A 144,179-nucleotide genomic window follows, 5' to 3' on the forward strand; every position below is an offset into this window, starting at 1 on the left:
GGAACCACGCCGCTACAGCTGCGTTTAAAAAAGCCCGCTCAAGGGAGAACTTCTCAAATGTTTTATTTGGCTGTTTCCTTCGCTAGCTATTTATTTGGCTATTTATTTTATTTCCTGAATTTTCTCATGGAAATGCAGGAAATTAGCTGAGCCAGAAAGGCCAGCGTTTGGTTTGATTTGTCCTAACTTTAGTTTTTCTTTAATGCCAAGTTCAGACATTTGATGTTTTTTTATACACGTGATTGATAGTTTCTGTTTTCCTTCTCCCTTGCTACAAAACTCCACAGTACTTCACCTTTTTCATTTATTCCATCTGCTAGTTTATAAATGCTTGGATCAAATATTATGCAGTAGGCAAGGGAAAGTTGTAGTAAAGTCCGTGATTTATCTATATAATGATGTACTGAACTAGGCAACAGTCCTGCTAATAAGCAGCATAATCTTCCAGAAGAACTACTGTGTAATTTGATTCTTACTCCCTTACTTTAAGAAAGATCATTCAAGTCATTTTACAGTAAAATATCAACTAAATCAATGAATGAAGCTTAAATGATACCTTAATGTTTTTAGTTCTTCATTAAATTCATACTTATGAAAAAAAAAAATTGGGTGGAAACAGCAACACTCAGAAGTGAATAGAATGAAAAATGTTGCTCGTACATAATAACTAATCATTCCAGCAGTGAAAGGACAGCACATTAGCTTCACAGCTAACAGGGAAACTCAGGCAATGGCAGAAAAGCACAGAGTGTATTAATATTTCCCTTCAGAAACTGACAAGTTTAAAATAATTTGTCACTTTAATTCCACTGCCTATAAATTAGGAGCTGTAAGTACTGGTAACATCTCTGTTTAGCTTGCAGTCAAGAGAGTCCCAGCTTGGTTCAAATTTTCACAAATGTACGCAGATTTAAAATGCTGGAATACATAAACACAACCATAGACTTCTACGCTTGCAAGAAGCTGCCTTCCTCGGTATAAGAAATGCCATCACGCACCACTGTACTTTAACAGCTTCACTGCGCTTCCATTTATCACCTCTGCATTTCCAGCCCCACTATCGCTGCCTGGCTCCGTGCATGAACACTAGACTGTGGATTCCTAACCCAACCGTACCCTTCAGAGATACATCCCGTTGCTACATTCAGAGGAATGGTCTCCCACAGGATTTGTGATTCACCCCTGTCTACCTGTATGATATCCCAGAAAACTAATCTCCAGGATGACAGCTCATTCAGCACTCTGGAAAATTTACCCATGCTGAGCTCCTCTTTAAATAATGACCTGACATTTGTTCTGTAGAGGGAGACAAAGCCCAGACTGATGAAAACAGTTGGCAGCTGCTTTCATTTGTGCCATTCAGAAGCCAGATGATTATTTGTCCTTGGGGACCCATCACTTCTTGGCAGACAGACCTGTCCAGTGCACTTTGCTATTACTTTTGCTGTTACCTCCCACCCCTGGTGCATGCAGCACACACACAGAGTCAATGTTCAAGGCAGATGAAACTAAAACTGACTGCCAAGAGCCAAAGGATTTCACGATACTGAGAACTGGGAGATAAGATCACGGATGAATTCAGTGATGATAAATACAAAGTAGCAGATATTGAGAAAGACAAATTTGTTAGCCCTACATAAGAGGTTAAATTAGCTATTGCTCAGAAAAGAGATTCCAGCATTTTTCAGCACAGCTTAATGAAGACATTAGGTAAGCAATAAGCAGCAGTCAAAAAGGCAGAGTATTACAAATTACTAGGCGAGCAGATGAAACCAGAAAACATTATTCCAGATGAATTGCGAGTTCAACTTTTGCATACGGCATGCAGCTCTCATCCCTTTAAATTAGCTGGAGCAGAATTACAAAATGTACAGACAAGGGTGACCAGGATAATCAGAGCATCTTCCATACAGGGAGAGATTAAATAAATTAGGACTTTCCAGTCTGGAAAAAGAGGTTACTAGGGGCTGATAATAATGATGGTACATAAAATCATAAATGGGATCAAGGAGGAGAACAGATGCAATTATTCGTTATTTCTCACAGTACAAAACTAGGAGACACAAAATGAAGTGTTCACATAGCAGGTTACATGTAATAATCACATAACAAACAAAGTATTTTTTCACACGGTCCGTAATTAAACTGTAGCATTCACTGTCAAAGGATGTTGTGGAGGGTAACAATTTAGGATGGTTCAGAGATGTTTATCTTGGACAACAAAGTTACAAAATGCTTCCCAATACTTGGAAACACTACATAAGCAGATAGGGCTGTCCGCACCTTACCTGCAGAAGACCAATAGCAACAACGATGAAAGAGAGACAGCTACATGCATTGGTTGTTCACCCACAGTGGTCCCACCACAGCTTACATCCCTATAGATGCAGAGCCTGCGCTCAGACGTAGTCACCACGAGAGGATAAGTATATTTTTCATACTACGCCTCTTGTTTTAGCTATTCCTGGCAGTTTTCATTTTTAAGGATCCCCCACATTGTTGCTAGTATGTTGGATGTTCTACCCAGCAACAGAGGCAGTCATTAACTGCGCTCCAGAGAGACATGCACGCAGAGAGGTGGGGGAAGACAAGCTGAAGCAGGTTTCCCTCTTTAAGGATAAAAAAGCAAAAGCCCCTACGTGCTGCAAATGTTCCAGCAATTATCTTCCAAGTGCATCACCTGCTCTTCCACCTAAGTTACAGCTGAACGTGTCTAATTATCATTGACATCAGCAAGGTCAGGCAGCAGTACACGCAGCTGTGCTGTTCTCTCACTTCTCCCTTTAAAACACGTGCTCTATTACATGATCTCTCCTGTTGTCTTGGGGTCCTCTCCGGCCCTTTCAGTCGGGATGGTTAGTGAGGGAAAGGGGGTGGCGGCTCAGCCTTGGAAGTTACCATGCCACACAAATGCAAGCGGTGCCACCAGGCAGAGGTTGAAGGGATACTGTACACGAAGCAGTGCCAAGTTCTCAAAAGTTTCCCTGGCTATAGCACAGGCTGCAGAAATACAACGTTGGTTTATGGCTGAATCAAATCTCATTTTAGTCATGCTACGGTCACTGTTCTTTGAAGCTGTTTTAGTTCAGGATGCCTTCCTTCTTTCACATGAATATCCAATGCTGAGTTTTGCTGAAGAAAATGCAGGAAAGATGAAATTCACTCTTCAGGCTGGAGTCGGGAGTCCTTCCTTGCCATCTGTGCCCACGCAGACGAAACCCCAGGGGCAGAAGACCACGCGATCAATGTAGAAGCTGCTGCTGCGGTCTCCAACTTCCTCCCCTACCGCGCTGCGGTGACCCAGGCAGGGCCACGGGGAAGCCGTGGCAGCAGCAGAAGGGGCAGCCGGGGCTGCCCTGCGGCTCAAATCTGCACCCAGCTGGTGCAAAGCCCCTTGGCCCGAGGCCTGCAGCTCTCCCGTCGTGGTGCAGCCAAGTGGGGACACTGCTGCGAGGCCACAGATCTGGTTCCCACACATGAAGGTGAAAAAGGGGGAAGCTTGGTCTCACTTTCTGCAATACACATGGCCACAAATAGCCTGGTACAGAGCAGGAATTGGCGTGCAGCAAAGCATGGCAGTTTCCTTTCCCCCCCAAGAGGCAGGGAGGGAGCAGAGTACGAACCAGACCTGGTTCAGTTCCTGCTTTCCTTACAAGGCTGTGCAAGCCTGGCCCGTGGCTCAGGCTACCCTGCAGTCTTGCTTTCTAGCCCCATATGACTCCCTTCCCTTCCCGGCTATAGACTTTGAACTATCGCTAGTCAACATACATCAGTAATTGAGACGGTCTCCACATGAGGCGCCCTGCACATCGCTAAGACATCACAGAACATGAAGGAGCTTACCAAGGACATGTTAGTACAAAAATAATAAGGCCGATATATATTTTTCTTTTCGTTGTATTTAATATATTTATATTTAATACATTTATATTCACTCATCCCTTCTCATTTGATATGATGAAATATTTGCTCTGAATGTAGCCACCACCTCAGCTGAAAAGCAGAGATGTGACTGTGCTTGCCCTCTGCTCCTCAGCAGTGTCACAGCTCAAAGGCTGGGACAGCCGGTTCCCACCCGCGCGCCCCCTGTGCCGTGAGATCACGGAGCCCGGTTCGGGCACCTTCCCAGCCAGCTGCGTGCGTTCCCCACTCAAATCCCAAAGACAACAGCACAAGAAAAGCCCATCCAAAATGGAGAGGAAGAGGGGATGTGCGATATCTTTAACTGGTCTTTTCACAAAAACGTCATTTCAACTCACTTTTTCCCAAATACAGAATCCAGCGATTTGTGATAAGAAGATGGAACTCAAAATTAAAACTGTAAAATAGGATCAGTGCTGTGCTTTGGTAGTGTCCGGTATTCACCCCAGCACAGCCAGGAAGGAAATAGTTTGAAAACACCAGATGCTTGTTGCAAGGGGTATTTTGGATGTATTTCCAGCAGGCATTTCTTCCCCCCCCCATGAAAACAGACACACATTCTCATTTAACAACTAATTGATTTATTTAACAATACAAATTTCTTTCTACTGCATGGTTTAGCAGAGAGAACTTGAGAAACAAAATTAGCTTCTTTTCTTTTTTTAAAGTTTAATTGTTTACACAAAAACAACCTTTACTTCAGTAAATATAAAATTTACACACAAAAAAACTACATTAAAAAAGAACAGAATCATGACAAACGAACAAAAAAAAAAAAAAAGGATGGGAATTCAGTGTAAAGGATCCAATTGCAAGGAAGGCAAGATGGGGCAACACTATCAAGGCATCCCACTTGTACACCTAGGTATCTGAAGTTGTAGGTACAATACAAAACCAAAATACATTAAAACTAGGATTAAAACCTGTATTTTTATACCATAATATTTTATGATATAAATATCTGTAAATTCTGTAGGCAACACAGTTAACGTGTGAAATACATAGTTTGCTCTTCACTGGGAAGTCACTGGAGTGGTGTACGAGCACCGTGTCACCCACGAGTGTGCTAATGGTCAGCAGCGAGCAGACTTTAGACGTCCAGCCCGGATGTGATAGCCCCTTGTTTCTTTGCCAATCTGTGCTATTTCTCACACGTCCAATGACATAATGAGAAACTCTGGTCACCTTCAGCAGTGATTTCCAGCACTTCATCTCCTGGCATTCGTCTGTTACCTGACTTAGGCATATTCACCTGCCAGATCCCCTGTTTCTCATTCCCTTTTGCACTTTATAACCTGAACTCTAAAGCTATCTTGTAGCTACCAAGAGAGACTGGCTTCTAGGTTGAGATATTTGGGATACACAGTTCTTCAAGCCACCTTCAGGAATCTGTAGAAATATTTAAAGTAGGGTGGACAATTCATGGTCAAAGGTTATGTGATTGATACAAAAAACAGGGACCTATATAATGATGGCTAACTTTAGACCTAAATTTTTAACATTTTTTCTATTGCTTTAATATTTAAACTTAACATTCAGTTTTCATATATTAAATGAGCAGAGCATCTTATTGATGGAAGTGCTACATTATCTCCAAAAACACCAGGGAGTAAGGGAGACTGTAAAGTTTAAAATTAACTGTAATCTTAAAAATCATTTAAAGGGATCGAGTCTCTTTTTTTTATAATCAATATTGTGACTGGCAACCTATAAAAGCTTAAATTATAAAACTATTAGTGACTCTACTTTTTAAACTCTATGTACTATAAAGCTGTATATCTTTTGTTACTTATAGATGTTACAAAATTTCCAAGCCAGAAAGTGAAGGGGGGGGAAACATAGTCTAAAAGTTTTACAGATTTCATTTTCACTAACAAAGGTTCATTTCCCCCACAACTGTTTTTATGTCATAAAAATCTGATTAAATTTATTCTACTACTTTCTTTTTCTGGACAGATGATACAGTGTTCAATCATGCTTTGGAAGACCATTTTCAATGGGTAACTCTAGTTCTCTAGATCAGCAAGTCCAACTTGCTTTACTCGGAAACAAAAGCACCAGACTATCTCTAACTTGGCCCTCGTCCTGCAAAAAAAATTTGTAGCAAGACTCAGGCAGTCTGTTATGAGAGCAGGACTGGCCCTGAAGCAACCAGCTACATTAACTTCTGCAGTAAGCATGTGCAACGCTCTCATTCCAACTTGAGAAAGAGCCGAACAGTATTAAATTTAAGGAAATTGTAGAAATGACATTTGTTCTGTAAAAAACAAAACAGGAAAAACTTAAGCAATCCACAGGTGTGCATTAAACATTTAACAGCAAGCCTTTGCTTATGTATATTAATTTAAAGATTATCCACAGGGATCTGTGATACATTGGCCCTGCCTTGTTACTATAATTAAATTTATTCAAATATTAATTTAAAATAGGAAAACAAAGAAACTGCTCCTTGGGGAACATGTTTATTGTGTTTGAGATGATACACTGGGTGCTCTCTGAGCTACAAAGGGAAAAAGGAAATCCTTTCATTACAAACTGACAAAGGTAAAAGTTAAAACAGTTTTCACAACAGCATGTACCACATATTGGAAATAGATCTGGGTTTAATACAAATGACATAATTCCTAGTAATCTACAGCTACCTTTAATAACTTCATACAGATAATGAATTAGGCTAAAATGCACTATAATATTTGGTTGACTTCAGGAACAGTATCCTTAGTACATCACAAAATACATTTTGATATCCCAAAGAAGCAAGACTTGCAAGTAGGCATTTTAAACATAACTAATCTACAGCTACAAATTTCTACTCTTGATAGCATTTACCTTTTTGGGGGGCAGTATCCCAGTCTTCAAAAGGATAAAAGCAGAGTAGAATCAGTATAACATATACACAGAAGTCCGTATTGTAAAGGCTATAAAGATTTGTTGCACACTGCAAAGTTGCCTTCTGCACCTTCACACTGCACAAGTAGTTTGTCATTTATGTTGCATATCTCTTGGTCCACTGTCTGGCTATCCTGTCATGTTCTGCTCTGTTGGTCAGGTACTGAGTGGCTATGCTTCCAACCAGAGGGTCAGCTGCAAAAGGCAGGAGAAGATACATTAGAAACCGTTCCACGATAATAAAAAACCAAAAACCCACATGATTTAAAATACATCATCTATTCCAAAAGATAGTCTTTGTTAGGCCAGAAAATCTGAGAGATATAGTGGGACTCTTATCATACAAGACGTTTCCAAGAGAAAACACACAAGGCACAATGAACAGAAAAAGAAAACAGAAAAATCTGTTGTGGTTATCTGCGTATTAATGAATCTTGCCACAGCCAGGTGCCCTGCTTTCACCCCTTTGCAAGGGCCGACGGGCGTAGGGGACATTCAGTGAGTGCAGCCTGGCGCAATCCTGTCACAATGCTGGGACAAGACAAGTGTACGTTAGGGTATCAGGTCTATGGACACACACTGAGGGGATCCAGTTTGCTTCAGGAGTCATAGAAGAGGCTAATTCATTTCTTCCTGATCGTTACCAGTCTTCTGCAAATGAACTGTCATCTTAGCACTACTGCTCAGTTCCTGCCCTGACTGCAGGCAATTAGCATTCATTGCCTAATGACACTGGTCACACACTTGTTGTTGAGAAACTGTACTGCTTTCAGTAGAGTTCCTCCCAACAGGAACAAGGAACTCTCTTTGAAAAAGGGAAAAATTGCTCCGCCCATTGTCCCCCTCACATTTGCAAGATTAAACGTTTCAACTGCTGTCTTAAGAGAAGGGACTTCCTGTGGCCCCTTCCAACCTGCAGGATTTATGAGTTTACAACTCAAGAGAACTTTGTTGCTTTCCTGGATCGACCACTCACTTGCTGCAGCTCCTGTAATACAGACCTTCAATGACATCAGCTTATTTTCTTCACCATACCTTGGGGAAAAAAAGGGCTTAATGCTATTTACTTTCTGTTGCGCCACAGAAGTGAAAAGTGCCATTAAATGTGGGACAGCATCCAAGCAGGAATGTTTCCTCCCCAATTTTAAAAATACTAATTTTTATTTAATCTGCATACAAGCAAATATGCAAATTACATTCCATGGCAAATAAGTCAAATGACTAAGAGTGGACGCTCAGTAAACTATCGGCTCCTTACCTGGGTTGCAGTCTGTCAGAAGAGAACAAATAGACAGCAGAACCTTTGAAATAGTCAAAGCAGGGCTCCAGTTGTCTTTCAGGATATCCAGACAGATGACTCCCTGACTGTTGATGTTGCAGTGATAAATTCTGGTACGGAAAGTAACCTAGGATCACAGCATAAGAGACAGAAAGAGAGTCATTCGGTGTTGCCCAGGGACGCTGCCCCTTGTCTCTGAGCAGCAGCAGCGCCGGGGGTGCTCCCAGTTCTGCAGAGCTTCTGTGGAGGCAGCTCCTCACCGCTCATTTTCTAAAACACAATTATTTAACAGAAGAGAGCGTATTTACTGTAGTCATGGCTACCTTGGAGAAACCTACCACAGAGATCTTTGGTGCGCAAACTGCTTTCACGCAGGCCCTCTGTCTGGTATCCGCAAAAATTAGGACCTACTTTGTAGTACTGTATGCTATTTAACGAACATCCTGCATGTCAAGAACGATCTAATCACAAACTTAACTTTACTGTGGTTTCTGAAGGTGAAGAAGTAGACAGAATTTGGCTGCATGTGCAGTATTAGTTGATCTTCTCCTTTCTTTCAAAAGCCTAAATATAGTCCATGAAAATTAATATTTAAAATTGCAGTATTGTATTATTCTTGTCCAAATTAGCAATGAAATCTTTGCCTTACCCTTCATTAGGCAGGACATAATATACATCCAAAACAATGCTATCAATCACACTAACTAACACCATTCTTGTTTTTAAATTATTTCAGACTAATATCGGTAGAGCATGTAAGCATTATTCTGCACAAATAAGAAGTTAGAAATATTTAAGTGTTTTGATTACATAATGCACAAGAAGCTGAAAGAGATTTTCTTTTTCACACAGATGCAGGGGGGGAAAATCCGTGATGTTTCTGAAACTACTGAAAATTCAAAAATTATCATGCTCTTAAAAAAACCCCACAAGATTTTCATGAGGCATTTGTCTAAAACTCTGCATCGCTTCATTATAACAATCTTAACTCAGAGAAAATTAAATTTTGCGGGTTTTAGAGAAGTGTGAAATACATAGAGAGTATATTCTTCTTTACGCTGTAATCCTTCTGGGAATGAAAAAAGATATCTGATTTATAACATAACACTGTAGCCACAAGAGCCGTAAGTTGTAGAAGGGTTGTGTGGTAGAATGTATCTAGTGTTTGTGAATGTCAGTGTCCTTTCTGGTGACTTGGTCAAGAGCTGTAATTTGGCATTAAAGGAGGGGAGAAGGGAACAACCTTTAACTTCTTTGATAGCCGTTAGTAAATTATGATATCTTACATATTCATACTATTTCTGAGCAAGGAAATGAAATTTTAGTTTAAGTTAAGATTAGTTGCATTTAATAAAAAGAGCTTTTACTTAAAAATATTATCAGACAAGGTTGCTGATCTTGCCAGTAGTAAATAGACTGACATTTTACAATAATGGAAATCATCACAGTAATTTACCCGATTTGAAGTCACGATATCACACTCTAGTTGTCTATCTAAACTTATTTTAGCTTTCTGTTATTTTGCTGGAAATTATGTGAAAATATATAGTACAGAATCTGGTTCATAACAAAACAAAGTTTATTATATATATATTTTAGTAGCTGGAATGAGAAGATGAAAGCATAAGAAGGTCTTGTGCCATCTTCTATTAAAATTAAAATTTCTTGAATCTTAACTCTTGATCAGAATTATCATCTCATTTACCGCTTGGTAAAGCTTGGAAATCAGTATTGACTGTGGTAATCAGGAAACAAATTAGACACAGGATTTTTCTGAAATTGCAAGCCAAGATTTTGGACCTTGTACTTTTCAAGAGACCATAAAAAAATTTGATATTCAGAAAGCAATGAGCATTCACTCACTGCAAGTTACATTCTTCTCACATGTGAAACAATGATAAACACAATAAAAACCTTACCCTTACCTTTGGTGGCTTGAATGGATAGTCAGATGAAAATGTGATATCCAGGAAAAACACGCCTCCTTCGTATACAGAACCTGGAGGTCCAAGTATAGTAGATCTCCATTCATAAATGTTATCCCCTTTAGGACCGGCACTGTTTAAAAAAAAGAGGAGAGAGAAAGGAGGAGTCAGGTGTACCTTTGGGAGAGGCATTTTATGGATTTCCTTCTACATTCATTTTGTTTAATACAAACCACTTCCCTGTCTTGAACATCTGCCTAATTTCCAACTGATCTCACTGCGCTCAGTGTTTGAAACAGGCACAAAAGCTGGGCACTCCGCTGTCCTTTGGAGATACAGCAATGAAACAGATTGACCATGAACTACTGGACTGTCACTGTCTGAAACATACCCCCCCGATCTGCTTTCTCAAGTATGTGGTTGCTCTGAGCTTCTGCATCATGCCCTTCCAATGACATCACATCCATACACAAAAGGAGTTGTGTATCTTGACCACATTCATCTTCTCCAGACACTAAACGGATCATACCTCCATAAAAAATGTGACTTACACGTATATTGGTACACATTTACTGCCACTTGTTTCACAGACTAGAGTGAAATGTTACTCCCTTGGGCAGGAAAAAGGGATGGGAGAGACAGAATCAGGTAACCTGGAACGGAGCTTCTTACAGCACTGTTAATCCAAATAACTGTTTTCTTCAGGCATTTTCAATCAGCATTGAAACTACTAGCCAAAAATAGTTTATTTTAAGAAGTACAATACTGAACGCATTTCTCACTAGGGGAAGGGTTATTGCATAATTAATAATTGAAGTAAAGCTTTGAAAGAAGGGATAATGAACAAGCATTTTCTCGACTTCTGAGACATCATACTTAATGCTATTATCTCACAGTAACCATCTAACCTCCTCACAAAAAAAGGATCAAAGCAGAATCTTATTTCTGTAAGCAAGTCTCAGGGTAAAAATTAACCTAACCTTTTGCAAAAGGACCTGAATCTGAACCGCTGAGATCCAAACTGACTGCTATGGAAAACAACACCGCTGAGCTCAGGCGGGCACGGTGGATTCATCACATCTCTGCAGACAAGTCAATAACACAGCACTGTAAAAGATCCTTTCAATTCTCCCCACCGCGGCCGCCTCCAAGGCACCACCTACATCTCGCAGACACATGGTGAAGTGTCCCCATCCTGCTCCCTCTGCGGTGCCAAGGAACGGGCACGGAGGACCGTCATACGGGATTGCACAGGAAGCAAGCGACAGGGCATGGCACCAAGCTGTAGCCTGGGGGTTTGTGGTTTCTGGCATTGCTCGATACTCAGAGGAGCCTCCCTACAAGCCCTCCAAGTGTTAAGGCTCTTCCCATGTCATGTCACCTCACGTATTTGTCATACATATGTCCGCAGTCTATAACATGGCATGTTGGACATTCATCCCTACTATGTAGCCAAACATGTGGAGACACTTGTCAGGGACAAGGAATATGAGCAGTCTGCACTAGGCATCTGCAATTCCTGCACCAAAAATTTAGCTATTTTTACATTAAGATCATACTTGAGAAACAACCAAAAGCTGATTTTGATTATGAACTCCCTTTCAATTCATAATTTCCCAACATGTTTTTTATCTCGCGGACGTTTCACATACCAAATGTTTAAACTGTTATAGGCCTTTCATTAACAGGACAAAATAATCATGGATTTTGGCTGACATCCTATTTAATTAAAAACAAAAAGTATTTGATGGAACTGTAGCTATTTTCCTGTTGCCAAAATGAAAGTAGGTAACAACGGCGTGCTGGCCTCCAGAGTACAGCTAAGAAAGAAAAACTAGAAGTGCTGTCAAAATAAAGTTTGGGTCTGAAATTACTGGTCTTGCCTTTCTATTTGCAATGCATGCACAAAAGTGGAAGAAAAACAGTAGATAAATTTTAGGAAAAAAAAAAAAAAAGAAAATCCAGAGGCAAGGAGGTCCATTTTCGATGATGTAATGAACTGTTCGTACCCTCAGTCACTCCAGAAGATAATTCCATTCATGCTCTCTAAAAAGCAATTAGTGTAAGAACTGAAAATATTGGGGCAATAATGACAATATTTAAAACCCAGACAGGCCACTGAAATGTTTTAATTAATTATTGACATTCATCAAGCTTACAGCTAATTAGTATTGTGCTTGGAAACCAAATTTCTATGGAGCAATTTAATTTCAGCATTAGATGTCCTAATGACTGTTTTATAGTTTAATGCGGAGGTTAGTGCTCTTGCCTCGTGGGTCAGGTACCTTTCCTTCACACACCTCTAACAGCTGGATGCAATTCAATCAGATTAATGAAATAGCTGAATTAAATTAGTGACATATTTCAGCCCAATGAATCAGTCACAATTAAGTGCGGCACCAGTCCGGTGCCAAACTATCTGGTAATCACCAACCAAGTCAGAGCAAGGGCATCTATCAGCTAGTAGCCAGAAGCTAAGTGCAATAACTCTCTGCCTATTACTGTCTGCTATCCTCTTCTATGCTACTGCTAGCAATATATAAAAGGATCGGGCGACAACATGAGAAGGGGAACTCCTGACCTTGTAAGTGGAAGAAAACTCTGTGTTCAAAACCCCTCCTACTGCTGAGAAAAGATTGCTGCAATGTCAAAAGTAACACAAAGCTGTAACAATAACTGCACTCAGATAAAGGAGAAAATTGTTAAATCAAACAATTTCATTACATCTGATTGAGGTTTGTGAAATTTCTATTTAACAGCTGAAGCGCTGCCTCACTTCCAGTGGTGCAAAAGATACCCTTGCTTCATTAGCAACCTGAAAATCCCTGCAATTACTACATTATTGGTGTGAAGAGACACGAGATTAAAGAGCAGAGACAAGACACCACACTTGGCTTCTACCACCTCTATGTTTCCACTGGGGATCATCAGCCAGCCATACCCTACTTTGTCTTTTGTATACGTACCAAGGTAATCTTTTTTGGAAGTAAACAAACCCACACTCTCTAAGGCTCAGCGAAACACACCAGACCTATTCATGGCAGCCTCGGCCTCTGCAGTGATTTCCACAAGGACAGGACAGTGGGGTTACACCCACTTGGCTGACTGCAGAAGAAGAGCAGAAAGCGCAGTCCTGCCTCAGGCAGCACCTGGGTTGTGTACCGAGCTGCAAGCGAGTGCCGGAGCCCCACTGGAGTCACTGCCGTCGACTCTCCGTCACCGCAGAGCATCGTCCTGGTGCCGCAGGAAGCCACAAGGAGGGAACTGCTACTCCCTGGTGCAAATCTAACTTCTCCATTCCCACAGAGGACACCAAAAAGCCCGGGCTGAAAACTGGGAATAAGGAGGCTTTACTCTGTCCGCAATTTTCTATTTCATTGATACACTCAGAAGAAATACTCTCCTCCTGTTGGGCGCTAAAGAGGCTGGCATGGGAAGTGCTTCTAGGGGCTGTACTTGAGCTCTTTATTCCCAGAAGTTCTCCTGCTATTCAAGAGACTCACTCTCCTATTGCAAGCACAGGCTTCAAGCATCCCACCTTAAACCTTGAGAGCTGTGGTGAGTGACAGCCCAGGAATCTCTCTCGCGGTCTGCTGCACTGGACAGAACACCCCAGGCAGAGCGCTACAATGGGGAATTTCCATGGGCTTTTTCCCTTTCCTTTTTTCATCACTGAAAGACTGAGCTCCTTCTGACTTCCCCCATGGAATCCATATGGACATAAAATACTCCTCTATTCTGTCCTTCAAAACACAAAATCCCGATGGAGCAACAGATGTGATGACAACTTCAGTGTTTTGGCTACACAGCATACATGTGCAGTTCACTGCTACCAGCCTGCTGCCCTCCTAAATTAGCTTACAGTTAATCACAAATTCAGTAAAGGCACCAGCCATATATTCTCAATAAAAGAACCACTTGATTAATTTTTTAAAATATGGGCAAAAAAAATCTCAGACAAAGTAACAAAGCAAATTAATTGAAATGACAAAATATTCTTTGCAAAATTAAGGGGGTTTTACTTCATACATAAAAGCTGGATTGATTTTTTTAATAAATTAGATAAATTGACAGAATAAAGTTAACTGGCTACATCTGCTTCCTAAGTAAATATTCATTATGCCACTTCACTGAGGGATATATACCTGATCCAGATAAGATAAAGGATTTATAACCACGCTCTATCCAAGCTAGTCCGCTGAACAGATTTAATTTACAAGTGTGACTTCAGATGGTGAATTTGAGAAGACATGAGGTTAAACTCTAGGGGCCCATGAGGTCACACCGGGTCCTTTAAACCTAACTCTGCTGAACCCTGGCTCTCAGGTTTCATGAAGAAGAGCTTTTCCAGCACAGCGTTATGAGCATTCACACGGATGCAGCGGCATTCACACCAGCAAGAAGTCTGTTAGAGTCCTGATGCAGCGGTTACAGAAATCAGAATTCAGCATTTGTTACAATTCACTATATCAAAATGCATTAAAGCTGCCCATATGGAACTAGCTGCACGATGAGAAACTAGGACAAGAAATTTCCAATCTACATGATGTTAGTAGCATACTGCTTTCTGCGCTTGCTAAATGCGCTTCTCCTGTCAACAGCACTCCTCTGAAACATGGGGCTCTAAATTTGGTGACAGAATGCAACTTCATAGTACTGAGACTGTGATAATTAAGAAGTAAAAGGGTGAAGGAAAATGTAATTTAGCTAGATTTGATGTTAACTCTGTTATGCTTTATTATGAGAAACAATTTGGGTCTGCAGTACGATACAACCGAGGGGAAAAAAAAAAATCTGTTTTTTAGGAAGTGGCCTCTGTCAGACTCTAAATCAGTCTTATGAGAAATGTCATTGGTACCTTAAAACTAAAGGTACTGGTCTATATCCCAAGATGCCCATCTGGGGTTCCTACATAGCACAGATTTAAGTGGTGGAATATTTTCCAAATTCTTCTTTCAAAGGCTCCACCCTTAGGTCTGATACCCAGGCAGGTACCACAAAGGCAGCAGCTAACAAACCAAATGGGGTACCTGGAGTGAAAGTTAGGTAAGGAAAGAGCCCTCTCCATCCTCCCCCAACTTCTTTCTCAAGATGCAATTCAGCGAAGGTAAAACTCCCATAGCTCTTCACAGACTGCTCAGCCACAGCGACTCTGTCACAATGGTATAATTTTTACAGCAATGTAAGAGAAGACAGTGCTTTAAGAAAGGAGTAAGATATCTTTTTTGATTTTTTTTTTAATTCAACTGAAGGTACTAAGGAAAGGAAGAACAAATGCCCTTAAGTACGTTCTACAACCTCATGCTCGAAAAATCCGCTTCCTAAAGCTACATGGTGAGTTTTGCAAGATCCACAACACAGCTTCAGAAACTGAGTTTTACAGATCCTGCAGTAAGAAAGGCACTAAGCACATCACCAGCATGAAAGGCTTTGTTTTGGGGAGCAATGTCTCATCTAAAGCTGTCGGCTGATGTTCCAGTTCAGCACCGCGCCACTGGAGGCTAACGGGGCTGTAACAGATCCTACCAGCACATACAATTCAGGCAAATACACAGATCCCATCTGTAGCGAGTCTGCCTGCCTCACCATCTCCAGTGGAAGGAGAAAGCCCTCACACCCAGGTAACTTCAAGTTATTGCAGAGGTGGGGACTCAAAGCCACCATGTAGGGTACCTAGTGTGGATGCTGATGTTTGCACCTCAGACTTCCCAAACAATCAGGGTAGAGAGATCGGTGACTCTCTGTAGCATAAGGAGCATCTAAATACTCCCTAATAGCAAGGTTCTCCATCTCTCTGGTGACACCTACTTTTCGCTGACTGCATGGGGAGCTTGGCTCCTAACTCAAGCCTCTAAGCTCAGTACTCCATGTATTCCTCACCCTCCATGCAGTGAGAAAGGGTTGTCTAGCTCTGTATTCACACACTACCTTGTAGCACGCTAGCTTTTTGACTACATATAGATACACACTGCCATGCTGCTGGTAATTAAAAAAAAAAAAAGTCTCACAAAGAACCAAAGGATCTCTGTCTGGTGCAAGCTGTCTGAGAGTTAGTTCAGTGTTACTCTGTGAAGACTGGAGAAAGTACAAATCACTTACCAGTAGTTGTATTTTAATGTTAAACATGGGAATGGAAAGATGTTCAGATTATTCTCCTGCTTTGATATTTCCAACATTTTGAAGAAAATTTATCCATTACCTTTTTTCCTTAATCCTCTTTTCCCAATTGCGGAGGCGCTGTTGTGTTTTTGGTTACAGAGCACAAGAAAGGAAATGATCATTAATTAAAAGACTTAAAAAAGGGTTTAAAAAAGGGCTTTCGGTCCTGTGCCCTTTAAAAATTAACAAGCATGGACAGCAATTTCAATTTTCTTTATTTTTCAATGCCTCATTTACAGGGCTTTCTGGAGTACTTATTCTCAGCATTCATATTATCAGCACTGGTGCCTGAGCACCTCTACTTACAGAATCTGGGTAGTGCATGCTCTGTACATAGAAAGCATACTGGTTTCACTTGGCAAGAGCTTCAAGTACAGCCCTAATTTTTGGATTACAGCATTTTTCTAGGGTTGTACACATGTGGGTTGTCTACAGCAATATATCAAATCCATGCTGAAAACACTTTTTGATAAGGTACTAGCTATTATTAAGGTTTCCAGGTTATGTGCAATTTCTTACAAAGAAAAAGTTCCAGTCTATTGTGTTCTTTATATAGCTACAACTGTTCCTATTTTACCTGCCACTGAACTACCTGCTACATCTGTTTGCTGAAAAAGGTTATTTACTGCTTCTAGCAGACCCACAGAGGCTCTGTCTAACTGAGGATACACAGAGTCTAGTTCACTGTACAAACCTTTGCTTCTGCCACTTCCTTAAAGTCTATCATGCCCTTAAGACTGAAATCTAGAAATTACTGCTGAAAAAAAGCGCCTATTTTTAACTCGTGGATCCCCTGCTAATTCAGCTGGTTGTAAAGCAGTGCAGGACTTGTGCCTGAGGCCATGGTTTGATGCAACAGTAAATCCAACTTGAGAGCTCCTCCTACCAGATCAAAAGCAGCATGGCTACACAAAGCAAAGTGCTGATCCAACGTAAACTAACTTGGCTGAACCATATACTTTCCAAAAACATCAATGGATTATCTTTGTAACACCAGGCTTTATGCTTAATCAGGTATCGTTTGTCCTCCTGCAGCCAGCATAAAGAGGGCATAAACTTTAGATTGCATGGTCCAGCTTAGAAATGTAATCATGTGGCTGTATTTGGTTCACGTCAAATTGTACCATTCGGGGAATCTAACCGAGTGCAGATCTGCTATTAATCACCCTAAACAGAAAGATGCCAGATTGTAGTGTTTTAGACGATTCAAACCTCCAGCACCGAACTTGCCATTAGTAGAAGAACACGCACTGTTGTTACCAAGGGAAGCTGAGTGACAAATCATTTGATAATTCCATCAAAGCTGTAATATGTAGATAACCAAAGTAATGTATTTTGGAAAGCTGATAGTTTTTCCACTGCCAAAAGCCCCATTAAATCAGTTCATTGCTATAATAGCTCAACTTTACTTTCCTCTTTGTATTCCTGCTAGTTCCTAGGACCTTTCTAGCTGCTGTTAGAAGTCTGCTCAGGTTTGCCCCATCTTCCAGAACAACCGCAGCCAATTAGGGAGGCAGAATTCCTGTAATTTTTCTTTTGAAAAATAACTAACCCCAGCACGTAGTTCGCTAAATTACAACAGAAATACTGAATTTAAACCAGGTAACAAAACATATCAGATTGTTTCTATGTCTCGACAGAGGAGTTGTAAATATATACTACCCAGGCAATACATAAAAAGTTTACCAAACATGAGTTGTTTTTGAAAACAGAGAAATCACAGGATTCACAACCATGAAGAAAGTTCGTGCTGAACATTTGGTTTACTTTAAGTATCTTGAAATCTGCATAGAAGTCTCTCTCACATGCCTACACTAGAGAAATTATCCATGATCCCTATGAAAACACAGAACAGGACAGTCAGTAAAGGGAAACATTTCCTGCTACTTCACCATGTGTTCATAATAACAAAGCTGTAATTTAGCATAAAATAAAAGACCAGCTCTCTGTCATCAGTGTTGAAACACTAGTAGTACTAGTGGCAAAACGTGTGCTATTTTCTTGCTGTTGGTATAAAGCCCAATTTTTATTAAGGCCAAATCACTTTGTCAAAGAAATTTGTCTACCAGGTATGCAGTTCACATTTTCCTTCCACTCAAAATTACTGATGAACCTGTATTTAGCAAACATGGCAAATTTTGCTTTTCTTCCATGAGAGAGGCTCCTTCTCAACTCCCTAACACAAACAAAACCCATGTGGGATACACATATATTTTATTCTTCAATATGTTATAGCCTCCATACTGATGCTGCAATCCAGACTGAAAGAATCACATGGTACCTGAGAAACTGTGCAGACTTAGTTTAAGGAGTCTGCCCACAAACACACAAAATGGAAGCACTCAGACACAGGATCATTTGCCTAATGTCATCCAGAAAATGTGTGCTGTGGAGTATGACTGCAATGTAAATCTCCCGAATCCCAGGCCATCACCTTACCCGCTGGACTGAGATTACACTATTAGTAGCTCATTCAATAGTTCTGTGGCATCCACGTGTTTTAGACATCTGTCACCTCCATCATTCACTGCAAAATCTTCATGTCAAAAAGGTAAGTGACACTGAGAAATCCAGTTTAGGATTTTCTACCAATATTTTCAATGACACTTGCAGCGTCAACAAAGAAAATCTATTATTCCCAAAATCCTTTACACACACACTTCGGATGGAGGAAGAAAGAACAGTTAAAACAATTAATTTCACTAAAGGATCTAATTAATCTAAAAATACAACTGGCTTTAAAACTGTAGTAAACTTATAAAGATTCATGCCCAAGAACAATAACCAGGCAATTTTCAACAGACTAAGCCTGCAAGTCAACTAGAGCTGTCCAAATGAAGTCCCCAGCTATCAATCTACCCAAAATACCTAAACATTAGGCAATTTCAAATACTGACTGATGTATTAAAAAAAATATCTCCACTGCTCTGTGGATTATGTTGTGTTTTTTAAGGAACGTTATCTTCAGCCAAAAATTGAAAGGAACTCCACCTATGAACAGTGCTTTTCAAGACAGAAAGCACATTAGTGAATTAAAGAATCACCACAGTCTGACAATTCAAGCCTAAAGGCAGACTCCATGATTAAACTTGTGAATGGTGTTAATGTTGTGGAAAAACTTTCTTCTAATATCATAAAAGGAGGAAGTGCAATTTAGTGAACACAATTTATTGAGGGACTTCATCAAGGACCAGGAAAGAGAGAATTGCTGGGGTCACCTTCACTGAAATGTGGGTGTATCCACCTGTCAAGAAGATGAACACCCAACGTGCCTGGTGCTACCACAGTGGAACCTCCTCCTCCTCCTCCTCCTCCTCCTCCGGGATATCCAGGATTGGGCTTCTCCATCACTTCACAGCGATATAGCTAGAAGTTGCTTTTTCCGCCCCCCCTCTAAAAAATCGGCTTTCAACTTCAGCAGCTAAGTTACAGCTTGCCCACACAGAGATGGAGAAAGACAAAACCAGTCAGTCGGATAGCCTGCTTCCATTAAAACACATCAACACTCTGAATAAGAAGGACCTACTTAGGGATTTAATGATCTTTAATACATACATACTAGTTTCATACTTTTAGTTGTTCCATACCAACTTCCTGAATGTTGCCCTGTGGCAAGCACTGAATATTTTCCCTCAAAAGAAGTCTGTATTGTCATCATCTAAGTCAGCTCTTGGTTCAGTCTTCCTAACCTTCTAGCACAGGCTTTCTTCCAAATGTAATTCTGTTATTACTGTTAAATACTTCCCCCCCTCTTGCCTCCGTCCATTTCCACATCACACTGTACAGCCTAACAAAACAGAAAATGCCGTGCCACAGCTCCCTGTGTTGGATGCCTAACTTGAAGCCATAAAAAGTCTGATGGAAATCTCTGTAACTAGTAAAAAGCTGTATTTCTCAAAAATAAAACTGACCTTTCCCAGTTCATACACAAAGACCTTCCCCACCTCCAGCACAATAAGGATGACTTCTCAAGCCTGGCTCCTTTCCGAACATGGTTGGGGTCACTACATGGCTTTGTCACTAGCTACTTCATCTGAATTGAAAGAAGTTAGCTGTTTTAAAGGGGCATGAATCTGGCTAGCCAAAAAACAAGAACCCTGTTCAACGCAATGGTCCAATGTTCAGAAGGCCTGTCTTTAGTCCTCTTCCCACACTGGTTAACAAAATTTCCTACACCGAGGATTGCTTAAATGAGATTTTCACTTTTTCACAAGATTCATCATCTGAAATGATCATCAGAGCTCTGGCTACAGGCTTTAAACTCTGCTTAAAGCAAAATGATGACAAGCTTCACATTCAGTGCAGGGCACGAGTTTATCATTATTGACAATTTTTATACGTTTGATATAATTTATATCTTTGATTTTAGTTTTTTTACCTTTGTACTTTTAACAAAACAATTCTGCAAATAAGCTTTTGCCAATCTGAATATATAAATCAAACCTCTGGGGTATAACACATTCCAGTAGACCTGAGCGCAAGGTGACTGGTGCTGTCCCACAACCAATTAACCCCAGCAAAACCAGCCCCGTGCCTCCTCTCAGTCCTTCCCCTCCCTTGAACACCTGTAGTGGTGCTTGTGAAATTATATACTGAATCGCTCTGTGGTGCTGAGCAGGTTGAGAAGTAACCAAGGATTGCTCTCAGGCTGCCTGGGCTCAGTACGTAAGCTGCAGAGTGACACAACATCATGAGCAGTAACAGTCCTGTACCAAGCACAAGGCAGACTTGATTCAGGTGCTAAAACATTAGCCCAACAATGTACGTTTCACTAGCTGAATATGTATATTTGGAGAGTTTCAAAACAAAAGCAGTTGAGGATAGGAATCTGTTTTGTGTAATGCAAAATTGGAGACAGCTGAAGCAACACTTGGTACAGAGTAGATATAAATGTAGCTTGTGTATTAAAAACATTAAAAAAACCCTGTGAATATCAGCTTTAGTTCCAAAAGCACACCAATTCAAAGGAATGGAGAAAGCATCATGCATACAAATACACAGAAATCAATGTTCTGATATGAGTTCATTTTACTCCACAAAAGTGTACTACACTAAAGAAAAATGTGAAAATAATAATCATTCCAGGGGGGAAAAAGTCAATAAACATCTAAGCGAAACAAGTCTCACACAGTAAAATCTGTTTATTGAAAAGCCAGCTCCAGCCCAACTATTGCTCCCTCTAACAATGTTAATTTAATAACTCTTCCAAATGAATGTTCTCTGTGGAGACAGCTGTAGCGTATGGAGCACAAGTAGCTTGGGTACCAAGCCTTGGGAGCAGGGCTTTGTACCCCCCTCTAAGACAGCTGCTACCGCTAAAGGATGAGCTAAGAAATTTGTGACCCGCACAGAGCTTTGCTGCAGAGCTTGGACCACTGGTACCAGTGGACTAAGATACGCTGCAACTTCATTCCACCTTTTTACACATCTGTCTGTTCAGAACTAGGATCAAAAAGAAATGTAATTTTCCCCCACAGCCCAGATTCAAGGCAGCTGTTAGGAAAGTGGCAGTTTACTGCCTGCAGTGGGATACAGCAGCTCAGACCTCAGGCAAAGCAAAAGCACATGGACAGCACCGACCTCCTCCTGGGCGTCAAATCCTTCTTTCCAATAGATCAGGTTGCAGCACCAGTTGCGCTGCATTCAGGAATTAGATACCGCTACAACATGGACACGGAATGGCTGTAATCTCAAGAAGAAAAGGCTCAGACTGTGTATGGTTTTTATTTGAGACTATAAGCATGATTTATCAGTGGAAAGAATACGCTTAATGACTACCGTTGCAAAATGCATCCGGTTATATACAAATTAAGTATAATCTCTTCCAACATGTCCCAATACTATATATTGATACATAACTCTACTTCCTTCATATTCTCTGTCAGTTATAATTTGGTGAATACCATTAACCACACATTTGCTTACATTTGCAATCTAGGAAAAATAATGTTCTTTCTGAGAACTGATCTCAATAAAGCTCTTTCTTTGCTGCGAATGCCTATTTTTAAAGCACAACACTGCTAGAAAAATTAACTTAAAACAGGCTGCCTGCTCATTGTGCTTAACAGACTCAGAGCTGAAAGGATAAACATTTTTACTAGTAGTTAGCCTACTGGGATTGATTACCTATGTTTAGATGATTAAATATTTGTAACAAAAAAAAAAAGTAGTAGTAAATATATCATTTTGATCTTAATCATTTTTACTGCAGGTGTCTAAGACAAGATCAATATTCTGTTTTACAGACAGAATAATAAACGTGACGGGGCAATGACTTGCTAAAAGTGACTGACTGTATAAGTAAGGGACAGATCAGGGTACAGAAGCAAAGTCTCCCACGTCTCTGACAAGTAACCAAAGCGCCAGGCCTCAGTGATTCCCATTCAGTGCTTGAAGGTTCATATGCCTGAATTTCAGAAGCCACACAAACACTCTTTATCCTACAACCAGGGTGTGGATAGGTGCTCCCAAGGGACAACTTACTAAACGAATCCAAATGGAAAGTTTTCTTGTTTAAATCTTCCTTAATGATTTTTTTTAAAAAATAGTGCTGGAAAATAACAGCAGCAGTAGTAGTAGTAATAGTAATAATAACAATAACAACAATAATGAAAGGATCAAACTCTGTGGCCTGGCCCTGGGTCCCTTGCACCCGAGCGTGCTGCCGTACCTCCCTGGAGAAGGTTACTCAGCAGGTGCCCAGCTCTAACAGCAGTCCCAAGCATCACTGGCATTTTGGGCCGGGCAGAGGGAGGTAACTTCAGCTGGTCGCACTCCAGCAATTCCCAGCTGCCGCGCAGTCCCCGGGGAGCGCAGCAAGCTGGTGTGGGGCAGACTGGCAGATTGGCTTGGGCAGGGAAAGTCATAAACAGCTCTTTGATAGCTTGTCCCACTGCAACAAGCAAGTGCCAGCAGAGGCGACAATCCTGCAAAGGGAGAGACGTCAGGCATTTTTTTTGCAGGCGGTAGTTTTCCAAAAAGGTACCCGGAGGCTCTTCAATAGCCCACTGATAATTTGTGAACACAAAGATCTAGCTTTTCAGGGTTACGCTTCATCTTCCTCCTGCTCCCCCTCCACTGCAAGCGGCAGCAGCTTTCACAGGGCAGGACTCCATAGGAGCTGGAAGCTAATTACCAGATGTCTTGTAAATCTTTCCAATCTGCACAACTTCATCCAGTTTGCAATGCTTAACGTCAGCTCTTTTGGAACCTTTTCATCCTTATTTTTGTGTAACAAATTTTCAACAAGCCAGGAGTTCTTTGTTCTCTCCTAATAAAACAACCTAAAATGTTAACAGTTCAGCATGAAACTAATGAACTAAATGCACTTTTCTGGAGATCGGAGCAGAAGTACAGCCATTTCCAGATTTGTGTGAAAATTTATTAATTCTGGAAAAAGTGCTTTGGGCTGTTTCTTTAAAATAACTTTAGAACTACAAAAATGAACACAAACCATGGTTGTAAATTATTTATGTGTTTCGCCAAACATGGCCACTCAAATACTGTGCTTATTCAGGACAACTTAAATGAAAATCTTAAAGGGGGCTGAAAAGAGAAGTGGACCAAGTCAGACGTTTGCTCGGATGCAACTGTTTTGTCCACAAAATTTTACTCCGAATAACTGCTAGTTGCAATGCAGAGATATTCTGCAGAGCGTTGAGCATTCAAGTCTACAATTTACATGAATGGAAATCATTTTCAATTGCCTCCTCTTGGGGGATTTAGTAAAAAAGATTAAGAGTGAAGAGTTAGTTGAGTATTTCTGCTCCTGCAGTACTGCTGACACAGGAGACTGTCAGTTGTCTGTAACCTGTTTCAGTGGGATCCATACCAAATAACTGTATAGATTTAGTATAAGGCAGAAATATAGACCCCCACTCACATGAATCCTCCAGCTGGCAGAGCTGGGCCGGGTATGAACCACCACCGAAGGCAGCTGGTAACATCTCCATAGGTGCAGCTGATCGCAAAGGGAATGCCTGACCGTGCTCTGACTGTGCTATGGGAGCAAAGATGGCTCTGAACTACCTAGGAAATGTGTCTTATGCCCAGGGCCAAGAGGAATGGGTGACATACAGCTTTTTGCTAGCTGTATAGTGGGAATGTCCTGTTTAACATCAAAGTTGCTTTATTTAAACCTCTTTGGTGAAAAGAAATAAAGCAACAACTTTCACCTCAGGCAAAACACCCAGGCTGCTGGATGCCACCTGCTCTGGAAAGACTCTGTCATGACTAAAACTGCAAGCAGTACCTTCCCTTTTATTTTGTACAAATTCTACCCTGTGGATGCTGCAGATTACGTGGTGTAAAAATAAGTATTCAGCACTCAGTATTAAATGTATTTAGATGCATGCATTTTGGATAATAAGCCCAAATTACATTGCACTTCTTGGTAGCTGAAGATCATCTGCTACAAGTAGCATCTTTCCCCTCTCCAAAATACTAACTTAAGTACCTAAAACATTGTTCTCAGCAGATTATTTTCACAAAAGCATTCAGGAAACATCAAGTTTATAGGAACTGCCACTATAGAAGGAGCAGCTATGCCCCAAACCAAGTGACACTTCAATCACAATCTTCATTTGAGCTGCTGTTGCAAGAAAACGGTAGTATTAACTACAAAACCTCTGTTGTTAAAAAGAAAAGTGGCAAACATAGAATTAGTGGCTGTGTTCACACGTGGACAACTATCCAGGAGGATTATGGTTACACGAAGCTCCCATTTTGGCAGGCGCAGAATGACATGATCCCTCCACCACCGGTATGGCCGCAGCTCCCAAGGAGCAAAACTCAGTGAGAGAGGACTGGGCCCTTCTACCACACGTTACATCCCTTGTGCCTTCAGAAGAAAGGAAGCAAGAGGCCTCATTCATTCAAAAGAATTCAGGACAACAGGGTAGAAGAGTTGCCCCCATTTACAGAGGTGCAACTGCAGTACCTGAAAGACAGTGCTGCTCCTGAACTACATGACCGTGATGAACTTGAGGCCCACGTGGGTATGCCATATGGAAGCCAAAAGCATAATGCTAAGGCAGCAACAGTGTTTTTTTCCAATCAGACTAAAAGCAATAAACTGTTTAAAATATATTCTAGGAAGGGAAGTACTGCTAAATCTGGTACTGTTCTCCTGCTGAGAGCCAATGCTGAAGTGATGACACCAGTAATTTCTATCTGACTTTTTCCATATGCTTTTCTTGCATTCAATGGGAACAGTCACTCTTGTCAGCTCTAAGGAGCCCACCCTAAGTTTTTGTGTATGAAAGATAAAAAAAAGATTTACACTGTTTTCCTCCAGGGCACTTGGCTGCCCATGCTATCCTGAATGCCTTAAACACTTATAAATGCTTCTTTTCTTTAAATGTTAACAAATTTCAGTCATTATTACAGCAACTTTATGAGGTTGGCTTTGTGAAAAGATATATCTCCTAACATGCTCTGAAACAGTCAATCTACAACACTTCCACGTGCCTCTCAAACACTTCAGAGCAGGCACCTCCCTTTAAAGATCTGCCCTGGAGAGACCTCCAGCACCCGGCACGACCTCATTAACCACTGACTCATCTGAGCCATGGAAGAAGCAGCAGTCCACCTTTAATACAAGGTGCTAAACCACTGAAGGTATAAAGACAGTGATTAGCAATACGAAGTGGAGCATATCATGATGATATATTCTTGACGATGCTTCTTAGCTTTCTTCTTTCCATTTTTAAAGCTTTATATATACTCTGCAGATTGGCATTTCTGTGCTTCTCAGATCAACTAAGTGGCTATGCCAAGCCTTCCTACAAACAAGAATTACATTAGTCACTTAAACATCAACTGCCTACACAGTCATAAACTAATCCACTCAGCTCAATTATATTGCAGTTACAAATCCTGACTAGACCTGCAGTCCGATGGGAGGAGAACTTTGTGGAGCACAGAAAAGGGCGAACTCGCTGGGGTCTGGCAAGCGGGTGCCATTGGGACGCACCTCGGAAACCCAAGGATCCTCCCCAGGCAGCAGGTATGGAGCGGAGAGGAGCCATCTCTCAAATACCTGGGCCTTGAAAATCTCTAATGCTCTGAAGGTCAAGCTCCACCTTGACCATACCACCATCTGAAAGCCAGGAGGCAATTTTGTTGGCACTCCCAACAAAGTGCTGCCTAACGAACAGGCACAGGCCGGATCTTAGCTTCTGAACAGTCTCGAGGCACAGCTCCAAGCAGTGTATCATGGAGTCAAGACACAAGGTGAAGCAGGTACAAATAAGGGTCACATTCAAAACAACATGGTACACTCAATATGCCAAGCACAAATAAACTAAACACAGCTGTCTATTTGGCATCAGAAAGCATCCAACAGAAAAATAAATCCCAACTTTCAAACACTGACTTCCCCCCACATTTATCTACTTGCTGTTTGATTAATTTTGACAAGTGAGGTCCACAAATCTAAGGTACTACTTCTGCAGACTGTATGTTTCCAGCCTCCTCATGGTTCAAATTTTCAAGTTCTTCTACACCTTCCCACTCCATTCACATCCTTCTCAACCTCCCTTCAGAAATGCAAGGAAAGTATATGTCTTCCGCTAAAATCTCAGCCAGCAGAGACTGACTACGGTTCTCCCAGAATGTGCCTACATTTGCTCTACCTCTCTCCTTCCATCTGGCTCAGCTGAACGCCTCCCATCCAGTCTCCAAGAGATCTTCTTCCTCTTCCCTTGAATATAGAATCATAGAATCATTAAGGTTGGAAGAGACCCTTAAGACCATCGAGTCCAACTGTTAACCTAGCACTACCAAGTCCACCACTAAACCATGTCCTTAAGCACCACGTCTACCCTTCTTTTAAATACCTCCAGGGATGGAGACTCAACCACTTCCCTGGGCAGCCTGTTCCAATGCCTGACCACCCTTTCAGTGAAGAAGTTTTTCCTAATATCCAATCTAAACCTCCCCTGGTGCAGCTTGACGCCGTTTCCTCTCGTCCTATCACTTGTTACTTGGGAAAAGAGATCGACCCCCACCTCGCCACAACCTCCTTTCAGGTAGTTGTAGAGAGCGATAAGGTCTCCCCTCAGCCTCCTCTTCTCCAGGGTAAACAACCCCAGTTCCCTCAGCCGCTCCTCAGAAAACATGTGCTCTAGACCTTCACCAGCTTCGTTGCCCTTCTTTGCCACGCTCTAGCACCTTGATGTCATTCTTGTAGTGAGGGGCCCAAAACTCAACACAGTACTTGAGGTGCGGCCTCACCAATGCTGAATATAGGGGCACTATCACCTCCCTGGTCCTGCTGGCCACACTATTCCTGATACAAGCCAGGATGCTATTGGCCCTCTTGGCCACCTGAGCACACTGCTGGCTCATGTTCAGGCGGCTGTCAACCAACACCCCCAGGTCCTTTTCTACCAGGCAGCTCTCCAGCCACTCCTCCCCCAGCCTGTAGCATTGCATGGGGTTGTTGTAACCGAAGTGCAGCACCCGGCACTCAGCCTTGTTGAATCTCATTCAGTTGGCCCTGGCCCATCGATCCAGCCTGTCCAGATCCCTCTGTAGGGCCTTCCTACCCTCCAGCAGATCGACACTTCCACCCAACTTGGTGTCATCTGCAAACTTACTGAGGGTGCACTCGATCCCCTCATCCAGATCATCAATGAAGATATTGAACAGGACCGGCCCCAACACTGAGCCCTGGGGAACAGCACTTGTGACCGGCCGCCAACTGGATTTGACTCCATTCACCACCACTCTCTGGGCTTGGCCATCCAGCCAGTTTTTAACCCAGTGCAGAGTGCACCCATCCAAGCCGTAAGCAGCCAGCTTCTCCAGGAGAATGCTGTGGGAGACAGTGTCAAAGGCCTCACTAAAGTCCAAGTAGACAACATCCACAGCCTTCCCCTCATCCACTAAGAGGGTCACCTTGTCATAGAAGGAGAGCAGGTTAGTGAAGCAGGACCTCCCTTTCATAAACCCATGCTGGCTAAGCCTGATCCCCGGGTTGTCCCACAAGTGCCGCGTAATGGCACTCAAGATGATCTGCTCTATGACCTTTCCTGGCACCGAGGTCAGGCTGACAGGCCTGTAGTTCCCCGGATCCTCCTTCCGACCCTTCTTGTAGATGGGTGTCACATTTGCTAACTTCCAGTCAGCTGGGACCTCCCTGGTTGACCAGGACTGATGATAAATGATGGAAAATATGCCCCTAGTACTCCTTCAAACTGTTACTCTTCTTACAATGAAGACAATCTTCATCTCATGAAGACAAAATTCCCTTTCCTTGACAAGGTAACAGACTCAAGGAAGAAATATTAATTATAAATGGCATCTGCTTCATATCTATTGAAAATATTCATCAGATAGACAGCAATACCTAGGTATCTTTCACCACCGCTGATTCGAACACAGATTGAATTATTCACCTTAGACTCATATTCAAACTGCAGAAGTTTTGTTTATAAAACTTTTCTTCTGAGCATGCCTGAAATAACCACATAAAAACCATGAACTACTGAAAACTAGAGTATTTTTTCTTCCTGGATTTCTAGTCAAATGAATGCAATGATCCTCTTTGTGCATGGCAAAATACTTCTTTATTGGTTTATGCCTGTTGCATAATAATATAGAAATAAGCTATCACGTTTTTACTATGAACAAAGTCTAAAGAGGATGATACACTGCCATAGCTGTTTGCACGCTAATCTCAAACAACTGTATCGATGCATATCTGCTGTAGTTACCTGAAATACCTTGATCTGTTAACAGTGCTTATATTTCTACTGTCAACATTTATTTCTCCTTAAAAATCCTTCCTTTTAATCTAGAAATATTTCAATAGTGAAGAATAGAAATAGAAAAGGAAAATGACAAGGAGATTGATTAAATATTCATAAACTAGGAAATGCTAAATTTGAAGTTACACATGGTGACCTTAATTCTAAACTCTCCTACAAGTTCCTGAAGTTCCCTTTAACTACCTGACTATACACTCTATCTGAAATAACTTTTCACAACTTTAGATAGACACCGCCTTTCAGTAAGACAAATATTTTGTATCTATAACCTATAGAGCAAATTGTCTATACCCAGCTTCCTGCCAGTCAAAAATACCAAAATACCAGAGAACACCTACGGCTCGTATGCTGAGCCAAGTTCACCAGTAACACATCCCCTGAAACAACTATGAGGAAGACAGTTCCGCTGCTAATGTGAATTACATGATATGTGATTATTAACCTTGATAGGAAAGAAAAAGTCTTGGAGAATAGTGGGTTTTTTTCCAGAAAAGACATCAAACTAATGCCGGTGTTATAAGAATGATGCAAATACACAAGAAAGAAAATATTACAGGATGTATTAAGTGTGTATGAAAATGTAAGCAAAAATAGCACCGTCAATTTGAGAAACAAACAGTAATTTAGAGGGACTGTACAGTATAGGACAATTGTACGTACAATTGTCAAGGTACTGCAAGAAGTCTACTTAACATAAAAAATGCATATGTATAAACATTCAGATTTGGAATTGTTTTACACTTGGGCATTTGTAAAGTTATCCAAGCAGCAGCAGCAGCTGCATTCCTTCTGAGCTTAGCACTCTGAATCCTCGTCTTCTGTAAGAAAGCCGAAAAAATGGTAAGGCATAAAAAACCCCCTCTGACTTCTCCACCGTAAATTCTCAGCCAAACACTGGGAGAGTTTGCTTGCTTGCTCTCAGTCCCCTGACCGTTACACTTTATACACTTGTCAAGCACGAGACTGCTTCCCTGCCTCCTCCTTTCTTTCAGCTCTGTGACACTGCTGTTACTTTTCTGCAACTTGTAGCTAAATCAGAGCTCGAGACAATACATGTCAATACTTAGATAGCCACAAAAAAGACATAAGGTTCAATAATTTATTCTTCAGACCCCCAAGAGTGAGAATGACTTTCATCTGTAAAGAAATCATCTCATCTTCCCTCTATATCAATAAGTAAAACTCTCCTCTTTTTTTTTCTTTTTTTTTTTTTTAACTTGGAACACACAAACAACAGAAACTTTCTTTGGATTTTGTTTTCTCAAACACTTCATTCTTACTTTAGCTGAGGAGCCAGATTCAAAATATATCTGTATTACTGAAGAAGACAAAAAATGATCCCAGCAGTGGCACGTCTACCCCTAAACAGCTCTCCCTGACGGACAAAGAAAGTTCATCAGCCTGAGGCTGGATATCCCAGTCTCGCAGCACAGAAACGCCCACAGAAGACGCATTGGCAAAAGCACCCAAAACCCAGTTAAAACCTACAAAAACATTCTCAGGGATTTCTGCACAGCTACTGAATCATGACAGAATCCTTCAAGAACGATCAGGCTCCAGCAGCAGAAAAAAACAACTAGTAAGAAGCAAGAGCAGCAGAAAAACTCCACCAGTGTGTGGTGCGCATAAATAATATGGACGAATATTAAAGTTGCTTTTCCCAAAACTCACCTCAGTGCCACCACGCTGCTCTGCTCTGGGAATATATGCCATGCCAGAGACTGAGGGAGGCACAAGTTGGTCTTGTCTGTGGTGACTCAATGAATGCAGTCTGGAAATAAGCCAGCTCGCGCCTGAGTGCAGCATCCATCCATTTCCCTGCCTGGCGTAAGACAGGTAATGCTGAGGAGAAGTTAAAGCTATCTGTATGGTGTTTATTGATTCAGGCCTCTACCAGCTGGACAGTGCCTGGGCCGTGCCCTACTCCGTAACTGAGAGGAGTTTTCAAAGTCACACCAGACTTCAACGGATCCCACAGATGTTGTAACTACAAAACCCCAACAACAACAAACCAGAAAGACCTAATCCCCAAAAACTAAACCCCCAAACTCTATGTGGCTCGGTTTTTTTAATCTCACCTTCCCCAGAACACCAAAAATAAACTCTGCTGATGTAGGAAGTAATTTGTTTATTTGATGAAGTAAACCAAACTATGTCAGCAGACTCACTGCATCCCAAGGAACTGTAGCCAAATGAGGGTGCTCGCATGGGATTTTAAAGAAATATAAATCTGGCTGGAAAGGGGTCGGTACTGTTCCCTCAGCCCTGGGTCCTGCCCCGATACGTCCTGCACCAAAAGGATGGAGAAGGTGCCCTATACTAGGCCCGTTACTGGTCTTAGATGGGAATACCTGTTGGAGGAGAGGTTACAGATGTCTTTGTTCTGGCAGAAGTACTGCGCACACAGCAACAAGCGATACCAAGTCTGAAATTTGACTCCAAGACAACATTCAACTTCTTTTCTGCATGCTGACGCAATGTTAACTTTTGAAGCCTAATTATGATCATTGAAATTTCAATAAACTCACTCCACTGTTGAACAACAAACCCAAACATGTTATCAGGCAGGGATTTGTTCAGAGCCACCAAGGATACACTTGGCACATCCCACTCCTCTGTTCATTTCAGTGGGGCTGTTGCAGAACAAACACACATTCAGAAAAATTTAAATAGTCTGGAGCAGCTGGATGCAATCTTGATTCTTACTTAGGAGAGCAGTGTTCAAAAGCATGTCCAAAAATGTACCAAAAGCCGTGTGCTCAGGTCCAGACTCGGAGAGGGAACTGATATGACTGCGGAGGAGCTGTCAGCGGTGGGTCTGTGGGAACTGGTGGAGAGGAGCAGAGAGGTGAGGACCACTTTCCCGGTGGTTACAGAAAGTCAGACAGTGGCTCAGTTTTATTATCTGGGAAATGTTACAAATGTCAGCAGCAAGGGGTCAACTAAAAGGAGCCTTAAAACGATACATGAGATCAGCATAATAGACAGCATTACCTTCTGTTCCTAAAGAGACAGAGTTTATGTTGGCTGGAATAATTTTAGAAACATCCCATGCAGAGCACACTACAGGAGGATTTTCTATTCTCCCCTTTCCTGAAGATTTACCAGAGATCTCAACTAGCTCTCAGGGAACCAGGGGGGATCTAGTGGGAGGAGCTGTTTCTCACAACTAGCCGCTGCCTTTGTCAGTCTGATGAGCAGGTTTAGCTCTTGAGCTCTTAGTGGCTTTTAGTGGCAAATCCAAGAAACGTGCAACAGGGCAGGAGAGAGGGAGGCAATGACGACCAATGAAGACCCAAAACATTTTTCTATTTAAATGCTTTCTGGATAGATGCACCCTCCAAATTTAATGGAGGAGGTAGAAAAGATTTCAGCAAAGCTATTTCAATCTGTAGCTTTTCACAGGGAATATGCAGGGTATATACTGGCTAGTATATTTAGCGGGTACAGGAAATATTTTGCTGGCATTAGCTATGCAGAGCATTATTAAAATGAACGAGTGTACACAGTCCCTTTGACTGAACTCTGTTCTCAGTTAGTCTCGTCGGAAGCTTGACTAATGTCACTCAGGTTAACAGAGTTGCTTTATACCAACACAGTATGATATTTTAGACACTGAGAAATGCTAGTAAGAATTAATTTACTTAATTCAAAATTCATAAAAAGACAGCAACTCGTGCTTTTATCTATAAACGTATAGTAAAAGTATAAAGAATATTTTAATGTATAGCTAATGAATTAACATTAATAATTAACATTTAACAATTAACAATAATTAACATTAATAATGTATAGCTAATGAATTAGTATAGCTAATGAATTAATAAACAGCATAAAAAGAGGCAATAAAACTGAAAATGAAACAGACCTCCAGTGCTTTAGATAAAAATTGATTTATAATTTCTTCAGATTTAATATTTGTTTTACAGAAAAATCTCTCTCAGAACCTCTACAATGTCTCGAAATAAGATACAAAATCTCTTTGAATAAGATACAATCTCTTAGCATAAGATATTAAATCTCTTCAGGTTAATTCACCGTTCTTTTCAGCAAAGGCAAAAACCACAATCATCTTATTTGGGTTTCTTAGTAAACAGATTAGATCCACAGATGCAGCTACTGTGTTACATATGCATGTGACAACCGCTGGCATATTGCTCTAGCAGTGCTCAAGCACACATTTCTCTACCAGTTAAACAATCATTCCTGAAATAAACACATCTTTTCCGCTATCACAAGCTATAAAGCAGTTCAAGAGCCCTGAAATGATCTTTTCATTAGTTTGAGATGCTTAAGCATCCCAGTACTGAAACGTCCCATATAAGCCTTATGAGACAGGAAGAGTATAAATCCTGCTCTCCCATTCCCTTAATGAGAATGCCTAATAAAAATGTAAACTAATTCTCTTGGCTGCCACTATCCTGTCTACTGAATGAAATCTTCCTTTTCACCCTCATATATTTATATAACTTTAGAGCTACAAGATCAGTACGGCTGTTTCAGATTACTCATCCAATGCCACAAGCTGGCACTAGTTTCTTAACTTCCCCCATTTCTTTTTTTTTTTTTCTTTGTCTGAGACCAGACAGGATCATCCGCCCTGTTAGCAAATCCATCCTCTTCAAGTCAGTACTGTAATAGCCTCACCGAAGTCCATCCTCCGTCAACAAAGCAATCACAAACCCCTTAGCATGCAACGTTTCCTTGTTGAAGCTATACTTTAGTAAATTTGAATTATCTATTTGATTATCAACATTTATGTGCTTTTAAACTCAAACACATATTAAATATGCTTAAACTGATCTTTACCTTTCTCTCTCTGTAAATGCCTCCTCGTCCTCCTAATTCAAACAAACACAAACAGTGCTTCTCCCACAACAGAACACTTGTGTCTCCTGTTCTACTCACACGGAGGGCCTTGCTCACCCCTTTCCCTGCATCCCCTGGGTCTCCCTGGGGAAGCGAGAGTTTCAGGCAGGCAACAATCTGACTGTCCAGCAGCAAAAGGAAGAGAGTGGAGATTTCAGCTCATTTTCATGCCCGACGTGGAAGCCAGCCAAGAATGCCAGCAGTACCTCTAGACAATTTGAAAAGCTGTAAAAAAAAAAAAAAAAATCTTGAAGCCTCCTAAAAGCCAGGGGTTATAAAAGAGATTCCAGAAGCCCTGTGATGATGCAGAAAAGCAAGTTGTCTGGAGAATGGGTCAGGAAACGAGTTGAAGCACGGGCCACACTCAGACGCGGCCAGCAATCGCAGCTAACGGCAGAGCAGAGCCATCCTGTCCGCACCAGCCTGCTTTTACCACCACTCAGGCAAAAGCAGAATCACAAGACACGTTTCAAGGCAAAGAGGTACCACAGTGGAAGCTGCCAGAAAGAACATGTAGAAGATGAGACTGTTGGAGAGCTGGACTGTCTTTCACCACACAAAGCTGGAAGTGAAAGCATGCTCATTTGGTCCTGATCGGCCATTGAAATAGCTGTTAAGCCTACTACTACTTCAGGCTCACTCCTGAAAGCACGCATCTTGCCACGGACCAAACAGGGAGAAGGCTGCAAATCTGCTCTTCCCTTCTGCAGTAGACTGCTGCTCTTGTAGCATCGTTAGCAGGTAAAAAGAAGCACTTGGGCCCCAGCTAGCCCGAAGTACTCCCAGGGGACACAGCTGGACAAACTGGTCTTTTAGGTGTGCTTCTCCAGACTCTTGCTGGGTGCCCTCCCTCCTCCTGCCCTGCATTTGCCGAATCACAGCTTTGGAATGGACTGGCAGGCACCCAAGCTTGTTCCTGGCTCTCCCAGGTAAACGCTTACTGCCAAGGAGATGTACTTTCCCTGGAAACAGCAATCCTCCCCCTCCTTGTCTCACATCCAACAGGGTGAAAGAGAGTGTCTCCTTGGCCAGAGAGCAGGCTTCCAGGTAGAGAAGGCGCTCAGGACTGGAGCACCCATGAACATCAACAGAAAGTAGGAACTGAACACCACCACTCCTTTGTGGGTTTGTACAACAGGAATTAGACCACTTAGGAGACAGTCTCCAGCTCATTTGTTTACTATACGGTGCCTAATGCATAATTAGGCATTGGGCTCTGCCCCTTAGAGTTCCTCTTCTTTCAGCCTGTGCTCTAACCTTTTGATGAAAAACAGACAGGAGAAAGGAACCAAGTGTGTTTAGTACATGTAATATAAGCAGGTCTGGTGGCATGCTGATACTTCCCAGTCTCCAAGGAGAGGATAACAGCTGTCTTGCTGCTTCAACCTCCTGCTCCTGAGTTGATTCACGCAGTGTCTGAAAAAAATAAAGCTACGCCACAGTGCCTCCGAGCTGGGGGACAGGCAGAGGAGAGCCTCTCGCACAAGCCTCATTACGCAGCCCTACACACAAAACGTCCCACGCCAACCACTCTGTCCCCGCACGAACCATGAGTGTTTCCTCCCAGCAAGCTCCAGTTGAACCTTCTGTTTTTTCTAACGCTTTGCTTTTATGCAAAAAAAAAAGGCATTTTTCTTTTTACTTCAGTATCGCTGTCTTCCTGGAGCACTAGAAGACACAAGGCAAGGGAAGAACTTCTCCTGAGAAACGCTCTGCCAGTCTTCCCGCCCCAGGCTGCTCCTGTTGTCTTCTCCACACAAGTGCAGGACATGGAGGAGGTCTCTCTCGGGGGCACCAGCTGTCTTGCCTCAGTTGCATTGGTCTCTGGCGCGTGAATACAGCTCCTTGCAGGACCCAGTGACGTTTCTGTACTGAGCAGGCAGCCTTCAAGATGAAGTTAGGCCAGCTGGTTTTCCCTTACAGTATTCACCCCTCTGTGAAGCTCTGCCTTTTGGCAGTCTCTGCAGCGTGTATTGTTGGGCCTGGCAGCTCACCTGCGCTTCACGCTCCTTGCCATCCTCCCAGCAGCACGGGAAGGGGAGCTTGCTGCCACCTCAGCCCCGCTCTGCGGTTCCTAATGCTGGCAGCCACACACCCCAGTTCACGTGGAGAGCAGCTCCCAGAAGAGACAGCAAATCAAGACAGACCCTCTGGCAGCGGCCCGCAAGCCTGGTCTACACTTTTTAAATACGCACACAACTCCACGTAAGAGCCGCTGACGCCATGGTGCCCCTCACCGCAGCCCTGTCCGCACAAGGGCTGAGGCCTTTCTGAGCTCCCAGCTTCTGGCACTTAATGCGACTTTCTTCCACATTCACAGAACAGACCCAACAAATGTCATCCAAGCTGTTTTGCTCTGAAACAACAGAAGTGGGATGAAATCACCTGTAATCTCATAAAAGTGTGTTTCAGGTGCTGAGGGCAAGCTAAGCATTTTTTTTAATTGCAACTGATTCAAAGCAAACGAGAAATTCACGTGCCTGGCACTGAAGTAAGACATCAGATCCACTTTAGATGATCTCCTACAGTGCTGACGTTACACTGGGGAGCTCAGCTCTGCGCAGAGGAAGACAACTTCTGCAGTGGTGACAGTCTCTTGTAACACAGATCCTCAAACCTGCTTCTCACAACCACTAAAAACTACATTTGCTGCCATTTAGCTTTTTTCCCACCCTCCTGGAAATGCCATGGTTAAACAGTTGGGTTTTTTTCCAAGAAGTTGTGACTTAAAATAAACACAGAAAGTTGCTTTTGAAAATGAGAACGTAATCCTGATTTCAGTGATCACGCAACTGCTAGAGGAATAGTGCTGCTCAGGACCCAGGCCAGGCGTCTCAGCCACGGACAGGCGGCAGACAGACACACAGAGCACTGGCAGCTGGGCAGCCACCTCCGGACACTGCCCATTCCTGCCTGGTGCCTGAAAGGGACCTATCTTCTGGGGTGAAGCACCCTAAGGCTCATCTCCTCCTGTCACCAAGGATATGCAGACATCGCCTATTCAAACAGGAGCTGCCAAGGAAGGGAGTGAATGAGGACAATCTGCAGCAGCAGTTGCTAGGGGTTATAAACTGCTCTTGCGACAGAAGAGGACAGCTCAGAGAGACACTCTGACTCCAGATCTGACTTTTTATTCCACCACCCACCCACATTACATCCCAAAGCCTTCGCAGGGTACTACTCCCCCCTGTTTGGGTCATTGCCCATTTATGTGTACTGCTAACGAATTCAACAGCTGCAAATCAGGCAGGGGAAAAGGGCTTTTGAGATCTATGACTGCTTCATCTGGCTTACACCTGCATTTCTGGCATATGTGCAAAGGGCATCCAGATCACGCTTTCTTCACCGTAGATAGGGACCACAGGAATTGCCCACATCGTGTGGAAAATGTACTTAACCGACTTCTACCAAGGACCAAGATCCTCTGTAAGACACTCTGAAAGGGATAAGTGCTACCTCCCTATGCAGGTAACAGCCTGAGCTCTAGTTCCTAATTATGTCTGACCTGGAGGTCATCAAGACAAGCCATCAGCCCTCTTTTTCAACCAAGCAGGAGAACCATTAGCTATAGCGGGTAAACTCTTCAGAGCAAAAACTGTCCTTCTGAACGTATTTGTGTTAGGATTAGCATAACAGGGTCCCCTGACAAGCATTCCAAGAAAAAAAAAAAAAAGGAGGTATTTTTGCAGTGTTGAGGAGGCCTGTACAAACAGACAGTGCAAATGAACAAGAGCCCATGTTACCTTTCAACCCTCTTACTTACTGAGTAGTGCTAGGGGTTGCCCACCCTTCTCCCACATGTGAGCCCAGAGACTCCTGCCCTGAGCATTACGCCCTTCAGCACTTACTGATGACAAAAGAAGGTGCAGTTTACACTTACTTTTACAGCTCCATTAAAAGGTGACCTGCAAATAAAAAAAAAATCAAGCACATTTAGTATTATGTGCTGAATGCCCCCAAATAAACAGGATTAGATGAGCATTCAGCCCTCATGTAAAGATTAGGTGAAAAAACTGGCACTGAGTGTGTACTTTGATTTTACGCTTGTGAAACAGAGTCCTTCCTAAAAGCAATGTAGTGAGCAGTTCCTAACAACTACCAGCTTCACATTCCGCCTCTAGCTGCTTGTAGACAGCATACTGGGATGGAGGTGTGGCAGAAATATTATTCCTTTGAATGGCATATTCCTGAAACCACCACAAGAAAGCTGGCAAAAGTGAGGGGACAGCAGGCAGGTCCCACTTCCCCCGCTTTCTCTCTCCTCACCCTGCTCGGGCACCAGAGGCTACGCTTTCCAAATGCACTGACCTGACACTGGGCTAAACCCTGTGTGGAGCCACTGGTGGATCAGACATCTTTGAATATGAGGCTTTGAGATCCGTTAAAAATGTTAGCAGTGCATTGCACAGCTACAGGTAGAGCCTTCTTCTGTAAAATAGTGAATGCAATAGCTATTTCCGACTCGCGATCACCACACTGATTTCCCCTCTTCCTTCTGCGTTTGGCCCCGCTGAACCAACTCCCCTCCCTCGGACCCAGCTCAGGAAAGCGTTTCTGCATGTGCTTAAAACCCACCGACTTCAACAATAGATAAGCACATGCTTTATTACTTTACTGACTGGAGTGTTTAAATGAATGTAGACGTCTCCCAGCAGTGCTCTTTTGTACCAAATTTTGTACCTTTGTTATCCATTACCCTGTATAAAGTGATGAAAAATTAGCCCATAAGTGATTTGATTACTTCATAGCTACTCCCATTCATTCTGACTTAAAAACATATGGACATGCAACAGAAGATGAAGGGTTTTTCTCTCATAGTATTCTTATACACAAGAGGAGGCTGTTAAGCATCGTGCTGCAATTCTCAAACAACCTTGCTATCCCCCCAATTATTATTTGCCATTTCTCTAAAGTGAGGCTTCACAAGAAACTACGTTAACCTACAGAAATACACAGTGGTGTTCAGAAAGTTGTTCAAATAAGGCCTAGCACCTAGTTGCAAATCTCTTAAGTAAACAGCAGCTTTGGTGGCCTGCTGTCATCAAAACACATTTTGGTACATGCTTACTGTTTGTTGGCTTCTTTAATTTGGCTTTTTTATTTCTCATTCTTTTGCAAAATCTGATACTGCTTTATAGGTGTCCAAGCTGTTAATGTAAATCAGCAACATTATCCTACAACTAAAACTCTACTATAAAAACTTTAAAAATACTGTTTTGTAAATACAAGTGTTAGAGCAACCAGAGGTGTGCACACTCTCTACGTATAAATGCAGAATTTCAGGCAGATTGATTGACATTAACAAGAACCATTATTTAAACTAAGAAACCAAACAAGCGAGTTATATCAATTCCTGCCAACAACAATTCTTGAGTTTTTAGTAGACTGATAAAGACATCTGCAATGGGTTAAGAAAGAATTTAAAAATAACTATAATCTTAAGCAGGAGATCTTTTAAATTAAAAATGCTGGTGAACTAAGAAAAGGGAGTAGGTTATGCCAAATTTGCACTTACATTTTAGAAGAGGCAGATGATGGAGTTGAACTGAAAGCACTGGACAAAAGCTGCTTGGCTTCATCATTTCTCCTTACCATCCTCCCTGAATAAACCCACCTACCTGATGTCTTTCTGCTTTCAGCTAAATACGCTGCTGACATGAAAGGCAGGTTTCCTCTTGCCTTGCCTGGGAAAAAGCACGCCAGAACAGAACATGGTCATGCCCCATGCGCAGGCACCGTGGTGTCATGCCAGGGCTGCAGCCAGGAGCATGACTGACCACTAACAAAACAGAGGAAACCAGCCAGGAAAAAACAAAGGCATGGTGTCTAAAACACAAAACAAACAGAATAAAACCCCCAAACAACACTTCTGTTGATTTCACATTGTCTGTAATAACAGTGGACATCAGAAAAAAAAGCCATCCCAGGAGCTTTCCATAAAGTAATACTGGCATGGCTTTTTGTTGTTGTGTGTCTGATCTAGCATCCTGCAAGCAGTCCTTCTGCTAATATTTCAGCATACAATTAAGAGAGGCTAATTGTGTATAGAGAGAACCATGCATGAAACAGCAGCATGGGGTCTGGCTGAGCCTCAGTCCCTCAGCAAGTGACTTCAAGAAGTTTTCAAGTAAGCCAAGGAAGAGAGCAGAACCACAGTAGAAACTACAGCAGACCGCTTGCCTAAGAGCTGTACATGCAGAAGTAACACTTAAATGAGACATCCCCTCTTGAACAGTTAGAAGCATGATTCAAAAGGAAAAAACCCTAAGACATATACACTGAAAGATTTAAATATTTTTTAATTAGTCTACCAGTTTACATTAATTTCGGCTATTTTCAAACTAACGCTCAACTGTTAGACCACTAGGCAACGCCATCTAGTGATGCTAGTTGAAAAAAATCGTGCTACATCCTTGATCAAAAAGGTTCGCTCTTGCAAAATCCTTGTTACTGGAACTACAGTTTCAAGAGGTGCAGAATGTTCAGTACCGATTTTCAAACCTACAGCATTAATTTAGCAAAAAGGTCTGAACCATTTTATGTACCCTGAAGTAATTTACAGAACTGACAACACAGAAAATGAGCTGGGTTAATCACATCAAAGTTTAAACATGCACACCATGTAGTCTTGATACAGTGCAAAGCCCAGTAAATTACCTTCCAGTTTTGGGAACAGCTACAGATAGTATTTGTGTGATAAAATAATCGACCTCATTTTTGAAGATTTGTGTTGGTGTGTAAAATACCTGCTTGAAAAATTTTACCCCAGCCTTACAATCTCAAGGGAAAAGATGCTCTGTGCAGGTTTAATCTCTCTTCTTTAAGAGATGGACCCCCTCAGTCATCTGCTGGTGATAGCTGCTAGCTGTAATTAGCTTCTGGTGGAAATTGCCAGCAGACGCAACTAGAAGTTTAAATCAATTGGCTCTGCTTCTTCCTTACAAGAAAATTGGCGTTTCAGGGCTGCATTCCAGCGTGATGGATCTAAGAAACCAAAGCCAATTTGACAAGAAAGGGAAGTGTCCCTTTTCATGGCCTGCTTTAACCCTGAACACGCTGCATGTTCCTGGAGGATGTCTCATTTTTTCATTTTTTTGAATCCCCAAAGAAAGTAACTACAAATATACAACAAACATTCCTCTGAAAAAGCCAGTGTTCAGCCCCAATTATTTTCCCTTCACAGCTGTGAAGATGGGAGAGGGGGGGACAAGATGCAAAAAGTCAGAAACTGAGAATAAAGGCAGCACGTGCACCAGGACTTGCAAGAGGAAGGAGAGCCCGGCGTGTGGAAAGCCAAGCAAAACCCTCAAGCACCAGCACTGCAGCTGGTTCACACTCACCCCAAACGCCGCGGGCTCACGACAGTTCTGCGTTTTGGCTGCACCATATTGCACCTTTCGATAGTACCACAGCAACTGCTGCACAGGTACCTGCTCTCACCCTGCTCTGCTGCACACCCTGCTTTCTCCCAGTTTTTTTACATTTGATCAATATTTCATTATTTCAACATTCAGGGCTTCATCAGCTTGTAGCAGCGTACAGGCTGTGCATTCTTGTGACCTGTCCTGATCTTGTCCTCCTTCATATAAACTTTGTCAAGCAGATGCTGAATGTTCAGCCACGATGAGTAAGTGGCATCCTTGCTTTGCCAGCGCTGGGCTTTGTGTAACTCTTGCTGGGATTTAACTTCCTTGTATCTAACTCCCGGGGCTACCTGAAGACCTCGAATGGTAAAGAAACACTTCCCCAAGGCCACCGTTAATTTGCAATGAACACGTCTAACACGTAAGCAATCGTTTTCAACAAGATGGTATCTATAACTGGGTGTTGTAACTACTCTTCAGAAATAACAACTTCTTAACAAATCATGTAAACATCTACATCAGGTGGCTGCCTAAAGTCTCCATGTCAACGGCACACATGCACACCTGCCTTATCAAACCAGGCAGCACGACTACAGTAAGGACTTCTGTCAGGCTACCTTTCAGCACCGACTTTATCTGTATACTACGAAACTTAATCGATGATGTCTTCAGACTCACCAGAAAGGAACGTGATTCGAGATATATAAGAAACTCGCATGCAAAATAATACACTAAATACAGCACTTACATGAAAGCTTAATGGAACAGGGAAGAGTTTAGTCAAGCAGAAACTCAAGCATGGCCTTTTTTTGACACTAGATAGACTGGTCACATTGTAAACTACTGGAATTATGTAGATCCTGCTACAACAAAGTGATGCTAGCGACTGTTTTGATGCATTTCCTGAAAAGACATGCAGTGACAGCACAGCAGAACTGCCACAACCACTCACACTCCAGCTGCCCCATATATGCACAACTCCCTCCTAAATATCTTGTAATACTCACTTTGTAACCCTACTTAAACAGGTCAGCTTCTGAACAAGGTGTGTGTGGGGGGGTATTTACCAGAACGTTTCTAGCAGATTAACCAGAAAAAACATGCATGCACATGCTCGAGTATATTACTCACACACAATACTAGACTTTTCAGAAAGCAGGGTTAAGAGCACTCTAACAATTTTACTTCCTTTTAAAAAAGCCCATTTTAATAGCAAACCTCTTCCAGCATGCTAGATGGCTTTAGCTAGATGGGATCTTTTCCCCTCCAATTAAGAAGAAAAAATGCTGTAGATCTAATCCTGCCTACAGGCTATCTTTTTCTTTCCTTTTTAAAAAGCCAACACTTACTACTTAATTATAAATCTGGTGTTTTGCACAAAAATGGGATCTTTCTTAAGCTCTCTTCTGCTCTGTGTTACTCTGACCTAAAATTGCAAAGCTGTTTCCCAAGCCTTTTATCGTGTCTTTCTTGTTAAACAGTTATTCTTCTTATTAAACAAGCAATAGAACAAATCCTGATTTCTTCTTTACGCAGTGGAAAACTAAAGTTTCTGCCAAAAAAATCTACATAGCCAAGAATGCTAGCTAATTCATTGCTTTCAAGGCTAAAGCAGTTTACACCAGGTAGGAATCCCACCCAGGAGCTGAAGCTCTCCAAGACATATGCTCTTCAGAGAGAGAGTGAGCAAGAGATTAATAGCTGTACAAAGAGGAGCAGGGAAAACTGGATTCATACTTAGTCCAAGGATTCCCCGCACACTTAAGCGCTGTGGAGCGTGTAACCCTCTGATATCCCGGTTTCACACCATGCGGCTCCATCCCCCAGGCAGTGTGGGGCTGTGGGACAGAAATCAGTAGTTCAGCTCTGCCACGGGTAACACGAGCCTTAAGTCTTTCCTGATGGAAAGCAGGCGGCTGCCAAACCGAACGTGCTGCGTACAGCGCCAGCATCATTCTCTGCCTCTCTAAGACACCATTCACTCAAAACGCAACGTCGTCTTCACCCGAAGTATCTGTTTGAGCAGAAATACGGCCCATAGGCTTTGATACTCCCGTTGAGATCTCAGCTCGGTTTCTGTATGCTTGCTCTTTTCTAAAGGGCAGAACAAAGAGAATATTTGTCTTTAAAAATGCCTCAGAAACCACAAATGAAAAATTACATGAGAAGTGTACAGCTTTAATTACATCTCTCAAGGGGACGAGATAGCATTTTTGCGTCCCCATCTTGTCTTCTCGCTGCCCTGGAAATTCATGAGATGACCAGAGGTACAAATGTTCGCATTTGTAGAGGAAAATATTACCTACATTACATCCTCAGCAGATCATGTAAATAACAGGACGTAAAGTCTCACAGAATTAGTTTACATTTGAAACATTTTCAAAATATTGTTTTAGCTGTGTATAATAGACCACCATAAGATGTGACACACAGCAAACACAGGGCTGCAATTAAACAGCTGGCAAACAGCCAGGAAGAGATAAAGGCCCAGGCTGTCACCTGCTAGACAATATATATGGCTATTTTGGCAGCCAAAACCGAATGTGATAATTGAGCCATGACACATTAAAAAGGCACACAATTTCCAAGGAAAGAGTTCCTGAGCACTAAACAGGGAGCATCTAGTGTGCTTACAGCAAACCAAGATTTAGGAGTAATAATGAGATCGGACTGACTACAATTCAGTGGTGCAAAGCCAACCTTGTTTAATGCACTGCACCACTGTAAGCAGTTATGTACAACCAGACACAAAAATACATGTGTGAAGCCCACAAAGGCTGTCAATATTAGAAACAACGGGAATCTGAGGAGTGTGTGGCACTGTCTTGAATTGTTTCTCTGTGTATTTTCTGTATTAATAAGGATTTTATACAGTAGCATTCTTATCTCCAGAAATTACAGGGCACTCGATTTGACTTCCAACACCGGGAAAAGTCCCAATCTATATAATTCAGTTTTAAAATAAAAATATGTAGGAATAAATGAAGAGTAAATAACTCTTCAGAATCACACTTCTGCTGTAAAGAAAAATTACTGTCTTGTTTAAGACATGAAGAACCTTAACACTGGCAGCAATAGCTGTTTGGAAGACAAAGTCCAGGAGCTTTTCTAGTGTTTCACTGCATGTTTTATTAAATAACCAAAGGACACAACAAACTAACAAATGTACCAAATGAAGACACGGTTTTAAGTTAACACCCAACACCTATATAAAGCCTCCTATAAATGCACTCCATCAAATTAACATGCTGACATCAAGTGCATTTCCTTCTTGAGTAAAGGACTTGAAAGCCTATACATTGTCAGCCCCCAGTCCATTCATTCACTAACCTCCCACAAAACGTAGGTACTTCATGGTCTAAAATTACACTTATATAAAAGAGAAGCTAAATTTGGGCTCTGTAATAGGGAAATCCCTATGAAGGGTTTACTTCCTAATCTTGTTCTAAACTTAACCACATTAAAGATGTATTCAGATAAAGAAATTGCATGTGTACCTTCCCTAACCAAAAGCTGCAGTGTATCAAGACAGCTTAAAAAAAATTTAAGAATCCACTTTTAGGTCCACTAGCACCAGTGATATCAAGAAGACAGTTACATAGCTCTTCATAACGTCAATGCCAATGAACCAGAACTGAGACCAGTGATACTGGCAAAACTTTTGGAAATGACCCCCTGCACTGAGCATCAAAGAAAAAGGGGAAAATACAGAGACATTAAGAAGGGGTCCCTTCAATTTAACCTGATTTCTTATCACAAATAAAAATATCAAGGCACTCCAAAACATGCAGATTTCTCCAAAACAAACTCCTGACCCACCTCAAACTCAAACGCCCAACACACACTTCATATCTAACAACCAGAGCAAACTGGCATTGCCATACTGGGCCAAAATGAAGAATCAGCATCAATACTTGACTTCATACTAACAACAGTACAAGAAACTAATAATTACATAATCTACTTGTACAAAATTATCTTTAATGGCTGTGATAGTAACTTCATTAACTGTCAGTAAAGGAGATGAAAAAGCTTAAAGATGAGGTCAGAACACGCACTTTTGGCTGCTTCCTCTGAAGATGCATCAAATGTGTTATTTCTGTCCGAGGAACAGCGGGGTCCTGAGGGTAGCTGTTATGCAGCCCCAAAAAGAAAAATGAAATCATGATACAAATTTTTCTGACCCCCCAAATTAAAAGAAGCAAAAGGGGACAACTGCAAGAATAAATTAGTTGACCTTCTTCTGAAAATTTCATACTATTACATGTATAAATGGCATATTATAATAGCAAAATATATTAGAGAAGCATAGTCTTTATTTTTTTTGTCCCCAGTACTGCAGCGGACACACAGGCATATTATTCCATAGGCTCTGCCAAGTGATGTTTAGTGGCAGCTGAAACAGGGCCAATTCACACTCCCTTCAGAAAAGCATTTAAACACACACACACAAGTCTTCCTGAAAAAGGTGAGAAAGGCATGGTGTGTTTTTTCTGACTCAGGGCCACAAAGCAGAAAGGCAGTAATTAAAAAGGTAAAAACAAAAGAGGAATGAAGAGAAGTCCCAGTTAATTAACATAGCTCATGTACTTGCCCCTTACCCAAATATCCTATGAAATGCCAGTAAAAAAAGATTTTTTTTTTCATGAATTTTGTATTCCGGCCTGACTGTGAACAGCTAGTTATGAAAAGAGCTCTCATGGAATTAAATGTCATCCAAAAAGTAAATTTTCATACAGATTAAGGGAAAGTATGATGGAAAACTGTTTTAGGACAAGAAACAAACATAAATAAGTAGCTTTGCAGTATGAGAACACTTGAGGACTGTGACTAAAACTGTGCCAGGCAGAAAAGGAAAGACTGACTAACACAGATGAAGAGGAATACTACAAGTAGTAGGTAGTTTATTTACACCTACCAGGGAATCAGGAAGTATTTCTTGTTATGACTATGTTAACTCCATTCAACCTTTGGCCACTAGTAATCAGCTGTAATTGCAAAAGAAACTGTCTGAAAATACATGGAATTGTAGGTAAAAGTTTTTAATCGTCTGCTGTGTAGAGTAGTAGCTGTAAAAAGGTGTGTCCCAGTATAAGGCAGAGCACTAATCCTCCCCACAAAGTAGAATACCCTGGAGTAGATAATAACATTCTCTGCAAAGTAAATCCTCTCTTTATTTATACTCTGGCACTGTCTCCCAATGTTTACATTTATTCAACAAGCCAAAAAATTACTCAGACTTTTTTCTTTATATTTCACATTTAGAAGAACAGCAAAGCTCTGAGCACCTGGACCATAATTAAATCTATAATTCATCCAGCAGCATGAAGACTAATACACAAATAAATTAACTCCACCTGCCAGAAGAACTAATAATACCGGGAACAACTTATTGCAGATACCAAAAATGAGAACAGAAAGGTTTTATAGTAAAGCCTCTGTGTTTCAAACTTCACTTAGGAAGATCTTTTTCCCCAAATTCCTATTCCAGTGGTGATCCAGACTCCAACGCTAAAACTTTAGGGGCTAGGAAAAAAATCAGAGAAACTACTAACTGTCAGATCGAGAGGCACAATACCCGTTAGCGCAGTCATTTTGAGTCACGCCACAAGCAGAGCAAGGCTACACCATTAGCACGCTGGGCCACCACTGTTCCTCGCCAGGAGAAAGAGGTGCCCCGGGCCGGTGCCGCGCTGCTGGCTCTGGAGCAGAGCTGGGGTGCCCCAGAAACACCTTCGCTCCTAATGGAGGTTTCAGCCTCTTGGGACCGCATGCAGCCGGTGCAGTTTCAAACAGCAGCCAAGATATTGCAGTTTATACATCCGCCCTAGGACAGAAGAGCATAAGAGTGTGTTTCTGTCCTGTTCTGCACTGTTTCTCTGTCCTGTTCTGCATACAGACCGGATAAAAGCCAGGGTCTGGCTTGCACCTAGCTTAGAGACTGTAGTTACACACTCCAGCAGTGCCAGGATGACTCACAGTGCTTTGCACTCTGCCAGCTGACTTTGTACCCAACAGAGATGTTGCATACGGAAAGCACAAGCAGTTGCAGCACAGCATCTCACAGACACTGCTCGTCAAGCATTCATTGCTAATGACATCTACTGCAAAACTAACCAGAACTGACCCCTCAGTTTTGTGATCAGTGACTGACTTCAGAAAAAGATCAGCTTTCAGAAATAACATTCAGTGCACTGCATGGACTGCTCACTGCACAATTCAGTGTTGTCTTTTTTTTTTTTCCTTCAGGCTGCAAAAGTCAATGGCTATTTCGAAGTTAACAAACCTGGAACGCTTCTGGGCATAAATGGATTTGGACTAAGACCTGGGGCAATACGGTCTCTCATAACTACCTGTTCTTCTTCACGCACTTTCAAGAAGCAGAAAACCAATGTGATATTTTAGCTCTCTTATCTCCCCACCTCCTGAAATTAGCTGCGATCACATTGGTGGGCGCACATCATCTTTCCCGGAAAGTTGCGCAGCCTGGATGGAGGATTTTAGAGGCGAGGTATCCAGCTTATCTCAGGTGTAGGAAGAGGTATGCTCACTGTCACTCCTGTCTCCTTATTCCCATGTTCAAAAACAAAAAGAGAGTGCAAGTACAGCCAAGTCTTACAGTCCTGCATGAGTGAAAAGTAGGCAGTAGCCATTTACAGAGCAAGTATCAAGCATGGCCTGCTCCTCAGCTAACCATGCAGAGCAGCACACAGAGCAATTCAGAGGCCATGCAAACGGCCTAAATAGCATCCAGCAGGATGAGGAGTCCCACTCACTCACTGAATGGCACAATCCTGTATGTAAGCAGGCTGCAGAAGGTACAGGTACCTGTTAGAGGGGAATGACCTGCCAACACACAACTCTACCACTCTGCCGGCCTCAGGCTATTTCAGTTGGCAGCACCGTACCGGGAGCTCAACGATGCGATGTGCCCACAGCCACATGAACCAGGCAGGCAAGAAATCCAGAAAGCTGGGTCTCAAGTTCAAAGATTTATTTTTCCAATGTTACATACTGCCTAGGTATTTGCGAGGACAGGTTAATTTTGGCTTATGATTTCTAGGCTAGCAAAGCTTTCTCTGCCTCAGACTACAGAACTCCCTCCCTATGCTTAAATGGGATAAGGACGTGGGTGATTTGAAATTTTCTAATAAAATCTCAGTGCGAGTTAAAATGTCAGCATGTAACTGTTTCACTAGTGATCAGCTAACAGAAGCAGCCAGCAAACACGCTTGACCCATTCCACAACCCCCCTGCCTAATTCAATCCTTCACATGCTTCAACTTTTCTTAACAAGTGGCAATCCAGATATGAGGTACAAAATTAACCTCGCTCCATGCACGGCAGAAGGTGCCACCGTGCAGATTTAACAAAAAATTTAAAATTTTGCATTAGCTTCTCCAGCGTTGGAATTAGGCTGGAGCGCAGTGACACTCCTGGCTGTAGAGACTGGGACATGGCTGGTGCAGGGCACAGCACCGATGTGCCCCGCAGGGCCTCTCCGCACCCGCCGCCTGAAACAAAGCACTGAGCCTGAAAACCTCCGCAATCCAAAAAAGAGAGAGTTTGTTGTGACCACCAATTCCCTTTAGGAAAGGGATAGAGAGAAACTTTCAGGAGAAGCTGAAAACACCTGACAACGGTATTAACAAGCGAACAGTAATGCGCTTTCTCACTGCTTGTGTCTGAAGGGGTAGAAGGCTAAAGGTGAAGAAGGTTAGCTAAAGCAGGAGAAACCTTTTCCATCTCTCCAGCCAACAACTGCCTGATGGAAAGTGCCTAAAGTAGCACACCTTTTAACTGTTAAAAAGGAAAAAAACAAACTTTGGGGTTCTTTCCCCTCAACATTCCAATACCTTTTTAAAGAATCTATTACTGAAAACAGCTTTGCATATTTGGTAACAACAGCTTCAGGGCTATAAACTCATGGTTCCACAGAAACAGCTCAGAACGTCTCACAGATGCTTCTATACCCTGGCATCAACTTGCAGAACCAGCTCCTCCTTTTCACCTCCGTTAAAACACTACAGAGAACAGTGAGGATCACCATCGCACAATGCCAGGCCGAATTACGTTTACTAGATCTTCAGCAAATAATTATTTCTAGCTTTATTTAGACATTGTATGTAAAGCATAGAAAAATCACACAAAAGACAAACAGGTGCCACTCGCAGGAAGCAACAGTTCCCAGTTCCTTCTCCCCAGACCAGAATTAGCAAAGTCTAACTAAAGGCATATTCTTACAGAGCTTGCTTTCTGTACAGAAAGAAAATGAAGTGATAACAAAACATTTAACTGATTAGTACAGCTCACATCTCTCTCTATTTCCTCCATCCCTGACCCCACCTTCACTAATTTCTAGCAAAGCACACTTGTCATTGTATGGGAACTTTGCTCAGAACGTCCTTTATATCTAGGAGAACCACACAGGGCTCACCTTACAATAGTTGGTTTAGTATAGACAACCGCTACTCTTAGCTTGCCTTCTAACTGATAAGGAATTATTTTCTTTCTTCTATTCCTAAGACAAAAAACCCAAGCAGGCTTAACAAAAACCAAGGACTTAAAATAATGCTAGTCTGCAGTATTACCATGAAAAATAAATAGCCAACCAAAATACTTGAAAGAAAAATGCCTTCACCATATTTGTTCTCAAAGAATCTAGAAAGTAATTGATTTCTCCATGTACTGATCTATTTAAGGTTTGGTACTGTATATTATCAAAAAAATCACTGCTCTCTTACTGCTCTGTTTTGGTGATGTCCCTTTTACTTTAGTAACTTGGTTTTTTTTAAAGGAAAACTGAGTTATGGTGTGTTTGCTCTGGTAAAAATAAGTACATCAGCTGTAATTCTGGCTTTCAGTAAAAAAAAAAAAAAAAAAAAAAAAAAAAAAAGGCAAACCAACCTCAAAACCCGAGGTAGCCAGGTTACTATTTCAACTCTTCACAGTACTCAGCAATCCCAGCACTCTGTGGAGGAAGAGGAATGTGGAGCTAGGCCCTACCTGGCTGTATAAAATTTGTATGGGTATCATACGAAATATCTACTCCAGACAAGCAAACACTTTTGCGGCTATAGACTGTGCTTCAAATAGTTTATCATATGAAGATCACCCTCTCAGATTTGATTACTGTTTAATCACACTTGTAGAATTTTAGGTTGTACAGTATTTCTACCTTTTGCGTAAGAAGTTTGTTTAATCATTCAGACTATGCTTAATATGCAGTAGGTTGTGCTGTGTAACTTAGATCACTTAAATTTGCTTCCATGGGAATATAGTGTTTGTTACAGCGTTCATTACAAGTTGATTTTAGTCTCTTAAGACCTCTCTTTGCTTTTGCTTTATAGGCTAGAAATTAAACCAAATCTCATTTTTTTTTCTTCAAAATGTTGAAGTCCAAAACTCTAAATGCAAAACTGGGCTTTGGCATAATGGGTTTGGTTCACTGGGCCCTTAAGGTGTCTGTCGAGGGAGGTGTCACTAAATCTGTAATGTCCCATTACAGCTGTAATGTCCCACGACAGTCTCTGCCATTGATATTAATGAAGTAGATACAGATATGCCCTAGGTATCTATGAACAAGTCAGGATGAGCACATGTACAACGATAACGTAGAGCTTAATGTCAGCTAACCATCCCTGCACCACTTCACTTGTCCCATGGACCCTCCAGCCTGGATGAGGTCTCTGATGTTGAGGTACCAGGGGGAAGGACAAAAGCTAGTTAAAGTATGAGCATCCCCCAGCCGGAGGCTGCACAGTAGACAAGTCCTTTGTCTGTTAGAAAAGGTGCCTGCGTGCGGGGAGGAATCTGGCTGTCCATTGTGTGCTACAATAGCTGCGGCTTCACAGCAAGAATCACCATCAGCTGAACATATCTCCTATTGCATAGCTTCTAATCTGTTGTAACACTTTTTTTTCCCCCAAACTCACTTTGCTCAAAGCATTTACAGTCTAAATGCTTTACTTAAATTGCAAACAAAAATAGCTTTCTGCTGCTAACCTTCCCTTACAGAAAGGAAAACGCCAACGTTTCTCTTTGCTGTTTGTTTTCCATTTGTCCCATGGAATCTGACCTGCTGATGCTCTACTGATTTACTCCGTCTTTAATATTTTGGTGACTTCCATGTCTAAGCTTCCGAGTGAAGTGACAACCCGAGTTCAAATCTAAACCGCCTCACTGCAGCTTCAAGCTCAATGAACTGACCTGGCATGATTGAGAGCCCCCGGCTTTCTGCAGCACCCCGGACCGCTAATCCACTCACGTGGTGGCTTGAGTGCTGGGCATAGCTACCTTTGCTCAAGCTATGCTCATCAAGCATCCACAAGTCAGGCTGGCTTCACGCTGAATGCCTACCTTAATTTGCTTCCTGATTTCCAGCCCTGCCACTGAAGCTACATGAAGGGTTTCTGGCAAGGGAGGAACCCACCTCAAAGACAATCGCGTTGTGAATCCTTGAGGCTGGCCTTTAGCTTTGCCGTCTGCTCTTTGCCTTTGTTGGCTACCTTCCCAGCGCCTGCACCCTTCTGCATGCCTCAGAGAGGAACTACTGAAGTTTATAGCAGCATTAACTCATCAGCTGGAAACCTGCCAGGCTGCTTACATTTTCACTCCAATCTTCTGAGCCCTGACTTCAGAGGGTGCTTGGAGATAGGATCCATGGGCAGAGGCAGTATGCCATACAACCGTTTTCCGATGTGCTTGGATCCATTTGGGGTGTTGTGCACAGATGCATTAGGGCTTGCGTATCTACTGCAAACTGCCTTTATGAAGCAGGGAAAAAATGTGCCTTGCTTTTGTTTATCTCAATGTTAGAGGTACTTATGTGCCTGTGGAACAAAAGCAGAGAATCCAAGCAGAGAGCACATGAAGTATCAAAAATCAAGATCTACTGCACACCCGGTGCTATTAGTTTCGCACAAAGGTGAAATACCTCTGGAGAATTGATGACGTGTGCCTAGCTTATTTCTAGTTAGCAGAATGTGACAACTTTGTGCAAGGAAAGTAGGATTGGACCCACAATGAAAACAAAGCCAAAATGGGGTGGGGAATAATAAATCAACAGAAAAATCACTAGACATTTGCTTTTTTTATTGACAACAGGACAAAACTTGTGCACTTCCAGTGACTTTTTTAGTAATTGCTGTTACTGTTGTTGCTTGAAATCATAGAACCTATATATTTTCCAGGATGATTATACTACAAAACCCTGATTAAAATACAGTTTTTAAATGAGGGGAAAATCACTTCCTGATGAGCTTTCCTTTAACATTGTCATTTAAATCCGGTATCACAGATAGCTTGGTCAAACTGGTCCTCAAGAGGTCACTTAGTCCATTTTCTGCTTAAAGATAAAATCAAACTGTATCTAACCTGCTCCTGCCAGTCATTTGTCCGAACTTTGTTCTGAAAATCCTCTAGTGATGCAGATCCACCACCTCCTTACACATACTGTCTTTATAGGTACTCCTCACATCTAAATTAAGTCTTCATTATGGCAGTTTAAGTTGCTCTCCATAACCACCAGACAGGACTAGCAACAATTGCCTCATTTCCTTTGCAGCAGCTTTCTTCTATATCCAAAGATTATTCTTTCTTTCTTTCCTCTAATCTGTATTCTGTCCAGCTAGCCCATGTCACTTTGCAGTGCTGTGCTTAAAACTGGATAAGGTACTCCAGCTGGCCTTTACTAATGCTGAACTGAATGGGATGGCTTTATATACCATGTCTCCAACACTTCTTTTTTTCCCCTTTTTTTAAATACATCTCCCTATTGTGACTGCCGTTCTATTTATTTCTCTTGCTGTGGCCTCGTATCGTTCATTCCTGGAAAGCACATGATCCTCAGAGTGGCTACAACTTTTCTGAAGAACTGCTCCTCATCCAGTCTTTTTTCCCCCATGGATTCGTGCAGCTGATTATGCCTACTAAAGTGCTGTGCTTTGCAGTTCCCACTATTAAATTCCATGCTATTTTTAAGGTCACTTCCTATATTTGCCCACGTCACTTTGCATTCTAGTCCTGTCCTCCAATGCGCCTACAACCCCTTCCTCCCCGCTGCTACCTGCAAATGCAATATTTATGTGCTCTAGTCCAGTATCCAGGTCAATAACGAAAACATCAATTACTAATGACTGCAGGATGGTCCTCTACAGATCCTCTCTACAAATTCTTCCAACCTGAAGGTGACACACTGGTAGCCATAGGTCACCGTGGTGTTTCATCAAGGCAATCTCTCCCCTCATTTGTTTCTGAAAGTGATGCTTACAACAGTAGTTTCAGCACTGTCAACCAAATCTGTATCTGAGTTTCTAAAAGATCTGGCCAGTCTGTTTTACAGTAATTGCTGTAAAATTAACAACTGCTTCAGCCACAGTTCCGAACTAGATAACAGTATAGTGCACTCTCTGCCCAGGGAAAATTAATCCAAATTAATGCAAGCAGGCTAGGACTCGTTTATCACTAGCAGTTACTGGCTCAAAGTAAGGCATCAATTTAAAGTTACAGCATAGTTCCTGGCTAGCTTAATGGTATGCATGCTCCTGTCCTAGATGGCAGCTGGATATCCTTGCTCCTTCCTACTTAGCCCTGAACTCACAAAATATGCTCAAGTTATTTTTCATGATGTCTGTATTACCTGTTTTGAAATGTTCCACATCTAGGCAAATCCTAGTTACACCAGCTCCAGGAAATCTCCACGTATCAGTTTTATATGAAGTAGTCAACTTAATTTAAATAAAGAGTTTAATGTAGTTTAGCCGATTCTTTTATATTTGCATTTTGTTAATTTGAATTAAAATTAGGTGTCCCAAGTCTGTGAAAGTAAAGATCAAATCAAAGAGGAGTAACTGATACACACAGACAAATGAGTCTGATGGGGAAGCATTCAGTGTGCCAGGACCTTGCCATACATACTGTTTATCACAAACTAAATACGACAGGCTGGCAGCAGTGAGCAATGCACAGTTTGAGTGTAAAAAGAAATATATATATATATATATATATACATGGCATATTTTAATCAGTTTTATCACAGAGCCTGAAGGGCCTTTGTACAGTTATACAAATCGATATTTGAAAAGCAGATTTGTCCATAAGTCTAAGAACACATTACTTTGCGGTTTTTACAAATTTTTACACAACAATGCTTAAAGAATTGTTTAGAAAACTGGTCCGGCTCAGGCTCTTCTATTGTTTCCAGATAAAACTTAGACATAATGAGGGTCAGTTCTAACACCAGTAGGTGAGTGAAAAGTGTCTGAACTATTTCTACAACTCTAGAGTAGATAGATAGCCATGATTTTTTTTTTTTTAATTTTGACAGTAATGCTAATGAAAACTGGTGAAAGATTTATAGTACCTCTTGACTAACACACAGACATTTAACAGCATGTACGACAGCACTGTGGACACTGCTTACACAAGTGCCTAACCTGCAAATCTGTAGGCATGAAAACTTACTCCCTTGAGTAGATATGCTGATTTGTGTTGCATAACCCTTTCTTAATTATGCCACTGAGATTACTTGCATGAGAAATTCACTGTGTGGGGGTTGGTAAAAAATCCTGGTTTACAGCTTGCGAGAGGTCGATACTAGCACAAGGAAAAAAACAACTTGAGGCATTTTGAGTTAGTGGATCTGTCATCTACTCTCAACTGAAAAGAAAGTAATTTAAATATTCAAAACATTCAGGAATTACAAAATCTTCCACTGTTGCATTTTTTTAATAAAAACATGTTAAATAACTCCGCTCTAGCTCTACTTAACACTTAAATGTTTTACTGAAACGCCTTCCTAAATTTGTTTCATCCTTACTCCTTAAGCAGTTTCACTGACTACTGGCAAATAAGGTAAAAGCCACTCTGCACACATAAAGATGGCAGAATCAGGCTGTTACTACAAATGGACAGAAATACAAAAATACCAGACTTCTGATTGCTGTGCTAAATTATACCACTCCTTCCTGCTCTGATCTAGACTATACTCTTCTGGTAAGAAAGAGGGAGGGAAGAAAGAGAATGGAAGAAAACACTTAGTAGAAATAATTCTAGATAAATCAAGGCTATCACTAGATAAACATATCTTTAAATCACTGCAAGCCACTGATTTATGTTCAGCAACTAACAAGGAAGGAATTGCTTTAGAAGGAATGGCAGGACTCCGTTCAGAGCTGCACAATACTAAAAAGTAGTATTTCAATATTCATTTGAGAGCGACTTCAAACATGTTCTTACAGGAGTTGTGAACCCTCTTCATTGTATTTTTGTAACTGCAACTGCAAACTTCTGTATAGGGAAGGAAGTGTTAGAAATAATCGTGTGGGTTTGTGTTCTCAGAACCATTCTGCAAACTTCAGCTTTCTTTTCTTGTAGCATGCATTTATTGCACTCGGTGGTGAGAAAGTGCTGGGCAGGGAAAGACAATAAAAAGCATAATGTAACTATCAGAAGATACAATATCAAGTAGAGTTTGGGTGATATTTTTTAAGTTTTGCTCATTCAGCTTCAGCACAGGCATTTTTGCACGTACTCCTAATATACTGTCTCTTCCATACCTTAATCAACTTCTCCTTCTATAGGGTACTGTTTAGTGTTCACAGTTGGAGTTTTCACTGCAGAGGTGAAAACAAGCAAAACTGACATCATCTTTTTCTCAGTGAGACTCAGTATTTAGCAATACAAAGACATCTGCCCAATAAGACATTAACAGAATAAACACAAAACTGGGGGACTGCCATTGATCTGAAAAGTCAAAACCTTGACTGGAAAAAAAAAATAGTACATGTGAAGATTTGGGCACACATTTGTGCTCCTGTATAGGGGCCTGGTATTTGACTGCATTCAGAATATTCTTCCTCCTACTGATTTCAAGAAAGCAACAGAACTAACGCCTGGCTTTGACAAAGGAGAGATGGAAACTTAATACATTTGAGAGACAAAGGAATGGATTGACTTATTCATATCCTGGTGTGTCTGACAAAATGCTTTGTGTGAACAATGCCTACTCTGAAGGGAGGGAGGAAAAATCCAGCAGAGTTAGTTTGAATCACCTATTTAAACCGTTTAAGCAAACTTGGATGAGGGTTTTTTTTTTTTTTTTTCCCCTCCCCTCCCTGGGGAGCACTACGGAGTAATCACATGAATCTGCTTCACTTACTGACTGGAGTAGTCACCTCCATGGCAGAACTGGAGCAAACCACAGCTGTGCAGTAACATCTTCAACAGGCACAACTGTTTGCAGAGTAAACATTTGCCTATAACCTTACTGTAGATAGAGTATGTTAACAAAAGGAAGGCTCCTACCAGCTTAGCTGCAGCACCTTCCTCGCTAACACAAGGCTGCAGTAGCTCAAATCCAGCGCTACCTCTGCGCGTGGAAGAGCCTGCACCACCAGCACAATTGTTCATTGCTCCTCGTTGTTTCAGACAGCTCAATTGAAAGAGCTTAAATTGCCGGTCTGAAGAATACCTTCACAATATTGCTTTAAATACATACTGCAATGCTTCCCCACTGATGGGGTAATAACCACAGTGAGACAGTTACAAACATCTGGATTCATGGGTCCATAACTAAACCAGTAATAGCATTCATCTGCCAAGGTTTTGCAGGCATTTTTCTTTGTGTCAAACTCCAGACCGTGGGGTTGGGTTGGCAGCACTCTGCAGCGTAGAATTAGCCCAAGATGTGGCAGTAATGAAAGGGACAAATGCAGTCCTTAGGAAGCAGAAGAATCCTGTATTAAACCCAAACCCCTACATGTCTTGCTCCCATTGTGCTCAGTACACATACTTTGGAGTGTTATTTTAAAAGAAGTAATTTTAAAATGAACTAGTCATAAATTATCAACCTACTTGCAAGCCTAGGAGAGGCTACAAACAGCAAAATCATCAACTGCTACCTTTTGTAGTACTGCTCAAGAAATCACATTAGTATATATTAGCATACAAGGCCTGAAAATAAATAGTAATCGAGACAGTAATCCCTATTAAGGAAAATCTTCTCAATCGACCTATCAGGTCAGGCACTCACTAGCTAGAGGATGAGACAGAGCAGGGAGCCTTTGGGACAATCCAAGCAGCTCTCCCTTGGTAAGAATTCCCATTTCCCAGCAGCGATGAAGGAGGAAAGTTGTCTCTCTGACCAGTGCTCCTCTAAGGCACCTGTTTTGTCTGGCCTTTCTTCTTTTTTTTATTTTTTTTTTTTTAACCACTTGCTTTCAGATCTCTGATCTTTAATTTAACAAAGAGAAGAGAGTAAAGCCAACTGACAGAACAGACTATAAAATGCTTGAATTCTTCCACTTGCATGGGAAAGACGCACTATCTTAACTCACCTCTTTTTAAACCACATGAATTAAGCTCTGAGTGGATACACTGATTTTGGTGTTTGCTTTCATTTCCTACAAAGTTTATACCAAACTGGATTTGTTGTAAAATGGGTTGTAAACTATAAACTAAGCTGGCATGGGTGTTACTAAATTTACTTAATACCGGGTTGAACTTCAAAAACTTTCCCATGAAGATGAACAAGCATTAGTTTTGGAATGGAAATGAGGAGGAGTGAGGAAAGAAGACAGGGAGTACATATTTTTGCTATTGTGGATCAGTGGGGCAGCCGGGAACAGCTAAAGGAAGCTGCTATAAATCACGGTACCCCTGGGAACGGCTTCACTTGCGCCCGCCCTAAAGCCCGGGAAGTACAATGAGCGTGGGAGCCGGCCATGCCCTGCTCCACCTGAGCTGCAGCCTCCAAGTTGGGCAGGTCAGAACAGCAGCCTCAGATACAACCTTAACGACAGAGCGGTGACCTCTGATCTAAACAGTTTTATGCCATGAACTGAAAATAGTTATTCCAGATATGTCAAACCTATTCAAGAGCATCTCTGCAGCCCAGATTTACCACGCATTATGTGCAAGATCTTTGCAGCATTTTCCTGAGAATGTATAATGGTGGGGTTTGGCACACTTCCATACCTTGAAGTATGTATAAGCGCTTGGCCATGGTTTGAAATTGAGCTGCCTAGGAGCAATAGGGCCAAGACCTTTTTAGCTTTGCTTTATGCTATTAAAAGCACAAAAGAAATTAAATACAGCACACTGCACCAAGTAGTACAGCTTTGAGTTAAGCCAGCAAAAGCAAGAAAAAAGAGGATCAGATACCTGTGTCCTCAGTTTACCTATCTGTCCTCGTGCTATGGTGCGTGTTGGACAGTAACTGGCTCGTTTCAGGCTCTTCTGTTGGACAGGAGAAAACATGGGGATAAAGCAGTACTTAATTTCCCTCCAACATCTTTAGTGGCTTAAGACCAAATCTAATTTTATTGTTTTCGATGTTCTCTCTCTCGGAAATCACACCAAAATCACAGGAATTTAGAGTATTACTGTATGTTAAAGAGTAAAGCTATCAGCATAAAGATATTAAGTTTTATACTGGGTACCCCCAAGATGCAGTTTGTATTCACTGCTCACAAACATGACAACGTGATGCATGACAACACAATTTTTCTAACAGTTCACTGTGCAATTAACAGAATCAGAAATCAATCTCTACTGTTGAGAAAAGCAAGCAAAAACCTGCTATTTAGACATTTTTACTGTGCCTGTCATTCTGCTATCCCAGTGCCTAAAATAGAAGTTAATGTGCAGCCCAGGCCTGCTCAGCACACCCAGGAACAGGGCTCTCTTGGGGCTCTGGCATTTTTATAAAACAGATGTTATAGCAATAGATGTGACTGTGGGAAATTTAACTGCTGAGGAAACCTACACCTCTTTTGCATGAGAATCATAGTGCGACTAGTCGATGCCATTTTAAAGTGGCTAAATCAGCCTCAGATCACTCCGACAGAGCAAATCCATGTGCAGTTACGCTGGCATGTGAGAAGTGGCAGCAGCCATCGGTGTTTAACGCGATACAGGAGAGTTCAACGTACCCTTCAGTACTTGTACTGTATTCTGTTAAAGTAACGTTTAATGTTTTATATGTGCCATTATCATATTTTTAAAATTGCTAATTTTTTATCACTTATGTAATTGAGTAACCAGAAGGGCTATCAACATCCAAGAGCATCGGCTGGCAGTTGTATTCTTGTGAAGCCTGCAACATGTGGACTGCAAATGATAAGGGTGTGCTCGAGAACTGGAGGAGAAACAACTTTGCATGAAGAAATCTCTTTGGGAGAACTTATGATACAAAGTTTTTTATTTTTAAAGCACACGTGAATATGCCCAAGTTATACAGGCTTTTAATTTTTTTTTTTTTTTACATATTCTTTTTCTTTTACAAGAAATGTGATAAGCAGCTTGTTGCATGACGAGCAATGAAGAGGTGTCATATGCCTGCTGTTTCAGTCTCTCGCCTAATCTGTGCTACTACACCCTATAAGAAAGCGTGTTACAAGCTTCAACTGCTCTGCACACAACACACAGCTGCATTTACCTCCTGATACCAGCAAGGCTCCTTCTAACAAGTCAATTCCAATGTAACAGTAATCCTCTGGGCACTGAAACTCTGTTCAAACTGTTCATCCTGAAAACCCACAATTTCTATTACAGAAGCCAGTATCTCTTGTAAATATTTTTTTTTTAATTTTGCAAAAGGTAAAAATGCACTCATCATCTAGTTGCTATTGAGTAAAAGGGTTAAATTCCTCTTAAAAAATACTTATGGGAACAGAAGCACTGACTTCCTCACTGGCAAAAAAATTATCTTTTCCCCTACACTCTGCAGGAGAAACTTGAATAATTTTAGACACATTGGGGGGTCTTCATCATTCTCAACAGCATTCCTGGGCATCCGGTAGTACCAGCTCACAAGAAAAACCCTCTGCAATACTCTTGTGCTAATATGAAAGGAACATGCTTTCCCAAGGAGCTAACTATCAGATGGTATTGGAGAGTGTGAGGGGGGGAGGCTTCTCTTTCTAAAAGCCAAGCTGTAACTTGCTGTACCCAAAACTGCTACAATTATCTTTTTAGCAACTACAGGGAAAAGTGATGGTGTTCTATTTCATTTAAATACTTTCTCTCCTACCATGCCCCCTTTGAGGGTCCAAGTATAAAGTGCATGACCAACACAGAATTAGACCCCAGTAATTTATTAAAAGTTATTTAAAACAGTAATCTAAAAACAAAACAAAACAAGAACACACCCCCCCCCCCCAAAAAAAAAAAAAAAAACCAACCACCAAAACACAAACCCAACAGATACTTGCTCTCTCCACAGGGCTTGCCTCTATTGAAGAGGGAGAGCCACTGACCCTGCATGCAAATACATCAGACTGCCATAGGCAATCTACAGCACAGTCCTCAGGGTAAGACACCTTTTACCACAAATTCAATAAAACACAGCAGTCCCTGCTCTCACGGACTAGTCAGATACGAGAACAACTCACATCTTACTGAATTCACAAGACCTGCACCAAACGTTTCCAACTACTTAAAAAGCCAAACAATTCCAACATAAAATCAGAAAGCACTTCCAGCAATTTTTTTAAACGCGTACAAGGCTTGCTGTTACACATGAGCTATTAATCTGAAGATACCTTGCAGTCGGAAATCTTACTGAGATGCATCAAATGAAAGCAACATTATTTAAATGTAGCTTTACTGCAAATCTGAACACTGGATGCTCACAGCTAATGAGGATTTTTATGCATCCTTTAAACAAAAATAAAACATGCAGATTTAAAGAAATTAGCTAGCTATGCTACTGTTTAACTTTCCTACAGATCAAGTACTCCAGTTACTGTCACTTCATCTAAGACTAAATCACTCAATCTTCCAAGCTTACAATTTCATTTTCTAAAACCTAACAGAAGTGTCTCCCAAGTTGGGAACTTCCTTACAAATATTCTCTATCAAGGGACTATAACTTTGACCAACAGACACATAAATTTAAAGGCAATACTTCCATTTATCTAACTGTTAAGCAACATACTAAGAGAATGCATATAAAAATCACATATGGTTCTTTACCTTTACTTCAGAATGAAGTGATAACTCTATAAACCCGGCACTCAAAAAGCCAGTTCAAACCACATGCAGACATTAAGTTGAAAGCTTCAGCGTATTTTGAAGTTCATATAATTAATCTTTCACAGAGGCAGTGACCAGCTACGAAAAACAAACTGAATACACTTTACTATGTACATCAATCACTAATGACTACGCCTCCAACATGCAGACAAAATAGCAAACTTCAATATCAAAACATTCCCTGTGCTTGTTCAATCTGCTGTACGCAATTTCTGTCTAGCAGTCACCGGCCGTAAACACTAAGTTTCCCATTTGTTAGCCTCAGCACATTAATCTCCTACCACCGTCCACAATTTAAGAAGCCGTTACATACCTGCAGTTAGGAGGAGGATCAAGGGTTATTTCAGCTAGCTCCTTCTGGATTCTGTTGGTGAAATGAGAACAGACACAAAGCATTTGAGATAGTCTATAGAATAAATCAGGGAATTACACTGCCCTCTACCACCATGCAGTTAAATGCAAGATTGGCTTTGCCTTCAGTAATGCTAACATGGCTGCTTCCTCTTTGTTCTCAGAGGCATAACCCAAATCCCACAGCTGAGAAACTTTGCAGCTTTTTTCCTGCTCCACACTGTATGTAAACAGAACACTTACAACTGAGTTGGGTAGAAATTTCCCACGAGTATTCAGAAAAGTAACTCTTTTTCACATCCGAGCACTTTTTACCAGAGAGATTTTCTTTGCAAGCTAATATGCAAATGAGGCAAGGGGGGGGGCCTGCACAGGCAGATTTGACAATGACTTTAAACCAGCGCTACAGACCTGTGACTGAGGCTGAAGAAGTGAACCGCGCTGGCAGCAGACACGCTCTTTTCACAGTATTTTACCTACTACTTTGCAGTGTGTTTAAAAAGTGGATTTGCAGATCTGCCAGGCTGTCTCTGTTACTGGAATAATCTCTCTGGATCAACTTTGCTTCTCTCCACACCTTCTGCTGCCTTTCCTCCCTCAACCTTATCCAGTAGCTGTATTTACATGATAAAAAGTGATATAATAATTTGAAATAACCTGTGCTTAGCTTTACTCTATTACAACCATTCCCAAGGTGTTAAGATCCGGAAGAGGAATACTGAAAACTTTTTGTCAATTTAATAGCTTATTCAGGTGTATAAGAGGTGTAATTTCATAAGACGTGTGGTAAATTCCTCTTAAAAATATCAAATAAGACTTCTCTTCAGAAGAGGACCCATACGAGCAAGATCGTGAATTTCACATGAACAGCAAGTGTGAAAATATCTAGTATCAATAAATTCAGTCAGACTACTGAACTATTTGAGATGTATGGAATTAGACTTGCAACAATTAAGTGAAATAAAGGCAAGAAGGGAAAACTCGGTCTCGAAAGCCTGCATCTCAGACTTTTCAAAAAAGGTAAGTAATAACAAACTACAAAGCCTACATCGTAGTTCCAGAACTTTTCTTTCTTTAGCCAGTCCTGTTTCAAAGGTTTTCTTTAACAAGCTCAAAAGTCATCAAAGCCACCCAGTCATACTCAGCAGCAATTTTAACACATTTCAAAAAGTACTTACTGAATTTAAGTCCAATACAAAATTACTAAAGCGTTCCTAAAAGTTAGAACTACAGTATTCACGCTGAATAAGCAAAACTTGAGACTACTACGGCTACTCTACAGTTTTCTTGCTACAGGGTATTTGTAAGTGTTTGTAAAGAAAAGCAACTCCAGGGAAAGGACTGAAAAGTTATGCTGCACCTCCGAAGATCACCAGAATCAAGGGATTTAAAGTTTGCTTATTTCACACAGCTGAACTTACAGAAAATTATTATAGTGCATGTCTTGAGAGCTGGACTGACAGTAACCTTATATGCAAATAAAAATGCAACAGATGTAACTGAAGAAGGTTTCTGAAGATTTTGATATTTAAAGGTAGAAGCTACCTGTAGAACCCCATGGTTTGAATCTTCAGATCCTCAGGGAGAAAACTCACCTAAGTTTCTCCTGAAAGAACTGAAGAACGAACCCATTACTTCAGGGTGTGTAAGGCTCTCCCATGCATTGACATGAAAAGCTAGTCATAAGGCCCACAGAAGCCACTGGGGTTTTGTGACTTCTTTAATTAAAGACCATTGCTTGTCATCAGTCTACAGACCATAATAAAATACACCAGGAGGACTCCACCCCGTACCAATCAGGCATGGAAACCTAACTCTTAAAAAGACAGCCAAAGCTGACACTCTCTCGCGCATTTTTGCAAACATGAAACGTATTTAGGTGCCCCCCCAGCCAGCCTGTAAGCTACCAGGTTCTCAAACAACCCTTCAAAAGACGTATGACAAGTCTGTGTAATTATTACCCCAATATAAAGACTTGAAAAGTGCAATGCAAGTACTGCGACTGAAAATACTGTGCAAAAATACTACAGAGTGTTTTGCCGTCCCCTTTACCTTTTAGCACTAGTAGATAGCTTAGCAGTAGTTTTGCTGGATAGTTTGGTGTTCTTCTTCTGCTGGGTGGCCGAGGGCTTTCGTTCTTCTTGCTCTTCGGGTTCAGGCGCAGGTGGATCCCTCTGATCGGCATCTGAACTACCGCTGCTGGTACTTGGACTTTCATCGTCTGACCTCTGCCTATCACTGGACATCGTGGGGAACTTTTTTGGGGAAGGAGAAGAAAAGAGGCAGAGTTAACACAACAGGCAGGACTCTCTCTTGCCATTCCCCAAGTTCCAGAGAACGCTCGAATCGGTGACAACTCCGTTTCACTGAGAAATTAACCAAAATATACTTCTTTGTCTCGTCCCCAAGGGCTACAGTTTGACAGCTGCAAAGCAATATTTACACTTCTGAAAATACAGATATTTCCAATTTTTAAACCCACTCGCATTTTTTTCATACTTTAAACAATATGCCAATTGTCGACTTTGTTCTAAGGCATGAGACAGATTTAGCAGGGTACTTAGGCAATGAACATTAATAACTTATGACACATTGTAAATAACAGACCTCACTGAAAATGTTTTTTAAAAAGTCACTAATGCCCTGTAAATATTTACACTGGAGCAGAGCATTTTATTGGGTCCAAACGCCAGATCCCCCCTCTCCCCCTCCGAGAAAATACATTGCCAATAACACTTGGGTTGATTTCAGATGGAAATGTACACTTGCTCTGTGCATTTAAAGGGCTGGGCTGGGGAGGGGCGGGGGGGGGGGGGGGGAACGAGGGGTTTTTTTTGTTGTTGTTGTTGTTTTTTTAAAAAGGGAAAAACCCCGAGATGCATTTAAAGCAACTCGGGCAGCAGCAGCCCCGGTTATTTACATGGCCAGCAGCGAGAACTGCATTTGGCCACCACAGAGCTGCCGGAGGGGGAAGAAGCATAATTCAAACTGCACCTTCTGCACAGCTCTCCCCGCCGCCGCTCCCCGCGCAGCTCCACCAGGCAGACCGACATTTTTCCGCCGACCGGGGGGGTGGGGGGGCGGGGGGAGGAGGGGGCTGCCCCGGCGGCCGGGGGGGGCCGAGGAGGAGCGCGGCGGGGAGCTGCGGCAGGGCTGGAGGCGGCCGCCCGGCCGCGCTTTGTGGGGAGAGCCCGGCGCGGCGCGGCGCGGCTCGGCTCGGCTCGGCTGGGCTCGGCGCGGCGGGCGGCGGCGGCGGCTCGCCCGGCCCCGCACCGCACCGTGCGTGTGCACCAAGTGAGGCGTGAACTCGGGCCGGCTCCGCGCCCCCGGCCGCCGCCAGGCAGCGAGCGCCGAAAACAAGAACAAAGCTCCTCTACCAGCCCCCCCGCCTCCTCCCCGCCTCCCCCCACCGCGCTCGCCCAGCCGCCGCGGCAGCCGCCTCGCCCGCCTCTCCCTTACCTTCGCCGGCGTCCTGTCCCGCTGCTGGGTCGGAGGGGCGGGATGGCGGGGGGCCGGGCCGGGCCCGCGGCGCCCGAGGAGGGGACGGAGGCGGCCGGGGGGCTATACGGCGGCGGCGGCGGCTCTGTGGCCGGGCAGTGTGGAACATTGAGAGCCGGAGCAGGGGGGGACGGGGGGAGGCGCGGTGCGGCCCCGCGGCCGGCGGGTGGCGCTGGCGGGCCCCGCTCTGCGGCGCGGGCTCCCGCGGCGGGCCGGGGGGCCGGGGCGGGGGGCGGCGGGCGCGCGCCGGCGGGGGCGGGGGAGGGGGCGCCGGCCGCCTCCGGCCGCCTCCGGCCTCCCGCCTCCGCCCGCCCCCGCCCGCGGCCGCCGCGGCGCCGCCGGCGGAGCTCCCGGCCGGCGGGGGAGGGGAGAGGGGGCGCTCGCTCCCCTCCGGGCCGGGCCGCGCGCAGGCGCTCTCCCGCCGCGGCCGAGGGCGCGCGTGCTCCGGGCCGGGCAAGGACAAAGCGGCGGCGCGCGGGGGGGGCGGCCCTCGACGGCCGCTGGGCTCCGCTCGGCCCGGCCCGGCCCGCGGCCTCCCTCCGCCGCGGCCGCCGGCTGCGCCCGGGGCCCGACGGGCTCCTGCCTCCGGCCCGCCGGCGCCTGCCGGGCCGGGGCCCGCCGGCGGCTGCGGGCCGTGGGGCCTCCGCGGCCCCCGGCCTCCTCAGCCGCCCCGGCCTCGCACCTCACACCTCGCCTCATGCCTCGCGCCCGGCGTCAGCGCAGGGAGAGATGCTGGCCGCCGACACGGGAACGGGGCCCGTGGTGGTTTCTTACCCCGCCGTTCCCTCCCTCACGTGTTCCCCTCCAAAATATCGCCACTCTTGGCACGTCTTCATACGTGGCAACTGGAGAAACTCCAGTCTCTGGCGTGGCGTCTCTCCAGGAGCCCAAGCAGCGGAGCGGCGGCCCTGGCCGTCGCCCAGCCCTGGCTGCCCTGCCAGCCAGGCCCTGCGCGGGGCTGAGGAGACCCAACGTGCCGGGAGAGCCTGCGTCCCCAACGCGGGGCTGCGCCCCTGCCGCAGCAGGACTGCCGCCCTGCAGCCTCTCCGCTCCTCGCAGGGGTACTCGGGATTAAAAACAGAACTAGGAGTTGTTCCCTCAGCAGCCAGTGTGCCAAATTGTGAATGTTTTAAAGATGAAAGGGGATAATTGATAGCAGTTGTGGTAGGTGTCACAGGAACATAGTACAGAATGGAGATTCAGTTTATTTTCTGGCCTGTCATGAATGCGCTGTTCCGGTCTGTACTTGAACAGCTTTTCACACTGTGTGGTAAAAGCAATCCACCAGCTGAAATAATGTAAATATTCGAAACTTAAAGCCTGATCATACTGGCAATAAAATCCACTTGTAAAAGAAGATTTATTGTATCTGTGAAAAGTAGATGAGGTTGTGGATAACTGGCTTCAGCAGAGAAGGAATTAACAATTACTGTAAATGTTTGTGCAATTTACATGAAATCTCAGGCTAAGGTTGCTGTCCAGCACAAGGGCTTTCGCCTCAATGGCTTTTACCTCAAGGGCTTTCGTTATCAACAGCCTAATGACTTAAAACTACTGTGTTTTCTTAGCTTGTGCAGGATCAAGGGGTCAGACAGCGTATCTTGTGCTCTAGAGGGCATAAACAATTGGTGTGTCAGGGAATACCCTTCTCTGGGTAGCTGAAGTTAGCTCAGTTGAAAAGTATGCTGAAGATGCGGTGAGAGAGTTGAATGATGTGATGTGGAGGAATACTGGAGGTTTGTTTGTTAAAGTAGGCTATAGAGAATTCCCAGATCACCACTACAGGCAATTTGCCCCTGAGGTATGCTGTAGAAAATTCCTAGCATAAACAGTATCTGGCATGATGAGCAATCTGGGCATAATTAGTAAAAGGGAAGCATGGCAATATCAAAAATCTATCAGTCAGCACTGAGAGCCTTTTTTTCCCCCCTTCCCCCCCCCCCCCCCCTTCTGTTGATGATGCTCAAGATGAGGCTTGCTGGAGCTTTGAAAGTCAGGATTAAGTATTTAAATTTTTATTTTATTTCAGGTGAAAATTAACAACAGGCATCCAAAAAAAAAAAAGCACTAGAAGAGTGTGCATCTACACAGTAAAAGTAAGTAGGTTGGTCAAGGGTTGCACACCACGTCAGCTACTACACGTTGTGTGGCTTCTGTGGCTTTCAGGATACAAAGTGAAAATAAAGAAAGCCCATTTAACAGAGATTAATTGAAAAGCCAGCCTAGATTTTATTTTTTCCCAGCCTTTTGTACCTTATTAAAACAGATTTACTACAGCAACGTGTGGATATAGCAGATGTTTATTTGAATGAATATTCATTCGTTTGACATCAGGTCTCAAAGGATGACACTTTCTTCTTACGAGGTTGTATTTTCCTTGGGTATGTTTGTTATGTTGTCAGCCATAGAAAAAGTACCACACTGAGAACTACGGTACACTTTGAAGGAGGGGGAGAAATGCCGATTTTAATAGCCATTGTTACAAAGCTACATATCACAATCTCTCTGGCTTTTCATATCCCTTGTGATTTGACATCAGTGTAATTTTAACTGATGTACCCATCATGAATGCTTTTTCTCTGCCAGTTTATTGGGTACTTGAACTGCGAAAAGTGCAGCTGGTATTGTGAAGCGCAGAGCCTTCCTAAGGACCGTTCAGAATTGTCTGAACAGTCCTCGGCACTCGGGAGCGGGTGAGGCCTGCATTTTTTTCCTCAATCAGTTGCCTTCGTTGTTTGTGTTTTGTTGGGTTGGTTTGGTTTTTTGTTTTTTTTTTTTCACAAGCCCTACTCCCAAAGGCGGTTGATGTTTTTTCGGAAGCCCAGTGTCTTTCTGGGTATGTCTCCATCCCTGATCTGTCAGAGCACAGGTACGAAGTTACTGTCAGCATGCGGAGGTTTAACAGCTGTTTTGGGCTGCACAGACATCTGAAAATATTTTTCTAGGTTTAGGAATTCACAGTTCAGTCTCCTCCATCTGACATGAAATTCTGTGATAGCAAACAGCTCCATGCCTGGCACTAGAGCTAGGGTGAAAGGCATTTTCTGCTTCTCACAAAAAACTATGAGGGATGGAAAAATCATCGCTTGATCTCCTTGCCCCTACCATTTTAAGGGTGTACAGATGGTAAAATAAGGCCAGCATACATTTTTCATGATTAAGAGCAGCTCAATTGAAAATACTACTTAATGTTTACAGTCGTATACTCCATCTTCTTTATCACAAAATCATTGTTTCCTGACAGTAAATATATCTCCACCTAGCAATGCATCTTTCTGTTGTATGTGTGTTCCCATACCAGGCTGTGTTGTTAAAGCACCTGTTGGAGCGCTGCTACAATGCCACAGCTAGATGGGCACAAACTGCAGAACCAGGAAATGAACAAAATATTTTTTTTAAAAGTAGACGGGGTAAAATTAAGGTTGTGTTTTTATTAGTAATTAGTGTCATAGTAGCAACTAGTGCTCCTTGTAAGGTAGATCCTGTACAACTATCCAGCATGTCTTTTCCCAAGATAATTAACAATTTTAACACAGAGCGCTAGGAAAGTAGATTAGGCAAAAACCTTGGGCCAGGAAGAGATGGAGTGACTTACAGAAGCACGTGCAGGAAGCCTGCTACAGAGTCAGTAATTGCAGCTCATCCTGTTGTGCCTTAAACTTAAAATCACTACCATAAATAGGATTATTTTTACATTGTGATACTATAGGTTCATTTGGGTTTACAAATGAAAAAGAAGCCCCTAAAGAACAATGTTCCTACTATGTTTCAATTAATTTGTATCCTCAAGAATTCACAAGAAAAGCAGAGGTAACTTTTTTGTCCTCAAGCCGACAAGTAAAGTAAGCGTGGCAGCGGGCAGGAACCAACTGTTAGGAAACCACCTCCCAGTCCCTTTGTCAGCTGGTGTTTAGCCCATCTGTTGGTTTTATATTGCCACCTTACAAAGCCTGGCACGGGAATATGATGGAGGAAGGATGGGGGGTGGAGTGGGGGGAAGAGACGAGGGCAAGAGCCAGAACACTGCTGCGCTTCAGTTGTTCTTGTTTGAAGAATGACTTTTTGGAGGCTGTTGTAGCTCAGCAATAGTCCTGAGACTGCTCTAATGCAGACTGTCACGAGGCCTGGAACTCAGGATGCTTAGAGGAGTTTTTCAGGATATCTTTACTTTCTCTGGATCCTTATGTGCTTAAATAAAGCCAGGAGGAGAATTTCACCAACTGTATTTTAACACAGGAGTTAGCTAGTTAGCCAGGGTTCTTTATAGTGTTGAGTGCTGCTGTATCTAAATCCGTAGAAAAATACTTAACATATATTAAAGCACCACAGCTATTAATTAATCTTCATCGCAATCCTATGAAGTAGGCAGTAAGTTCTACTGTATGGTATACATTGTATTCGACAGTTGTTTTTTACACACTAAAAGACTAAATGGTCAGTTGGGTACTAGTTTCTAATGGGCAGATTAGCGTTAAGCACTTAAAAAACATAACAGGTAAATCCATGTTTTTGAAGCACAAAGTCATGTGGAAATGTTTTTATTTCAGTGTTCCCATGGAGTCCTTGTATTCTATTGTGTAAATTCTTTCCTTGTGTGTGGATTATTGATGCAAGAAAAAAACATAATGGCCCCTTTGGAGTTCCTGTAGTCATTCATGTGAATCCGGTGTCTGCATGTCAAATGAGTATCAGTGCTTTAAAAAAAAACATGGTTTTTTTTTGTTGCAAGCAGCTTGTATTATTAGCCAGCTTTTAACCTCCATAATTTTCATTTTACTTGGAAGGCTGTGAGAAAAGTGAGAAAAATTAAATAGAGAAAATTCAGGTGGGATTGTCTGTCTACTGGACAATAGTAATTTGTACTTCATGAGGGTATTTCCCTCTATAAATAAGCATTATTTCAGTGAGTATTCATCTGCAAGCAATGTCATGAAGAGAATTTTTTCTTTATTGGAAATTTTAATTTAAAAAATATCCTTGATGTGTCTATATATTTCAGCTTGCATTAACACAGACTTAATTTTTGGTAGAGTGTCATGAATGTTTGACTATAGCACAGTAAAATGCAAATACTGGCAGACTTTTACCTGTAGCAAAGTGTGAGAATGAGAGGTCTATAAGCAACTTCATAAACTCCATAAAATGGTTTTGTGGTGTATATTCGACAGTATAGTGTGTAAATCATAAGAGAACTTGGCTCTACAGATGCAACCCTCTCAGACCAGCATTCTCAGAAAACTTTCAGTGTGAGAATCTGCTCCTTTTGTGCACACAGGGCGTGGTAAAATAATACTGTCATTCTCAGTGTGTGATGCTCTGCTATGAAAGTAGTGGCTGTTGTAGTGAATAATGTTGAAGGCCTAGTAAACTTCTCATTTCCCTGTTACAAATAGAGATATTCCACCCCTAAACCATCTCAGATTAAATTGTCTATAAGTATGTACACAAGCATATATCTTAGTGCCATCTACAGACTGCTTAGATTGGAAACCTTTGGCTCCAAAAGACCAAAGTTTGAGTGAAAGCAGAAAGTTAATAGGCTGGTAGTAATAGAGCTAATATCCTCATTCATGCCAGCCAGAATAAGGCAAGATAATTATAAAGTCAAACTCACTTGACCGAGTTGAGGTCAGACAGAAACATACACATGGGGCAGGCATTATTCGTAAGCTGATTGATGTTTTTTTTTAAAAAAAAAAAATTAAAATTTACTTGAGTAATTGGTCCATCCTGAGGGTGTTACTAAATAAAAAGAATCCTGCTTCAGTCTGGCTAATCTGTTTCCCTGGGGTTAGGTGGGCAAAAGATTTCCTTCATCACCTTTAGGGCTGGCTACAATTGGCACAAACAGCTTTATCTGGCTTATCAGCAGTTTGGCCCCCAACAGGCTCTTCAAATTCTGGTTTCTGACATCCCATCGAGGAGGGAGGAACTGACCAGCATTTAAAGAAAATCTTACAAATCCCTGAGAGCAGTCACACCCTTTAGTGACGAGTCACAGTGCTTTACATTTGCCTGCCTGGAAAGCTTGTGACACTTTTGAATGCACCCTAATGATAGGGTAAGGCCCATACATATTTCCCATTATCATGTCTGCACTGGATAAAAGGCCAGCTTGGCTGATTGCCTGTTCTACAATAAAGAAGTAATACCTTTTTTAGCGTATAAAGATCAGGATTACCAAAGACTCCTGTGGAGTAGCTTTGTGGCATCTTGCTTTTTAACTAGGAACATTACTGTCTGCATTTATCCACTCCCTTCCTGCTGTAGGAGCCCTAACCTCCCACAAAGGGACAGGAAAGACAGGTCAGGGCCCGATCATGATAAATCACTGCTGCGAATAACTGGGCAGGGCTGATCTTCCACAGCCTGGACTGGGGAGCTTGCTGGGCAGTCTCTACAATAGGCGTAGGTGTTGCAACTCCCAGCAGTTTCTCTTGTGCCCTGGTCAGTGGGAGTTGTTCCCACAGCAGTCACAGCAGGAGCGAACGTGTGTCAGGAATGGGTCTCCATGGTGGTGGTGAGGGCTGAGAGGGGAGGACAGCCCTGGCTGAAGAGCTTCCACATATTTGATCTGTTATCTCCCCTGCTGGAGCGGTCACATCCAAGCGGAGAGCCTGGGTGATGCCGTCTTAAATCACTGTAGCTAAAGCCATCTGAGATGGAAAGGCAGGCCCTGGAGATACGCTGGCAAAACTCAGGGGCAAGAATGGATTGAATCCTGCAGGGTAGGTGGAGGGTTTATGTTTGTCATTGAGCATGTTGAAAGGTTTCTCTGAAGTATTTGAGTGGTGAAGTGGTGCAGACTTAGAAATGAGCTGCTTTTAGTGTTACAGTCATTTTTATCACCCCCATCTGTGTGATGTCAAGATGTGACTATCTTCAAGTAGCTCTTTTAGTATCACCAGCCAGAAATCTTTGCACAGGGAAGTTGTTATGATTAGCAGGTGTGAGACCAGTCTGATTTTAGTCTTGTCCCATGGTTTCAACAATAAACTCTTCTTTCAGCTTTTGCTTCTTTTTATAATGAGCATTTCCATTTTACACTTTTGAGCAACATCCTCCTTCCAAGTGAGAACTGAACCAGGCTCCCTCTGGAGTCCCTCATTACTGCTAGGCTGGCTGGGTAGCAGCTGATGATGAGTGTCCTTCCTGGCCAGCCACGTGTGCTGTCTCTGCTGCACTCCCAGTAGAGAATGAGAGATCAAGGATGTTCTCCGTGCCCCTGCAGAGCACAGCTGCACTGCCGAGTGCAGTTATCCCTCAAGTTGCTTTTGTCTTAAGTACCCATTGTGTCGTTTCCCTACCTTTATTCACATGTATGTCAACAGACTGACTGTTGTGTGTTTTCCAGCGCAGTAATCCCAGCTGCTTCTGGAGCCCTCCTTCGCAATGCAATGTGGCACTGCAGTGCATGCTTCTACTTACAGTGTTTAATAAATATGTAAATTAGCCTACTCTCTCTCTTCAGGTAGGAGAGTTGTATGACTGCACTTGTATATCACTGAATATGCTATTTATGAGGACGGCAGAGCATGGAGGGGCAAGGAGCTTGAGGTGGAAGTTTGAAATATAATTAACACAATGAAAGTGTCAGTTAAAGCCTAAGTTTAAAGCGTTTCAGTGTTTCCAACCAGAGTTATGCTGAAATGATGCTCCTGTGTTCTGCGCAACACTGGTGAGGAAGACTAGGAAACACAAGCTTAATTCACGCCAGCTCTGCTTGGATCGGTCTAACTGCAGCATTGCCTATTCATACTTGAATTTCTAACAAACAGTTATCTTTTACTACTGCTTTACTATGTTCTCACTAATATTTAATGTGCGTATTAACATACTATGTTTTTAAGAGTGCTTTTTGGTTAAATAAAAGTAGAGGAGACTGTACTATGCCAGAACAAATAAGAACATGGTGCTAACTTCAAAACAGCAGAAAAAAAATATGCCAATGAAGCTGCTTCCACTCATCTAACATCAAAAGATTACTTTACTTTGTACTGTATCCATGATCTTGAAAGCCATGAAAAAATCTCTCAGGGGTATTCTTACTCCTAAGTTACCTTACGTTGTTTTAATTAATTTGCTAAATGGAGATCATCATTCCTGAGGTCTGCTTATTTTTGTCCCTGTTTCAGCTGTGTGTGAGAATGAACTTTTGGCCTTTGCTGTCAGGCTGATCATGGTTTTAAATAGTAATGTTCTTGCTAGTAGAGTGTGTTAATCCTATTAATGGAAATTTTGAGATAGGGAACGTCTTGGTCAGTGGAATCAAATTCGTCTACTTTAGTGTTGAACTGGGACACAGGTATTTAAAGTTAAGTGTTTAAATGCCAGCACACAAACAGGTGGCCAGATTATTTAAAAAAAAAGCTAGCAACTCCCATCAATATTTTACATATGGTACCTTCTAGTATCTGGTATAGATATCTGACATATTGGTGTGGTACTTTCCTGTCTCAGCATCAAACCAAGGATAAAGGAGATATAGAACTGAAATGGTTCCGTTAATCGGAATTGGTTAAAACATATTCATTCAATAATGGGCATTTTGCAATGTGCATTTTTAGCCTCCAGAGTACATTTTTCCTATTTAATTATCTTTCTCAAACTAAACTTTGAAATAGTATGGTGCTAATATAATTCTGGCTGAAACATTTGTTTGATACCTCTTTCAGTGAAGAAATGCAGTGACGTTAAGATTCATTTTATCAAATTATTAAACTTTAGTGAGTGGATAAGTGACTCAGAATGTGTGAAATCCTGAAGCAAACAAAAATCTTTTTAATGATACATTGTTTTTCATTATTTTTTTGTACCAAGGAAGCAGTGAAGTCAGTCTTTATGTTCCCAAATTTATTTTTCACAGAATCCTACCCAACAAGTAGATGCGTACATGAAGAAAGAGTTTTAAAAGTGCAAATCAACTTGTTTTCTTTGCATTGTTTCTTAGCAGTTAATATGCTATTAATGGGGTCATTCTGAACTGTCAAAAAGCCCTGTTCATACAAGTAATGTCCAGCAGAATAGAAAGAGGTTTTGTGCTGAGGCTCAGGGCTAACAGGTGATAAGCTGTGGTTCTCCTCCCAGAAAAAAAAGGAAAATGAGAAATGGGCGGGAGAAAGCACCTATCTACACTCCACAATATTCAGATATATAGATCTCCATGAGCATTGTCCTTTACCACACATTGATGCAAAAAAAAACCTACAGAGGAGAATAAATGCGCCATTTTCTTGAATAATTATAGGTGAATTGATTATGTCTGGTTTTGTACTTTATTAACAGAAAACTCATGCTGTTGAGTGCAAGATCCAGAACTGTTGAATTTTGACCTCAGAGCTGATCTACAGCTGCGCCTTGACCTTCATTAACAAGACCAGATCAGATGGTGCCAGCTAACCAAAGTCAGTCCACTGGGCTGTTCAAAACAGCAAGGAGAGAAGGTATGCCATACTATTCAGCCGCAAATGCTAAAATGGTAGTAGTATCATTTGAATATATCTACCTTCAAGCCAGCTCTTGCGTCTCCCCACAAAAGAGGTTTCCCAAGATTGGTGCTTGTAGGTTTTACATGCTGGTGAAGCTCATTTCCTAAGGCACTTCGGTGTTCACACAGACTCTGCTGAGACATTCCCAAATACTCTCTCCAGTCAGTCACGTGATTGTCATTCAGGTAGCCACCTTGGCACATGTTGGTCACGTCGCAAAGTCCGTTACAAACATAGGTGTGGCCTGAAAAAGAAAGTTGCTCACCTACCCTGGTGTGTCTGCCCTCAAACTGAAAATCAGCTCAGGTACTGTAAAGCATCCACTAAAGCAAAAATCATCCATTTTTTTTTTCTGAGAATGTGGGGCCTTCTGCAGGTGAACAGCACTTGTAAAAATGCTTCACTTTTCTTCCCATCTCTTCCTCCATTTTCTTAACGGTGTTGTCAGATATAACAGGAATAAAGCAAATCCAATTTGTGACATAGTTTGCAAGTCATGTAATACTTGCAGATAAACGTGCAGATAAACTCTGTCACTGAGGTTTCCACAGTCTGAAATTCGGCTCTCTGTAGTATCTTGAGGCTGTGGATTAATTTCGCACACTGGGCTGAATGCAGTGAACTGTGGAAGGACCGTACTGCAAGGAGAGTTGAGCATACTTACCAGAACAGGCCAACCTTCTTTGGCAGGCAGTAATCATGCAGCAGGCACAGGGCTTAATATCCTGCAAAGACGTTGGCAGGTTTCTGGGAAAAGGCACTCCCTAGAAACGTACAATGTGCCTGCTTGTGATTTTGGATGATGCCTGTCCACCTTTGCTGCAGGATGCTTCAGCACCTGGCAAAGGAGCTGCGAGATTGTCAAGATTGTATCATCTGAAGAAGCAAACTTGTATTTTGTTCAGCACTGTGCTCAAGTTAGACCACTTTTCCTGACATTTCCACATACAACAGAACTTCCAACTAACAAATAAATAGTCTTTTTCCGCCAGCCACTAGAACGGGGAGATTTGTATTCTGTCTTCAGGTGTACCTGTTCACTAATAGTTACCCTGCTGCCTGGAATCTAAGAGGTTTGCTTCCCTCAGTAGGCTGGCCCTCCACAGAATTTGGGTCAGTTTCAGAATATCATTATTAAATTTAAAAGCTTTGTTTTCCAAGTCACTACCTAGAGCAGCTTATTTTCAGACAATGATGTTCTCTCCTGCTATCTACTTTAGTTCAGGAACAGCGTTTATCCTAACCTCAGGGGTAAGTCTCATGACAGTAGAAGACACAGAAGACATTCAAACCCCTTGCTGAAATAGATAAGAATGATCACAACTTTCACAGCCTCCAGGGTTAAGTATAACATGTTATTTTAGCCTTGCTATCCCCACCATGTACACAGCTTAAAGCAGCAATGAAGAAAAGAGGAAAGCAGAAAAGGTCAAAATGGAGAGTGAGAAGAGGAAATAAGTTAGATAAACCCTGTCTGGGGAAAGGAAAGAGCGAATTTAGACTTGTGGCCTGTTGTAATATTGGTTATTAATTCTTGAGAGAAGATCATATACTGTGGGAAAGGGCAGCTGAGATTGACAGATGAGATAGATAGCATTGCTACACTCTGACCCCAGCAGTCACAGAACTGTTCTGTGTCTGAGTTTCCTCATCTGTAAAATGAGAATTGTTCTCACTTACATTTCAGGGTCCTCAGAAGCATTAATTGGTGCTTATTGATAAGGCCCGTTGAGACCACCAGTTGGAAATACAGAATAACCTGGGTCTTCTGGGCTGTCTTTTCCATCTCTCTATATTCTAGCCAAATTCATTTAAAAGACAGGTGCTGTCAGTTCAGGGTTTCTTGGAAAATAATCAACTGTAAAAATGGGAAGAAGGAAGGGTTGTTGTGAAACACATGCCTAATTTTAAAGCAGAGGAGCACTGCTAATGTGCTCTCCTGTCTGCTGTGGTGCTTATCCCCCCGTCCCCATTCCCGTCAAGCACAGCCAAGTCTCAGAGACTGCTCGGGCTCCTTGTGGAACCATTCTCTGGAAGCAAAATTGACATTTTCTTTTGAAGGCAAGAGATCATTTCTTTACAAGAGCTGAAAATAAGATGCCAACCTTGCTTCTTCCCTCCGTACCATGTACTTTTCTTACCGCCAAAAAAGCGGACTGTTCAGCAGCTGCCATCATAGGGAAGGTCAGACTATGGCATTTCTTTTTCTGGAGAAGGTGCAATAGAGAAGTGGAGAGGTCTCACCTCTGTAGGGGTAGGTGATGCAAACAAAACTGTAGCACTTCTGCTCCTCTCTTGATGTCTGCCTTTCCACAGTTATGCAGGATATGATTTGCGCCAGTGTCATGTTTCTAAGGAGCATGGTGGGCATGGGCAGTTATGGAGGGGATTGCCTTTTACATCGTCTTCAGCACTACCCACCACAGCACTCCTGTTAGCGGGGAGAGTACCAGAGCTGATGAGATGGTCTGGCCCTCATTAAGCTAATGTCAGGAAAGGATTAAAATCATCCAGTTGCATTTCTAGGTTTCAAATTAACATTAAACCCACAATAAATTACTAAATAAAACCAAAGACCTTTTCATCCTCAGATCAGGTTAATTTTAATCTTTAAAATTATTCCCATTTTTATAACATTTCCAAACCAGTTATAGTGTCAGTGGCTACCTACAGTTACTCACTATTAGTTACTCATTAGCTGTCACAAAGCTCTGTAACTTCTCTCACCATGACCTCTTTTCCAAGGCAATCCTGGAGCATGAGCCTTCTTTTACTGAAGTTTATTTTCAAACATCATTCAAATATCTGTTCTGAACAGCTTCTCATTCTTGCAGTTGCAGTACGCAACATTCTTTTTTTACTCCCTCTGCTCCATCTCTTGCGTCACCTGAAGTATATAGATTTTTTTCCCTTTGCAGGTTCCATTGCTTGCATCGTTCCTCTGTGCTCCCACAACTGATATTCTCCATAGGAGAGTTCTTCAAACTGTTTGTTACAGCCCCCAACAAGCTTCCAGTGGGTCACAGGAGCTGTGAATTTTTAGACTCTTGAAGGAGCAATGAACTACTTTGCTTGGCAGTCTACATCTGCAGCTGTCATATAAAGCTAGTTTTTACTTCCTTGCCTTGGAAGGGCTGAGCAGATGCTGTTTCCTCAGAGAAGTGGAAGTACGGAGTGGATAACACCTCCTCTGAGATGCCCTCCTCTTTTTCCCTGCATAATTTGCATGAAGATGAATGAATTTGTGCTTGCAAATAATTTGAGACTATATGTCCTCCAGAGGGACTAGTTGTTAAGCAGTGTCAATCTTTTCTCCCCAACAAGCCAGTTTTTACTCTCCATATTCTCATCCATTCTCCGGTTCTCCTCCATTTGTTCCTCCCCCTCTTATCCATTTTTCTCTCTCATCTTTCTCTCTCCTTGTGTTTGTCTGTTTTCATCCCCTTAAGTTCTCATTTGGCCCGTTGGCCACGCACCTCACTGCCTCACTTGACCGTTCGTGCTAGATCAGCCCTTCCCATTTGAATGCCTGCTTGTCCAGCCTTGTCACCTCTCACTGTAATAAAACAACTGCTCCTTGTTAGTGCTTTCTTCATCCGGTTTTAGGCCTGGTTTCTTGAGGAAACAAAATTTATGTGATTATAGTGTATAAATGCATATATTTACCCTTTACTGTGAATAAAGTATTAAGCCTTTGGCAAAACTTGGAAGAGGAGTAGAGGGATTTAAAGTGTCTTTAAGTTTTATCGAAGAAGATGGCCACAGAGAAGAAAAGGAGTTTATTTTGTGTTCCTCTGAAAAGAAAGAATGCAGAGCTCCTACTTACTAGACAATAGAAAATCCATGCAGAGGACTGTGGGACTCTCATTCTATTAGGTATTACATTATTAGAGATTGTATTGTTAGAGCTTCAGTCTGTGTTTCTCTCCTCTGTGGACTCTCCAGATGCAAACTCTGATTTTGGCTTTTCCCACAGTTGCAGCCTTCAAATTATTTCTCTCCTGTGTGTATTCTTTGCTGTCCAATAACAAGTGAACTCATGGTATATTGTTAATATTATTCAGTAACAAACCCAATCAATCACAATGTACAACTCCAAAGGAAAGAAGACCTCATGGATTCTGATATTCAGAGAACTACTATTTTCTGACACTTGTTTCTTAATCTATTGTCTGTGTATTGTTTAGATCATAAATATTTGGCATAGGGATCATCTCTCTTTTTTTAACCACTGTCTTGTATTGGAATAGTAAGCAGTGGTTATAGTTAGAAAAATGGTTCCCATAGTTTTTAAACATTTCTATATGTTAAGTATGTTTTAGGAAGATTAAAGAAAACACATGCTTTCAGTTGCACTGCCTTTTGACAGAGTAGTAAGTTGAAGCTTCCTTAACGCATGCTTGGAATATTTCGGTCTTAACTTGGTACTATGGAATTCTTAATACAGGCATTTCTCAGAAATACCAAACTTAAAAGTGTGAAACATGTTGTAAGTAATAATGAGCAAAGGTAAGTAATAGCATCCCAGTTGAAATAAAAGCAGAAAATAGCTAAATCATTTGAAAAGAGATGAATTACAGCAAAGTAGCTGTGCAGTGTATAATGATGAGAAGTGACTGTGGTCTACAGTAGAATGAACTCATCTTGCAGTGTGTGAGCCCAGGTCCTACAAAAATGGCAGGGCTCCTGGCCAGAAATATGTAATCAGACAGCATCAGAAAACATGTAAAAAAATCTGGTTTTTGTAAAGATAATTTAATGCAATTGTGGAATCTTTACCCTCACCCTATTTTATCCTGAATTGTATAAGACTAATGAGTACAGAGAGATATTTTCACACAAACACACAAAAAAGAAACCGAAACCAAAGGTATGAAAAAAATTCAAAATTGTACTTAGGTGAATTTAGTGACAGTTAAAAATTAATCTGAGGAAAAATGGGAAAAATTTTGCATCCTGTGCAGTCTGCTGTACACTGTGTCCTGTGTGTAATTAATCATTTACACCTGTGTGGAATGTCACAATTCTTAGTTGGTAACATTTTGCACTGGGATAACTAATACAGTAGCTGCAGGGGTTTGGTAAATAAATGGCTTTCCTTATTTACTTATTATCTTTCCCCCCCACCTAGAATATGTTAAGCATGTTTCAGACCTGACTTGGTTTCAGGTATGAATAGGTTTTCAATAGCAATGTCATATATCTTACTTGAAGGTGTGAAGAAAAGGAAGAAACAAAAATGTTTTAACTCCAGCACACAGTTTCCATGCTTCAGCATACTTAGGTCCCCTAGGTGTCATAAAAGTGATAAACGAGCACTTTTGACAGCAAACCTATTTTTATATAACCTTTTTCACAATAAGTAAGTGACTAGTTATCAAATTTAATTGCTAACTGTTCTCTGACTTTGCAAAACTTCCTGGGCACCATAGAGTTTCATGGATAGGTTTGCAGGGAAAAAGGCCTGACTAGATCCTAAGAGGGGGAAAACACAATATATTCTGATTCAGTGTTAACTAAGTGGCTAATGTAGATGTTTACAAATATAACCAGTTTGTTTATACACACCCATCATATTGTCAGCCCCCATCTTCAGTCAATAGATTGCTTTTCCTTTGAGGATGCCTTTTGTATAGAAAGAGCTATGTGGAAAATCAACCCACAAGATATTACTGTTTTATGGAGCTCCCAGTAGACTACAGTGAGAGCTGAATCCCTAGCACTTTTCATTTTAGCCAGGAAACAAAAGTAATGATGGTGCTGTCACCAATTCAGCACCTCCCTGAGCAACACAGAAGAACTGTTAAGTATCCCAAAGTGGCTATTACTACCTGTCATCTTTCCACGCTGTTTATAGCACTTAGACCAACTGTTGTTATGGTGGGAAAAAATGAGAAGGCTCATTTGAAACTGGTATAAAACCCAAAAGATTCAATTCAGACACAGTTTACACAGTTTAAACGGTTGATTTGCATGAAGTTGCAATTACACTGCAGCAGGTCTGGATCTGGATGCAAGTTCCCTGCCAGCAGCTGTTGTACTGCTGAGGGTTCTCTGCAGTGCGTGTCAGCTGTCCCCCCTCCTTTGTCAGCTTTTGGTGTCACTAAATTGCCAAATTGCCTCAATGCAGAAATGTAGCTCTGTTTCTGGGATGTTCCAGCTTCTTTGTTTTTCTTAACTATATTAACAATGTTGCACACTGTTATCATCCCTTTGGACTGCTGAGACAATGAATGAATTTAGACCTTCGACAACAGCAACTTCAATACCCATATTAAAACCGGGATTGTGATCACTACGTCCTACATTCGCCCTACATTGATGTCTTTGATCACATCCTCTGTATCTCAGCCAAACCGACGTTACTCTTTTCTTTGAGGACTGATGTGCAAATTGAACTCACTGTTTCTGATGTAAAAACTTACTTTAGTCTGAGTGCCCTTCTGTCCCCTAAGTTTGAAATCTTTTCTGGTCCATGACTGAGCAGTGCTTGCCTGTATATTTTTCTCTACATTTCGCATCCATTGTTTGTCATGTTTAATCGGTATCCAGAGGTATAATATACAGCACGTAAGAGCTGTACAAAAAACATTTGACCAATTAAATGTGGTCATCTCTTCCTGAAGAAAAAAAAGTCAGATATTTTAATCAACTACTCACTTATCAGGAAAGAAACGTAATCTTTCAGTTGATGTCTTTTCCATATGTATTTCTTTGATTATGCCAGAAACAGCTGTGTTTAGGAACCATTAACCTTAGGAAATGTAAAATCTCTAACTTACCTGAAATAGGAAATCATCATTTTCTGTCAGCAAATGCTATGAAAGCAGTGTCTTTGGCTAAGTGTGTTCTGCAGGAATCAAGGAACTTGTGCCATGTGAATTTTTCAGAGAGACATTTGAAAATATTCTGGTCTTTAATGTCTATTAGTATGTATCTGCTACTTATAAGGGACTTTTTCTGTAGGCTGTACAGCACATATGGAAAAAAGTTTTTAAATGTGAAAATGAAAACCATTGCAATTTTTCCTTCAAGACCTAATTTACATTATATGCAAACAGAAAACATTTAATGAAAAAACCCTTCATGAGATTGTATATTTTTATTGTATTGTATACAATATTGTATATTATATCCTGGGTAAAACTGAAAAAAATAGTAGTAGTAAGTTAGATTTCATTAAAATTTGGACTTTTTTATTTCCCCCAGGTGAATGTGTCTTTTTCAACTAAATGATCTCTAGTGAAAAAATAAACCGCCTGTCCTGTAAGAATAGCACATTGAGGAGTGATGATGTAGCTTCACAAGTCACCACATCATCATTCACACATCATCTCCTGCTGAACATAGTGCTTTATCTTCAAGAGATAAATTCAGCGTAATTGCAGGAAGAGAGATTTATGTTAGACATTAAGAAAAACTTCCTAGCCCTAAGTGTGGTACAACAATAGGGCAGGTTGTCTTGTGAGATTGTGGGATCACTGAGGATTTCTGAGAAGGTGTTAGAGGAAAATATCCATCAGAAATAGCTTAATCCTATTCTGGAGTAGGGAGATATGTTCCTGTGATTCCGGTCATGATTGTCTCATCATGACCAGAACAGCATGATTCAGCATTGGCTCAAAAAATGAAAAAAAATTGAAGCTTTTGCCTTCTGTGAGAAAATTTGATTTTTCTCTTTTAACCAGAAATGAAAACGTCAGGTGTGAGAATGTCTGATTTGTTTCACAGTCTTCAGGCAACTCTTACAAAAAAGAAAAATAGTGGGCTTCCTAGAGTACTCCACCTTGCCTAGAGGGTCCTGTCATAGCTGGCGGAATAGAGGAAATCTCTGCACAGGTCTAGCTTCCTCCAAGAGCAGTCTAGGTCTTGAATGGCAGAGAGCCAAGGTAGACCTGTTTTACTTGTTGTCCAAGAAGAGCTACAGAGCTGATCCATAGCCCTGCATATAGGTCTGTAGGTGAAAACTGTTGTTACTTTTGAGTGGAAACAAGCTGTTGAAGGGAAAACTTCCCAATGACAGGCTGCTTCTCATCTCTGCTGCATTTCTGCCAAAGAGTAAATCTGGTCCTACATTAGCATAAGGTCTTGTATGCACAAGTGGAGAAATTGTTTCCCAAAATAACCTTAACTTGTGCTTACATAGTGCTTTGTATTGCTGTGTATGCTGCTTACTTTAATCATTTAATGTGTGCATTGCTTAGTATGTTATTCTCTCTGCTCAGGGCAGCATTACAGGTGTTGAGGATATCATAATTTTTAATTTACTGACTTAGGTTTGTATAAACTTACAGCCATACTCATCATATCAGCACCTTTTGCCTTTCATTTCCTTTTCGTTGAATACTGCCTCATCTTCTGAACATATTTCTTAATGCAAGAAGTATATTTATACATGCTGATTCCTCAAGCATGACATTTCCCCTCAAAAAAACTTTTCTAAAGTGTTTGCTATTAAGTTAACAACAGACTTGAAATATTTAAGCTGAACTGGTGAGCATTTTAAAGCATTTTCAAAACCTTTAAAAGTTAGAAGCACCTGGGTAGAAAGGCTTAGAAAATGTCTTTTCAACCATAACTCTAGAGTTGCTATAGCAATGTTATAATAGTGCCTTATTAATAGACAACTACCTAAATATGCCTTAAAAAATCTGTGCAAATTTGTGCAATAATTTTTTTAATGTCAGTGCTGGTAACAAGCTTAAGAATCTGAAGACACTAGCCCCTTCATTTTGGGCTGCTTTAAGCCAGGATGGAGCATCCTGGATTTATCTAACTGTTTTGCTTTATCTAAGCAAAATGGCTATCTAAGTTTTGTAGGTAACAGAAAAGGCTGGTTCTATCTTCGGTTCCTATTTACATGCAGTAGCTACATTCCCAGCGCTGTACATCCTCTTCTGTGAACAGTGTTCCCTAAATAGTTTTGTTGCTTTAAATGGTGCCTGGCTATGCCATCCCCCTGTTAGAATGTCAGTTGCAAAATGATCTGTTACCTCTACACCATGTGCCATTTTTTTCTTCTTTTGATTCTTATCCCTCCCAGTGTGTTAGCGGCTATATAAACCCCTGGAATTGAACCAAGCCATCGAACACAACAGTATTCCACTAACTTTGGCTGAAGGATCTATTTGGGGTGTTTTTTCCATAGCATTTCCTATTCCTGTTACTGAATATAATAATGAATAACAGCAGGTAAGATGTCACACTGCATGAGAAGATAATACATTTTTCATGCTCTTCACAAAAACCTTTTGAATGTCTACCATTGCTCTGAGGTCATGTCCTTTCAGAAGGAAAAAGGCCACTGTGACCAGAAAAACAGTTTGTCCTGAGCCCTTAGAAAGAGTTAACTCCATCATCCACAAGGCTTTTATTCATAGGAGCTATTGCAATCTTGATTTTTGCTGTTGTGGACATTAGAGTATAGTATTTTGTCAGCCAGGCTACTTTTTCAAGATTTTCATTACTTCAACTATTTCATACTCAGTGTTTCACCTGTAAGAGAGTAAAGCAAACAAGAAAAAGTAGAAAAAAATGACAAGAACTGTTAATGTCACGACTTACTGATTTACCCAAATTCATAAAGCTCTTTGGTAAAGGGAAATACATTTTTCTCTTTCTGTACTGAAAACAGGCAGTCAGAATATAGCGTTGATGATAAGCTCCTTGAGTCTACTTATTATTAAAAAATTAACGAGCACTGAATAAGATCAATGTCTTTAATTTTGTCTTGCAAGATTTTACACATTAACCAGAAGATATTTAAATCTCTTCTGTAGAATAGGACCCCTTTTCAGGAATGTCCTTCTGCCTGATCAGACTTCTTAAACATTGCCATTCTTTTAATTTTATAGTAAAATCACTCCACTACTTTTCTCAATGTTTTTGTTTAACAATTTGTCATTTAGCTGAATTTTTTCCCCTTCTGGCCAGAACATTTTCACATGGTTTCTGAAGGTGATGATCACACGTTACAAAAAAAGCAGTGCTGGTATGTAGAATAATTGTTTTCATATTCATGGCTTTCAAGTTAAGATTACAAATAATCATCATAGGTGATGATTAAGGTTGATTGATGATTAAGATCATTAAGGTCATGTATCTTTGTGACTGAGTACTGACGGGGGAAAAAGAAAGGATTTCTGTCTGGCAAAAACTAAACTTCTTTTGTGGTAATTTTTGACATTTATTCTTTAGACTTGCCATAAAAGCTTTCTCCAAATTAAACATTTTTGGATTATCAGTAGATTCTGGTTCAGATAAAGTTCCTTGTGCTCAGGGAATTGCTTTCATGTTTTCTTAGATCAGTGTTCAATTTTTTTTCTGCAACCTCTTTCTCTAATCTCTGTAGTTTTTCTGTAGTAGGGGGGTCTTTTTCATAAAATATGCTGGTTATACCTTCATTTCTATCAAGTTTGTCATTTAGGCTATGCAGCCTAAATTATTTTAGCTTGTAGTAAGTTAATTTTCTCTTGATTTGCCCAAGTTCTTCAGAGCTGAATTCTGCTGCCTTGTGTATTTTCATTTTTTTCATGAAGCTTTTTTATTATGTTGTTTTCTCCATGGAATTAAGTAATATTTAATTTATTTTTTAATTCAAAGGCTACTCATTACATTCAATGCTATTTTTTCCTTCCTTCGGGGAACTTTTAATACTTCTACATGATTTTTCTGTGAAATTCTTACAATTAGAGCTAAAAAACAGTCCTTAATTATTGACTTAATCAGTAAAGACTAGTATATTCACTTTCACTTTTTTGTCCAATCTTCATATTTGCATAGTCTCTGAATATTTACTAAAATTTCACAAATTTCAAAGGATACAGGTATTCATTCAGCCATACATATCAAAAGTGTATTTTTCTTTGTTATTTCATCTCTATTTTATTTGGACATTCTAAGTCATCCTTCAAGAATGGAAATTTTGGCTTGTGAGCTAAATGATCAATTAGATGCTATGAATAGTCAATATGAGCGATTTGCAAACAATGCAGAAGATTGTGGCATGCTTACATAGAAGCAATTTGGCGTATGCCTACAAATAAAGAAAATCTGTTCACAAATGATTAAGGAACACTAAACTTATAGTAAATCATATTTACAATGTGTAATTTGACCCAATATACATGAAATCAAATTTCAGTTGATGTTGCTTAGCCTTTTTTCAGATTTAACGTTCCAGCTTCCTGTAATGACAGCAAAATGGATTTTATTTTAGAACTCAGCCTTCATAAACTGTTTCCATTTTAACTGAATGACTGCTCTATCCAGCTGCATCCTACCTGTTCTTCACTCACAGTAAATGTAATTCTTATCCTTTAATGTAATTAACTCATTCACTGTTATTTCAGAATCCTCTGCATTTTCATTTCTAGTCATCACACTTCTATGTCCTCCAGCTGATTATGTGCAAGAACCTAATGCAGCCAAAACTGTGTGCTTGGGCTGCGCTAAGGACAGCGGAATAGTGTAAAGTCTGTGTAGGAGGGCTCTGGATCTGTTTGCTGTTGGTGTGACAAGTGTAGTTGCTCTCCACTGCAGCTCAAAAGCGTTCTGATGCCGCGTGGCCACCTGGACCCACACAGATCTCTCTCAAGGGAGGGTAATGTTCTGCATCTGCTTCTCCCTCCCTATTAAAAGTTGATTATATGGACAGCCTGGGACAAGTAGGATGTGAAGATATTTTTCCACCAACCTGTGGGACATCAATTTGTGATTGCATTTCCAGGCCAAATTTGCTAAGGAAAACTGGATCAGGTAGCTGTCTGCTACTTTCTTTTTATGCAGTTTGGCCCGTGACTCTAAAAACACATTCAAGGATATTTCTGTAATTGGGAGACAAAACTGCAGGGAGCTATCTGGAAGGAAATCGAATTTTGTAATGGCCAATAAAACACTCTTATATGCTGTAAAATGACTGAATTTATTATGCCACAAATTAATAAGAAATGATATATTTATTAGAATTACTGTACTAATATGAATATTACTTTTTAGGTACCGTAGAAGCTATTATCTATCCTAGTAATTTTTTTGCATTAAAGAAAGCTTACTGTCGGTAGCAGTTTTGCATAGATAAACAAAATGCTTTTGAAACCAAAAGTGCTTGGCACTTAGAAAATTGCTGATTAGACTAATATTTCTTTGTGTAGGATAATGTTACCACCATGACTTGTATGCCAGTGGTATTTTCAGGACTTTTTTGCAATCACGCTTTACAAAAAGTGTTGGCAATGGCATTTCTGACTTCCAGATCTTTAAATGTTGACAAACACAGTCCTTGCAATTGTTTTGTGGTGCTTATATAACTGTGTACCCAGGCATGCTCTATTTTAACATGTATGTTGATCAAACACTATGTTTATTCTATATGTGGGTGATTTTTTTTTTTTTTAAATGAAACAGGCAAGCCTAGAAACTACATACCCTTTGAAGCAAGTGCTTCTCCCCTAAGGGAAAGAACATACTTGCTGCCTCTTACACTCACTTGTTCTGTGGGTGTCAGAAGGTGAAGAGAAGGGAAGAGAAGGTGAAAAATGGTCTCTTTGTAAAATTTTAATTTAAGCATTAATTATCTTCAAAAATTAAAAGGGTTCATCTGGCAATAGATGCGTAGGGTCTGGTGCTCAAAAGGGGCATGGTGTGGCAATGAGACATGAAAAGCTGTGAGTTTGTACTCCTCCTCCTCCTCTCTACCTCCCACTGAACATCCCTAACAGAAGAACAAAAACATTTCAGTTAGCAGTCTTTCTGCATCTGAAGGGAACTTACTATTACATACATAAGCATACATATATGCCTAAAAAGAATAGCCATAGAGCATCCTTATCTAGCAATAGAGCATCATTACCTAGCAATAGAGCAGAGAGAAAAAATGCAACCCTGATACACAATTATTATGCAGATGTTAAGTATTTGTTTGAAACCACTGTCTGTGTTTACCATGTCTTAGCATCAGTTGGCAATATCCATATCAAAATCTAGAGGATGATAACAAGTTAAAAATAATCAATAGTCATTTATCATTTAATTTATTACTACTTTCTCAAATTCTGGAAGAGTGCTTGATTTAATCAGCTGAAGACATATCAGGATAATTTAATACGTTAATAGTTAGAGGCTCCAATTGAAGCTCCAGTTTCTTTCTGGGCTTGATTATAAATCTGTAAAATATTTCTTTCCAGCTACATTAATTGATAATTTGGCAGAAAAGATTACAGCAAATTAACCTCTAATAATTGTCTTTTACTAAATGTGTTTGTATCTTCTGATCTGAGTACAGAAAGACAGAATATTTAAGTGCATTAACCCTGGTCCACAGAGGATACTACTGAGACTGTGTCTGGCTGGCCCCCAGCCTTGGGACCAAATGCTGTGTCCCGTGGTGCTAGCTCAGTTAAGTGACTTCTAAACTTCATCTAACTAGACTGTCCCTGAATCTGGCCTCACACTTGTTGTTTGGTTTCTTCTGGACTCATCCCTACCCAGCTGGAAAAATTGGCTGGTGAGTCAAATGATGAGGCCACAGAACGAAACACACCTTTAGGAGTCAGGCACTAGCTGCAAGCATCTTTTGGTCCGTAGATGGAGTTTGATAGGTCTGAGTTTGAGACGACATCTGTGGATCCAAGCATTGGATTAAGTCCTGCTGGGTACTTCTGTAGGAACACAGCTCTGACTGACTAACCTGAAGAAAGTGGTCAGCAATTAAAAGTTAATTACTATGATCCTTGTGTTGTAGGTAACCAGAGTAACACTCAATTCGCTATGGGGTTTGGGCTTCAAAAAGAAGTTTAGGACTATAGTTCTCCATTTAAGATGTGACAAACAAATACCATTTCTTCTTTCCCCTCTCTCCATCTTTTAACACACACACACACACACATAAAAGACAAAGATCCCCTAAATGGTCTGACAACAGGTGAAGGAAGACCTGGAGGCTAGGCTCCCTCCAATAGTTGGAAGCGATTAAGGAAGAAAAGACGACCTTCGTCATTCCATATCTGTCATAGTTACTGGATAAGTTAAAGTAGCAAAGTACAGCTTAATAGGTCACATTCTTATTTTTATGTATTTACATGTCTGGGCAATGCAGCAGGTGACAATCCAGACAAACAGTGTGAGGCAGGTGGAAGAACTAGGTCACAGGTACACAGCAAGTATTAGGCAATGCTATTCTTGGCAAGTTTTTAAAAAATAATAACCAATTTCTAACTAACATATAAAAATGATAAGCATATAGCTATATATGCATGAGATATTTATACTGCACTGGGACATTACTGTCTAAGTATCAAAAGTCTGAAGGAAGAAAATGATTTTTATCTTGCCAGTTTATTTTATTTTAATTTTCCTGCTCCCTGTGTAATCTAAGTTAATTCAATGTGCAACACATAATTCGTAACAGCCTTAAAATATTTGTCTGTATCTCTTTTCATAAGTGAATGTGGACTTTTTCATCTGTGCAGCAAATTCACAGGTTTTCTATTATGGATTCTTACAGTATCACATAGCATGTTATTTTCCCAGATCTGATGGTATTTACACTGGAGTTTGGAGTATCTAAAGCGAGTTTAACATTTAGAGTAATCATGAATAGTTATGTGAAGATGTGCAAACCTGAGAACAGCAGGCAAATACACTTCTTTGTAGCATAAGACATATAACTACACAACAAACACTGGACTGACAAACCCAGATCTCCAGGCTGTCCTTCTCAGGGGTGTCATACTGAATTTGAGTGAACAATTTCACTGGATGACAACATTTGCTAGGTCTTTAACATGTTGGGTTTTGCTAATTGTCTTTAATATCTTCATTATTGGAAGTATTTTTTTTCATTGAATTCTGCAAATGGTGCAGCCAACTGACCTGTGATTGCTAGTGCCTGATATGAACTTTGTTGGTTAGTTTTGATGAGGCTCAAACTTCCTTGCACGATCACTTTCCCTGACTGAATAAGCATACTTCACAAAACAAACATTCTAGTGTTACCCAAAAAAGTGAAAAAAAAATCTGATTTTTAAATCTTTTTTTTTTTTTTAGATTAAAAAACCCCAACAACTTGCTACCAGTATTTGCCAATATTCCCTGCCTTCTGAAATAGTATGCTAGTACTGCTGGTCGGACCATCCATCAGGCCCACGAACAGACCTAGTAAACATTAAAAATGTGAATGGCTATTCCTGGAAAAACATTTGCATTATTTATATTAGATCTAATAATGAAAACTTATGGCAGCAAAAACACTCCAATTCATACAGAAGCGTTTCACACTGAAGAAATGTTTCTGTGGAAAAGATGAACAGAATAGCTAGAAAGAAATTTCTCACAGCTACAAAGACTGTAACAAAAGCAGACATTGTGGCAATAGAAAACAAATTGCTAGCTATTGTAAATCCTATTATTTTCTCAATGTGCCTAAATAGCGTACTACCGGGACTCCCACTGACATTACTAGCGTGGAAATAGAATATTATTGTGAATGCATTTTCAAAATATTATAGAATATGCAATATAAGCTATCAAGCTCTCCCTTTCCTTTGGTGTCAAACCCCATGTTCCTTACACAGAGTGAGCCTGATTTTTGGTAAGGCCTCTGTTTTACCACAATAAATATAAGTAAATATGACTAGTGCATTCCCAAGTTTAGAAGACATTTTTACAACCTGATTTCCATTTGATTCATGCAGTCTGCTACAGTTTTGACATGTTTCACTTTCGTCACAAGACTTTTCCCTACATGAGGCATATTGTGAGGAAATGTGACATGTCATGGCTGAACATCATATCCGTCTCTTCATGCTCACCCACGAACAGTTGGAGATGATTCCAGGTCAGTTGTTTTGGATACAAAACAGGTGACACTGAGTGCTACAATGATGCTGAGCAAAGTTTTTCCAAAAGCTCTGTACAAAAAAAGTGTTTTGCCCAAATCTGTTGTATCTATCAAAATTCTTTCCTCCCCCCATGCTAAATTATTGGTTTATGCATAGCTTTCAAAAGAAGTGAGAGGGTTTTTTAAAGTCCCATTTTTCTTTTCTACTCTATAGTTACATTGGAAAAAGCTCAGTCATACCTCATAAGACAAACAGTTCATTTTGTTGGTGACACATTGAGGAAGATACGTTCACACACACGCATGCGTGCTCACACACACACACATCTATGCTCCAGAAAATTAAGCTTGCACCGTAACATTTTGAAAAGTTCCTAACTGATTTACAAGCTTTAATGATCAAAACAGTTTGAAGATTTAAATTCTAAAGCAAACAGGAAAATCATGATTTTTTGCAATAAAAGCTGAAGACTTAAAACACTGGCAAGTAAGACTTGGGTTGACCAATACAATTGTAAATTCAGTTCTTTCAGCTCAATTGTTTTTGCTGTCCTATGACAGTAGTTTAGATGTTACCATTCTCCATGGGAGTTTCACAGTGGATAAACTGATATGATAAGAACGCTTCAGATGTGTAGCTTTTAAAAAATAAAACCAGCAAACTGCTACTTAAAGTAAAATGTACATTATTTCTAATTCTGATGATTCATACATGGATACTGGTTTCTTACATGATCCTAGAAGTTTAGATTTTTCAGCTTTTTAACTTAATTTACCCTATAAATTTGATGGGAAAAACAGCCTTTTAAAATCATTATTTTGAATAGCCAGATAACTTGCTTGAGATATATGACTTTTAACTCAATGGCTTTAGTATTTCAGATTTCTCCATCATTTCCAGTGTAGAAGCTTTACTGTCATTGTCAAGCAATTTAAAGAAATTAGTTTTCTGTAGTGGTGGCTGATTTTTATTTGGTCTATGTGCATAAAGTCTTGTGTTTTCAGTTCTTGCTTTGTAATTTTAACATGAGTAATTTGTTTAAATTAAAGTTTAAAGTCTTCCATGAGTGTTTGCTGTACGGAGCTGGCGCTGTATGAAAATGCCATGTATATCAAGACTTGTGAATGTTGAGGATTGACATCACTGAGTTTGAGATTATAATTTTTACCATGCATGCACATAGTACGAAAAATCTTTCATTATGATTGTCAAGCCCATAAAAAGTTTCTCACAGAAATGTATCTAAAATCTTTTACGTGAAACTACATTGCCATATGGAATTTCATGCAGAATTGTATGATTTGAGAAAAAATCTTCCTACTATTGTTGGTCGTTAGAGTTTTGGTCAAGTCTGTAATATCTTCAAGATCATACTGTCTGTGTGTACATCTGTGTCTATGTTTTTGGGTACTGAGCACATGATTTTGCTACAGCACTACCTTCCTTTGCTTTGGTAAAATCTGATCTCCTGTTTACAATGAAAGTTTTATAGAATACACATGTTGTGAATATCTTGTGGGAGAGATAAGTGGTACGCTTATGGTAAACTCAGGGCAAATTTCTCATTGTGTAGCTCAGATTTCTCAGCACGCATATATAATTTGGAGCATTTAATACAGTCCCTACAGAACACCTGAGGGAAGTCCAAATATTCACATGAATAGCAGCATGCGTGTGGTACCAACTTCACAATAGACAGAGAACAGATTTGCATTATGCGAAGTGTAATACATTTTGACTTACCTGATAAAAATTTCTCAGCCCATTCAAGAAAGAACACAAATTTAGTAGCATAAGTTTCAAGTTTCATGCAAAATTAATCGTGAACCATGCATGATTAAGCTTTTACAGCAGATCTCCCGCTTCTGTACGTTACTGGAACATTAAGAGCCAGGTTATGTACATTCCACATCACGTTACATGTTTTCACAAGATACTCATTATATTTCATCTTAAAAGCTTTCATGCGGAAAGCATTTAAATCTCATAATACAAACTTCAGAGGATTACTATGAATTTCACTGAGCAAGAAAAGCTGCATATTGTAATATAGATTGGACACTCTACAGCTGAGTGAAACCTTAAATGTATGGATGGATTCAAAATAAATGACATGAGAGCACATCACACTAGTATTTCTAAGAACATCAAACAAGTACCAGCAATTTTCTCATATACCAGCTGCAAAAGTTAATAGATTTTACATTCTTGCACATCCTATGCCTGCCCGTGCACACACACGTCTGCCCACCAGCAATTATTTTTTTTTATTTAAAACAAGAGAGAGACAAAAAAACCCTCACAAATACAGAGTCATTATTAGAAATTTAAACAGTTCAGATGACAGACAAGTAGTGTTTGAATTAGGAAGTGGAAACACACTAGGGTACACTTAAATGCAGTGGTTAGACAGCTAACGTATCAAGCAAATTTCAGCAGCTTGGAAATGCTGGTAACAAACAATGCAAATTCAACAACAACTGTGATGAATAATTCAAAGCATACCCTCGGTGCAAGCTTTCCTGCAAAATTTTCCAGCTGACACAAATTCAAATTTTATAGTGTTTGCACAACACAAGTTTCACAGCACACAAAACTCATATTCAATAAATGAAAATTATCTCACATGGAGAATTTCTACACAATGTGGCTGAATGTGAAAACTGCATTTTGCAGGGCTTGCTTCTGTAATAGCCCCAGCAGTGGGCTTTAAACTTTGACTTTAGTTCTCTATTGATATAATCTGGTAAACAGCATTAAGAAGTACCTGCTGGAGATGGGTGCCACCTGTTCACTACCAGTTGTTTCACACGCATGCTGTGAACTTCTCTGCTCCTCCTGCAGCTTCTGCAGTCTTAGTAGAAGACAGATTTTGCAGAGGACATCATGAAACGTGTGTTGTACAACATATTTGCAATTTATGTTGCACAAATTGCTTCATGACTTGATGCCAATTTGCTATCAAAGCAGACACACTAAACAAAGAATAGAAAAAAAGAGAATTGCATGTATTTATTAATGGCATCTGCTTTAAGTTTGGAGGGACAAAGCTGTCTTATCAGTATATAATCTTGCCACCTGACTTGCTAGCTGTTGGTTCTCTCTGAATCCTAATAATTCTGAGGGAGCAATGAGACATACTAGAGTGCATTTCCTCCTGTCAGTCAGCCAAAGGATTAGAGCTGGAGCTGCTATTCACTACCCAACCTTAGCATCAAAACAAGTATTTTTTTTTTAAACTACAGTTTGAATTTGCTAATGACAAAGGGAACTCCCAGTGGGTGTGACAATCATGAGATAATCAGCTTTAGAGGATTAGAGGACCCCAGGGGTGTGATTAGCTCAGGTTGGCCAAGCCCTCTGTCATGAATTAATTCAGAAATGAATATTTGCATTCCAACACTGCATCTTAGTGAAACCAATTTCCAGCCTAAGAAACGTTTTTTTTTCCTTCTTTTTTCTTTTTTTTTCTTTTTGGTTATGAAAAGCAATTCACATTGCACAAGACAATTGGCAGCTGTGGCTAATGAAATGTGAGATGATTAAGCAATAAGGATCTGAATTTTGTGCAATTTACTTCTGCCAATGATCTTTCAATGCGCAGAACATGTTCATTGTTATTTTTAGTCGGTCTTTTTCCTACACTTTCGTTAAATGCTTGATGAAATATTTTCAATTCATTTGATTCCATGGTTGACAATCAGATAACTTTTCCTTCCATAATTAGCAATTATCAACTGTACAAAAATACTGAATGCTGTTGGGTTTGCATAATAAACAAAGAGCAGAAGTGATGGTAGCAAGTTTGCTGAACTGAAAATATATCTTTTGTGCACTTGACAGCTATTTGGGAATTTGAAATGGTGTTACATACTTACGAATGCACTGGTGAAATGGCCTATATGTCTGACAGTTACATTAAATCCAAGCAGGCAAAATTGTCGCCTGACACAGATTTAGCCAATGCATTTGATAAAATAGGCCAGAGAAACATAATCTGACAATGCAGCAGTAATTTAAATCTGTTTTATCAAATAAAGGAAAATAATTATGTGCAATAAGAGAAACAGATACAGATTTGTATGGCTAACTTTTTGCTATACGAGAGTTCATTATATGTACGGAGGATAATAGATGAATAGCAGCCACGTGGGCTGCTTAGTATGGCTTGCATGTGCACTCTCTCTCTTCTTTATATCCATTTGCCTGCTGGTTCCACAATCTGTTCTTCAGTGTTGGCAATTTCTTGGATACATTTTTTTTGTAATCTACTTGTTCTGATCATGTATCTCAATCTACATGTCTATAAAATGAAGATGATAGTGATGAACTCTCTCTAAACAGTGCTTTGAAATTTAGTTACAAAAAGCATTAAATGCCATCAGTAAAGATAATTTTGCTATTTTCTTGCCTGAACTTACTTTTCATTAAAAATGTTTCTTCTTCTCTTTGGGGAAAATTAAGAATAATTCTATTCCAGTACTGCCTATGTTCCCATCAGAAATTGTTTTTTAACTGAACAAAGATATCCTATAGTTCTCATTTCTGACTTTCTGCTTTATCAGTCCATTCTTCTGTCATATCCACCAAATCTTATTTAATCTGTTTATAAAACGTTGCCCTTTTTGCTGAATTTTATTAGATTTTTCTGTTACATTCCCTGGGAGAAACTGATGATTACTTTTTGGTTTAATTGTCTGCATTGTCTGCCTAAGTACTTCAAAGCACTCAGCAAAATCTGAACTTGTATTTCTTCACCAGGAGTAACAATAGTCATAGCTGTAGCCCTGATGACAGAAAAGCAGTAACATTGTGTAAAAGCCAATACTTAAGCCTCTTAGCCTGAGTATTAAATTGTCCTGCGCTATGTGGACCTGGAGAAAGGCAAGGAATAGAGATTGGAGTTGATGGGCTTTCACAGGCTTTGTTGAATTGTAACACGTGTTAATCCAAAACCTGAAGGTTAGCTGCTGCTTTGTTCTTAATATTTGCATCTGCCTTGTTTCCTTATAGCAGTTCTGTACTTAATATCCTTTATTAACATTTTGAAAGGAAATTTTAAAAGAGTGTCTATGGTTCTGTATCCCTGTTGAGATTCTCCTCCCTTAAATCCCTTTGCAACCTGTTTTTCTCTCTTCCTTTATTAATCCCTCCTTGAGTATGCTCCCAGCCACTGACAAATTTATCTATGGGTTGTATGGCTTGAGGACTGTGCCTTAAAAACCAGAAAGTCTGAGTGGTGCAAATCTTATCTTATTGTTATATACTGCCATAAAGCACTAAATATAAAATAAAGTAGACTTCTTGTGAGCACCGGAGTCATTAATAGCCCGATTGTGAAAAAATTTTACGCATAATTCTCATTTGATTTTAGTGGGTGCATAAGTGCCTCCATAATTCTGGCCCCCAAAGAGAGCTGAAGAAACAGCTTTTAACTGTGAATGGTCTTATCTTATGCAATGGAAAGCAGTCAGCAGTGAAGGCACCTTCATTGATAACATTGCAGTTCATCCATATTCAATATAGCACGCTGCCAACAAAACCGTATTCTGTATTCAGCCTAATAAATACTAATAAGCCTACATCCATTGTATAGGGACAGTACCTTCCTAAGGTGCATGTTACCAGTCTCACTGGGAGAGAGCAGAGGGCTAAATGAGCTCCTTCCAATGACTGCAGCCAAAACAGTCACTGTTTGGGGTGATTTTTTTCCCTGCAGCCACAGTCAACAAAACTTGCAGAGCTGCAGGCTGTCAGAGGACGAGCTGCTGCTGTACACAACTGAGCAAATAACGCTGCCAAACGGAGAGTGCTGTGCACAGCTGGCCCTCTGCTCCTTCAGAGCAGCCCGTGGCCGAGCCTGCTCAGGTCCAGGCAGACCACTGACTTCACGAAGAAACTCTGCAGAAACTGCAGACTAAGAGGGTGTAAGAAGTTGCCCTGTTTTCTATATTGACTATTTCTGAGCAGATATGTCAAAAAAAAAGGAATAGGGGGACCGAAACATAAAGATGCAGACACATGTGTCCAGCACGACATTCATACTGACAGAAACATGGGTTGAATGCATGCGTGGAAACTTTTGAAATTCCACAAGGTGCTTTTCTGTATTTTCAGATGCTGCTGTCTCTCAAAACTGTGGCCCTTTCTGTTTCAGGTGTTAAAGTACTTTGCAAGTTGCATTATTTCACAATTCTAATTCTTAAGTGCTGATTCCCTTCATGTCTAGTGAACAGATTTTTTTGTTTGCAATTCATCTTGAATGATTCATAATATGCCATTTTAGGATGATAAACAACTGTGATACAATATATCTTTCATATTTTCCTTAAAAGGGTAAAGAAATCTTAAAAATGTTTTAAGCTGAGTTTAATCCAAATAAAAAAGCATCATCTGCATCTAATCAAATAGCATGGATAACAGGTCACTGAACTGAATGGATTCTTCTCAGGCCCCTAATGCTATGATGAGCATGAATGTGAAATTTCTGCTGCACACGTTACAGATAATGGATTTTCAGCAGTCACTCAGAGAAATATCCTTTCAGATGCTGTATTTTATTTACAACAACAAATAAGTTTTAATCTTTTATACAACTTCTGGCATTTTTTTATTAGGTTTATTCTGTAAATGACTTCCTGAGCTTAACTGGTAGGGTAGGTAGGTGGTAGTAATGCAACAAATATGATGGGGATGGATAACTGGGTTTTGTAATGGTGTTTTAATCATACTTCTGTTTGACAGCAAGGACCATAGAAAGGGTCAAATTCAGCATTCACTAAAAATAAAAGAAATCTGGCTTCTGTACTAAGTTAGGTTATAAAAATATCTATTCTGGAATTTGTATATGGTGCTCTAAGTTTCTAGTATTGAGCAGCACTCCTTTTTTACAGTCACAGCCAGAGGAGTCTGTGCCAGCTAGTTGCTTCAAGACATTGGGGTGTTGTAGCAATGGTAGGGACCGGTAGCTAAAAGGCTGTGAGTCCTTGAAGTCTTCAGCCTGTGTTCACTCCATGAGTATGGTCCGTATCTAGTTTACCGTGGTCAGCCATCATTTCTGCACAGGTTCTGTGTCCACTCTGACCCACATATTGGAAAAAATTGACTCTTGGGGTTTCATAGAGGAAGATGGTACAGAGAAGGATTCAAGAGACAGGTACCCTGATCAATATTATAAAACATGAATTAAAGCTTCTGGTCCCCTGTAGCATGATCCAAGGTGCACAGCGTCTCAGGGGACATTTGCAGATGACCTGCAGACAACCAGCTCACAGGAGATGGAACTTAACTCTTTAATACAGTTTCTGTGTTCAGGACCAAAATTTTCTTTGATAAGGCGGGAGTTGATGAGGTTTGCTTTCTGTCAATAGTAACTGTTAATATGAAGCCCCTTTGTAAAGCTTCTGTCCTCAACAAGGGGCTATAGAAGCATAAATAAAATGTCCCCACTTAGCAATAATACACAGGCTTAACTAATCCACGCATTGCTTTAGTTTTCTGTATTTTCCTTATAAAATTGGTAGAAAGGTCTTCCAAAGACTCCTTTTTAGCTGTAAAAAAGTTGCTAACTTTGGATTCTGTGCAATATTTTTGCACTGTTTTTCTATTCTTCCCTTACACAAAATAGTAATTGGGTAAGCATCATGGACACTTAACAGTCAATCCAACATAGAATCATAGAAACAGAGAATCATTAAGGTTGGAAAAGACCCTTAAGATCATCGAGTCCAACCGTTAACCTAGCACTGCCAAGTCCACCACTAAACCATGTGGTCAAGCACCACGTCTCAAATGCAGATTAACCTGCACGTGTTTTGTTGCATTTCTGTGTCCTGGTAAAGGAACTACCAAAGTCAGTGTTTCACATTCCCAGAAGGTTTTTCTTAACTAAAATTTAAGTACCAGATAGCCTGCTATTCTGTATGTAAACACAAAGCTGTAATTAATACATAATAAATTTCAAACCTAGGATACAGGGTCAGTTTCCAGAAGGCACCCAGAGTATATGAATATATGTGTCAGATTTGTAACACGAATGTTCCCACAACCCAGTCCTCTAGAGAAAAATGCATACTCATTTTCACTCCTGTAAAATTTGAGCATGTTCAAACTGATGTTTAGCATGGAAACAACTCTGCAGTGTGCAGTCTTGCTGTGTAATTATGAAGCATTTTAGAAAGTAGTTGCAATAGCTGTTTTCTAGACATAAGTATCCAGTCCCTCTCACAGCAGCAAAAGTAATTATCCTTCTTTTAAGTAATAAGTGCTTGCTAACCAATATTCCCCCCCCCCAAAAAAAAAATAGAAGTTTTGGTTTAAGAGCACAAAAAGAATGACTTTGCTTGGTATTCATTAAATAATTTGTTCTAGAAAAAGCTTTATAGCAGTTCTTTATATTTCTGAAAAGGACATTCAAATGTTTTCTTCGGTGATAAATCAAAACACCTTTCATGAGAGGCACATTGCTGGGCACACACACGTCAAAATCTTACAAATAAACTTGAATATATGCACTGTACAGTAATTTCAAAAGACCTCCTGTCCCTTCCCAATGTAAGCCTTCTTTTAAAATACAGAAGTTTTTGGAGATGTGTGACCTAAGATAAGATATTGCCATCAGCCAACACCCACTTCAGAAAAACAGGCAGATTCACCACCTGACAGCAAGGTTAAAAACAAGATTTGATCAACAATTTTCCCCAGAATTAATTAACTGAAGGGTAAAAGCTTATTTTTCAAGGCTAGACTTTCTCAGATTGTTCTACATTTATTTTCTGTGTTTTAATTTTGTGATGACAGCTCTATGCCTGTCCGCTAGCAATGTCCAAATCCCTTTTGATTGCTTTTAGAAGGAGCAGGATGGCTGCTTAGCTGCAGGGCAGGAGCAGAGGCACAGAACTTCCCACTTTCTGCATTGCCTTGTTTGGACAGGGAGACGGTCAGCTGTGGATCTCATAGCTGCATTTTGGATCTTCCAGAGTGGAAACTTTCAGGAAATCTCTTCCCAGAATAAAAAAATGTGATTTCAATTGTCTTCTTACTCGGCATTAAATTTTCTCCAAAATCACACAGATTATTGATTATTTTCCTAATATCTGTAAAGAAAATGAAGGTACAGATGCAAACTTTGCAGCCTAGGCCTGTCTCTAATATGTGCCTATTGAAGGAAGAATCCTCTGCAAATGCATTGAATACTTGGGATTAAAAGCTTAAAGGTAGAAGTAAAACACAAAAGACATGCAATTCATAGAAATATATCTGAAAGGGAAGAAGAGGGAGATTTCTTGACAGAAAGCAAAAGGTGAGGTGAGATAAATGATGCTAAGAATCTGCATTATAATTAAAAATTCTAATTACCATGTCTATATCCAAAACCATACTTTTAAGGCAAAGTATTGTTTAAAGGCATTTGGTCATCTGGTTAGGGCTCAAAATAGAAACTCTCTGGTGAGTTTCTGATTTTGAACTATGTCTCTACTAGTTGGGTGAGGTAATAAATTAATACAATAGCATCACAACTTAATGATTATTATCTTACTGATTTATACTGTTTCCTTGAAAATGACCAGTGGTCTAAGTTCTCTGAATGAAATTTGAACCTATTAATATTAATGAATTATACAAAAGATATAGTTTTCTATCTTGCAGTTATTCGTAAGTTGAGGTAAAAAAGTACCTTCAGAACAAAATCTGTATCACTCTAAATCAGCAAACAGAATCCAGGGAACTGAATGAAATATCTGCCATCCTATTGAGGGAGTCTGGGCACAACTTTGTGCATGTCAGGTTTCTGACATACGAAAAAAACATACGAATTTGAATGACACTGTGTGATTTTAGATAACTCTGGCATCTCAATTTAACCACCATTTTTTAAAGTTTATTGCACACACAGCTTTGATTTTAAATGGTAAAATGCACTTGCTTTTCTTTTCCCCTTCATTCATGAAAAATTTGGATTTAAAGCCTCTATTTCTAAAGGAAATGTGGACTCTGCTAGCACAAAAGTCTGGCAACAGACCATGGTCAATATTATGCATGGTGTGGTGTAATCAGAAGTTAGCTGCCAGGGCTAGCTAGAGGTGCTCTAGTGAACTGGCCCAAGTCGAGCCCATAACATGCCCAGCAATGTTACATCAACATCTGTGTTTGCTGGAGAGAGGGAAGTTAAAGTATGACATTGATTTCTGGCTGCTGAGACGGTGAGCCAGGAGCTTCCTGGGAAAGACCAAATACAACGCTGATCTTGTAAGTCTGGAGGGATTTACTGTTGTTGTCGCCAGAGAAAGGTCATAATGTCCAGTACCATACCACCATCTAGACATCTTCACCAGCTAGCCAGTTTGCCTAGTGTTAGTATTTGCTCTGAAATATGAGATCACCATGGAAACTAGTTAGTGTGTATAGTATAGAGGTAATGTGCAGTTATTACAGCTTTGTAGTCCATGCTGTTACATGTGAACAGGTTTCTGGATCTGAATACTTCAGTTTCTGTCATTTAGCACAGTTATGTTTGATCAGCAAAGAACGTTGGTTACTGAAGATGACTTCATGTGATACAGTGGTGTTTAGTCAAGTGTGAGATGTGTTATGTTTGATCTCAGATAAGAAAGTGAGGTATTAATCAAACTTGGAGCATCTTCAAGTTAGGTCTTAATCCTAACATGCTGAAGCAGGACAAAATGGTACAAACATGAATGAATGTAGAACAGAAATTAGGGGAAAATGTTCCTAACTCTCATAGTAGTGAGATTCTGGAAGAGCTTTCCACTCATAAAAGCACCATTTCAAATACGGAACTCTGTTTCTGTAGGGCATTTATTTACAGTAGTGTTTCAGTGTTGGAAGACTGGCCTTGATTAACTAAGAGTTTCCTTCCTGTGTTTCTAAGGCTACTAACATGCAGGTGTACATGTAATTTCACTCATCTGAACTATGGCAATAAATCAGTGGGAATGTTCGCAGTACCGTTGTTAACGTCGTTAAAGGCTGGGAGGATCAGGGCTTTGACTTTCCATAATTTAGCAAAAGGATCTTTTGAGTCTGAACTGGTAAGTATTAGAAAAAATACAAACAGTTTGAAAAGTCAGCTGTGGTACATTCAGAGAAGGCTGTGGTCCCACAACACAGATCAGAAATCTTGAGGAATGCCCTTAGAGTGTTTTGGACTTTTCTTATTTGCTTCATCCCCCAAAAGAATGAGGCAACTTGGGATCTACAAAGTCAGGTGCCCTTTGGTTTTTCTTGATTTCTGCATTTCACTTGCACACTTTCCATGTGACTACTTGTATCAAGGAACAGAGTGCATACTTAGTAAGTGTCTTCAGTCAAACTAAGATTTCACAAAGATGATTTAAAAGTACATCTCCAACTATAATCACACATTACTTCATATTAATAGAGGTTTTAAGTCTGAGTAGATTTTATAGTATAAAAAAGCACCTTCTTTATCTCTATATGAGTCAAGTGAATAATTCGCCATGAATAATTTATAAGATGAATTGAGGTTCCTCTTTCATGTACCACCTACATGAAATAATTTCATTTATTTTACTTTTTTCTTTTCTTTTTTTTTTTTTAATTCTGAGGTAATATGCACATCTGAAAGTTGAGCTTCCTTACCTATTGGTGCCTGGTCAAGTAAGATCCATGTGTCTGTATCTTGAATGGATGAGCAGAATATAAATATGTTGTGGAAGCAAATGTTTTAATTACAGATTTTAAATCTGCTTTTGACAAACACTGCTTAATATGAAACATGCTCTCAGAAGTTATTACCAGGAGTAATGTGAATAGGATAAGATGATTACATAAATCAAATAGAACAGGGTAATCAGAATCATCTCTCAATTCATATGCAGGCATTTTTGTGGTGAATCCTCTTTTGGAATAGATATACAGGAGTATGTTGCCTATTTTAAAGGACCCAAAGTACCCCTGAGGAATAGAGCAGTAAGCACAGGCAGAGAGCGTGCTTTCTGGCTCTGTGGCGCCTTTTAGGAAGGTCTCCAGAGGGAGCAGCGTTATACAACAGAGAAAGCATGGCTGAGGCAGTCACATTATACCCTTGGTACATCAAAGACTGTCTCCAGTATACAGGTTAGGGCAGTCTCGGTCCCTTTTTAATATATGCCAACAACTAGACCAATTCCAAGCTGTCCGAAAGAGAGGAAGTAGGAGCTGCCTCCCTCCTATGTCTGTGCTAAGCTCTGCACCACCTCAGAAAGAATTAGGCCTACTTTATAGAGAGTTTCAGACTCTTAATCCTATTTAAATTTTAATGTGAAGGCTTGTTATAGTTTCTATAATTTGAGGCATTAAAAGCAGATGAAGCATCTTTAATCATAAAAGCTTCATTGCTCTAATTTATGATACCTGCATTTTAAGCCCTACCATAAAGTGGATTGTGTTTGGGGGATGATAGTTCACAGTAAGGAAATGTGATCCATCAGGAAACCTGTTTACATTAAAACATTTTGACAGCGGCAGTAATTAAACCTGTTTCCCAGGTGCAGAGCAATATTTTAAATGCCCCTCTGGCTACAATACCATTCAGGTTTGTCTGTCTTTCTCCCTTATCATCTACTGCAAAAACAAGATAATGAGAAAAGGGCAAAATATAAGGAGGGCTGGACTAACAATTAATAATCTAAGTATATAACCAGAACGTTAAAATCTCATTTGAACTGATTTGTGTATTAGTTTGTATGACACTGAAAAATTCTTTTGTGCATTTCCATGTGCCTGAGAAACAGTAAATGGGAAATCATGGCACCAGTGCTTGCTGCTATGACAAGTTATAGCCTAACACGATCATTTCTGACTTTGAAACGTGAGTTGGCTTTAGAGCACAGCTACGCAAACCTTTTTATGCAGCCAGCATGTGATTTTTTTTCTGTGAACTTCTTTGAGTAACAGTGCATGAAGACTGGCAAATCCTAAAAACCTGATGAACTCATGAAAGCATAATTTGGACAAGTACATACTTGTGCCATGAAGCCAAGGGTAAGATCTATTTGACTTACACACAGCCTAGATCAAACACTGCTCCCTGTCAGACTGCTAAAATTCTTTTTTAGCAGCCCATGCCCAGGCTAACTTGCTTCCTATCAACCTCCTCCTTAAAAGCCCCAAACTGACAGGAGAATGGGTACTTAACCGTCCACTTATTGGTATCTTTTGGGAGTAACCAGTCAGTCCTGCTCTCATCTTCATCCACCAGAACAGCTGGCCACAGTGCTGCATTTCCAAACCATGCATCTGAAATCTTTGGAGATCTTTGGAAGCAGGGTCCCAGGCATCAGTCTGCCCTTGGTACTATAGCCAACATACAATTTTATTCTGAAGACTTGGCCTTGGCACACCTAGCTGTTTAACTCTTTCCTGGTTTTGACCACATTGTCGAGGTCGCTATATCAAAAGTAGACAGCTCAGCCTGGGAAGTTTGATTACGTTGGAGGGATGTGGTGACTCCTGGCAGTGGGCTGAAGGCAGGAGTAGCAACCCACCCATGAGAAGTTTTGAGAGGGAGCAGGACAGTCACAGGAGGTCTGAAAAAGAAAGGTTTTAGTACCACCCTATTTCACAGCCAAGTGTGTCTGCCCACCCTTTCCAATGCAATATTTTCTACAGCAGATGAATGGAGAATTATCACCATTTGTAAATGCCTGAGAGCATATATATCATGTGCTTAACTGAAGTATTTATCATTTAAAAACACCTTTATAAATATCAGAAAGGCATAATTATTGAAATACTAAATGTCTTCGTTATTGTTCCTACACTGCTTATATGCAAATACATGCCGCTCCCCAGAGCTTGAATTCCCAGGAAATGAAATGGAACAGCTTTTTTCCTCTTTCACGTATTTTTTTTCCATGTTGTGAAATAAGGCATTGCACAAAGCTGGCATGTCACTTGTACAATCTATAGTCATTACAATAAAATCTTCATTGCTAAATCAGAAACTCTGGGAACACCTTCATATTCAGTGCTAATTCCAGTCGTTTCTATGGCTGCTCACCAGCTCTGTACTGTGGTCAGGAAGCTAGGTAGAAATGTTAGTAGCATGGGTCTGTGCCTGGTGTAAATGAGACCCACTTCAGAATAAAAAGGATTTTTGAGTGTTTATTACTTTCCGTAAATATACAAATATACACAAATATTTGTTAGAAGCAAAAGCCACTGTTCACCATCCATTTTATTGATAATGGAAGTGATCTGATTTAGCACAGCTCTAACGATCGTGTTTTCATACCTATGGTCCAGGAGCTATTTGTTTAAAAACCACAACAAAGCAGATCTCCTGAGATGTTGCTCATAAAAGAGAAAATATAACCATTATTCATATAGTTATTGTCAGAGGGCATAAGTGGGCATAGTGAGTAAACTGTTAATACTCTATGTGTCCTAATGCCTCTACGTGCTGCTCAGCTGAAGCACAGCACACTCATTTCTATCTGGGTTTCTAGGGTAAGAGGCTGCCTGGATCACCAGAGGACTGGCAGGGACTGTCTCCTAAGCAGCGTAAGAAATACCTGTTAGGAGTTGTTGTAAAAACCTGTACTACAGGAAAGATCATAGTTTGCAACAATGACTTGTGTTAGTCTTACAAAACCACAGCTCGGTGCCGTGCTGTGTGCTGGTGCTGTGTCTGTTTAGTGTTTATATACTAACAGTCAAAGTACTTCTGTAACCACAGGACTGGGTGATGTCCTGTCTTGTTCATTGGGGAATTAATTGTACTTGTTTTAGAGTTAGCTGTTAAGGAGATTAGGAAGGTGAAGCATAGCAGGGTAGCTGTGGTTGCATGGCAACTGGAAAGAACAGTAACATCTGGTATTCTTAATTTTTTTAGAAGCTATAGATCTTTGTGCCGTTGTATGAGTATTGTTATTTCTACCACCATGCCTCATTTTTCCTATTTGTTAGCCAATAGGTAATATCCTTGATGTTACCAGTTAACCCAGGGGCAAAATTAGATATAACATTGGATGCTGTGATGTTAAAGTCAGCTTCCTAATTCCCAGGCACGGCTAACACTAGAGGATACTCTCAAGAAGCAGCATAGAGGAAAAGGTCTATCCTCATATGAAAGACCAGCTTTGAGGTTAGTCAGCCAGTGCCGTTAGCTGCTTGAGTGTATGGTGTCTCTCCTGTCTGCTGAAACAATAGATCTATTTGAAATTTTGTTTACTTTCCTCCCGCAGGGCCATTTCTTTCCTGTTAGGAGGGCAGGAAGACCAGGCCATCTGTCACAAGAACGGCATCTATAAGAAAAACTGCATTAAATGCACTTTAACTCATCTTCCTTGATAATTTCCCCACTTGTGGCTCCGACTGCTTCATGTTTTATTTCTGACAAACAAAAGAGCCTTATTAAAGCAGTGGTTTGCTTCATTCATTTTTGAAATAAAAACTCAGTAAGTGATGGGGTGTCAAGTGTAGACCAGACTGGTTTTGTTCAGCTGCCTTTAAGCATTTGACATCACTCACCCACCCTGTGGTTTTCTTCAGTGATTACTTTAAAATAAAAGAAAAGGAACAACAGAGGGGTGTCCACAGAGCTTCCCACCGGGGAGCAGCAGACGTCAGGCAGCTTCAGCAAGCACCACAGCACTCGGCTGGTACAGAGCCTTGGAAAGCCTCCCCGGCCTTGCCGCCTCAGAGACAAGCTCTATTTTAAGCTCTCCTTGCCTCTGTGTAGGCACCCGAGACAGCCCATTCCTAGGGCAAAGCTGCTGATTTCATCAAGCCTGAATGGCAGTGGGACTTTGGAGAGCAGGAGCTGCAAGGGAGGGTGGGCGTGCTCCCCACACTGCTCAGCACCCCTCGCCTTTGGACCCACTGATCTGCCCAATGCTGGACAGAAAATAAATATAGAGGAATCCCCTATGCCAAAGCCCCTTTTTCAGCCTGAACACTTTGCTGGGAAGATCAAGCAGGGACCTGGAGTTTATGAACATTGACGAGGAACCGTTTTCCTCAGCTGATGAACTTCAGCGAACCCTGTGTGTGCATTTCCTTGGCTGGTACAATTCTCATTGTCACCCAAGAAGCTGATGAGAGCATTTTGAAATAGCTAACAATTGTACAAACATGGAAAATTAATTTCTTATATTTTAAAATATTGACTAGACTAGCAGATTGTTTAATCGATGCATAAAAATTTTCTTTTGCATATTCTCCCTTTAAGACTTCATTTTATAAAACCACCTTTATAAATCCTCTTTTGCTACTTCCTATTCATCCTTTTGTTCAGATCTTTTTCAGAGTTAACCCAGATTAGAATTCATCATCTGTAAAAAAAATGAGATGCTAAAGGTATTCTTTCTTCAGTGTGCATCTCCAGCCTTTCTTGACAGGCTGTCAAGAAATATGTCTCTAAAAAGCCAGGTTAGATCCTCAGAGACAACCAGTGATGCCGTTCTTAGTAATGTGCTAAAACCCAGTCAGAGTGCACCTTATTGTTGCTGTGTGCAGTGATGTGACATCTGAGTTATTTGTTTGCTCTGCCATAAGATAGCATTAGTGGATATAATGGGAACAGATCACTCATTTGTGGAAATATTTATGGTGCTGCTTTCGAGGGATCATTCAATTCGAAAGCAGATTGTGAAGCATCGATATTCATGGACTACTTTAAAAGCTATCTTAGGTAAAATGTTTTCATAGAGAGCAGCTAAAGCATGTAACAATCTGATATTTTACAACACTTACCATTTAATGTTTACATATACTTACAATAAATCTTCATGAATACTACTCAAGCAAGAATTTGCTAGTTCCAGTTTTTATTGTAGTATATCCCATGAGTTCCTTATCGCTCAGGCCCCTGACCCTGCAAATACCTATGCATGAGTTAAACAACACGCAGCTGAGGGTCCTACTGCAAGACTAAGTGTTTGTAGCACAGCAAACTCCAGGAACACGTGTCATGTGTTGAGATTTTCAATTGTTTGGGCATTTGGGATGTCCAGCTTATGACAACTAAAAGAAGTCTAGCTTTAGAAGTGATGAATTTGCCTGCTCAGAACTGCAGGATCGTTCTAAGGTGTTAGGTTGGGCATCCAGAAAACAAATCTTTTCTAAAGATGCTGTCCAAAGGCTTTAATATTCTGCAAATACGAATTCAGCTAAATGTGAGGTAGCTGTTTAGATCATTTCATGTCCTTCTTCCCTAATTGCCTGAAGCCCAGCTTTCCATGGTTCAACGTTTAGAAAAGATGGTGAGTAAATGTCTGTTAATTGTGTTGAGTTGGAGGACTGGCCTTTTTCATGGAATAGGTGTTTTAACATGTATTCAGATGACACAAACTTCTCAGCTTCTTGACTGCATTTGGTATCCCTCCCCAGGCACTCCCTGGGCTGCCTCTCACTCACTCCCTTCTGTCCTTCAGGGAACATCCACGTGCCCCTTTCACGTTTTAAAGACCTGTACGTTCCAGCGACAATATCCCACACGTCCTGTTATCCAAACCCACACTTTTAAGTTTGAAACAAATGCAAAAAAAAAATTATCAGAATAAGTTTTAAAACTATTCCCTTAGTAAAACTTATAACACAGGATTTTGACCTATCTAGTTTAGCTAGTGTTTATTTGCAGTTCTCTTGTTCTCAGTTGTCTGATAGTTAAGATACGTCCCCATTACATTGATGTACTTCAGGTGTGGGCTATGTGCCTGCCTTTGGTGGGGCTTGGCCCTGGGTTCGCAGCTGGAGCTGCTTGGGGTGTCATTGCCTCTCAGCTGTTTGCAATGAGTGCTGTGCTGGAGGCTGCTTGATTCGGGAGGGGGCTGGCCAAGGTAGGGTTTTTCCTTGTGTCTGGGGCTGTGGGTTTGGCTGCAGCACAGGAGCTTGTGGGAGCATGTGGGCTGTTGTCAGCTTTGTGTAGACCCATTTCCGTGGGACTGGCAGGTAAATTATTGAGGTTTTATGTTGCTGAGGCTGCTGGGCTCTGAAAGATGAGTAACTTGCAAGAGAAGAGGTAGAGACTGAAGTGCATTAAGATACCACAACTGTTTCCTAAGCAAATGTCTTTTGAAGTGCTTGGTTTTAAATTTGCTGGTTTGGTTTCTTATAGCAGTATGAATATGGAAACATTGAGCCGAGTGTGGGTCAGGCTTTTTGGTTGTGGTCTGTAGTCTCTGAAAGACTGCTGCTTGTATTGGGGATTAACTAATTTGAAGTTTGTTGAGTTGAATGCACTGGTCCTTGCACTGCTGGCATATCTTTAGATGTCAGGGAGAGGGTTTTTTTCCTTTTTACTGTTTGTGTGGGGTCTTGTCTTGTTACTAGTTCTCATGGTGATAAAAATGATTATTAAGTATCCTGCTGCTTCTTTCTATCTTATCCACCCCATTCTGAGTGCAGCTATTTCATGTTAAAATTGAAATAAACCCTGTGACTGAATGTGACTTCTGCACCCACTGTGGGCTGTGCTCCTTCTCTGGTAGTGCCCTGGGGAAGGGGCCATCCTGCAGGCCTCCATCTAACTCACTGTTTGATTTTTCCAGCTCAGTTTCCTTACAGCCTTGCAACGCTGTTCTCTTTACTCTTTCTAGTCCTACAAGTCAGGCTGTCTCTCAGCTAACAATAAATGCACTTGGTGGCATAGCAGGAACAGTAAATGCTCTGGGAAGCATCTTACTATGAGCAGTTCAAAGGCCGATGCAGGAGCATGTACTTATATGCATATGTATGTAGTGTTTATTAAAATGTACTCAAATAAGTATTAATAATGGATACAATGCTAATGTTTGCTAGGGGTTTTCAAGCCACTGGGGAAAGTGGAGTATAAACTACTGTAACTTCAAATAGTTCTCTGGTAAGAAGTAGCTAGATTACGAGTACTGCAGTGTGCTCACTTTCCAGGAAAGCAATTAGTTAAATATGATTAATGGCATAAACTGTCTGAAGAAGATAATAATACCAGAAAAATGCTTTAAATAGGTAAACAATTGTGTCCAGCCATATTAACAACATAACAAAGACTGAAGCTGTTCTTTCTACCTTAAATACAATAGCTCTATTATCTCTGCCTGTAGAGAAAGATCTGAGTAGAACAGACCTGGGATTTTCTGTCTTTATTCACTTTGATTCAAAGTGCTACCAATTTTTGTAGAAAACAAGTTAGAAACTTAGATTCAGATTTTCTTTGGTTGAAGCCTAGTGCCAGTAGTTAAGATCGTGTGCAGAGTTTATGTGTGTTAGTTGTGTTAAATTACTTCAGCCTGGTATTCACCAAGTTAGCATTATTCATGGTCTGTGGTGGTTCATGCTTTGAAAGCCTGTGAAGAGTTGCAGCAGGATTTTTTCAAATTCTTCATCTTGCCTGGCAGAAGGAATAATAATGGGTAAAAAGAAGACAAACAAATCAGAAATGGCAAAACTTACTGACTCTGCGCAATGTTCAGGCATGCAGTCTGTGGTTGACTAAATGAAACAAGAACACAGGGGACTATATTTAATTTAAACACCACTCATCCTAAAATAACTTAACCTGCAGAATGATTGCTGTGCAAACACTGTAATAATATAGCAGAGCTGTCACTTCAGTCAGTATTTAATAGTCTCTGGCCAATTTCATTATTACACTTAAAGTACTTCATGAGAAGTGATGAAAATACAGATACATAACCCTTACTGAACTCTCCAAGATCCCACAGAAGATGTTTGTAGCTACTGCCTGCTGCTTGTCAAGGGGGACAGCGAATGGTTGTGAACTGGGCTGTTAGCAGCAGATTCCTAAACTCCTCTCATTTCAAGACTGCCAACAAAGTAGATGAAATGGGCTCTTCACAGCTGTTGCTTCCATGTGGTCTGTGTGGAAGCCTTCTCAGTGAGGGATAATGTTTCCTCCTCCTACCCTAAAGAGTTGGGGATTTCTTTTTTATTTTACTTAAATTCATATGAACACCAAGCTAGAAGACACATCACAGGAACAGCCCAAGAGCGATTACCAAAAAAAGACTGCAGCTGCAGAAAAAAATATCTGTAGTCAAGGTGTTAAACTTCTGGTTTTACTATCCTGGATTCCAAAAGTTCCTTACTGTAACACAGGTCCTGGTGATTGTGGAAAGAAGTGGAATAGCCAAAATTTTTATATTTATTTATATTTGTGTGTGTGTGTGCATGCATATATGAGGGGACCACTAAAGTCAAATGAGTTCCTCTGGTTTTTTTTAAGGCTCTACAAATCCACTTGCCTAATACTGGGAGAGAGTGCTTGGGCTTCTGCTTGTGTTACCATTGGGCTTTGGTTGGTGGTTCATGTGGCTGTTTGTGGGTTGATGGTTATAGGTAATAACAGCTGGCATGGAACTTAGTAAGGGCTTGATCACTTGTCTGAAGGAGCTGAAATGGACTCTCTAGAGGGCCTGGACATTTCCTTGGTTTCTGGCATAAGCTCAAACGGCAAGTTTCAGCCTTTCCATGTTGAACTACAGCAGCTGGGAGGTTTGCATGCCTGTTGTGTATTTCCATTAATGACAGATTAAGTAGCCTTAATTTGAACTTGGAGGTATAACTTTAGGTGCACCTGTGGTGAGCATGAGTGTAGAGCTGCTGGCCTCCCAGGTAAGGGTGGAGAGATGAGGCCAATGATGCAGAGGTCTCCATGGTTAACAATGCAGAAAACCCCTTGGGAAAACCATTCCTCTCTCTCTCCTTGGAATTTCTGTAAGTATCTGTGAATGTCTTAAGGCATTTGACTGGTATTGAGTGGTCACTTGAGTTACTTTGTTCTGATCTGAAGCTTATGTCTTGAAATGGAGAAAACCTTGATTGAAAGGACAGGGAATTACTCATAATTGAATTTTAATTGAATTCCCAGCTGAGGTATCCCCACTGGGTGCATTGGTTGCTCTTTCTGGACAAGTGCATTTCAGGTGGAAAAAAAACCTAACAAGAAGGTGGCTAGACTTTTTTTTCCCCTTACAAAGCAAATTTGTAATGTGTACCCGCTGTGCTGCTTTTTCTTGTTGCTTGAATGTGACACAAATTGTGGAATTTATGAAGTGCTGAATCTGTATAATGCATTGGTGCTGAGTTTCTGCAGTCTTGATGTTGGCTTGGTGCAGCTTTCAGCTGGCATTCTGGGAGCACTTGGGTGTAAGCTGTGCTTGATTTAAAGAAAAATTAATGCTTAGAACTTTTTCAGGCTTCATGTGATGTTGTTTTGGACGTAAAAAAAAAAAATCCAAATGAGCTTTAAGCTTAGATTAAAATAGATAATAATTCCTAAATTTGCCAGTACCAATTCCTAAATTTGCTAGTGGAGTGACAGATGTGCATGGCCCTGCTAGGAGAACTAGTTAACTCCATGACAAATTGAGCTAACCTGGTCTTAAAATTCCCCCCATGCAGTAGAACCTGGAGCAGGACATGCAGCCCTGTGTTACGGTAACAGGTTGGACAAATTCAGTACTATTTCCATATGCTTTCCAATGCCTCCACATGCCCTGCCTCCCTCCTGCTGTGCTTGTGCTGGCTGGTTGGCTGTGCGCAGCTGCTATTGCATATTTCTTGAGCTTTTTTCCTCTATATGTGTGTGTATACCCTCCAAATGTACTGTAGGAGTTACTATGCTACAGTCTTGCAAGCTGGGACAGTGTTTACATTTGTTCTGGAATCGAGGAACAAGGGATTTATTTAGTGAAGAGGGTTATCTTTGGAAAAGCAACCATGTAAATTCGTTGCTTATTCATAGAAGCAGTTGAACAGTGAGAGTCCAACATTGTCCATGCCTGCTCACACACTTTGCCGTTCCCCTGGGATTCTGGGCTGTCTGGCTGCTGTCATAAATTAAAGCTTGTGCAGGGTTGCTCGCACTAATCAGGGGTTATGGGTTCAGCCCTTAGTGGACCAACACAAAGGTACATGCAGCCTGGCTCTTGTGGCTGATGCTGGCTAAAGCAGAAGGAAACTCCTGGTGCTCAAAAGCAGAGTTCAGAAGCTGGGTGCTGCCTGTAGTGGGACGGCAGGTGAGGGGTCTGGCTGAGGACCCGAGACGCGGTGCAGGAGGAGGCTGATGCTTGCTCTGGCCTGGGCTGGGGTAAGTGGACAGAGGGCAACGGGAGGCTGTTACTTAATCTCCCGCAGGTCTTAGGGTTGCATCAACTAAACTGGGCTTGTTCATTTAGTAAACTATTAAAGAAGTTGTCTCCAGGGTATTTATTTCAGGCAGTTCTAGTGAAGTAATCCCTTAATTCCTCAGAGTAAATGCTGATGAGGATTTACTGCTGGCTAGGTGGTATGGAGGTCACTGTGAGAGTGCTTAGAGTGTATTTGGGAGCAGTGCAGCTGCTGTCCCTTGGGGCTGGGCAGTTGGAGCTGCAGGGTTTCCCCCTGGCTGACCCATGGCAGGGCTGTCCTCTGTGTGGGCACTGGTGACTGCGGGTGGGTGATGTATGTGGGAACGCTTGTGTTTCCAAGCCCAAAGGAAGGGGCCAGTTCTGCTTCAACTTTGTCTGAACCCACTCCTCCTCCAAATGTTCTGCTGCATCTTCCTCTTGTGCATGCTGCTCTGCTTTCTCCCCTCTTCCTTGAATCTTCCTTTTTCTGGGTCCTCTCAAACAATGAGAGAAGCCCCAGCTCCAGCTGAAACCATGCCCTGTTGCATATACTTGAACTTCAGTGCTGTTTCCTCTGTATGCATCATCTTGCCCACAAAAACATAATGATTTTCACTATTTAGACTGAATGATTTCTTCACTCTGTACAAAGTGTTCTCCTTCTTTGGAGGCCAGGAGATGGCTTGTGCTCTTCCACTTATTCAAAATGGATGTACAAGGCTTCAAGTAGCTAGGTTTACAAGTTAGGAATTATTTATCTTCATCTTGGTACTGTGGGAGCAGTCAAAAGAAACCCAAGAGGAGTTGCAGCCCACAGTGGGCAAAGGAACTAGGACTTTGGTATTTCGTCAAACTCCCCAAGGGAGCTGGTTTCCTGGCACACCAGGGCAGAGGTGTTTAGGCTGCATGACAATGAAATTCTGTGTGAGTACATCTTATGCCAGTATCTCAGATGGTAAGCTGAATGGTTACAGAATGGTATATGGTATTGAGAATGATGAGCTGTGTTATGAAAAGGAAATGGCAGCCTGCAGTGGCATAAAACATAGGTGGAGTAAGCAGCTTATTTGCTCTGGAAACTCCTTTGCTCAGGGAAAATTTCTTAGTGGCCAGAGCGTGGCTGTGGTCTGCACAGGTACTCCTGGTCTCTGCTGGGCACCACGCTGTTCTCTGACTCTCTTCTGTAAGATGTCCCTGCTAATGGATGCAGGATCATTATGCAAAAATCTGATATTAGAAGTTTGTTCTTCGATAATAATAAAAAAATCCAAACCTGGAAGTGATGAAGAGCAGAGTCATGTAGAAAGCCAAGACTTGTAGCAATGTCTCTGCTGCAGAAGGAAAATGATGAACTACTGTGACCAATTCCAGGTTATTAAATAAAAAAAATAAAGTATCATTTTCTTATAAACTGGATCCTTTCAGCTTCTTCCACTTCTCAGTATCTCAGCTCAGACCTGGAGCTGGTTAACATGGCTAACTTATATTAGAAGTTCCAACATCTTGTTATGTTTTCTTTCCATATGCAAACAAAAAATTATATTAGGATGTTTCCTGAAATTAAGTATTTTAGAAGGCATTTGAAACTTCAAATTGACTAATAGACCACTGTAATTTTAAAATGTACTGTGCTTATATATAGCTGCTGTATATAGTTTTTGCATTATTTCTGGTTAGGTACTGAGTAACTGTAGTCCCTGACAGGCCCCATAGTCAAAAAGGGCTGTTTTAATTTAATACTAGAAGCTCAAAGCTATTGAAAGCAGCTGCTCTTCTGTTTATAAAATAGAGTTTAATACTTTGATCTGGAAAATAATGATGTGTCTCATTAGAGGTTAAAAAGGAAATATTTTGATCTAGAAAAGGTAAGAAGTTTCAAGGAGTACTAAGTAGCAGCAGCCACCCTTAAAGCTTTTAAAAATAGAATATTTCAGGTGTGCCTTAATCTGACATGTCATTATGATTATAAAGCTTGTGATGTGACTTGGTACAATGATGTGTTGTATTAAATGTTATCACTGACCTATGTCATGAAACAACGCATGAATAATAAATGTAAAATCAGATTTTATTTTAAAGTATTTTTCAACATAGAAAAATAGAAATAGAACCTAAAAATATCATCCTGTTTCTGGAAATTGTTCTGAAAGAACAGGGCAAATTCATGCAGTTTGAGTGACACAGGGCACTGAATATGTGCATGTTCCTGCAGCCTGCCAATATCAATGTGGTGCTGGAAATCAGTCAAGGCTGTTTACACTTCATAGCCTCAGCAAAGGGTGAAACTTAGCCTCGGGGGGGTCAATGGCATGTTTCCCATTGACTCCAGTGGAGCCAGGATTTTGGCTGTAGCTCCAAGAGCAGCTTTGTGTGAGCAGCCCCCATTGCTCTCGAGGAAGTGGGGAACACAGGAGTCCCCATTCCTGTGGGGACTGTGGGTTGTGCCATGCTGTAGGCTGTCACAGGCGAAGCCTGGAGGCTGCCAGAGGGTGGAGAAGAAGGTGCTGCAGAGTAAGCAAACCCTGGTGTGACTTCCCTCTCTTCTTGCAGCAGCTGTTGTCTTACTAAACAAACCATCTTCGCATGTAACGTTGATAGGCACGGGAACTTCAACTTGGTGTGTTTAAAATTGCAGTACTTGATTATATTTTGTAACAGAAATATGTCATCTTTCTGAGTATTTGAGGCCTAAATGCAGACCTTTGAAAGGGAGAACAAGTTAATGTCAAGGCCAGCATGTAGGAGCCTCGTTTTCCATTTACCCTATTCAGATCAAAGCATTGGGTTACTAAACCCTAATCAAGGCTTGATTATTGGGAAGTCTTTATTTGAGCTCTTCCAAGGTATTAAACTACTGCCTGTTAAATTGAGTTTCCTTTTCCTGGTGCTAAAACAGTAGAAGATTATCTTTGTATCTTGGCGGGGGGCCAAACCTGTTCCAGTGTTTCACCACCCTAATTTTAAAAAATTTCTTCCTTCTGTCTAGTCTAAATCTACCCTCTTTTAGTTTAAAACTGTTACCCCTTGTCCTGTTGCAACAGGCCCTGCCATATGTATGTTAGCATGACAGCCTTCTTTGTCTTATGTACTTGTTGCTGGTTCAGTTTAGTACTTGACAGTCTGCAAGAGTTAATGGATTCTACAATGCTCCTGAGCAGTTATTTCCATTTTTGCAAGGAGAAACTGAGAGTCGGAAAAATTAATTGATGTGCCCAAGGTCACACAGGAAAAATAGGGAAAGGCAAGCATACTTGGGTCCTCCTCTGGTGCCTTTGCCTACTGTGTACTCTGCCTTGTTTTAGGGAAAAACCACAGCTCATCTTTTCTCATATCTATTGCTGTGAGACAGATATTTTACAACAGATTTCAGGAGCAAACTGGATGGGGGGAGCTAGAAAACATCACTACATTTAGAGTTATTTTGCTGGTGGCCTTAACTGTTGCCATTTATCACAAGGCCTTTTGTTAAGGTTTGTCGTGATGACTTTTCCTCCACCACTGCTAGTTGTTTGCTTAACAAGCAGGAAGAAATGAACACAGTTATCACTGTTAAGTAGAGAAGCACTGTTTCAGGCTAGAAGTTGATAGTTGCAGACTTTATAACCACTAGGATATTTATTGCTTAAGGTGGATAATATTACTAATATCAGTAAGTGGTGCTACAGTTGCTATTTATGGTCACTAGTTTTGTGTGATGTACACATCTCAGCTTTAGTCCATGTTTATCTTGCTAGTCTCTGCACTATGCTCATGCCCAAATCAGTCCTGCTGAGAAATCAAAACAGCTGTAGTGCTAATATTGGTTATTTTCTCCAGGCTCTCTGTCTCCCTCTTGATTAAGTATTTGCAGGGCCAGTGTCACTTACAAATACAATTCTGGGAGGAGATGCCTGCCTATGGCCACAGCTGCTGCTCCAGAGTCTTTCCACACTTTCTTTCCCAAGGCTCAGCCTTGCCTCACTATGCAGGTCTACTTGTTTATTCAGGATGTGGTTACTAATTTCCTTTATATATATTGTTCTATATAACCAGGTAAAACTTGTATGATAAAAAGATTATTTTTCTGCTAATTTGTTTATCCGTACTCTAAGTGGACAAATGAGTACACCATGAGTTTACGGTGTATTCTTTAAATGCCATATTTGGACCTTTTTATATTTTCCTCTATAAAATGCTACAGGTGTCTTGGGTACCTTCATTAGCCATTTAATAGACTACAGGCATTTTACTCATTAGTCTGTTATCTGGCTGCTTATCAGCCTTGCTCTCAAGTTCTGAACATGTTGTCCTGTTATAGTAATTGGGCTTTGTTCTTATCAGGTTTGTGTAGCATTGTGTTAGAGTAGTTATTTTTCTGAGTATAACTAACGTGAGCGTGAATAACATTTTCCCATGTTACAGAGGAGTTATGAGGATTACTGTGCATAAAATGCATTTGTACTTTTAACTGACAAAGCTATAACAGTGCACCACATTGAGAAACTTGATGGTTTAGACCTGCTAAAATAGTAGGGAAAAACACAGACCCTCTGTAGAGAGAAAGCAGCTTAAAATGGGAAGGTGTTCAGTGTGGATACCCCTGCCTTTATGTCAACCTATAGAATTTCCTGCCTCATTGAAGAGATGTATGGACAACCTGCTACTGTCTAGCTATCAGGAGAAAAAGGGAATTGTAGATCAGTTTGTGAGCCTGTGGTGAAGAGTGACACAGTCAAGTGCAAGGTAAAAGTAGCTATTGAAATAGGTCAGTGCCATCAGAATTTGTCTGAGGACTCAGGGGTGGAAAAGTCAGGCCAAATAAAAGTGAAAGCTCTGTACCAGTTCTTCTGTATCTTAAATGCCTTTAAGTCTGAATTGGATTTTCAGTTTCAGTCCCCACAGCAGTTCCTGGTGTGGTGTGGCAGCATGACAAATCTGTAGCCTGGCTGCCTTGTATGTGATATCGCAGAAAGGTCAGTGCAGAGGGAAGGAGGAGGGCCACTTGAGCATCTGTTATTTACAAGGTTGCCTACTGGTGGAAGCAGGGAAAAGCCATGGAAACAAAGTGGGATGTGGAAAGATGGAAGCTGAGAAAGGAAACCACAAAATTGCAATAGAAAGGCTGTTTCTTATCTCTATCTAGAAATATTATTACTAGTGTTTAACTGCATGCCACTGTGAGTAGGATATCACATTAAAGAAGCAGAGTAAAATTATTACAGGCATTCTTGCTAGCCAAATATGACACGAAGAGCAATTTAAAAAACCCCCTTGTATTAGCCCCAAGGTTGCATGCAAGGTCCTAGGCATCTTGTTTGTCTTGCTGGATGTACTGCTTGTGGGGAGAAATAAGAGCTTCCCACTGGAAGGTGAAAAGGTGGTCATGGGGAGCTGCCATCCCAAAATCTGATACACCTGGAAATCGCCTACTCTGCTTCTTAAAAATGCAGTTAAAAGCAATTCCATGTGACAACACAAATATTCCAAAGCATTTGTGTAGCTTTAATGGTTTTGGTAATTAGTCTGTATTCATTTAGACACATGAGATATGGAGAGTCCAAAATAAATGCCCAATCAACTGTATTGAAGGTCTCACTTATTATAGTGTGGTTGAATAAACAGAATGGTGCTAACCCAGCATATCTGACAAATAACTGTGCTAAACTCTGGCTGGCATATGGGATTAGGCATAATGACCCTCCATACTGATGCTTATGGGTACAGCAACGAAAGCATTAATGTACATCTGTAGTCTGGCTGAGAGTGAGAATTAATCTGCGCAGAGTCAAGAGCTATGCAGAGAGACCTTTGTATCCTCCGCATGTGCGTGAAAACATGTGTGCTCTGACCCTGACTCTAAGCTGTCCTTTCTGCAGCTTCCCATTTGTACACTCTTTTCCTTTTGGGGGGAAAAATATACATCGATCAGTGTTGCTCTGAGACTAACAGTGTCTTATGAGACTAACAGTGCATGACACTTGATATGCAGAAAGGAATGTAGTCAAGTCCTGTGTTCCATTTAGATGGAATAAATGCAATTTAGCTCTCAGCTGACTGAAATACAGTCGACAACAAATCTGATTCAGCATTATCTGAAGCAAAAAATAGCCACACTTATTTAAGGAGTTTTATCTCATTTAAGAAGGGCTTGGGTAAGCCAAAACTGAAGGTTTTTACCTATTTAAATACTGGTTTTGATTCAGTTGTTACAGGATTTAATATTTTTCTTTAATTTTTATTTTTGAAAGACTAATGAGTTGCAAAATTGCAACCCTCCATTGAAAGGGTTATTTTGTGTTATTGCTCTGTATGACTTTCTCTTTTACAATGACTGACTTGTTTGCCTCTGAATGTTATATTAACTTTCTGTCTATATAGTAAAATTAAATCTGATCCTTTCTGGCAGAAAAATTTAGTTGTGAAATTGTTGAAATAAGGCCTTACAAACACTACTTACTGCAAAATTTTGAAATGGATGTACTAGGTGCATTTAATTTTTGGTAGCTGAACTAACTTTCAAGTTCAAAAGTTTAGGAAAAACTAAAAAAAAAAAAAAAAAAGAAAAATATCTAACATTACCTTATTCTGAAGCTGGGCGTTTTGAAAAGTTACTAGATAAAGCAGTTGGCTGCAGGAACAGAAAATAAAAGGCACTGTTTGTTTACTCACAGTTGGGGGGGCTTGCTTTATATAAAATTAAACTGAAAATCTTCACAAAATGTCTTAAAATGCTTCAAGAAATATTCAGAAGCAATGCAAAGAATTTTTCCTTTCTATATGTTTGCAAAGATATTGCTACCACCTTCTGAATTATAATGTGAAACATTCTCTTGTTCAGTCTCTACACCTTTGAGTGGAGATCTATTAAAGCTCTTGCTCTCAGACAGGCACCACAGGTCCTCAATCTGGCTTTATGTTGGATCCCTGTAGCAGCTGGCAGGAGGCTTTCAGTGCATTCTGCAATACATATGTGAACTGAATTGTACATAATTTAGTGTTTTATTCTCCACCTATTTTAAAATCCAAGTACTCTTTAGCATGGGTTGAATTCAGTTCTCCAATACATTGTTTGTAGGTTCTAGAGATAACTCTTTAGTTTCTGGTCATTAGTGTCCTATTTGTGGACCATAAAAGGTTTTTCAACTCTTATAACTATGTATTTACCAAATGAGGTAGAAAGTCAGAGCTCTCCTTTGAAAAGATAGTACACCATCTCTTTCAGTCTTGCAGTACATATATTTTTTTTCTGCATTATTCAATTTAAAATGTGGATTTTTTGGAGACCAAAACACTTCTTTGATCACTATGTTCAGTGCAAGACTGATTCATTCCAAATAGGATTGGGAGTTGTTAAGCAGCTCTGGGGACAAAAAAGAAACCATGGGATGGACCTCTTTGGCACAAAGCTCAGTCGGAAATTACTTGAAAATAAGAAAGCTGTACCACCCACTTCTGCGGAGCTTCTGGGGTTATGTCTCATTGGCTATGTGTGCAAAACAAGGCAGCTTTATTTACCTCTTTCCTTCTCCTTGTTTAAAGCAATACTCTGCGATATTATAGGTGTTTGCACAATATACTTACCAGAACTGTCATAATGCTAATTGGTTTCAAATTGTGCTCATTCACTACAGTACACATTATCGCTGTTAGATTATTCTCGGAGGCTGTGTTTGTCTCTGCACAAGCTTCACCAAATGGCTGTTTTATGGCTTCAGATTACATGACTGAGATCAGTTCTGTCTCTTAGGCTGCCTCACACCTTTTTGCTAAATGTTACAGGTTACTTGGATCTTCCAGGCAAAGAAAATCCTTTGCATGGACAAAAGAGCCATTAGAAGTAGCAAAGCATGTAAAGTTAGTTTTCATACAATCTTGATAACTTAGTTACTGTTTTGTATTACATTTCCTCGTAATCTGCAAAGTTCCTTGGAGAAGCATTTAGCCATGTTGAATTGTTACTAACTGGAAACTTAAAGTGTGAGGTGTGAAATGGGGCACAGTATTTATGCTTTGCTTTCGAAGTATGTATTTCCACACCTGGTTTTCACAGCTCCAGATTGAGGGGGTTTAATTACAGTTTATAAGCATCTCTTTACTAAAACCCACTAAAGCTGATGCTAAAGCAGTTCTTAGAAATCCTGTCAAGAGTGAAGAATTAAGGTCTGAATGGAGAAGAACATAAGTTAAACCCAGCATGTGCTAAATCTCCTCAGTTGGCATCATGGCAGCTATTCTCTGGCCAAACTGGGTGTGTCCAGTACTTCTTGGGAACAAAAAAATTTGTCTCAACATCAGCAAAAATTATCAAACGACACTTGTCTTAAAACTGTAATAGGCTATTTGTGCCACTTACGTTTACTTTCATTTTCACTGGAAATTAAATGTTGCCTTTTCTGTGAGAACTCTTTTAGGGTGTGGTTCAATTCATGTGTGCTGGCTTTGTGTTTGACAGGTACAGACTGTTCTGTGCATGACTACTCATCCTATAGAGGATCTTTAATGCCCTGATGAGATCACATCTTTCTCATTCAGGAAATGCAGGAGTAGAGCCAGTTCTGACCTGGGCGATACCCCCATCTGAAACCAGTGGGACAGTTTGGTTTTAAATGAGGACAGAGTTTGGCCTGAGTTCTGTGTGCTTTGGAGCAGAGGAAACCAAGAAGTGATCTCATCAGAAGAGATGTAAAATACACTCACGGAGTTAATGAATGCTACTTCTGAAAAAAGTATTTAACTTAATCTTAAGACCTTAGGACTTTACAGGCAGGGTCTGAGTAAATTAATTAGCAGGCCTTTGTAGGGACTCTTGCTTAATATTTATTTTCAGGTGCACCCTGAAAGAACTTGTGGATGCTGAGGCCTGTTTTATGATTGGTTAGTAGATTGGCCCAAAAAGCTCTATCAGAGCACAGATCAGAAGTAATTTTACTTTGATCTCTTGTTGGAGAGAGACCAGCCCAGGTGTGGAAAAGTAGAAAGTCTGAGTGGTAAAATCACAACTATGCCAACTAGTTCTTGCTGCCACCCTCTCTTCCTCTTTCTCAACTACTATAAATCATCACTCTCTCTACTACTGCACTATCCCAGGATATTGTGTCACTCAAAATTATTTCTCTAGAGTGAGAGAGCTTTTTACCTTGAGCAAGCTAGGAGTCACCCACCCTTATCCCCCTGCCCACACATAATTTTTTTCCTCACAAAGTCCACTTTTTTAGAAAGAGTTTTCCATTGGAGAAAGTGTTAAACCCCAGAAGTTCTTCAGCTGCCTTATTGCGATGAGCATTAGTCTTTTTTCTTTCCTTCTGCATAGATAAATGGGAAAATTGACAGGATCCTCTAGGTCAAGCTCTTTGCATCCTGGGATAGCAAGAAAAGCTGAATTCTGAGGTGACAGAGCTATACACTTCTTTGTCATGATTTGCTTATCAGGCTCTTAACAAATTAAAATTCTTCTGGATTTAGATGTTTTGGTTTGGGGTTTTTCCTGTTCTGAATAACTTTGGTTTTTAAAAGTGTGCTGCCTTTGGCTGGTTTAAGTGATGTGCTCATGGAAGCAATATAACACTGATAAAAAAAATGAAGTGTCTAAATGAATCTCTGATGTCAACTACAGCTATTACAGACTTGAGCTAAGCCAGCAAGTAAAGCTGTTCCAGTGCACCTCTCAGCTGGAGCTGATGGCTGTGAAGAAGATGGAAAGCCATGCCCTCTTCATAGCTTGGGCCAGCTAAAGAGCCCTGGCAGTATGCCATCCCCATTCCCTCCTCCTTTCCCTGCCAGAGGCAGGAGAGCAATAGTAAGTGCTGCCAGATGTGGAGACATCCTGCTGTGTGGCTGCGTCCAGGACTGGTGATCAGGCAGCCTCTTTGGACCCTTCTCAAACCACTAACGGCACAGAAACTTGCCAAGCTGTGACAGGCATGGTTTAAATAGTCCCACAGCCTCAACTTAAGTTTCTTAGCTGCTGGGTGGAAGGTCGTTTCACGTGTTAGTTTTGTAACTTTAGCACACTATTTTTTTTTTTAAAAGCACTTTCTATACCCTAAACCTGAAGACTGGTGTAGTCTGTAGCTCAGGTTAGGAAAAGCATCACAAACAATAGCTGTCCTGAGTAAAGAAACAATTAGGTTTGATTACTTCCACTGTTGCTTTTTTGCCAACATCTGGAAGCTGCCACCACAACCAAAAACTGCAGGAACAAGGTGGAGAAATATAAGCATCTTCTGAAGATGCCATGCCTCTCCCATTCCAGCTTGTTCCTTGACTGCTGGGCAGCACATGAAAAGGAAAAGAATCGCTAATGGAATTGGTCTTGCCCTGGAGAAGCAAAGTGTATGAGGTGAGCACCCTGAGCGCTCTTCTGGCTGTTTCAAGTTTGAGATTTCTCCTCCAGAAAGTGTTTTCTCTTCCCATCATTATATAATCCAGACCAGCGTGCGAATCCTGGCTTCAATGGTAAGTGATATATCTTGCCTGGAGCACTCAAATTCCGAAGTTGCTGATGTATCTCTCATGCTGCAGGCTACCTTCCAGGCCTTGAGGTACACAACAGTTTTACCATTGCCTTGTGCAGGAATGGGAATTTTCCCTTTCTTGATGTCTGCACTGCTGTCTTAAAAACAAATCTGTGACTGTAAGGTGAAGATTAGGTGTGACTTTTGTTGCCTGGCATTTTATGACCTCAGCAGTACCAATAAATACTTGCTGATATAATAATACCAGCAATAAGCTTTAAAGCATCATAAAAGTATAAAAGATGCAGCACCTGGCAAGACCTGCCTAGCTCTAGCATGTCCAGGATATGAAGATGCAGACAGAGCCATTATTTCTGTGAAGGCAGAGTGTTCCTGGGAAGCCCAGTCATCACCAGATATAAAAGCCTCCTTTCTCTCACTAGAAATCTTTTTTCTGCAAGGCTGGTATTAAGTGTTTCCTTGAGTGCATTATGTCTCTGCCTCTGTTTGCCTGTGCTCAGTGTGAGTGCTCATTTGAATGATGCATCGCACGTACCCAGTTTGGAGGATATTGCTCCTCATTATTACAGTAGAGTTCCTTCCCACAGTTTTGTAAGTGCACTTCAGTAATTGCTGCTTCATATCTTGGGTCAAAGTGTTCTCCTAGTCAAAGGAATGGGTATTAAATTACATTCCCTACTTAGCTTTCCAAGGTTTCTGCTTCTGGCAAGCAGCTGGTCTATGCAGCCACTCTGGAGTTGTAGACTTCAGCCCCCCAGAAAACGGTGTTGAGTGTAATCTCAACGTGAGTCTGCACAAGGCAGAGCAATCCAAGTGCCAAACAGTATTGGTATTATTATCAAAAAGAGCAAGGAAACATGCCAAGCAGCAAAGTAACCTAGCTTAAAGACAGGCAGTGGTTTCTCAAAACTTCTCCAGAAGTGCTCTGTAACTGAATGGAGTGTTGCAAAATCCAGTAGTGCAGCTGAAGCTCATTGCCTGTTTTTTTATAAGCCAGCAAGGTGACAATACTGTTGTGGTCATCCTCTGTTACGCCTGGGTCTTCAGGCCTGCCAGAAGGCTGTGAGAGGGCAGTTCTGCATGCCAGCTCAGGGCTGTTTCCATTCCAGGCAGTGTTTAATTTTTCTGATACAGAAATGCATCCGGTAAGAAGTGGAGCAGGACAGCTGGCCTGCTGGCTGCAGAAGGCCAAGGAGGATCTGTCCTGATGGGACAGGAGTTAGCTGGCAGCCTGCTGATGAAAAGCTGCTTTTCCATTGCCAATCTGTATTTCATTACCAATCCTCTGTATAGGCCAGTCCCTGAGATGGAAACTAATGCTTGAGCAATAAAAAGAAAGGAAAAAGATCTCATTTTATATGATGCATTATAGATCTTATGCCATAATAATTCAGGATAGACATTTTTCTTATGATTGTTATTTTTATATTGATTATAATCTGATTTTTATCAATTTAAAAAGCTCAGTGGCTGAAGCTGTAAGAGCAAATAAACCTGCCTATAAAACACCAGATTGGTCTTTGTGATGTATACATCCCAGCTCTGCATAGACAGGCAATAGGCTTAGATATCAGCAAATCTGCTTTAACATAAATTCTTTGCTAATTTGGGTTTATATTTCTAGAAGCAAGAATCATTTCCAGTAGCTTTGCCCTTGATTTGAACACTTAACAGTTCGGGCCCTGTCTTTTGCCTCTTACTCCCCATTTTAGGTCAGGTGTTTCAGCTTTCTTTGTAGTATAAGCAAGAGGTCTATATCATGCAAAAAATCTAGTTGCCTGACAGTGTTTTCTATCTTGAGCTCTTTAAGCTATGCAATTGGAGAGTGATGCCACTAACATGAGCTTATTTATAGCTTGCTCAAAGGAACAAGGTATGCTTACTCTAGTCTGAAAACCTTTTTAAAATTTCAGGCACTTCATACTTCTCCTGGCTATTTTGCACATCCCTTCACCCTTGTCCTTGCTACCTATTAATTGACATGCCATTGAAATTGATACTGATTTTTTTTTTTCCTGTCTTTGAGTTCACCCCCAGGCCAAGGCAAGATTTTTTTTTTTTTCCTTCCGAGAAAGAGAAGGGCCATGTTGTACATGATGCCAAGAATATACTTTCTATGCGTTACTTGGATGGTGAAATCCATACGATGAAAACCATGTAAACTCAACTTTTTATTGGTTAGCTTTCAGATGCTCATTCTATTTTGCTAAATATGGAAGGCTCATACCAGAGATCTGTATGGGGCCAAATTAATTGTATGGCTAACTTGCTGTTAATCTGTTTTTTTTCAAAAGGCCCCTAAACCCTGCAGCTCAACAGCAGTGTAGTTTATACGTGTGTGAATGGTTAATTTACTGCTGAATCCCCTCTTCTCCCAGTGGTGCAGCTACAGCAAAACTGCTCCTGCCCTCTGAAAGACTTAAATGTCTATCCCCTTACTGCCCTCCTCATGTTTTTACAGATTCTTAAGTTGAGTACACTGTAGTGGTATTTTAGCTCCTTTGCAGAGACGATATTAATTTGGTTTGGAGTAGGTAGCTCTGACCCATCAGTCAGCCTTGCACTGATCTTTCAATCTTGGTCAGATGGCATCCTCTGAATCCTACAACTGCTTCCACTTAAGCTAGGGGGGCAGCTCCTATTAGCTATGCAAAGGCCATACTTTGGAAGAGGATGTTACATGATTCAGCTTATTGGTGGGCAAAAGAAACTTGTATAGAGAGAAGTGGACAATAAAGAGAAATGCTAATTTTCAGTATTTTTTTAGTTTCATTTCAGAACCCTGTGGACTTTACCTATGGCATCATTCCTAGAAATGATAATAAAACTTAGCAGCTCACTGATTTTCTTATATTCAGACAAAACAGTTTTTCCTCTGCTTTTACACACTGAGGCATGTAAGTGTAACTTTCAGCCTTTGCTTTTACTTGCCTTGGTATCAGGCCTATCAAATGAGTCTTTTTTTGTTAATTTCTATGGCTTTCTGCCCTGGGACTGTATTAATTCGACACTGATTTACTGGAGCAAAATTTCTCAGACAAACTCTCCATGCTGCTGTAACCCATCTTTTCAAGTGTTGAATAGTCATGCAGCCTTGATAAAGATAACTAATCTCATGTTTAACTCTGCACATAGGAGGAAAGTTTTGCTCAATACTTACAGCAAAGAGAAGAGAAACACTAGCCTAGTTAAAGCAATACAATTTTTCAACAATGTACTCAAAAAAATGAGAATAGATGGTAACACAGTACAAACTTCTCTCTTCCCATGATTTGTGTGGCACTGATGCTTATTGCTATGTATATCTTTTCTGTGGGGATTCATAGCCAAGAATGTAGCTAAATATAAATGAGCAACATAACTCATGTACAGGTACTTAAGTTTCCAAAATGTTCAAAACTTGCCTAAGCTTTGTGTGTAGATCCATCTCCTTCATGTTTTCAGCAGATTAAATGTGAATGTGTATAGAGGAAGTTGTTCTCACTACGTTATTGTGTTTAGCCATGTGAGCACAGATACCTTTTGGTATGCTAAAAAAGTTAGCTGTATCTAAGATGATTAAAGAGATGATTATTGCTCCTTTGTCCTATCTTAATTTTCCACCTAAACATCTGACAAGGGTGTCCTTAGCTAAAGCTTGCTTTTATCTTCCTTTCAGAGTAATGAAAAGTGCTTTTTGCCCTTTGAGCCAAGAGCTTCTTTCTTAGTCTATTTTCTTGTACAAACATTGCCTCCCTCCAAGGCCCTCGGCAGTCACTCAGCCTCTGTGTTACAATCCTTTCTGCAGTGCAAAGTGAGGATAATAGCATCACTAATCGCACCTTCACAGCAGTGTGGTAAGAATTAGCTAGTTAGAGTTGGCGAGCTGCTTTTATGATAACATGCGTTATTGGTTCTAACCTTATTCTCATTGAAGTCAATGGCCAAAATTATGTAAATAGCATAGTATTCTTTAGCACACACACACACACACAAACATACACTCAAGGAAAAAAAAACAATCCTTGAAAGCATGAAGCTATCAAGAAAATAGAAGGTAAAAAGAAAAACAGGAGAATTCCCTAAATTGTCATCAGGATTGTATGAATTCTGGCTAATATGTTGTGTCTATGAAATTTGCCACTTTATTTCTATTAAAGTTTAATAAAAAGGTGTTTTGCTTGTCTTGAGCTATATAATTGTACTGGGCAATCTAAGAGACCCTAGAAAGCAATGGAGAGTGAATTTAAGTGGAATAATCCATACTGAACTCCTCCATGCAGCTTTCTGTAATTGTATAATTTGAAATATTTCCCCTGGCAAATAGAGGATACTAAGAATTAGCCTTGTGGCAAACATAACAGGTGTTGTATATCTTTGGGTGATGTTTTTGATAACTGATCTGTAGTCCTTCAGCCGTAGGCTTTATATCATCTGCAAATAATTGAGCTAGGCTGTTGCTCACAAAGCTGAAGATGGTGAAAAGATGAAAGACTGTATCTTTCATTGTCTTGAATCCCATTTCAGTTGTCTACAAAAAATAAAAAAATATTTTCCTGTAGTCTTGTGTTGCGCTTCTGTATACATTGCCTTGCAAAGATAAGGTTAGTTGTTTGTTGTTACATATGAGCCAAAAGCAATTTGAGTTTTTGTTGAAGCCGCAGTTATGATCACGATGGGAGCAGCAGCAGAGGTGCTGCCTGGGCACAGTGCTATGTCTGGCCTCTGGCCTGAATCAGAGGCGTTTGAGGGCTGGGAGCTTAGCTCACGCTGTCAGTTCATGCATGGGACTGTGTGCACGGACTGTGTGCACAGACTGCATGTGACAGGCTTTTTATGAGTCGGACACATGCCTTTTAATTTGTTCTGTTTCTTGTTAAGTTATGAGGTAGCTGGAACACAGCTAGCAGAGAAAATACTCGGTAATATGGTGCCTTTCCCCACCAGCAAGAAAAATGCATGTTCTCGGTCGTTATTTACTGAGCAAGTAACTAAACATTATCCTAACCTCTGGTGAAGGACAGTATTGAAGGACTTCGCAATGCAAAAGTGTTTCCCACGCAGCCTAAAATAAAAATCAAATGTGTTAGTTACAGAAAGAGGCACCAACTCATTAATGGGAGGAAGTGCCTTAACCTGTTATGTGATCCAGCACATGCATAAGATCATCTTGAATATTTGCAGCAGCTTTATCTGCCGAGATCTTATCTTGTAGTGTAACAAAAGCTTCAGTCAGTTTTCAGGAGCATTTCACTTTATGAACAGATGCCACAGGATTATGATGTTTGGTTGACAGGTTCTTTTTTTCTTAAATAAAATGACTGCTCAGAGCTGTGTTCACTTTTGCATCAAGTATCCTGTATGCTTCAGAGTAAGAGCATATAATTACTGATCCTTGATACCTTTGCAAAACAGAATTGTATCCATTGGACTATTCCATGTGCAATTTTTTCAAGCAAGTTAGTCAATTGCTTACTATGCTTGAAAAAAGAAAGCTCTTTATAGTGGATAAATTCAGATTGAAGTCAACTTTGGGGAAACATAAGCAGTCAGTCCTTGAAATCTCTTTGGTACTGGCTCATGCCTCAGAGTTCAGTGCTATGTTTATCTACTTTAGAGACAATCCAGTTGGGACTGAATCTTGGCTGTTGTTAACTAACACAGATTTATCAAAGGAAATATGCTGATTTACACTTGCAGAGGCACTAACCCTCAATATTTTTAGGTCTTAAAGAAGCCTATTTGCAGAGGTCTTAATGCACTGATAATAAAAGAAATACTTTTAGTTTAAAAAAAAAGTTTAAACAGGAACATCAACATCTTGGATCTGTCGGATGAAATTTCAGGTCCTTCAAATATTTACATGTGCAAATGAGGTATATTTGGAAAGTGAAACAAAGGGAAACTATATATATATATATAAAAAAATAACAGTGGGGGAAAAAGAAGCATCATCTTAGAAATTAAGATATTTCCCTGGCTGGTGAGGGAAGGGGAAGGAAGTACCATTCACATATTAGTAAACTGAATACTATTGGGGTACAAACCTTATGCAGAGCTGAGATAAGAAAAAATTGATTAGAATATTATTGCAGGGCGAACTGAACTGTTGTGAAGCATTCAACCTTTCTAATGTTGTAAGAACAGATTAATTTTCTCAATTAAAATGCCTCACCAGAGTTTAATATGCTCTAAAATACACTGGGAGTATAGGTCAAAAATAAGGAATATGACAGCTGAACTGCTTCATTACAGCTGACCTGCTGAAACCTCTGCAATCAGTCCAGTGTTACACAGTGTTTTCTCACCATGAATATATTCAGTGTGCATTACTGCTTTAAGTTCATTCAGACTATATTTCAGTAAGTGGATTGAACAATATTACCTGATCAATGTTGGTTATAATATAAGATGAAGCTCAAAGTTGCAGCTGTTCTGATTTGTCTCTGGTACACCAACATATTTGTACTTAGTCTGCTGACTTCAGTAGCCAAACTTCCTAAACTTCATTTGGGCTCAAAAAGGAAGGAAAGGCATCAAGCTAATTCTTGTTACTAATGTGACAGAAAACACCCCCTTTGTCTAACACTTTTCCAACCCAGTTAATGTGTTTAAACCCTGTTAATCAGTGGGTTTTTCTCAGGTGTCAACCTGAGGCATAGCGACCATCTCGCTTTCTCCAGACAGTGAAGTGCATTGGGACTAATTTGTAATATGTTGATTTAGGATATGAAAGTGGATGATCTTGTGCTGTTGTAAGTTGAAGACAGGCTTTGCTGTGAGCTGTCCTCTTCAGTAGGAACAGCTTGATGTTTCTTTCTAGAGATGTGCTCTAATGATTCTTTCAACACCTTGTGGGGATGAGATGACTTCAGTTTGGGTCACAACTTGTAGAAGATGGTCAGTGCTCCGCATTTTTCTGAGTATATTTTTAGAAAGGATCAGGAGAAATAATACATGAAAAGGAGCTAGGTAATGCCGGGTGAAGAAAGGCTAAGGTGATTCTGATGCTGTAAAGAAAAGTTTTGGAGGTCTTTGTTTGCTGACATGCCACCAGTGTTGGTCTACTTGCTCTACACACATAGAATGCTCCTCGATCCCTGGTTTACAGCCTTGCATAAAACAAGTATTTTTTTTGTCAATTGGCTAGAACAATATTATAATAGTCTGTTTTACACAAATATAGCTGGACAGGTAAATGAGATTGTTTAAGAATATGCTGGTAAGCAAAAACTGTTGCTGTATTTTATAGAAGTAAAAGCTTGCTTCTGCTTGAGGCTGGAGAAAAATACAGGGGTGCTCTGGTCTCTTGTCTCTAGAGGTTTACAGAGTCCCTTGGTGCCTGTGGCTCTTTCAGGCTTGGGAGCTCCAAAACTCTTCTACAGATGAAGACCCCAAGTCCCATCATCAGAAAGAGTCTTACTCTTCACAAATTTGATCCTTGACATTTAAATACTTTTTGTTTCAATCCAAGGGGTGGACTACTGTAGAGTACTCTGTATTCGAGTGTACTTGAATTGTGCTCAGACTGGAGCTAGCACAGAAAATAGCAGTTTATGTAAACGCCTTCTGAGCAAGCATGATGGTACCTACAATCCCCAGGCTGCACTGGTAGCTTAGTGGCTACAAGATGATACTTGCTGTGCTACTTCTGCCAGTCCTAAATGACTTCCCTAATATATGCTGTGTGTTTTCTTGTTTTGCTCTGCTGTACCTGTTCCCTAGAAAGAAGTTGATGAGAGCTGGTGAGCACTAGTGTTATTGTCCTGGGCTCCTTCTCTTCTGCAGCCTTTCCATCTGTCTTGGAGATAGGCTGGCAAATAGGGAAAGCTTCAAATCCAGTTGTGTGGATTATGCCTTTATGGAGTTCTTACAGGATTTCTCATGGCTGAAATATGATAGCAAAAAAGCTCCTCTTTCAAAAAGAATTTGTTGCTGATTTTGTTCATGGCACTGTTTGTAGAGCTTAAGAAGGACAATCTTTTCATTTTTAAAAACCTGTGTTAGCATGTTGCCCTCTGTATGAACATATTGTAAGGGTGGGAAGGGAAGATCTTATTGTAATTTTACAAGTCTGGAGGCTGGAAAATCTACACCTCAATCACTTGTTACATGATTTTTTTTTTTTCTAAATTGAGAAAAAAAGATGGAGTTACAATAAAGAATGAATTCAATGATACACCACTTCTCCAGGGCTGCTTTTCCAAGCAGAACTGCATTTTGCACTTTTATGTATGAGGCTATAAAGGTCCGGTAAACATTTTTGCTAATTTTGACATACAGTAAATAAGGTTGTGCCCTCCCCAGGCCAGAAATGATATATTATGCTCCTTGATCAGTATTTTTCTTTCTAGGGAGTAATGTTATTCAAATTAAGTGGTACTTGAAAGCTGTATGTGAGACAGTCTGTGGTCCATGAGGCAATTTCTGTATCACTAACCAATATAGGTCTTCTAACTTAATATACACCCTGTATTTGAGGAAGCAATGCAATGAGAAAAGGCCTTTTGATTTTTCTGACATGCAGAACAAATCTCTTACGGAAAAAAAATCTAGCTCAAAGTAGTGCTATTTTGGTGAGCAGCATATATTGTTTGCTGCTGCTTTTTGCTCTGGAGCTGGTGTTATATCAATACATTTAACAGAGCCCTCCTGCTGCTGTTATAGTGCTTACTGCAAGTGATGTTGCGTTTTGTTTGTGTTTAAAGTTAATTCACAACAGTGCGTGTGTGTGTGTGTGTCTCAGCAGGGGAAGCTCAGCACTTGCAGATGGGCAGAACCTGGTAAAACAGTCGGAGGTAGGGAGGGTCCCTGAGGCAGGGTCCCCTGCTCCTGAGCCTGCCCCTGCACCCCCTAACCCCAGGGGTCTCCTGGCTACCCACCAGCATGGTGGGGTGGTTCTTGCTAGTGCCTATGCTCTCTGAGTTGGGACTGAGGTGTGAAATAAAACAGGAGTTGATGCTAAGCCCACAAAAGATGAGTGGGTGTGCCATGCACATGACAATCTTTAGCTTTTTGTGTTGCTCTGGGCCATGCAAATGTTTGTATAAATTAAAAACAAAACAAAAACAACAACAAAACAACTTTGACTATTTCTTACTAAAACTGCTTATTTTTCTCACCCTTTCAGCATAATTCTAACTGAAATAGCTTTGTATAAAGGAATAGAATTTGTATTAGGATATTCTTGCCTTTGTCCCAAGGAAATACTGGCAGATTGTTCTAGTCTGAAAATATGTAAGCTATGCTGAATGAAAAATTATACACTTCAAATACCAGGGCTGCTGTGAGCTCATCGTTTCCAGAACTCTATTGCTGGAGATGTAGGGAAAGAATAGATGAACCAGATTAATGTCACCGGTTTTCTGTAACGCCTGGGGATTTTCTTGGCAGGTTTATCTTTCCAGCAAGTTCCCTGTTCCTCTTCTGTTTGTTCTTAACTCCTAGCTCCTCTTTCCTAAGAAAGAGAAGCCCCTTTCTAGCTTTCTATGCTCCTCTCTGGAACTCACCCCTTATCCTGGCACTGCAAAAATGCTGTACCATACCTTATTTCAGAGCTTGATCAGGCTTATAGTGGGTAGGGGCTCATTATTTAAGGGATGGTGAATCAGCTGTGGGGAGAGGGACCTCAGCTGAATTCCACATTTCAAACCAAGAAAAATCTAGCCTATGTTCATCTGTAATTAGTGTGTGTGTGTGCGCGCATATATGGATGTACGTATATATAAAAATAAAAAAGGCAGTCTGAAGTGTGATTATTTTTTTTTCCCTTACAGCAAGTGCATAAGTATTCTAGATGCAGTTTGTCCTTGAAATTGTCTTTGTGGGTGTAGTTTTGACAGCTTATTTCCATTTGATCACTTTTTTGTTTTTTTGGGGAAAAAACAATGATGTTTGTATCTGCAGATATGAACAATTCATCATTTTCTGTTGGCATTAAGTTTTCACTGATATCACAATCTGTATTTGATTCTCCCTCAGCCTTTGGTTGTCCTACCACAATTACTATTTAGTGAAGCTACTCTATGCTGAAGGGCCTTGTGCTTGTGCTTCCATGTACCCTTGCTTCCAGTAAGTCACATGCACCACTTAACTACGAGGAGGCACCATGTGTCTTCTCTACATCACATCTGCACACCTTCATATTACTTATGTACTAGGATTTTTTTTTTTTATCTTACCATAGTGTACTTGGAGCCTCTTTGCTTTCCAAAATGGTGGCTGCTCTTTCCAGTTGCTCTTCTGCTGGCTGGTTCCAGAGATGTGGACAGAAACAAAATGCTTTTCTCCTTTCAATAAAATGTTACTTGTGAGACCTTGCATGAATCCACCAAATAAAGAAAACCTGCTTCCCTTAGCTCATCCCACCTGGTGCATTTTAAGTATATTGTCAAGTGATAAATACAAATAATTGGTGAAACTCTGTTCAGTGATAGTAGAAAGATTTATTTTTTTTATCTGCTACCCAGTGTGTTCTGCAAACAGAAGCTCTTCCTACTTATGTTGTTAAGGTCCCTAAGCTCCCCCCATCTCTATTTGGCCAAATAGTTAAGAGGTCAAAACTGAGAGATTTGTAAGTCTGGCTTTCCTGCTTTTTGATAAGACACGTATGATCAAATTGCAGGTGCATAGACATGAAAAGCAGGAACAAGCGAGTTGAAGTACATGCCCACATAGTCTTAACTCTGGGTCCTGGCACTGCCCCAGTACACCTGCAATATGTAGATTTCTCACTGGATTTTTAACTCTACTGCATAGAACTTACCTCCCCTCTCACCAAGTCTGTTATCCTGTCATGAGAAGGAACACCATGTCTGCCTAATTCTGAAATCCTTATTGTCCTTTGCATCTCTATCCCTCTCATGTTCCCTGCCACAAAATGTGATACTTTGCTACCTGTCATTAATCCTAGACATCATGTCCATCTGCCACCTGACTGTTGACAGTCCCTCTGGCAAAAACCTTCCTCAGTTGTGACAGATGTAGTTTATGTAACACAGTACTGAAATAAGCTGTTTCTGTTTCTCTGAAAATACTTTTTAAAAATTTTGCTTTTAATCGTACATAGGGGGTCTCTCCTTCCCCATCTCCACCCCATGAGATCACTGGTCCTCTGATATATCTTCACAGCACTGCGAAGCTGTTTTGTGTAATCTCCCTGCTGCTGTAAGCCTACATCCCTCCTGATGAATGCAGCTGACCTGTTTGCAGATAGTTACTTTTGGCCATTACCAGCTTCAGGTTTGGTTGTGAGAGGGTTGCACTGGGCTGCTGTGTGTATCTTGGCCCTGTGTCTCCACACTTTTGGTCTGAGTTCCTCTGTACGTGTCTCTTCTGCAAGGCAGAAGGTACGGTTTCCTAACAGTCGTCATTTTTCTCCCTCTTTGAAGCAACAACATTCAGCAGTAAGAAAACTTGGCTCAGAAGTACAGAGCAGTTTTGTATAGTTTGGCAAATCATTCCTAACCCATTGCCTTATTAGCTTAATTGGATGGGGTAGCAGACAAAAATAACATTTTCAAGCCATCAGGGAGGAAGACTTCATAAATGAGACTTACAAGAGCTAGTCTTGCTCAGTGAGATTACTGAGGGAGTTATTCCTCACCTGCAAGAGATGTAAAAAGTTTCTAGTTTGGCTCTATATGCTAGAGAAATCAGCCTTAGCTGGAGTTCTGCAATGAAGGTAAGATGCAGAGTCAACCTGGCAGCTGTGCATAGCAGCTCCTGGAACATGGCTGATGGGCTGCAAGAATAAGGTATAGTATTGCAGATATAATGCATCCATAGCAATCTCAGTAACCTGTGCCTTTGGAAAGCCTTCCCAAAGGGGGGAGAGAGGGACAAGAATCCCACTACAAGAGTATAAGCAAAAGAACCTGGCCTGACTGCAAGAAATTTTCAGTTACTGTCCATTAACCCATTAATCCTTTTGTCAATAAATACATGTGTGCTATAACATCAGTCTTCCACAATCTTTCTAATAGAAATAGATGCTGTGCAAAAGATAGTTAAAATGGGAGATTAACCTTTATTGCCCTCTTGGAGAAAGTTATTGTAAACATTCAGTCATAAAAAGTGTAAATAGTAGATTCCCCTATTCCTGCACTCTCCTTGAGCTGTCTGGTTGTCTCTTTAAAAAAAGTTCTATGATTATTTTTGAGTATCTTGCTCCCTCATATGTCCTTAGTTATGCTTCCTGGATAAAAAATGTTTTCTATCCCACACTTGTTACCTTATAATATTTGATATGATATTTTGTTTGCTTTGTTTCTCAAACTACAAGTTTGATAGCATGTGCTCAACAGTAGAAACCATCAGCTAGGCACATCTGGGTAAACAGAATTTAAGAGAAAAGGCTTTTTAGTGCATAAGTCATTGACTCAAATTTTCAGACTACTTTGTTCCTTTGAATGCCAGGAGTTGGGAGTGGAGGAGACCCAAGAGATACCTAAAATACTGTGGGTTGTTCTTATTTTTGCTTCTGTTTTCAGACAGTTAATATTTGTTCATTTCTTAAACTGGTGCTGTTCTCACCTTGGACTGAATCCAAACTATTTCTTACTTTAAAAAGTAAGCCTATCAAACAGTCTGACTCAGACAATGGAACATTAAGCCACTACCCATCTTTGAATTTTGTTATTGCATAGGTTCAGCACTGTCACAAAAACCCCAGAGTTAAACTGGGCATGCAAAATGGCATAAGAACAGTAACCAATTAATCTTCATGGACCTAAAATAACATGATTCAGTGCAGGAGTGTTGCTGTGCTATGGGAGTATGTGCACGTGAATTAAGAAGATGCCTGTCCCAAAGTATGTCACTCCTATAAACACTAACTGTTCAGAATGATGGATTGGATTGAAACACATAAAGGTGATGTTACATGAAGCACTGTAGTGCCACTGAAACAGTAGATCAGGAGAAAAAATTTTCAGCTGTTCTGGGCAGCTTTAATTCCCTGTAGGAAAGAAGTATATAGCTCTCTGAAGCAAATCTCTCCAGGTGTCTCTCTTGTGATTTGCTGTAGGTGACAGGATCCCACAGGACACTGTGCTGTAACTTGCTGGACACTGCTGTCATCTGCAGGCAGTGCAGGCTCAGACTGTGAGCAAGCATGCAGCCTGTCCAAGTTGTGATGGGCTGGTTTAGCCCTGACAATGAGCTAGAGCTGGATGATGTAAAAAGATCTGTGCAGTCTTTCTCAGAAACTGAAGGCTTCCTTTTGTAGTTAGTGCAAGGCATGTGAGTAGATAAATGCATGCAAAGGAGGACTTTATCAGCCCTCATGCAATTGAACAGGGAGACTGAAATATCCTTAAAATCCCAGAACATGATGGAATAATGGTTAATATTTCAGAAATGTATGTCTTATTAGTTCATACAAACTCAGACACTGTGTAATCATCCTATGTGATAGAGAAAGCTGGGGCTTTCATCTGGATTTATTAACATGAACTACTTATGGAAGAGTTCAAAAATCTGTCTCAATGTTTAAACATTTGAGCATATAACTGAGGACAGACACCTAACAATTCATAGCCTACTATAATCAGCCTTGCACATCGTAAAACATAAAACAGAATCCTTTCTTTTAAAGTGGTTGTTAAGTCTAGATCAAAGGTAGAGGATTATGCAGCATGCCCAGTTTAAGAAAGTGCCATTCAAAAGGTTAACATAAAACTGCAAACGCTAACACTTTATGCGTAGTCTTATCTACTATCTTTCTATTATGTGGAAACATTAGTGAGTGTTTACAGCCAGCCATGCCAAACTTCACTGAGCTCAGCTGAAGAAAGAATAAAAGAATGCTTAAACTGTGGATTTAGTATTTTAAAGTGACTACCTAGAAGTGGCATCATGTTACTCAGTGTTTCTGATCACTGGATGTTTGCAGGCTTGCAGTCTCCTACGTTATTTTAAACAGTAAAGTGTTACATACACCTGTCAGCCCTGTGAATCTGACCCAGGTATGAAAAAGTATATACTGGGTCTTGTGGCCCAGGTGTCAATAGCGGTGATCTGGTCTGAACGAAGGCTGGCTGCTCAGTATCCTCTTCAAATCCTTGCCTTGTTCCATGCTCTGTGTGGTTCCCAAGACCGCAGGATTAAAAGGTGCATAAATGTGGTATGACTTCATGTGCTTTTTATCCATACTTATAGAGATTTTTGCAAGTCAGAACTAACCAGCTTGAATTTCAAGTTTCTTGGGGAGCTTGAAAGAGCAGTAAATAGAACTGCTTTCCTGCTCTGGGAGCAATTTTGACTGCGCTGTTGAGATTTGGAGATGATGGAATGTGGCTTTGCCCTTTAAACAAAGTCACTCTTCAGAGTACCAGTACATTAGCAGGAATTCCTTCTCTTCAGTCCTTTGATTCTCTGTAGTTATCTGTACTTCTTCAAGATTTATGGTGCCTTCTGTAATGAGAGCAATCTTATATAATATATGCAGCCTTTGTACTTTCTAGACTAGAGCCCAATCCAGTTCTTAGTCCTTTGAAAAATGCCTTTGTGTCTGCCTGCCTCTTTCAGATCTTGGGCTTTCAAAGTCTAAAGACCTATATTTTTAAAGACCTATATTTTTAATAGTCTGTGGCTGTATTCTTTCCTGATGAAGATCTGGTAAGCTTGAGGAAAAAAAAAAGTTAATTGTGAACCAGATCCAGTCAGAAGACCTGGTGGGCTGAGTGCATAAATATGTGTATACACACACAGTTTTTTAATGATAGTATGGAAACTATGTAGGCAATCTATTGATACAATAAGAAGTGTAAGGGCTGCATGAATAATAACTTTTATGTTTGGTATTATGGCTGATTAGTGCTATCCTCTGTGATGATTCATTATTATAAAGCCCAATCCTTACAAGCTACTGTAGCATCTCGGGCAACTTGGCATAATTGCACTATGTTTTCTTCAAGAAAACATAAAGCCTGCCTTTGTCAGGCAATTGCTGAGTAATTGCTGAACAGTTACATGTGTATGTGATATGAAATACAAATGATACCATAATATTTTTCTTTTCTGTCTGACTGCCCTCCCCAGTGATCAGTTTCTGGGTTTTGGGTTTCTGTGTGGTGTTTGTTTTTTTGGTTGTGTTTTTTTTTTTTTTTTTTCCAGCTCATTATAAAATGAGTCTTCTCTCACTGGTGTTCTATTGGTACAATACATTGTGCTGATGCTGCTGAGTTTGCTGCCCCACATGGTTTAGCAATTAAGACCTAGACTTGAAAGATTAAGTACTCTCCCCTGGGATTCAGTGACTACCAGTTAGCAGCGCATTAGATTCAGATGTCATCAAGGCTTGTGCCAGGGGATACACGCTCTTCTTTTTGTGCTGTGCTCACAGTAATCGAAACTTTCAATGCTTTTGAAAGAAGTCTTCATCGCTGTATTTGGTATTTAGGTGGCTCTCCTTGCTCAGTGTCTGGTACAGTCATTGACTGATGTGTATGTGTTTTCTGGTTTGTTTTTTTTTTGAGGGGGGAAGAAAGAGGGTTGTTCTTGCATTATGAGTGGACATAGAGAGAGATAAATCCTATAGGTTTAATAGGAAGTTATAGGAAGTCTGGAAGTAGATGAGGCTTCCCAGGTCTCAGTATCTTCTTAAATATCTTTTTTTGTTGCTCTTCCATCTCAGGAACGTTTTCTTTCACAGAATGGAGTCTGATTCAGTCTTGCGTAACTCAGATTATAAGCCTATATGGGAGTAAACACTGTTACAGAGTAGCAAAGAAGCTGCTTCTGTCATGTAACTTTTAAATAGATCCTTCATTTCATACCTAGGCAGTATACTCCATACAATGTAAGATATGAATATATGTGTATATTGAGTAGAATAATAGCACAAAAGACAAGACATGGAGTTAACATGTAAAAGTCTTTGCCTGTGGGGTGTCGTGCAGACCAGCATGTGTTTCCCAAGGGTGGGTTATGAGGAGACTGGAGCACGGAAAGGCCTACACAGGAGTTTTGGCTGGAGCCACAGTATCTGGTCAGAGAGAGGTGCCCCAAAAACAGGACTGGAAGCATCTTCTCTCCCTGAGAGAGTATCCCCTAGGTTCAATGGGATTTTGCTCCAGTTAACCTCTAATTTAGAAATGCTGTATGGCATGCTGCCTTAAAAGCTGATGATTCCTGCCATATGCAGCAGATTTTGGAAAATTATTTTCAATAAAGGAGCAAGAGATGGAGCACTTTGTATTCCTGATACATCCAGTGCTTTTAAAGAAAAATATTGGGGCAAACAATAAACATTGCTCAAACACTGTTTTAGTGCTGTTTGCAGTACCTTAATACCACCATCTGGTGAACTGAAATCATGTTACAGCTTATTTGTACTTTTTTTTTCTTTATATAACTTAATGTGCTTGTCTGAGAAGGTGCCATGTTTTGATGAGGGAGCTGAACCTCCTAAAATAGGATTGTGGTGTCACTTCTGAAATGCTGTGCACTTATCTTGCTTTGTTTCCTGATCCTAGGTGGGTGCAATACAAGGGCAACAAGAATGCTCTTCTCATAGGTAGGACTTTGGTGTCCTGTTCAGCCCATTTCATGCTGCTGAGCCACTGGAAGAAAAACTTGCAGCTCAATTGCATTCTAAAAAATGCTATTGCTGAGTGACTTGTAACAGGTTCGCCTCATGCATGTGTTTTGGGTCTGACTGATTACTCTTAAGCAGTCAGTCTTGGGATGCTTATCTAATCTGAACTTCCAAACCTTCTGAGATTCACCTCGCTAATCTCTGCTATTCCTCTTGAGTCCTGTATTTTTAAGGGCATGCTAAATATTCCACATTGATTTAAGTCATGATAATGTAAACTTATTCATTGAATGTTCATTGTGCTCTTGTTCTAACCATTTCATGTGGTGCCAAAAATCCCCTTTTTAAGTGTTTCTTCATCATTTATTGATGAATAGGGTTCTTAAACTGTGAAATAGCTCTCCCAGACTGTCATTCTGGTTCTGTTCCAGCTTAAACATATTTTTTGATTTGGAATAAAACATGATTATCCAACATCTTTAAAAAGAAATTGGACCCGACCTGAGCCTGGCATTAGTTGCTGTTGCTCCTGTCTCTTTGAATTGCATCCAATTCAAAACTAAGCAACTATGGAGGACATTGGCAAGTGCAGAAAGATATATCCAAAACAATTAAATGTTATGCTCAGTTTTTCCTAATTATAATATTTCAGAATCCCATAGTATAAACTCGCAGACTAATGATTAATTGCTCATAATTAGTAAATAGCCCAGTGGAAAAAGAGGGTTTCTTTTGTGCTAGCAGAATTAAAGGAAGGAAACCAACCATCTTGATTCTTCTCCTGCGGGGAAGATTTTCTTTATTATGAATAAATTCAGATAATTTATTTTATTATTAACAAAGTCAAGTTTAAGAGCAAGGACAAATGTTGATAGCCCAAGCCTGCATGTTCATGTTTTGCAATCATTACATGTTATTCTTTTGATAATAATTCCTCCTATGAACAGCAGTGACCATGTCGTTGTAGCAAGAATACCTTTGCAGCTAAAAGAAAAAGGCAATGTACCCTCATGTGCTGTGACCGGGGGTAAAAGATAAGATTGGTCTCAAACACCTACCCTCTAAAAGGTATTTATTCTCTCATCTACCATGGGAGAAAAGAAAAAAAAAAAATCTAGAATAGAGGAAAGGGAGATTACTTTTCTACTGTTGACTGAATCATCTCTTTTCAGTGTTTATAAAATATAATGTGATGATTTCAAATTAAAAGAAAATTAATTTTTCTGTTAGGCATTGTAAGACACATTAGAAGTTTACTGACATGGTGTTTGGGTTTGTCCAGCAAGGCTTACTTTTTAAACCTGCTTGTTCACTATTCACTCAAAATCAATGATATATAATCCCATTAGTTTAAATGTGTTGGAACAGTTGGGTATTATGGACATCTTATTCCATAGACTTGTAAAAGAGATAGGCTTCCTAATTTGCTTTTCTAATAATGCTAGGAGCCCTATAGGAAGGGGGGACTCTAAATTAGGTATAAGCCATGGTCCAATGGTAACATATAATAGTGTGGATCCCTGTTTAGATATCTCTCTCCTCCTTAAACATCTTTTTTCTTTGTTTTTCAAATTAATTTTGTTTGAAACTTATTTTCATATTTTTCTAATTGGTTAAACAGGAGTTGTAATACTCAGGCTAACCACACTTTGTTTTTATTTTATATTTTATTTATTAACCTTTTCTTTTCATGTTTTACTCCTTTCTAAATTATCTATACATTTCCAAGTGTGTGTATGTTGTCTAATTGTTTCAATAAACTATAATGCATAACGCCTAGACAAGTTCCTTACCTTGGTTTTCATCATTCCTTTTTGTCTCACACTTTGCAAGTGGGAATTGCTCAACTGTCTGTTTTGTTCCAGTAAAAGGTGCTTTACTAAAAGATGGTTATGAATGCCCTCAGCCTAGGGACAATATATTCTGTTATTTGCTCTTTGGTAATATTGAGTTGCACTTGTATGCTAAATGTAGGCTGAAGCGAAATTACATGACCACAGAGAAATACCTTACACTGCTCTGTAACGTAGTTTCCCTATCCCCAGTAAATGTGTTTAACTGAGTGTCACTGTTGCAGTGGGAAGCAGGATCCCACCGTGCTGGGGAATCTGGAGAAGTTGCTCTTGTTTGCTCAGCATCAACTGGAAGCTGGGAGGGACTTCACGTGGCTATAATGTACTGAGGATGGATCTGAGATGTAAAATCACAGATGCGGTTACTAGAGGAAAAGGGAAGGAGCAGGAGTATCTGGTTGAATTTAGCTTGGTCGCAAGTGTCAAAGATTCATTGTTGACTTCATCTTTCTCACTGTGCTGAAGTGAAAGCCAGAAGTGGTGGTGGTGATTTCAGTGGCATGTGGTACTTTCCCATGACAGATGTAAATGTTTTTGTGGAAATAAAAGGGTCATCTCGGACCTTAGTGACACAAGTGTGAGTAATAGCACTCTTGCTCAAATATGGTAGCATGCAACTTAGCAAAGAAACACTGTATCTGTGTTTTACTTAAGAAGCAAACAACAACAACAACAAAATCTAGAAAAAAACTTCTTGTACTCTAACCATAGAGATGAGTATACTAAAGGTGGTTTGTGTTAGCAGGTTAGGAGGGGTCTGGTCATATGGTAATGACTGATACATGAGCTGGTGTTTCATGTATTCTTTACATCAACAGCTAAAGTGAGCCAACAGCACCTAAATATGGTGTAATATGCCCTCTGCTGAGTCATTTCCACCTGGATATCTGAGACAGAAACTTCAAGGAGGATCTTTGCTTGGGAGTGTGTGTACGAGGCTGGCTAACCTCTAGAAAAAGAGGACCAGCCCTTATTTTTCTATCCACTGCCCAGCAGGAGTGGGCAGTGAGGAGCTGCACTCAGCATGTGCTCCCAGGGCATGGGAAGGATGCTGGCAGCTCCTCAGCAAGGCTGGTCTGCTAAATGTGTGTGTGCACGCTGGCTACTGCCTATGGCTGTGCAGGAGAAAGAGGGAGCTTTGTCTGATGGACGGCTAATTAACTGCCCCAGTTCAGCACTTCCTATGGCTTGGTAGGCAAATAGTATGGTAAGCAGTGTAGCTTGCTTATACTTTGCAATTTCTCCTCCTCCATGTGATAAACTATGTACTGCCCCTTTCCTCCCCTTGCAGAGACCTTCTGCTGATCACGTGGAACAAATGCTTCTTGCCCAGATGTTTTCCCTTTCCCTTCTTTGTATTTACTTGAGGCAGATATGGCACTGTCATTCTGCTCGTGTCCCTGCTGTGGCTTGTCCTGTGAATTATGCAAACCTATTGGCATCTGCTCTTGTATAGTGGGAACAAGGATAATGTGGTAACAACCTGACCTTGCAGCAAGTGAAAGTCCTGCTCCTGCCTCCAGTGGGACCAAAGTTTAAGCCAAGATTTTTTTCACTGCCCCTGTGTATTTTATTTAGCATGGTTGTTAAGACAGACACACATATTTTCCTTCCCTACATAACAGTAATAAATAGGTAAAGGCAGCTGCAAAAATAAAAGTACGAAGGTCCCTGTAACAGCTGGCATGTTTAGTGATGTTATCCATGGTTTGCGACCACAGCCCATGACAGTGGCATAAGAAAAAAATCTGACAGAGGAAAAGTGCATGAGGGAGTTCAGGCTTCTACCTGCCCTCAAATACTTATCAAGTATGATCAAGTAATTAAGCAGTGACAGCAGGATTCATCCAGTGCATGCTTTTTTTGGTGAGTTGGTACCCTTAGGTTTAAACCATAGTTGAACAAACAGAATTATGCAACTAAGTGAACCAATATGTTGAAAATCATAGCTAATAAAATAAGGATTCTCCCCTCCTTTTTAAGTAAAAAATGGTTACATGGCACTTACAAGCACTGAACAGACAGACAAGTGTGGAAAATAACCACTAGTATAACACAGGGATTATAAAATATTATTTTTAAGGCACTTTATGTATTAGAGTGAATATATCTAACTGATATTGCTGTACGTAATTCTTTCAGATTTGAACACCTGGTTTCAACCTTTAAAGGTTTTATATAGTGAATTTATGGGATACCAGAGGCATGTGTAGGCTCATTTACTCTGCACAGTAAAAATATAAGCCTTAAACTTCCTCAATGGTTTAATGTTTTTAATAATACAAGATGAGAAGCATATTACAGAATCCCTTCATATGCTGCATTTACTTTTTAATGGAAGTTAAAGAAAAGCATTGCATGTTTTACAGATTTAGTCTACTTGTGCAATCCTTGTGAGGACTGATGGTACTTGCTCCTCTCATAACTACATATTATAGTTACTGGTAAATGTAATGAGCAGTACTCTTCCAGGTTTTGACTATTCAAATATAAACACAAGGTTCTGCATTTGATCCATTTGACTGTTTAAATTTTTATAATGTTAATGATAAATTTCAGGTTCCAATATAATTAAATAATGAAATATTATCCTGTTTTTAAAAAGCAAAATTAATACTATAAACATCAGTGTTATACATTTATTTTTAAAAACTCTTGAGAAAGCTTGCTGAAAACAAGTCAATAGAACAATTGTGCATTTAATTGCTAATCTATTTTATATTTTATTAAATGCTTAGTGTTGTTTTCCTAATTCACTTACATGGTAATAGGCAATCAAGTAATGATCAGTGGCTTATAATTTAAAAACAGCTTCATTGTATGGAACCTTGAAAGCTAAACAGGACCTGCCATCTGGATGGACAAAACATGAACATACATAGTCTTTT

The 144,179-nt window shown here is 40.6% G+C and overlaps 1 protein-coding gene across 3 annotated transcripts; it reads right to left on the reverse strand.

Annotated features, from left to right (window-relative positions):
- Nucleotides 1–4,575: 4,575 nt before the first annotated feature.
- On the reverse strand, nucleotides 4,576–65,187 carry UBE2E3 (ubiquitin conjugating enzyme E2 E3). Of its 3 annotated transcripts, none has more exons than XR_014228416.1 (6): nucleotides 63,620–63,822; nucleotides 61,530–61,580; nucleotides 10,015–10,147; nucleotides 8,069–8,216; nucleotides 6,751–7,005; nucleotides 4,576–6,178 (listed from the first exon to the last, which is right to left on the reverse strand). XR_014228416.1 is itself a non-coding variant. In XM_082314460.1 (6 exons), the coding sequence occupies exons 2-6, from the start codon at nucleotides 63,811–63,813 to the stop codon at nucleotides 6,908–6,910; spliced, it is 624 nt and encodes a 207-aa protein (XP_082170586.1). In that variant the 5' UTR covers nucleotides 63,814–63,822; nucleotides 65,027–65,187; the 3' UTR covers nucleotides 4,576–6,907. The 3 variants fall into 3 exon arrangements, 2 of the variants coding, with proteins under 2 accessions (XP_082170586.1, XP_082170587.1); XM_082314460.1 differs by adding an exon at nucleotides 65,027–65,187 and having other exon boundaries at nucleotides 4,576–7,005; XM_082314461.1 differs by lacking the exons at nucleotides 4,576–6,178; nucleotides 6,751–7,005; nucleotides 8,069–8,216; nucleotides 10,015–10,147 and adding exons at nucleotides 58,341–58,417; nucleotides 65,027–65,187.
- Between the last annotated feature and the right edge of the window lie 78,992 nt (nucleotides 65,188–144,179).

Source organism: Platalea leucorodia, assembly GCF_965183815.1.
Source record: "Platalea leucorodia genome assembly, chromosome: 5".
Classification (NCBI taxonomy): domain Eukaryota; kingdom Metazoa; phylum Chordata; class Aves; order Pelecaniformes; family Threskiornithidae; genus Platalea; species Platalea leucorodia.

Bases quoted from the DNA above. Each gene is read 5' to 3' on its own strand.
- UBE2E3 (XM_082314460.1), bottom strand. From the start codon at position 63,813: ATGTCCAGTGATAGGCAGAGGTCAGACGATGAAAGTCCAAGTACCAGC. The intron at 61,581-63,619 runs GTAAAGGGGACG...TTTCACCAACAG, and splicing joins CTATCTACTAGTGCTAAAAG to AATCCAGAAGGAGCTAGCTG. The intron at 7,006-8,068 runs GTAAGGAGCCGA...TGCCTTTTGCAG, and splicing joins TCTGACAGACTGCAACCCAG to CTGACCCTCTGGTTGGAAGC.